The sequence below is a fragment of the Panthera onca genome, chromosome A1 (genome assembly GCF_046562875.1).
Source record: "Panthera onca isolate mPanOnc1 chromosome A1, mPanOnc1 haplotype 2, whole genome shotgun sequence".
Classification (NCBI taxonomy): Eukaryota; Metazoa; Chordata; class Mammalia; order Carnivora; family Felidae; genus Panthera; species Panthera onca.
Genome location: NC_138339.1, coordinates 207,390,741 through 207,534,919, shown reverse-complemented (window position 1 = coordinate 207,534,919; position 144,179 = coordinate 207,390,741).

Sequence of the window (144,179 nt, the reverse complement as noted above, 5' to 3'; positions counted from 1 at the left end):
TTTTAAAACCAGGTCTGACTTACTTTCATTTTCTTAGACATGAATCCAAAGCAGCAGTAGGATTTCACTGATACTCTGCGTTTCAAAGTTTAATTTTGTACTCACTAATTTTTTTTGGTCTTGTTAAGATCCCATATATTAGTCTTCATTTAGAATTTGGTTATAAGTTCTGTTACTTGATGATCTTTGTAAATTGATGGTTTATACAGATCTATTTTCTGTTAGGTGAGAAATAACAAAAATCTTTCTTTCTTTTTTTTTTTTTTTCCTGTAAGTTTTCTGTTTGACTGTTTGGCTCTTTTGATTTCAAATCAACTAAGAATTACATGCCCATCAAGAAGTCGGTATCTAGGCTCACTACACTAATTCATTGTTGAGTTTTGTATTTATGTGTCTACACTTGATTTATGGCTGAAATTTTATTTTTTTAAGTTTATTTATTTATTTTGAGAGACAGAGAGAGAGAGTGTGTGAGTGGGGGAAGGGGCAGAGTGAAAGAGAGAGAAAATCCCAAGCAGGCTCTGTGCTGTCTGCATGGAGCCCCCCTGGGGGCTTGGTATCATGAACTGTGAGACCATAACCTGAGTCAAAATAAAGAGTCAGACACTTAACTGACTCAGCCACCCAGGGAACCCCATGGCTGAAATTTTAAAATTGGAGCAGGAAACTTTCTTTGTCTCTTTGTGTCCATAATTTGTAAAGTTATAAGCCATTGTATATGTGTACTACATTTTTCTACCTCCTGATAATATTTATAAATTAGATGATTAAAAAGCTTATATTGGAGAAGCTGTTTTCAGATTAGCTTATTGTACATATGTACCTATCCATATTGAATATTACTAAATTTCCCACAAAATAACAAAATTAAACCTATAATACTTGCAGTGTTCTAGGAAAGTACTAATATAAAAATTTATAAATATTGTAAGAATCTAAATTACATAATTTAAGTAAATTTTGGGCTACTGAGACTTGTATAGTATAAACACCTATGTTGGGGTGCCCCGGTGGCTCAGTCCGTTAAGTGTCTGACTTCAGCTCGGGTCATGGTCTCATGATTCATGGGTTCAAGCTGTGCTGACAGCTCAGAGCCTGGAGCCTAATTCAGATTCTGTGGCCCCTGCCCTCAAAAATAAATAAATAAAAATTTAAAAAAAAACAAAGAATAAAAACAGCTATGTTATCTCTGGTTAAGAATGTTGTGTATCGTACAAGCACACATTTGTATTCTGCTAGGATATGTTCATTTACTAATAACTCCTATATAACTCTTAAAATTATAAGAAAAACTGTATTTATGTTTAACCCTATGAAAATATTATTCTGATGAACATTAATCTGATAGTAGTTGCATTTTTAAGTATTTAAACTTAAAGATAATTTCCAAGAGTTTTGGGTGACTGAAAATCATGGACTAATATTAAGTTGAGTTAATGGTGCTCATTAATGCCTTGGTCATTTCTCAGTAAGGTACAAAACCGAGACATTAATCGCTAAGCACCATTTTATATGCTGTTACTATATATTTTTATGGTAAAGAGAAGCTATGCATTTGAGTGTGTAAATAAAAGTTTATTTTTGTCACTTTGAGAATTTATATAATAAGGGATATATCTATATGGCTGTAAAAAGTCTGAGATGTGTATCCATGAACTTACTAATCTGCAAAATGTTGGTGTATGACAACCAGTCCAAAATTACCCACCCCCTAGATTTTTTTTTAATGAAACAGAGTTACTTTGGTTAAAAATTATGATATTGGCTGACTTGGTCCCACAGGACCAGCCAAGAGGGCTCTTGGCTTCGTGCAGAATAGAAATCAAACAGGAGCCAAGAGGAAGTGAGAACAGAGTTTAGTGAAGGTATACAAAAAGAGTACAGGTATAGACAGAGTGTCTGAGAGACTCAGAAGAGAAGAGTGAGTCTCATCTTTGTTTGGGGTCTGGGATTTTTATTGAGGATCGTGTTCTGGTATATGAGTGTTTAGATGTCCTCCATAAATCACTTATTCCTTGAAGCCAGCGGTCTTGGTGAGTCAGTCGTCTTGGAAAACATGCATGACCACCTCTCCTGGTTACTCTTTACATGTTATTTATCATGCTGAAAGACCCCAAAGAAGTTATTTACTCCTTGATCTTTACAAGGTGGACATACATTGTCTGTATTATAAGGTATGTGTAAGGTGGTGGTGCAGGGCCTAGTAGGAAAAGAAGCCATGAAAAAGTGGTTCTTCATGGGTACCCTTTAGTTTTCCTGTCTCACTATACAAGAATGAGACTCTGCTAGGAGTAATGTTGACATAGAGAAATCATTGTGTGAAAAGTATGCAAGATGTGTTTTCAAGAGAAAAAAAAGAGAATAGTTTTTTAGTAAAGTAAAATGGCTGGCTGTTCCAGAATGAGAGAGAACAAAGTGAAAGAGAAAACCTGAGTGGGTATAGAAAGTTACAGAAAACTTGAAGAAAGAGAATTTAATTTGCCATGGACAATACCGGATAAAATTTAACAAGTTTACTTATAAGACTTTCCATAAAATTCTCTGATTCATTTGATATCGAATATTATGTTGATGCAAAAATAGAAGTTGTTTTTCTCCTTGTTAAATTGACATTTTTCTTGGAGTATTGATCTGCTCTTCATAAGTAGTTGTAAAATATTTTCTTTACTTTCTGCGTAATCTGTCTAGATATCAAAGATTCTGTTTTGCCAGAAAAATGTTTTATGCTTTATGTTGATTTTATCTGCTCATTTGAGAACAGAGTCTTCTTATTTTTGAAAGAGCTGATTCATTTTACATGTCACCTCCTCTATTTACTTTTGAATCTTTTATTGTCACTTTAATTAAATAGATAACCAAGTATTGTTTCTAAGTAACCTATGATCCTACTTAATCAGGTGCCAAATCTTCTCAGGCAATGTTTTTGATTTTGTGTTTCTAAAATTGAACTGCAAATTTAGAAGGGATTTAAGGAAAAATTTTATAGGACATCTTTTTTATTGTAAAGTATTTTAAAGTTTTAAGGACATCTTTTTATTTTAAAATATTTTAAATTTTCTCCCTCTCTCTCTGCCTCTCCCCTGCTTGGGGTGTCTCTCTCTCTCTCTCTCAAAGTTAAGTAATCATTTAAAAAAGAATTTTAAAAAGGGGGGCACCTGGGTGTCTCAGTCAGTTAGGCATCTGACTTAGGCTTGAGTCATGATCTTGTGGTTTGTGAGTTTGAGCCCCATGTCAGGCTCTGAGAGCCTGGAGCCTGCTTCGGACTCTGTATCTCTCTTTGCCCCTCCCCTGCTTGGACTTTTCTCTTTCTCTCTCTCTCTCTCTCTCTTAAAATTAAATAAACATTAAATTTTTTTTAATAGTTTAAAGATTTAAGGACATCTTTTATATCTAAATTTCTCTGTGAGTTTTTTTTAGAGGTTATTTTTTTTAATGTTTATTTATTTTTGAGGGAAAGAGTGGGGTAGTGGCAGGGAGAGAGGGAGATGGAGAATCCCAGGTAGGCTCTGCTCTTTCAGAGCAGAACCCAATGCGGGGCTCAATCCCATGAACTGAACCATGAGATCATGATCTGAGCTGAAATCATGAGTCGGACGCTTAATCTACTGAGCCACCCAGGAGCCCCTCTCAGTGAGGGTTCTTAAAGGGCATCTGAAAAAAATCATAAATAATTGTTCACTCATGTGAACTAGAAATATATGTACTAGAAATAACTAGGTTTACTTGATACATTACTACTGATGAGTGTTGGAACTGTTGTCACTTCCCCAGGGATACTTGGCCTTCCCTAGGTGTTAACGGGCACAAGTGTAATGTTATTAATATAAAGACATCATTTGCTGTATGGAAAATTCGTGGAGATTTTTAAATATCCATATGTTTCTATTTGACAGACTCCTAGTGGTGCTTTGCCTGATGATATGAGGCAACAACAGTGGAGTATTATTAATCATATTTCAGTAATTCCTTCTAAAACATCAACCTGATTTCAACCTTAGCCTTTAGCTTGAATCTAATGTCTCCTTCTAGGGCAGTAGTTTTCAATTGGAGATGTACTTCAGATTTACTTACAGAGTTTTATTAAAATACACAAATAAAATTATTCAGAACATATTAAAGAGATGTTCTATTTGTTTCCCAAAATTCTTCACCATTGAATTTTTCCTGATCAACTCGTACAAACTGAATGTTTATGTCCTCCCCAAATTCATAAGTTAAAACCCTATTCCCTGACCCTATTCCCTATACCCTGTGAGGGTATTAGAAGGTAGAGCCTGTGGGATGTAATTAGGATTAGAGGAGGTCAGAGGGGTGGAGGCCTTATGAGTGGGGTTAACGCCCCTGTGAGAGTTAGGATAACACTTGCTTTCTCTCTCTGCCCTCAGCCTTGTGAGGATACAAGTACACATTGGCAGCCTGCAACCCAAAAGAAGGCTCTCACCACAGCCTGATCGTGTTCTTGGACTTACAGTCTCTAGAACTATAGAAATAAATTTTTGTTGCTTATAAACCACCAGTTCATGATATTTTGTGATAGTAGATCAAACTAAGATATCAACTTTAACTAAAACCTGGTGGCAAAAGTCTTTGACACTAGAGAAGCTAAGAGTTTTATTTAGTGTTTAGGATAGCTGGGTATTTTTCCCTACTCAAAGGCAGAGTCATAAAGAGTGGTAAAGACACTTTTGACAGTCAAATCTCTCACTTAAGGAAGAGAGGAGCATATTGAATCAGGCAAAATAATTCATTTTGTTTCCACTGTTAGGAATTATACAAATATTTGCAGAATCTTATGAACTGCCAGATTCCATATCATCCTTGTTCCTCAGAACAAGTAAAATAAATAAATAAATAGAACTCTTAAAAACTCATTGACTCTGATTCAGAAATCTGGTGGGTTAAAATTTCCTTGCTATTAGCCTTGTTAAGAAAATGAAGAATTACTTCAAGTAAGCATGGCATGATTACTGTTTAACTTATATTGGGTATGGCTATGAAATTGGTTGGGCATTACACCATATCCCATGCTCTACTTAATTGAATCCCTGGTAATTATTTACACTATTTATTTATTTAATATAATTTATTGTGAAATTGGCTAACATACAATGTATACAATGTGCTCTTGGTTTTGGGGGTAGAGTCCCATGATTCATTGCTTACATATAACACCCAGTGCTCATCCCAACAAGTGCCCTCCTCAATGCCTACCACCCATTTTCCCTTCACCCTCACCCTCCCATCAGCCCTCAGTTTGTTCTCTGTACTTAAGAGTCTCTTGTGGTTTGCCTCCCTCCCTCTCTGTTCATAGCTTTTTCCCCCCACTTCCTTCCCGCCCTGGTCTTGTGTTAAGTTTCTCAAGTTCCACATATAATTGAAAACATATGATATCTGTCTTTCTCTGACTGATTTATTTCACTTAGCATAATACATACCCTCCAGCTCCATCCACACTGCTACAAATGGAAAGAAGATGTGGTTTATATTTACACTATTTAAAAGGGATTCTCTCCTCTTTGAAAAAACTCATACACCTAAAGTTATAAGGGCTAGAAATAATTCACTGAAAGAAGTCGGCCATTCAAATTGTCCAAGAGTCTCTTACTACATGAAAGTGTTGTGAAGAAATCACTCCACTGGGAAGGACCAATTCAGGAGCTGATGATCACATAGACTATCAAAATGAGAGAAAAACCTAACAGAACTTGTGTTTCCCATGTGAAGGCAGCATCTCAAGAAGACCAAACTATGACTACTACCAATTGCTTGAAACCTAGGTTTTCTAGACTTTGAAATTCACTAAACTGAAAAGATGATATTCTAACAAGACTGATTTGCTGTTATATGTATATTATTTTTTTCCTTTTAACTTCTTAGTCATTTTGCTCCCCTTCCCCCATTTCTGTCAATCATCTCTGTTCTCTGTATCTATGAGCTTGTTTTTTATTTTTGTTTTGTTTCAGGATCCACATAATAAGTCAAATCATATGGTATTTGTCTTTCTCTATCTTATTTCACTTAGCACAACACCTCTAGGCCCATCCATGTTGTTATAAATGGCAATATTCCATTGTATATATTTACATAGCACATTTTCTTTATCCAGTCATCTATAGTCAACACTTAGGTTGTTTTCATATCGTGGCTATGGTAAATAATGCTACAGTGAACATGGGGTTATGTATATCTTTTCAAATTAGTATTTTTATTTTCTTTGGATAAATCCTCACAAGTGGAATTGCTGGATCATATGGTAGTTCTACTTTTAATTACTTGAGGATTTTCTGTAGTGGTTGCATCAATTGACATTCCTGCCCACAGTGTACAAGGGTTCCCTTTTCTGTATATCTTTGTCAACGCTTTCTATTTCTTATCTTTCTGATTATAGCCATTCTAACAGATGTGTGATTATATTACTTTGTGGCTTTGCTTTGCATTCTCTGATGATCAATAATGTTGAACATCTTTTCAAGTATGAAAGGGTCTTCTGTGTATCTTCTTTGGAAACATGTTTATTAAGGCATTCTGCCTATTTTTGAGATTATTTTGATATTATATTCATATCCCTTAATTCTTATTACTTTGCATTTTGCTTTGAACTTGATAGATATTTCTGTGGCTGCGTAATACACCGAGAAAATAAATATGACAATGGAAACCTTTTGAAAATTATAACATTACCATGAAAGAGTAATGTAAGAGGAATTAATTGTAAGTGTGAATGAAAATTATCTTCTCTGTTTATAAAGGGCAAAGAGACCGTTATCCCTGCCTTTTCTTGTTTCCTTGGAGATATAGTGAATCTAAGTCCTTGTTCTAACCATTATAAATAAATAAACCTCTGTAGATATTAAGATCAGGTTCTTCTCTTTGTCTCACTCTCACTCTTTCTCTCTCTCTCCCTTTTTCTTTTCTTTTTGTTCTTTTGTTCTTTTTTTCTTTTTTTTTTTTTTTATAATTTAGAGCTATTTCCAAAGTCACATGCTAACTAACCTTTAAATATATAAATAAGTACTTCTAAAATTAACTCAACATTTTCTCTCATCGATGGATAGAAGATTTTTCATAAGGTTACAGTCTTTGTCTTTTCAGAGAATACAAGGACTTATTTTCTGTTTCCTACTTTAATGTATAAATTACAACCGATTTTTTATTCTAATTTGTAGTCATTTTTTTCACTCACTTACATGCATCTGATCCATTAATGCCTACCCAATAATAAACTTAGAATATTCTCTCCTGTATTAGTATGGAAGGATCTTCTTATTGTCAGGATTATTTTATTTTCCAAATCAATCCAACTATAATGTACTTGGAAATGTAATATCAATATACTTGATAATGGTTGTGAATAAGTTATCTTCTCTCTCTACAAAAATTTGTACACACAAAGGTTTTATTTTTTTTTCTTTGAAAAGTTATGACATATATGATACTCTCCAAATTGCTCCCCATTTACCTAAATAAGTCAGATACTACTTTACCTATTTGCACTTAAATTACAGATTTTATGACACTTCACTCATACCTAATCCTACATACATATTTGAAATATAAGGCTGTCCTTCTACATTACTCCAATACTATTGTCATACCTTACAATATTATCCATAAATGTATGATATCATCTAATAATATGCCCATATGCAAGTGTTCTCTTCAATGTTCTCAGCAGTACCATTTAACATAATTACTCATATCCCTTCTTCCCTCAACCTACATGTCTTACTTTTGTCTTCTGTGATTTGTAATATTTTTACTAAATGACATCTTCAGAATGTTGATACCTCTTCATTACTCACTTCAAAATTCCTGCTCTGTTGAGATGGTATTGAATATTTACTACAATGAAATTTTTAAGTTTTATTTTAGCAATTTTAGTTGTTCTTTGTGTAAACAAGAACACAGTCACTGCCCACAACACATTATTATATTAAATTTAGAATAACTATATATTTAATTTTTTTTATAATTAAAAAAAATGTTTTTAAGTTTCTTTATTTTTGACAGAGACAGAGTGTGAGCATGAGCTGGGGAGGGGCAGAGAGAGGAGACACAGAATCCGAAGCAGACCCCAGGCTCCAAGCTGTCAGCACAGAGCCTGAGGTGGGGCTTGAACTCACGAACTGTGAGATCATGACCTGGGCCGAAGTTGGACGTTTAACCGACTGAACCACCCTGGCGCCCCAACTATATATTTAATTTTAACTTTAAATATAATAATATATTCTAAGTATAATAGGTCGTAATTAAAAAAAAATAAGTCAGATTTATTAAAGTAAAATTTATATGTGAGTACACAAAATTTTTAAGCACTTTACTTTCCTTGTCTTGAGATTTATAATCTGAATTACTTTTCATTACACCAAGGTACATGTAACCCAGACTAATTTACTCAAAAAGTCTATAGGATTGGTTTACTGTTTTTATGTACCAATTTAGATACATTTATGATACTGTCATAAAGGAATGTGGTATGGTATACGATGGGTAGAAATGCTTTGAGTTATAGGCATTTTGTATCAACAAAGTATAGTTACAAACACAAAGCTATTTTCTGGCTTCTTTTCCTATTTATATGATCTTTTCACATAGAACATTATAAAATTTCTTTATTTGATATTTGGATTTGTATCATCTGCTAGATCATGTTTAGATACAAAAAATCTTCTATTTACGTATTTATATATGTATATATTCATTTATTCAGCAAGCAAAGGCTAAGGAAATGTTTTAAATATGAAGATGTACATTTTTCTTCAGAGTAATAAAAGTTTATCCTTTATTTTTCTTCTTTTTTTGTAATCATCACTCCACATATTCTAGATCTGCTTTTTGGGTCTACTCTTACTTTATTAGAATATTGCACCTCCCGGATTTTTCTCATTTTTAAAGAAAAATTTTATTATCTTTTTTTTAATGTTTAGTTTTGAGAGAGAGAGAGAGAGAGAGAGAGAGAGAATGGGGGAGGGGCAGAGAGAGTGAGGGAGACATAGAATCCAAAATAGGCTCCAGGCTCTGAGCTGTCAGCACAGAGCCTTACGTGGGGCTTGAACTCACAAACCGTGAGATAATGACCTGAGCTGGAGTCAGACGCTTAACTGACTGAGCCAGTAGGTGGGACTCTTTATGATGTAATCCTTCTTGGTAGACAATGTGGAGTGGTCAACAATCACTACAGTTATTCTAGCTGCTCTTATCCCGACTGTGTCAGATCCCTCTTGATACTGTCATTCTAACAGGAAAGCAAACAAAACTGGGTCTCTTCTATCCTATGGAAAGTTCATTACTTTCTTGAATTTGCTTGATTGCAATTTCTTTATACCCACAATTCTCACACAGGTTTTAAATCTGACATTGTGTAGCTTTTTGTTGCTTGTCTGAAAGTGATGATCTCTAGTGACTGTCTATATCATAACCAGAAGGTAAAGGCCTTGGAGTTAAAACCACTTAAAAATATCCATGTTTAATATTCATTCTATTCTTGTTTCTCCCATGTAGCCTCGTGTTTATCTCTATGTTATTTTCTAAAATCTCTGGGGACAGGTTTTCAAGTTTGCTCTCCACCAAGTTAATTCAGTTTTCCAAGTGAGAATTCTTATCCTTTCTGTGTCCAAAGAGTATTTATTTCTTCTCTTTCACTTTTTATTTTCTCATAGTTTTCCTTAGGCCATTAATGTATTTTTAATTTTTGCCTATTTAATCATCTCTCCATGTGAATTTCTGATTCTTTTTAGAAGATACATCTTGATTAAATCTACTGGGATGCTCAACATTTATTATCTATTTTTAAGAATGACTTCAGAAGCATGTTATTATAGTCATTCAAAGCAAGAGATAGGCAGAATGTAGTCATATGTTCCTTAAATAACCCCAAGAATTTTGGACCCGTGTGTTGGAAAAGTATGAAAATATTTCAGGACTGAATGAAGTGGTAAACCATTTGATTTGATCCAATCAAATAATAATAACCCTTAGTTAAGATTAAATAATTTTATATAACCTAATGAGACAATGCAGTTTGTAAAAATGAAAAAAAAAAGTACTTGGTACTTCATGTATTTTATTGGCTAGGGATGCTGTAAAAAAAAATACTGCAGACTGGGTGGCTTGAGCAACAGACATTTATTTTCTCAGTTCCGGAGGCTTGAAGTCTGAGATCAGGTTGACATCATGGTGAAGATCTCTTCCTGGCTTGTAGGCAACCACTATCTTGGGTGCTCATATGACCTTCTTTCGTGCACATAATGAAGGGGGGGGGGGGTGGAGAGAGAGGCAGAGAAGAGGAGAACATGTACATAAGAGAGAGTGAGCTCTGCTGTTTTTTTAAGACACTAATCCTATTGTATTAAGGACCCCATACTTACAATCTCATCAATGTTAATTACCTCCTTATAGGCCCTATCTCCAAGTCCAGTGACAGTGGTAGTTAAGGCTTCAACATATGAATTTTGAGCGCACACAGTTCAATCCATAGCACCATACTGGCATACTATTGGCATAAAAATATAAAATATAAAATTGGCACAGTAGTCTTAGTCATGAGAGAAAAACGTGCAGTAGTTCTTTAGCTCCAGATCTTATATCCTGGCCAGACAACATGGTTGGTGGGAATCCTTACCCAGCTAAGAATTTACCTCAAAACTGTTTAATAAATGACCCTTCATTTTTTCTTTAGTGGATGCACCATTTTCAGCCATGGTAACATCAAGAAGAAAAAATGGCAAATGAAAATTAGAATATTCCTTTTGTGTGCATAGTTTAGAAATTGATGAATATTTGCTAATGTAAATTCTTGAATCTTTTATGAAAATTTGTTCAGAAGATCAAGAAACTTGGCTGTTTGAAATGCTTGATTGAGTAATTGCTTTAAGCTTTTTATTTTAAGTAGAAGAATATAAGAGGATTTATTAATCTCAAATAATAGTGGGAAATTTAAGAGAACTTGAATTTCACTATATTACAGGTTGAAATTATTGTGTACAAGTGATAATTTAGGTAATAATAAATGTTTGGTCTTAGCTTTTTGTTTACTTAGCTTTTGTTTACCCAAAATTTTATGAGATGTCTTTGTTTTCCCCATTTAACACAACTGAGTCCCTAAAATGTTACAAGTCTTCTCAATGCTGCACAGACACTAACTGGGTTAGGATTTGGATCAAAGCATCTCATTTCAGAGTTCATACTCTTCATTAATATGCAATACTGCCTCTCACTGTAAGGCTTGCCACAGTAAAAAAAAAAAAAAAATTAAGTCAGTAAATGTTTAATGTTGTCATTAATGATTCATATTAACATTAAAAAGAAAATTGAATGTACAAATGTATCTAAATTTCGATATGTTTGGGAGTTTATTTTCCTAAAGACTCTCGTACTGAAAATGCTTGTTAAATTTGCTATATCCTTCAGAAGAAAAAACAAATTTATATATCAAATCTCAAAACTTAATAAAAATTATTTTTATTTGATTGTTTAAATTGTTTTGAAAACATAGTAACCCCCACATAACCACTTATTTTTATATATAGTCAAATACACACTGGCATGATTATCTTCTAAGAATTTAGAATGCTGTTGTATATCCCTTTTTTTTGCAGTAAATTCTTTAGTTTTTGACAATTTAGAATTAGTTTAGGTTAAATTCTTCTCAGGTGGGATATTTGGAATATAGTCTTTGTATTCACTGCTACTTTCATGTTAACAAAAAGATATTCAAGGGGCACCTGGATGGCTCAGTCAGTGAAGCATCTGACTCCTAATTTTGGCTCAGGTCAGGATCTCACAGCTCATGAGTTCCAGCCCTGCGTGGGGCTCCTCACTGACAATGAGGTGCCTCCTTGGGATTCTGTCTCTCCTCCCCCTCTTTCTACCCCTCACCTGCTCATGTTCTCCCTCTCAAAATAAATAAAAAACAAAAGATAGCCAAAATAATGTCAAGGATTTATAGCTGAAGTAAACAAAGATGAGCACAGTTCCCAAACGAATCCCAATTAGTGGACTTTCTTTTTTTTTTTTAATTTTTTTTGTTTTAATGCTTATTTATTTTTGAGACAGAGAGAGACAGAGCATGAATGGGGGAGGGTCAGAGAGAGGGAGACACAGAATCCGAAACAGGCTCCAGGCTCCGAGCTGTCAGCACAGAGCACGATGCGGGGCTTGAACTCACGGACTGCGAGATTGTGACCTGAGCCGAAGTCGGCCGCTCAACCAACTGAGCCACCCAGGCGCCCCCCAATTAGTGGGTTTTCATCTAGTATGGCTGTGCTCTACTGCAGGGACACACAGTGAACACAGATGAACTCCATTAAATCCTGTAATTCTCTGCCTGCACTATAGCCATCACAATCCTTCTGTTATCATTCACGTTTAGGATACACCGTGCCATCTATACCTTCCAGGTTGCGGTGCAACACTAACAATTTCCATGCCTACTTCTGTCCCATATAGTTTCTGTTGTTAGGTATTTGTACCCTATCTTATAGTACGTTCCAAATCATATTTATTTTTTTTTTTAAATTTTTTTTTTTCAACGTTTTTTATTTATTTTTGGGACAGAGAGAGACAGAGCATGAACGGGGGAGGGGCAGAGAGAGAGGGAGACACAGAATCTGAAACAGGCTCCAGGCTCCGAGCCATCAGCCCAGAGCCTGACGCGGGGCTCGAACTCACAGACCGCGAGATCGTGACCTGGCTGAAGTCGGACGCTTAACCGACTGCGCCACCCAGGCGCCCCCCAAATCATATTTAAATTCAGTGATGAATCCCTGAAACCAGAAAATTAGGGGCTCCTGGATGACTCAGTTGGTTAAGTGTCCAACTCGGTTTCGGCTCAGGCCATGATGTCATGGTTCATGGGTTCGAGCCCCACATCGAGCTCTGCGCTGACAGCATGGAGCCTGCTTGGGATTCTCTGTCTCTCTCTTTCTATGCCCTCCCCTGCTTGTGCTTGCTCTCTCTGTCTCAAAAATAAATTAACATTAAAAAAACAATCGACAAATTATATCATACATGTTACTGTCTCTCGTGTTAAGGCTGGCATTATCCCTAACATGAAATAGGGTGGAATCTGCCAGAGAAAGTAAACAATCTGAAGAATTTTACCTTGAACTAATTCTCTGTGAAGAACAGTTTCCTTTCATGTTTAGCATTGAGTCACTCAATTGGTCAAGGTCTAGGAAAATATGTAGGATATTTCTAAGAATGAGAAGGGTATAATTTATTTGCTTTCTGATTAGGAACATCTACTTTGGAGAAAACAATATTTGGCTTCAATTCCCATCCTCTCTACATAAGAGATGAATTTGGTTAACTAAATTAATGCTTCTGAACTTGAATTTTTGGTACATGAAACGAGTACACTTCATATTTTAAGAATTTAAAAGATTATATATATATATATATATATATATATATACAGTATTATTATATATGTAATATATAACAATATAATATATTGTATATATATAATATACAGTAACACTGTGCATAAGTATATAAGCATATACTTTTAGCACAGTTGCTGCACATAATAACTACATGAATTGTAAATATTATTATCTGCCATTATGCTAAATTACCATAAGTCTGCTTAGAATTTTCTTATGTAGCTTTTTATTTAATACCTAGTTTTACCAAATACAGATAAAACTAGGCCTCAACTATTTAAGGACATGGCTCAATTTTATTTTGATGCACCTACATCACATCTATACTATAATAATAAAAATAATGCGCATCTGTTAAGCATTCCCTGTGAATCTAAGAGTTATAAATATTCACCATAAAATAAAAAACCAAACAAGCAGATTTGGTTCTTGAGGGCAGTAAAATTAAATCTAATTATTTTAATAGCACCTTCCCAATAATATATTGATTGTTTGATTGTGAACTCATGCTAATATTAAATTTATAATATGGTTTATATTTCAAAACTATTAATAGGCTATTGTAGGAAACTGAATGGTTACTTCACCCAGATTATACATGTTTTTTATTCATTTCTAAGAATTCATACTCCTATAGTTTTGTAATTGAGTCTGCCATAATTAAATGCTAATCTCCTATGTTAAAACAAAAAAAGCAGCTATGATTCTAATGTGTATCTGTGCATTAGACAATGACTAGCCTATGTGCTCAATTATGGAATCCAGGACTCTGCTTCCTGGAGATGAAAATTCAGTAAACATTGGATTAGCCTTTGAATTTATAACGATAATAATAAACAGGTGCTCTAATAAAGAAGGTTCTTTGCTTCTTTAGAAAAGTGTTTTTCCTGCGGTGGCTGGATGATTCAGTCAATTAGGCCTCTGACTTGAGCTCAGAACTTCTGTGGGTTTGACCCCCGCATTGGACTCTGTGCTGATCGCTCAGAGCCTGGAGCCTGTTTGGGATTCTGTGTCTCCCTCTCTCTCTGCCCCTCCCCTGCACACATTCTGTCTCTCTCTCAAAAATAAATGAACATTAAAATTTTTTTTTTTTAAAAAGAAAAGTATTTTTCCTTTGGTGTGCTTGGGTGCCTCAGGCTCTGCCCTGACAGTGCGGAGCCTGCTTGGGATTCTCTCTCTCTCTCTCTCTCTCTCTCTCTCTCTGCCCCTCCCCCACTTGTGTTTTCTCTCTCTCTCTCTCTCTCTCTCTCTCTCTCTCAGTACGTAAACTTAAAAAAATATTCTTCCCTTCATTTTTTAAAAATGTATAATTTTTTAGTGTCAGATGCGTTATTTGCATAGAATCATTTTATTAGTGTTTGAGGTTAATTTAGAAAGTCAGATGAGGAGGTGCTTGACAGCCTTCTGACAGGCCACGGGGGTTATCTGTTCTCCTTGTCATGTGCCGCTTTCACATTTGGACCTCAGTGTCGTTCCATGCCATCAGTGAGACAGGTGGATCTATGGATCTATCTTCAGAAAAGCATTCTGAGGCTATTCCTCACTTGGATTTGGTTGTGTCCTAAGACGTTGCCTGAAACCTGGGTCTCATCATCTTATACAGATTCCACAGAAATCTCCCTTTATCTCATCCCATCCAAAGGGACTTAACTTTAGGGCAAATTCCTCCTTTTCATCTTATATCTTTAAGACCCTCCACCTCTTCCTGCAATACCTTTTTTCCCCCTTTCAACTGTTCTACAGACTGCATATGCTTCAATATAGTTACACAAACAGGTACCAGATATCGATATAGATACAGATATGTTTGCTTTCTCTCCTATTGTGACTCTTGTTTTCTGTCCTATTACATCTGTCTTTTGAGCAAGAAAATATTGCTCTCACCCTTGGCTATATGAACTTGGACAGATGGCTTAATCTTTTTTGTACCCCCATTTCTCCATATTATACTGCAAATAATATTTCTACTTCATAGGACTTTTAGGTGGATTAAATAAGTCCATGTAAAATTATCAGAGCAAGCACCATACAGCACAGTAAGCACTATATGATATTGTTGTTGGTACTATTATAATAATAACAATTATGACGTCATGAATGGGAATAGGGTGAACATACTTAGTAAATGCCGCCAACATGTAAAATTTCATATACAAAATATAGAATGGCATTTTTATACAGTTGATATGTGTAGGGGGAAATAGAGTTGAACAATTATATTGTGAGTTGACAAAAATAGAAAAGCAGGCAACACATTTTATACCAAATAAAGCTTTACAACTGAATTATCCAATTAATTGTCTCAATTCTCCCGTTTATTTTATCAATTAAGTTCCTACCCCAACTAATAATTCTACTGGTTCTATATTTTCATTTAAGAATGTAAAAACAAAAGCATTACCAGGATTTAGCAAGAATAGTTGTCTTTACAATGCTTCAGAAACCCATTTGTTCCCCAATGAATACTAAACACAATGCCACGTTATGTCTAAATCTATCTTTGAAAAAAAATCGTATGGAAACTACTTTTGGTTATTAGATTTTGAATTAGGTAGAGTACATCATTTATACCACCCATGCATGTAATCATTCATTGATTTAATATGCATTGCAGGAGAGCCATCAAGGGAAATAGAGGGTTGATATTAGAATGTGAAATTGCATAAAATAAGATGAATGATAAGGAATTAACCACAACTGTATCTGCTTTTCCTCACAGGGGTTTGGTTCAAATAGGAAATTCTATAAGCAGAACTTGAACACTCTGTATTATTAAAGGGTTATATGACATATTTTTAATTTAAAATGTTTAGTTGTGAGAGAAACAAACCATTTAAGAACACTGAAGTGCTTTAAAGTGCTTTTCAAATATAAGGAGTCTATATATTTTAAAACCGATTGTTGAGCATAAATTCATACAATGATAATGGAGTTTCTAAATATTTCATAGATAGAGATTTGTATTTCAATCCCCACCTCTGACCTCATGCACACGACGTACAAACTCATAGACTCACTGGAGAAATAGAAGAGAAAGGTCTTCTTTCCCTCATCAAAGTTGGCAGTTAAAATCAGCCAGACACATGGTTTTGATAATGGCTTAGTGTCTTATAATTTTTGTATTGGAGGGCTCATATATGGAGGATTAGACTAGCCAGTGAACAACTATGTGATGAAATAAGGTTAGGAAGGAGACAGGAAGAGAGGATCTGTAATTAACCCAGAGAAATGCGGATCATATCATTCAGAGAGCCAGTGCAGTGGTTTGCTTGGGAGAGGAATAATAGTGAGATTCATACAAGGATTCCCAAGGAGAATGTAGCTCACACTGGCAAAGATTTATAATGTAGAAGAATTTGAGATGAGAAGATATAGAGCCTACTTTCTCATGGAACAGTTGAGATCAGTGAGGTTGAAATTCACCTTAAAATCACACAGCTAATAAGTAAGTGACAGAGAAAGAAATTGTGCTCCAAATTTCTCATTCTAGAATATGTGCTTATTTCCCACCTGAAGGCCAGAGAACACCTGGTTGAGGATTAGGAGGTAATATTTAATATATATTTCTTACCAAGAGAAATCTACTTCAATATGGGTATGGGCCAGAGGGTGAATTAAAAGCAGTATTCATTTAAGACTAAGACAGCAGCTAGACTCATTAATGCTTCTTCTGCCTAATATTTGAAAGATAAACAAAAGATAAACTCATTAATTTTGCGCAGATGCTGTGCGAGGTATACTGAATAGATAGATGACAGATAAATGACTGATAGGTAGATAAGCACCATTTGCTGAGACAACTTCCTACCCTCCTCACTCCAATTACTCCTTCAAAATAAATGTCACTAGCAGCCTCTTTCTGTAAGTACTTTCTCTTCACCCCTCTGAAGAAATCAGGTCTTTCTGGGGCACCCGGGTGGCTCAGCCAGTTAAGCGTCAGACTTTGGCTCAGGTCATGATCTTGCAGTTCCAGAGTTTGATCCCTGCGTCGGGCTCTGTGCTGACAGCTCAGAACCTGGAGCCTGCTTCAGACTCTGTATCTCCCTCTCTCTCTGCCCTTCCCCTGTTCATGCTCTCTCTCTGTCTCAAAAATAAATAAACATTTAAAAAAATTAATAAATAAAAGAAATCAAGTCTTTCTCTTTTGTCCCATGCATATATCTAATCTCCATCATGTGACTATTTATATTACTTGTGATTTATTGCATTTTGGGTTTTCTCAACAAAGTCTGCACTATTCTGCCCGAAGATTGTGTTTGGTTTACCACTGAGTGAAGAACAGAAGTTGTTCAGAACTTAGAGGTACAATTTTTTAAAGTAATGGTAGTTGCTATCAACAAAAACTACAACTGATGCATTTTTTTAATTGAAGTTTATTACCCATTTATGTAAAGCATAGAGGGTGGGTGTTCCCTACTATGCATAGTCCTTTAGGACTTGGATAATCAAGAAAATGCCATATTCACTAAATGTCTTAGAATTGACATCCAGTCACCAGATAGGGAGAGAATATTGTGAAAATTACACGATACTTTTTGTATGGGCAAAAATACATTACATTACATCTGCTGAGATTTCACTGGCCATTATGTAGTTACATGGCTACAACCAACTGTGAGGAAGGTTCTGAAATCAACTCTAGTTTTATACCCAAGCAGAAAGAAAAAAAGAAAGAAAGAAAGTGTGGTGAACATCTAGGGAGGCGTTACCATGATACCAGAAATGTTATGTACATTTTGGTTGTATGAATTAATGAGGGAAAGGATAAATAGCTGGATGAATATCTGAATAAATAAATATTTAATCAATATGGTCCAGCTCCTCTGGAGTCACCACCCCATCCCGCTATAAAGCTTTGCACCATCTGGTTGGTGCTGTTTTCTGCAGTAAGACTGGACATTTATAAGGTTGGACTGGATAGAGGTAAAAAGAGATGTGCTAGTCTTCAGCTTTATAATCTTTAAAAATATAATTGCTAAATGACACTTTAGGCACTTCATATAAATTCTCATTGTTTTTGATGTTTATTTATTTTTGCAAGAGGAGGGGAGAGGCAGGGAGAAGGAGACAGAGTGGGCTCTGTGCTGACAGCAGACAGCCTGTTGCTGGGCTTGAACTCATGAACCACAAGTGGATCATGACCTACGCCGAAGTCAGATGCTTAAACTGACCGAGCCACTCAGGAGACCCTAAATTGCCAATTCTTTAACGAAAAATGCTAAAAGGTAAATATTGTTATGCTGTTTTTCAGACAAGAGTACGGAGTCTCAGGGGTTATTTTCTAGTCCTATTCAGCTAAAACTGGAGGATTATCCAACCCCAAAGCCTGTCTCTTGTCATTGTACATGGCTACCTAACCAATATACCCCTCACTGGGATACAGTAGGATTTCATCCTCTGTCGACTTGCATCCCCACGCGTACACTGAACAATTTTAGGTCGTCTGTTCTAGATAATAATCATAGAGAAGTAAAGTTCTGATTTCTAAAAAAATCTTCTGGGAATGACAATGGATAAAATAGGCAGTCCTAAGGAGTGTTATCCAAGGTCACAAAATTAACAAGAGAATCATATCTTCACAACACGTTGTAGTGTATCTAGAAATTAAACTAATATTCAGCGTATTGATATTTGACATCTGATATGTATATTTTTTGGTTCAACATTAGTCCTTATTTATTTTTTGTGGGTTTTATTTTTGCTTTAGTAACTTTTAATTTCAGTATAGTTACTATAGAGTTCTGTTATTTTCAGGCGTATGCTATAGTGAGACTGCTATTTTAGCAAGAACCAGGAAAGCAGATGCCCTGTGGTTTCTCTGTGTCTTCTGTAGTTTTACAGTTTTGGAGCTTTCTTTGGGAAAATAATACCTCAAGGATTTGATGTTTTACCTTCTTAATCTACTATCTTTCCATCTGTCTCTATCAGATATTATATATTATACCATGTTCACCAGCGGCACTGCGTCAATTTTCAGGGAAAGTCTACCTCTGCTGCATACATGCCTCTTCTAACAATATCAGCAAGGGGGAAGTAGAATATAGCCAAAGGGACCATTAAGTCACTTATATCTTCATGTGATATCACAACCTCATAATTACATAGAATAAAGAGCAATATACCAGGAAAGTAAAGATCTCATTTCATGCGGTGTGTGTCAGAGAAGTGTCTGTAGAAGGTGTATTGAATGAAAGGTATGATGACCTCGGATGGAATTACTAATGCATTATCGTACCAAAAATTGCCAATAATTTCAAGAGTATTAAAGCATTTGGAGAAATAAGCCAACCACTAATTATAACGATTCTTTATTCAAGCCTTTCAAGTCCTAGCAGATTATACATTCCAATCACTGTGTATCAGGAAATGTATTTATCTTAGATGATGACCGCTTTCATGAATTAGTATGAGAAAATCTAATGTATTATGAAAGTATTTTATTTTTTATTTTTTTTATTTTGTATAAACATATTTAAAATAACAAGTACTATATAGAAAAAATATTGTAGATAAATAATTGAATAAAATAATTGAGACAGTTCCTTTCCACATTGGGTGGAGCCTATGAACTATGGTAACTGAGAAAGAAAGTCTTCATGGGCAATTTGGATAGTAGTTCATTTATTCTTTAATATTTAGTGTGTGCCTATGATGTCCAAATGTGTTTTAGATATCTAGATGCTGGGGATATACCAGTGTAGTTTAGTGGCACTGCCTTTATATTTATTCAGTCATCAAGAGTTATACCTGTCACTATTTTGCAGCATGACTGAAAATACCGACACAGAAAAAAAGGCAATTAGATCTTAGTATTAATGTGAACGTAGTTATGACCTCGGGGACCATCTGAAATAGTATATGGTTGCCACAGAGGTTAACACACTGCCCTTAGAAAATTGCCGAGGTAAAGCAACCTATAAATTCAGTGATATGTCTTTTCCATGTATTCACTTGCTTAATGGATAGACATTGAGAGTAGCCACCTTAAAATATTAAATTTAATTGATGTGAATTACAAATTAAATAATAGCACTTTATAGCATTTTCTAGAGGGCAGAGAAACTTCTTTAAGAATAAGAGAAATTGAAAGATTTGTTTCACGTCATTTTCTTTTTTGATTCAGATCAGCAAAAAATTCTATTACATTTCTAGAACAAAAGTTGTTTCATGGTTAAACTTCTAATTTACCTGAGATTCAACATACCAAACAACAAATTCCAAGTTTCAATTTCACTCCTATTATATGTGTTCAATTGTGTGTCTTGAAACACAACAAATATTTCATTTACTCCTTTGTTTCTTTCTTCTAAGAAAACAGAACAATATAAAATATACTTTTCGTAAAATTGAAGGCCAATACAAATGAAACATACTCTGGATGTAAACAAAATTTGTTTACATAAATTCAGCATTACTTTACTGCAAAACAAAAGCCTCAACTTACGTTACACATATTGATACGCTAAATATAGATATACTTAGAGTCTCCTCTATTGCTTCCCTGGAGTTGAAAATTCTAGCATGCGTGGTACATTCTTTAGTATAATTGAAAATGATGGTTTATAATATGAATTTGATAATCAATTATAGAATACAACTCCATAAACCATATTATGTAATCAGTCATCAAAGGAAAATTACTTTGAAGGAAATGCTTTAAATTTCAGTTTCTAATTAATGTATTATATTGATCTTAAACCTTATGCACATTTAAGAGCTTTCACAGATTTGCCTTTCAAAGGGTGATTCTCTAAAATGATTTAGAAGAATATTTGCAAGTGAAATTCTTTTATTTATTTTTATCTACAATAGTGCCAATTAAAGCAGTATTTTCTTTTAAATATTCATAAGTGGTGCATCTCTGAGTAATATTGAGAAATAGGCAAATGACAGACTGATTTTATGCAGCTATGCAATTAAAATAATTTGTTCTGGCTGTTTTCATAGGATATAAAACCCATAACCTTACTTCTTTATAATTTCAATTAGACTTCAAATTCATTGATAACAAATTCCTTTGCTATCTTATATGGAATAAAATGAAAATAATAGGAAAAAATACTATATATGATATTATAAAATATAACAGTGGTCAATTCCAATAAAATGGAAGCTTAGTACTAACAGTAAGTAGGAAAATAGTGGCAGGAAGAATCCAGAATTCAGTAACAATTGATTGCAAGAAATTATTACCAATAATCAAGTTATATTATTATTATTATTATTATTATTATTATTATTATTATTTTGTCTCATAACCTTTGGAAACTTGATCTCATATTGTCAAATTTTGATTCACTGGTCACTATTACTTCCTTCTGCCTTTTTCCTACTTTAATTACTGATTCACAATTAACAGAAAGAAAATCATGTTCTGTCTAAATTTTTTCATTTGAATGCCAGAATACATGGAATGTTTATATCAAACATGTGACTAATTCATCTTATTTATTATCATTTTTATGTATGAGGAATGTGATGTATAAGGAAATATAAAGACTTTGGTCAATGGGTCTCATTTTATGTTTTTGTTTTTTTTTTTTAACTCTATTGACCAAAGAATTGTATGCATTTAAGGTATACCACATGGTGGTTTATTTATTTAATTTTATGAGAGAGAGAGAGAGAGAGTGTGTGTGTGTTTGTGTGTGTGTGTGTGTGTGTGTGTGTGTGTGTGTCTGAGCAGAAGTGAGGGGCAGAGGGAGAGATAGAGAGAGAGAAAATTAAGTAGGCTCCATGCTCACTGTGGAGTCCAAGGCAGGGCTTGATCCCGTGACCCTGGAATCATAACCTGAACTGAAATCAAGAGTCAGACACTCAACCAACTCAGCCACCCAGGTGCCCCCATGGTGATTTATTTATTAAATGCTTATTGAACACTTACTTAGTCTAGGTTTGGGAGATAGATCGGATGTTGAAAACAAGAGTAGAACCCTGCACTCAGCATAATTAAATCCTATTGGAAAAGACAAACATTTATTAAATATTCACAAGCATTACCATAAAGTTACAACCATAATATGTACTTTGACTCAGTGGTACATATTTCCATTAGAACATGTCATAGGAGATTTATCATATTAGACAGGTCAATTATGTTTCCTTTAGGAAGATACAATTGAACAGATATTTGAAATGTAAAAACAGGTTCATTGTTTAATAAATCTTTAAGGGAAGGAGTAAACAGAACTACATTCAGATGGGCAAGGGCAAAGACACTCTGGCTTAAGAAACTTCAAGACAGCCAGTGTGCTTGGAATGGAGAAGTGAGATGACAGCTAATCGAGAAGGTAGTGGTGAAGAGAGAGAAATATTCTGAACTTAGTGATAAATTTGGTACAAGTGTCTTATATAGAAAGGTCAAATACACCTCCTAAGTTTATGGCTTATATTATTATGTAAATTCACTGAGGTAAATGACATTGGAAGACCCATCTTCCAATCAAGGTTTATTTTTTGGAGTGGAGAAGGACAAAGGGTAGTATGGGAGAGGGAATGAAGAAAGTCAACATTTTGGTTTTGTACATTTGATGTTTTATTTCCTCTTAGAATATCTGAAATGAAATAATGCAATTAAACCATGAGTAAAAGAGTCCAGAGTTGAGGGGAGAGCTTTTAGGTAAATTTGTAAGTCATTTTTATATAGGTATGTTTTGGAACTTCGGGCTTCAGGAATAAATAGGGAGAGGAGAAAAAATCCTACTACCAAGACTTGGGGAAACTCTAGAAGGTAGAGTCTGAAAAGAAGATTGAGAGACCAAGGGATCAGGGGAAGCCCCAATAGAGTTTTATGGTACAGAAGCCAAAGGGATACAATATTTCAAGAAGGAAGAGAGGTCAATAGTGCTTGTTTCACACACAGATAAATAAGAAGTATGTCTTATACAAGGTACCTCAAATAGACAAACTCATGGAATCAGAGAGTAGAATCATGGTTGCTAGGGCTAGGGAGGAGGGGAATGAGGAGTTGTTATCCAATGGGAATAAAGTTTCAGTTATTCTAGAGTTCTGCTCTACAATATTGTACTCAGAGTTAACAGTATTGTATTGAATACTTCAAAGCTTGTTAAGGGAGTAGATTTCACATCCAGTGTTCTAACCACAGCAAATCAACAAATGGGGAGGGAAATGTCTATTGGCTTTAGAGACATTGCAGTGAACTAAACATTTATATGAGGTTTTTTAAGAAAGTGGTAGAAGGAAGGCCATTTCAGCGTGGACTGATAAATAAATGTAGGGTGATGAAACACTGAGAACTATCCTGGAAAGGTTGAATTGAAGAACAGTTTAAAAGAGTTTAAATCCAAGAAAACACTATAGATAAGAAATTTTTCAATAATGTTGGCTTTACTTTCTAAAATTAAAATATTAGTGATTTTCAAAGATAAACATTAAAAAGATGTCACAAATCATGGGACATATGGGTGGCTCAGTCGGTTGAGCATCCGATTCTTGATTTCGGCTTAGATCATGATCTCATGTTTCATGAATTCAAGACCGACGTCAGGCTCTGTGCTGAAAGTGTGGAGCCTGCTTGGGATTCTTTTTCTCCCTCTCTCTCTGCCCACCTCCTGCTCATGTTCTAAATAAATAAATAAACAAATAAACAAACAAACAAATAGATCATATATGGGAAGTACTGGAAGATAAACTTCTGTGGGGTTGGAAAATCACACCTCTGATTTGTCAGGTTTGTTTAAAACCACATTTTTTTTCTGCCAATAAAATATGCACTTAACTATTAGATTTAGCAACCCACATTAAACAACTCAATGTAACATGACTTGCACTATTCTTAATACAATTTATAATATAATTAGCATGTCCTAGAGGAAATCTTACTTCTGGGAATAACAGCATTTTATGGAACATTGATAAAATATCAGAGTACTGACTGATCTATTATTGTAACTGACTACCTAACTGACCTTTGTTTAGAATTTTTTTAAGTTTATTTATTTATTTTGAGAGAGAGAGATAGAGAGGGGAAGGGCAGAGAGAGAGGCAGAGAGAATTCCAAGCAGGCTCTGCCTTGTCAGCAGAGTCCCACATGGTGCCCAATCCCACCAACTGTTGAGATCATGACCTGATCCAAGATCAAGAGTCAGATGTTTAACCAACTGAGCCACCCAGGCACCCCTAGAATTTTGTTTTGTTTTGTTAAGTTGATTTATTTATTTTGAGAGAGAAAGAGCAAGTGGGGGAGAGGCAGACAGAGAGGATCCCAGGCAGGCTCCGCACTATCAGTGTGGAGCCCGACACAAGACTCGAAATCATGAACTGTGAGATCATGACCTGAGCCAAAATCAAGGGCTGCATGATTAACTGACTGAGCCACTCGGGCAGCCCAGAATTTTGGCTTTTCATACATGTTTATTGCCTACATTCCATTAATATGAAATTTTAGGTGGCATTTCCAAAGGTGATACACATGTTAATATAAATGACTATAAGTGTGTATATGTTCACATATACACCTGCACACACATGTTTGGAGTTATCTGTTGCATATAACAGTATCTTACATTACCTCTTTATTTGTGAGGTATATATCAGGCATTGACTTTTTTCAAAATCATTTGTGGACAAGTTTAATTTTTAATATTCCTTGGTATCAAGTGTATGAAATTTTGCTTTGGTATTGAATAGCATTTCACCTTTACTTAGATTTATCCCATTGTTTTCTCATTTCAAATAAAAATTAGGAATTAGTTTTTCTAGGGGAAAAACAACAGAAGGCTCTGCATAGTAAAATAAAGTAACAGATGTAGAACTTTTAAGCGTCTGACTCTTACCCTTGGCTTAGGTCGTGCTTTCAAGAGTTCAAGCCCTGTATTGGGCTCTATGGTGACAGTGTAGTGTGGAGCCTCCTTCTCTGTACCTTCCCCCCTTGCACTTTCCCTCGTCCTCTCAAATAAATAAACTTAAAAAAAGCTAAAGTACAAATGTTTTGTATTTCATGATACATTAAAATATGGGAGAGTTGCCTAGCCAGTTAAGATACAGGGCAAGGAAATAGGGTGTGAGACATAATGTTGGGACAAACCAGTCTGGGCTTACTGTTGCACTGCACATGTGCCCACTGATCACTTAATTATATATATAATAATTATATATATAATAAATATATAATAATTATATATATGTGTGTGTGTGTGTGTGTATATATATATATATATATATATATATATATATATATATATATATGTAGGCTACAAGAATATCTAACCAACTAGTAGAATATAGTATCTGAAAGTTGTAAATCCAGACTAAAAGTAGTTTATCTGTGAAAATATTTGGAGTATAGAAATCCAATAGAATAGTAGGGATGAATTGGACCATGTTCGAATTGTGACAAAGGCTGGGAGAACAGTCGCTACTTCTTAGCAAACAGCAGAGAACTTGTCACCAAGCTAAATTTCAAAACAAGACTCAAGTTTCTGATCCTGGGGGGATTTTCAGATTTATGAGGGGCTCCAACCTTGGAATAACATAAATTCTTAATATGAACCATTGGTTCAGGTGTAGAGTACCATAACTGGAACAAAAAGTCTACAAAGTTGGGGAAATTAACAAACCTAGATACTTATCTGGATTATCTAAATTAAACTATAATTATTATTTACTATTTAGAAAGAATATTGAATAAAGACTTCTAGAAGTATGTGTCCTGTCAGTCTTACTGGTCCCTGGGGATTTTACATAGGTCTTTCTTAGGAGGAGTTGGAGATGACAAAGAATTCTGATAGCATGGACTCAGGGACTGAATGTCCTTACTCATGTTTCTGAAGTTAAAACCTGCTTAACATTTTATACCTTTGGTTCTGGTGGATACTTAGTATAATGAATGAATCTAATGTATATCTGATGGTGAAGATTAATGAAATGATGTCTTGGAAACAGAAGGTCAATAAATATCTTTTATAACTATCCACATCCTTCCTCTCTTATACCTGCAGAAATACTTAACATTGAGCTTTAGTTTATTGTACTGCACAAAGGGAGGTTACATGAAACAAACATAGGTATGAAAGTTATCTAAAGAGATATAAAATAATATTCTAGTCTACCTATAAATATGTTTGAAAACTATAAGTTCTGATTTAGTCATTTTAGTGCATTTATTGAGGGTGGCTATCAGAAGTAGAGATTTGACTATTCTCTCTATTATAGGCAATCTTGGATATTTCTTAAAGGAGAAAAAAGTAACAGCTTGGCTCATGGAAAGTGTCATTCATGTCTATTCAGTTTCCAGATTAGAGATGAATTACAGATTGGCACCTTTTTGCAAAATGGTGTAGTATTGATTCCTATTGCTGTGGTAACAAATTGCCACAATCTTAGTTACATTAAGCAAAGAAATTTTGTTTATTGTATTCTTGAAGTAAGAAATACAAAGTGTTTCTCACTGGACTAAAATCAAGGTGATGTCATGACTATGTTCCTTCCTGAGGCTCTAGGAGAAAATCCACTCCCTTGCCTTTTCCAGATTCTAAAGGCTGTCTGCATTTCTTGGACTGTGCCCCTGTTCCATCTTCAAAGCCACAAAGAGAGCATCTTCAAATTTCCCTCTGATTTGGCTTTTGTTTTTACATCTCTTTCTATAACAATTTTAAGGACTTTTGTGATAACATCGTGCTAACCCAGATAATCCAGAATAGTGTACCTATCTGAAGGTCCTTGCTTTAATCACATTTACAAAGTCCTTTTTGCTATTTAAGAGAACATATTCACAAATTCCAGAGATTAGGGTTTGGACATCTTGGGGGGAGGCATTATTGTGTTTATATCACAAGTATTATATCCATTTCCATTCAAAAAATACATATTTCCCTATATTATTAAAATGAAAGAGAAAAAGATCATATGAATTCCAACACCTATTTAATGAAGTGTCATTAACAAGATCTTCATTATCACTTTTCCTGAATATCTGAATACTCTCTTTGCCTGAGTTTCTTGTTAGCACTCCATTGGCACCTCCTTAGCATATTTCTATTAGCACTTTACAGATGTATGAATATATATATATATATATATATATATATATATATATATATATATTTCAATGTTTTAACTAATTTCGGATCAAAATGTGTATTAGTTACTTAAGCTTTGAAGGAAGAATATTTCAAAAATGAGAATGTGTAGCCCAGTAGCAAACAACATATTTTTCTCTTCATTAATATCTCATTCTAATTTGTTATTCATTTTCTTTCAAACCTTGACAGGTGCTGAATACTAATAATACATGTTCTAACAGAAGATACTTGAGGTCATTAATTTTGGAATTAAACTCCAGAATCAAATGCCAGATGAATAGGTTGCTCCAGAATATTTGGGTATATCACTGAGTATCAAGTATTGTAACTAGGCCATCTGTTACATTTAACATGATTTATTAGCAAAAAAAAAAAAAAAAAAAAAAATGGTTGTACAACTTGGGAGTGGTAACTAAATCTTAATAATCACAAATAAAACAGAAGTTTCAATAAAGAGAAAGTAAATTAATTTATGGACAAAGGGTAGATCTAATATCCCTAGTTATTTTAATTACAATAGACTTAGCACTATAAATATAATTATCCAATCATTTGGTATAGTTTTGTGTTTTAAAAACTTCTGATAACAGGGGTGCCTGGGTGGCTCAGTTGGTTAAGCATCCAACTCTTGATTTAGGCTCAGGTAATGATCTCATAGGGTTGTAAGTTCGAACCCTTCATTAGACTCTCCGCTGGCTGTGCGGAGCCTGCTTGGGATTTTGTCTCTCTCCTCTCTTTCTGCTTCTCCCCCACTCATTCTCTCCATCTCTGTCTCAAAATAAAAAAAAGTTAAAAATTAAAAAAAAAAAAAAAAACTTCTGATATCAATATGACATCTGAAGTCAGATAATTCATATAGAATTAAAACAGAACAAAAAATACTTTGGACACGTCGTCCATTGTGTTGTCACTTTATGAATATGAATACATATGCTCCTCTTCTGAGTGCAAAATAACTTATTGTGCTTTAAATTTTTTTTCTGACATGCCTTTGTTTTCAAAGGCACAGGGAAACACAGTTTGGCTTTTATCCCATTTACAAAACTTCATAAACAAATTCACCTATATTCGGAGGCCTGATAAATAACCAAAATCACTGGGAGATGGCTGAATAACAAGGGATACAGTGGACCAAAACAAAAATATTAATTGAAAAAAAAATTATTTGGGCAAAAAACTAAAAGCTTTTTTTTTTTTTTTTAATTTTTTTTTTTTTAATGTTTATTTATTTTTGAGACAGAGAGAGACAGAGCATGAATGGGGGAGGGGCAGAGAGAGAGGGAGACACAGAACTGGAAGCAGGCTCCAGGCTCTGAGCCATCAGCCCAGAGCCTGACGCGGGGCTCGAACTCACGAACCATGAGATTGTGACCTGAGCTGAAGTCGGACGCTCAACCGACTGAGCCACCCAGGCGCCCCAAAAAACTAAAAGCTTTAATGCCATTAATGGGAATACAAGCCTGGCTATTTAAAAATCTGAGATTCCAAGGAAGGGATGTTTGCTTTGTTCATATGTATTTATCATTCAGAATTTTACCCAATTCTCTTTAGCTGACCCACACATTTAGTATTCCCTGATTTTACTAACCTCAATCTTTTTAGGATTTCTGCTTTACAACTCAGCTTCCCAGATACTTCTTTACTATTTCCAAATACATGTATCGCCTCTCCTCCATTTTACTGATTACCTCTCCTCTACCAATGTTTCAAAAATAAGCTGAAATTTTTCGTGTTCAGAGAATGGTCTCCTATAATTGTCATTGATTTTATTTTACACATTTTCATGTATTTACTAATTTTAGTGGGAACATGAAAGGAGGTAAAATAAAGCTCTAATATATTCTTGGATTATGGATACTTCTGTTTTTGAATATATGGTTCTGCAACTCAGGAAAATGTTACAGTTTTACATCCTTTAATACTGATTTTTGTTGTAATTCTTCTAGTGTGTGCATGACTAAATGCCATTAGTTAGTTTGTTTACATTTTGTCTTCTATATCTATTATTTTCTTCCACAACCATTTATTCCTCCATTTTTTATCTTTGAGAACTCCATGAATTAATATTATTTTCCAAATAATTGAGTAAATTACCTACAGTATTAAATTGTTAGAACATAATCTAAAGAAGCCAGAAGCTGAATTTTATTTTATTTTTTCATTTTTGTTTTTTTTAACGTTTATTCATTTTTAAGAGAGAGAGAGAGAGAGACAGAGCATGAGTGGGGGAGGGGCATTTGGAGTTTTTTTTCATTTTTTACTTTTAAAATTGTTTTTGCAATTCTAATATATGTGTGTAGTCATAACTGATGATGTCTTTGCTTTCTTGTATTACTAATGATATTGATGACTTCCTAATGTGCTCATTTATCATCCATCCACAAGTCTTCTGTGATTAAGTGTGTATTCAAATATTATGTCCATTAATTATTGGGTTGCTTATTTTCTTATTGTTGAGTTATTTTTTAATTAAGATCTAAGTCATATACCACAAATTAACACTTACAAAGCATACGATTTAGTGGTTTATAGTATATGACACTGTGCCCCATCAGTGCTATCTAATTCTGGAATATGTTTATTACTATAAACAAAGCCCACATGCTATAGCTATCATTTCTCAATACCCACATCCCCAAAGCCCTAGGGAATCATGAAGTAAGTATCGGTATTCTTTATATTTGCATATTCTGGGCATTTCATGTAAATGGAATCATGTAACATATGGCTTTTTTGTCTGCCTTATTTCATTTAGCGTGATCTTGTCAAGGTTCATCCATTCTATAGCATGTACTGTGCACCCTTTCTTTCGTGGCCAATTCATATCCATTGCATATCTATTTGTACCACATTTTGAAGTACTATCTCATTGTGATTTTGACACACATTTATCTAAGTACTAATACTATTGAACATCTTTTCATGTGCTTATTGGCTATTTGTATATCTTCCTTAAAGAAATGTCCATTCAAAATTCTCCCAATGTGTTATTTTTCTCTTGATTATTGAGTTATAGAACTTCTTTATATATTCTGGGTTCTATACCCATATAAACTATATGATTGCAAATATATTTTCTATTCTTTGCTCATCTTTTCATTTTATTGATGATAGCATCCTTTGAAGTACAAATTTTTTTTAATTTTGTTGAAGTATAATTTATTTTGTTTGTTGCCTATGCTTTTTCATATATTTAAAAAATAGCTAAGTCCAAAATCATGAAGGATTACTCTTATGTAAATGTCAAAAGTTTTATAGTTTTAGCTCCTATGTTTATATCCCTGATACCTTTTCAGTTAATTTTTTATATGACATGAGGTGGGAGTCTAATTTCATTCCTTTTAATAAAACTATTTCATTGTTCCAGAACCATTTGTGGAAAGATATTTTCCCCACTGAATTTTTTTGGCACCCTTGTCAAAATTATTTGACCATAAACATATACAATAAAACCTTGGATTGCAAGTAACTTGCTCTGTGAGTGTTCCGCAAGACAAGCAAACATTTCTAATACATTTAAATGATTTTTTAAAATTTAGTTTGGAGAGAGAGAGAGTGCTAGCAGGAGAGGGGCAGAGAAAGAGGGAGACAGATCTAGTCAACCCTCTGCTGTCAGTACAGAGCCCGATGTGGGCTCAAACCCACAAACTGTGAGATGGTGCCCTGAGCCAAAGTTGCTCGCTTAACTGACTGAGCCATCTAGGCACCCCGACATTTCTAATAAATTTTAACTTGATAAGTGAGTGATGTCTTGACAAGTAGTACCTGATGCCAAATGTCACATGATCAAGACTGAGCCAATGATTCTCTCTTGCTGTGGGATTGTGGTTGATCATCTCCCATGCTCGGATGCTTGGTCTCAGGCCATGGCATTTGGCAGAAATCAGTGATTTTTCAAAACATTGGAAGGTGCCACAACTGGCACTAGTGTATTTTTTGTCACTTCAAAGTACGTATGGACAGTCCTTTGCTTTTTCAAACAAGAATAAACTTAGGAATGCTTTACTTCATTCTAGGTCAAGCTGCCTGCTGATATAGACCCTTTCCTCTGCTGCCATGTTGCCAGTTACATTAAATACAGTATATGACAAGAGTTTATTAATACTGTACTGTAGCTAACATCCGTGTGAGCATATACAATGGCCCCCTTGCAGAAAAAGGTTGAAAAGAAAGGCGGTAAGAAGAAGGAGATCATTATGGTGCAAGAAGGACATCATCAGGAAGTACCAGTGAGGTGTGCACGTGGATGAAATTGCAAGATTGTATAAGAAGTCTACCATTTGCACAGTATTAAAGAAGAAAGAAAAAATAAGGGGACTGGATGCAGCAAAAGGAGTCACAAGTATATCAAAGCAACACCCACGTGATCTGGAAGATGTAGAAAAGTTGCTTCTGGTTTGGATAAATGAGACACAACTAGCAGGTAATATCTGCGGGGAGGCAAAAGGCGTGGTACCCTGACCTCGTAAGTAAACTTCCAGGTATGTCAACAGAAAGCAAAGAAGGCTTCAAGGCAAGCAGGGGATAGTTTGATAACTTTAAGAGGACAAGCACATTCATAGTGTTGTGAGGCATGGCGAGGCTGTGAGTTTGGATAATAAGACAGCTGAGGCATTTGCTACTGAGTTCCAGAAGCTCATAGTTTCCAAGTGTTACCTGCCAGAGTAAGTTTTTAACTGCGATGAGACAGGGCTTTTTTGGGAAAAGATGCGAAAGAGGAACTTCATTACAGAAGAAGAGAATGTAATACTCAGTCACAAGCCCATGAAAGACTGTCTCACCCTCTTGTTTTGTGCTAAGGCAAGCAAGGATTTCAATGTCAAGCCCCTGCTTGTGTATCATTCCAAGAACCCACAAACCTTCAATAAATGCAAGGTGCAGAAGAGCCATTTAAATGTTATGTGGAGGTCCAACACCAAGGCTTGGGTCACTCACTTCTTGTTCATTGAGTAGGTCAACAAGGTCTTCGGTCCTTCATTGAAGAAGTATCTTTTAGAAAAGGGTCCGCCACTCAAAGTCTTGCTGGTTATGGATAATTTTCTTGTTCATCCTCCAGGGTTTGAGGATGACTTACTGGAAGAATTTGAGTTCATTAAGGTCAAGTTCCTTCCTCCCAACACCACTCCAATCCTCCAGCCCATGGATTAGCAGGTCATTTCAAATTTTAAAAAGCTTTACACCAAAGAAATATTTCAGCGATGCTTTGAGGTGACTAAAGGAACTAACCCTACCCTCTGAGAGTTTTGGAAATATCATTTCCACATTGTGAACTGCCTTAAGATCATCGATAAAGCCTTGGATATGGTCACCAAGAGAACCCTCCATTTTGCTTGGAGAAAACTGTGGCCTGATTGTGTTCTTGGACATGACTTAGAGAGGCTTGCTCATGAATAGGAGCTTCAAGTTTTTGATGAAATTGTGTCCTTGGGGAAGACCCTGGGACTAGAGGTGAAAGAGGTTGACATTTAAGAGCTGGTGAAGAGCATGGCCAGGAGCTGACCACCCACAAACTGATGGATCTGCATTGTGAGCAACAGCAAGAGGTTTTCAGGAGATCTCATTTGCAGAGAAGAAGAAAAGAAGAAGAGGAATCCCTCACTTAAAATGACAGTAGGGGGATGTACAAAATTTGGGAAACTGCAAAATTTTGTAGAATAGCACCACGGGAATAAGACAATGGCAGTGTGGGCGATGAATCTGTTTAAGGACAATGCAATGTCACATTCCCATGAAATTCTCAAAAGGAGGGCAAAAGCAAGGTTGGGTAGGTTCCTTGTTAAAGTTGCATGAAAAGAAAAAGATTCCATTGAGCCAATAGATAGCAGTGATTCAGTTAGTGGTTAGTGATAGTGAAAGTCATCCTATACAATAGCCCTCCTCTCTCTGGTCTCCTTCACACCAGCCATGAAGGTTTTCAAAAGTAAGTTCAGGTTACTTTGTTTATTTTTCTTTATATTTTGTATTTTCTTCATTATTTTGTATTATATTACAGTATTATAATAATTTTTATGTGAATATCTTTGGATTGTGGAATGAATCATCTGAGTTTTCATTATTATTTGTGGGGACACTCACTTTGATGTACAAGTACTTTGGATTACAAGAGTGTTTCCAGAAAAGTTATGCTTCCAAACCAAGGTTTTACTGTAGTTTTATTTCTGCATTCTAAATTCTATTCCATTGAGCTATATGACTATAGTTGTTATGGTACTACATAGTCTTGTGACTAAGGGAACCAGTGTTTTGTTTTCCTTTGTTTCCAGTTAGAATGCTGACCTTGTCAAAAAGAGGTGTTTTTGTTTGTTTGTTTGTTTGTTTGTTTTTTACATTTAACTAAAAATGTTTGGCATCATGTCTTTAAAGGGGGAATCTGGTCAGAATAGCCCTCTATCTATCACACTGGCAAAAGCAATTGTAATATGGGGAAGATTTAATTAGCATATGCTTCTAGAAATTGGGCTTGAAATATTTCCTGGTTTATATTCCCGATGTTGACAGCATCATAAATCAATAAAAATCTTTGAAGATTCATGAGACAAATTTCCACAGATTATGTTGTCCAAAGAAGTTTAGATGTTATGGGAATGTAGAGAAACAGCACATAAAAGGGGCTGGAGAAAAAAATGAAATCAAATAATAATTAACTAGAGTGATTGGTTTCTGTTCTGAATTTCAAAGATTAGTGCTGGTGTTGTTGGTTCTAATTATTGTTTTAAAATAGGTTAGAATGGAAGAGTCACTCAAGTAAGGTGAACAGGGTTAGCAAAGTCAAAATATGTAATATGCAATTGGCAGAAACTGTATAAACTGGTAATGAGATGTCTGCTTTACTTCTAGGTATTTAAACTAGTAGCCAATTTAGCCTCTTGATAGAAGACCAAGTGAAAATTTCCAAAACATGTACCAGGAAATACTGAAGAAATTATGCATGTTGAGTCTTTAAGGAATTTGTTGAGGAGTATTTAAATACTAAGATGAAGAGTTCTAAGTCAGTTGAATAATTTATATTTTATTGCTTTTGGTAACATTGTGAATTAATACCACATAGCGGCTTTAGAGATATACAATCAACCTGATGCTGCTGGCTGTTTATGTTTTAGATTTCCAGGAGAAAAGTGAAATAAAAAGTATGATTGCTTACAGGTATCCTGCCCATAAAATGTGATGTGGAGAAATAAGGTTTTTTCTTCATCTTGAATTAAATTTGAGTTACAGGGCTTACACAAGGTGTACATTTAAACATTTCAAATATTTAAAAAAAAACTAGGGAAGTAAGCATATTAGAAAATGCAAAAATTGATGCTTTTTAAAAATGCATAAATTTACAATGAAAAGAGCATAATGGAGCTTTCTGCACAAGATCTTACTCATTTGCTGTTTCTGTTTCTGTGCAGATTTGTCTGTGTGTACTTTGAAAATGAATACAGCCATACATAAGGAAAAAAAAATCAGTGCTACACGTCAGCTTGTATATATTATAGCTGAACTTAGAGAAAAAGAAAAGATATCCTATATTTCTATGCTATTTTTGAAGACTTTAGCTCTTGAAATATTGTATAATTTAAGCTGTCTTTCTAATGGGAAATATTTATTCTTTAGCCATCATTTAAGATTTGAAACCAACCAAATATGACAATGCCCTTTTAAATCTAATGACCACATTAAATTTTATAATTTTACCTCATCATGGAATAACTGTAAAGTCTTATAATAAAAAGGTTTATAATGCCTTTTTATTATATATATCATATATATATGCCATATATATATATCATATTGCCATATGATAATATTGCCTTATAATAATAATAGTTGCAACTGATAAGAGTATTGTTTACTTAAAAAGGTTGTTTTAGTTTATTTCTACAATTTTTTTCTTATTACTTAGTTATCCCATATATATATGAATGGGAAAATAGCATGGAGGAAAACTACCATTTCCTGAGTGCTAATATGCTTCTTGTGTTATGCTAAATCTTTCACCAAAATGATCACATTTAATCTTAACTCTGTACCCTGTGAGGTCGGTGTTTTGCCTTATGGAAAGGAAGAATATGTAGCTCACAGAAAAGCTCTTCCTTTCTTAAATGAGCCATAAGGCTGTTCTCAAGTCCAAGAAGAGGGATAGATATTCACAGATTCCAGAGAAATTCATCTGAAAAGGAAGAAATCAGTAGATTGATTCCAAAACCTTCATTGTTGGGACAATTTTCCATGTCATGTGAGCAAGAGCAAAGGCTTTCTAAAATTTTGTGCCAGGCTATATTTTCAAGACTTTCGTATCATGAACAGTATAAACTTGTAGAGTTTAGTGTGAGAGTTCTAGTTCCGCCACAATCTGACTAATTCTGATGTTGTCAGTTGTTATTTTTTGTGCCAGACTTTCTGATTGGGGTGGAGAGATAGGTCCCTGTGGTTTTCATATTCGTTCTCCTAAATGATTAACCATTTGACCATTAACCATTTGATCATTAACCATTAACCATTTGAACACATCTTTCTATGTGCTTGTTGGTATGCAGGATATCCTCTGTAAAATTTGTATTTTTTGACACTTTTAAAGAAGATTGTCCATCTTTTTGAACAGATTTAAGTGTAATTTATGTATATGTGTAATAATCCTAGTCAGATAGATGCAAAGTGAATATATTCTCCCTTTCCATGGCTGTCCTTTCACTATTTTAATGAGTGGAAGATCATAAGTTAGGGAAATCCATTTTATGAAACTCTGTCATTTAATCCAGTATCGTGTGCTGGATTAAAAGAAAGTTACTTTGACTCCTGTAGTATCATAAACATATTCTCCAAATTGTTCTCTACATTATGGTTTCACCTTGCAACAAATTCAACTTGCTTGTGATATTTTTTCTCAATATATTATTATATAATATGTTTAGTATTTATATCTGTTTTCATGACACAGGTTAGGTGACATTATCCTTTTTTTTAAACATCCTTGACATATTTATGTAAAAATATACATGCTTCATACACTGTGTTGGGAAGTGTTTATTTTTTCTATACCATAAGAGAATTTACATAGACTTCAGTGATTTTTTTTGTATGTTTGGAGAATTCACAGGTGAAATCATCTAAGCCTAGAATTTTCTTCTTGAAAAAGTTTTTACATTTGAATTCAATTTCTTAATAAATATAAGAAGGTTCGTATATTTGTTTCTTATAGAAGTTTGTATTTGTGGTATTTTTCAAACAATTCCTCATTAAACTAAATTATAGTACAACAAATGTGTTGACAAATTTTTAAAGTAACATACTCCCTGGTCTTTTCATATTACTATAAAGATCTATAGCCATGCCCCTTTAGATTTCATTTGGCAATTGTGGCCTTGTCTCATTTTTTTTCCCTTTAAAATACTGATAGTTTTACTACTTTTAATTAGTTTTGGTGAACACTCTTAAAAACACTGTTAAATTCAAAAAGTTAGGACAGATTCCCCCAACTCCTGAGATTACGGCTGCAAGACAGAGCTGGGCTGTCAACCATTATTGGCAATTGCCTTAACAGCAGAGTACCACTTCATCCACAGTCCCCAGTCTTTCCAGAACAGCTCAGTCCAATGAATGATCAATACAAAAGTATTAACACACCCCCCAACAAGACAACTGCAGGCAATTTTCCAGGGTGTTTTAATTCCACAGTTCCCTATGGTTTCAGCTGAGACCATTTTGGGATGTAGGGGTGTCTGACTGTGAGGGACCTAGCGGGCTAGAACTTAATTTAGATAATAAAAAAAGTTATATGTACATCCATTTCCTTATATGCATGCTTTCACAAGAAAAATTATAAAAATTATATGAAAACATTATAGGATTAAGTATAGAATCATGGAAGAACCAATGGCACAAACTGAGGTCAAAATTAAAAATGTAGTAGATATTAGAAGGAGGGATGGAAAGGCTCAGAGAAATGGATATGCTGAGTGGATTCTCTAAGACCAGTAAACCTAGCATCAGACTTTATTCCTGAAATGACATACCTATGAGTTACCAAATCAACAGGAATGTGCTGCTGACGGGCCACCAGCATCATTATGAAGTTCTCATGGTGCCTCAGCTCTGTAGGGTAGGGTTAATGGTTGGAGATGTCATTAGAGTTTGGGCTCCTTAATAGCGATGTGGTCATTGTAATAGAGTAGTAGTAACAGAGACAGAAACTGCATGCTGTAGAGACTAGGATGTATCACATAAATCAGAAACCAAGTGGGCATACAAAGTAATCAGCATAGTAGAGCCTTTTACAATCACTTAGCCTCTCTTCTGCATTTTCCTTTCTTTTGCATTTCAAACTGGATATTCTCTACTGGCTATTGTCCAGTTCAGTTACCCCCTCTTCCTTTATTTCTAATATTCTTTCAAAGTTTAAGTCCTAATGTATACATTTTAATCATTTTATTTTTCAGTTTTAGAATTTCCACTTGGTTCTTTGTCTCTGATAATTATTTTCTTTGAGTTTATTCAATATTTTAATACTGGCTGTTTTAAAATGTGTGTCTTAAAACTACAACTGACGAAAGCCTCTAGATCTGTTTCTGTTGCATCTTTTCTTCCATTGAATCTCAGTCATAGGATCCTGTGTCCTGGCATGGCTGAACTAATTCAGTGTGGTGTGGTGTATGAAAACTTACAGAATTTGGTGTGGGGGGGGGGGGGGAGTATCATTTTTCTCCTTTCATTTTTCTTTGTCAGGTAATTAGAGTATAGACAGACACGTTTGATCCAATCAACACTCGATTTCAGACTTTGGAAAGTCACATTATTTCTGGTTTGCCTTAATTCTTTGGACATGGAACTTTAGCAGTAACATTGGAAAGTGTGTAGTTTTACTAGAGCCTCACTCCCTGGCATGCCCTTATCTGTTTTGACTTCCCTGACTGTGGGACTTCCAAAATTTTATCTTAGTTTTTTAGTACCGTAGCAATTGCTTTTGATATTGTGTTTCTGCCTCTAACTTGATACGTGACAGCTTAGGTCTCAGCAAAAATTTTGAAAACCAATTGCATACATAATGTCTAATGCATATTTCTGAGGTCTCTTTCTCAGGATTTAACCTCTTAAATTTTGACTGACTCAGTAGCCTTGATGTAAGCATTTTGCCAGCCTTGTTAAAGTAGCTGGCTACAATTTTTAGATTGGTGTTTTCTGGTCAGACCTCCATGCCCTACACTGTGAACGGGTAAATGCCTTCATTGGGAGGAAGAGGGGAAAAAAGCAATGGTAAAAGTAGGGCTGAATTCAACAGATTTTTCTCCAAGATCTTTGTCCGTAAAGTCATAGCAGTCTTAGTGTATCTGCTGTCCCTTTCCAGTTTTTGTAGTTCCTCATTGTGGAAGAATTCCATCAGAGTTAGAGGAGATATGTCAAAATTCAAATGTTTCTTGAAATGTCAATCTTTCTTTATAGTTCCTCCATTTCCAGGAATATTTCATTTCTCACTTCCCTCAACTCTTCATAGCATTTCCCACATTTTCTTCAAAATAGTAATCTGTCTTCCCCAATTTTCCTCTTCCTGCCCAATCCCTACTTACTGTGGCATTCTTGTGGAATGCTGATATTGAACATACCTCTTGCCTCATACTTGAATGAATCATTGCTGGTGTTATTGAAATGAAGCTGTTCTGTTTCAGGAAGTGTATTTATTCCCCTGATACATTTTTTTCACCCATATTATAGATAAAAAGTTAAACTGTCATCAGTAGTTTAATTGTTCCTGTCTAGTTGCTCTCTAGAATAATTTGAGTATTTGTTTATTCTAGATGCTATACTTACAAAAAGATCCAGTTATACCCATTTAGCATAAAAAAATAAAACAGCAGTTCTCAAGCTTTAGTATCCCTATTTTATAATTTTAAATTTTTCATATTTTAAGAAAAAAATTCATGTTATATATTACATAAAGGGTTGATTACTTTCATTGTTGGGAACCATGCCAGTGAATCAGAGACTTAAAACTCTCCCCACAAATAATTCCTTTTATCATGATCATATTAGCGTCTTAAAAATATATTAATACAAATTTAATTATGAATATTTTCATGTTTTCTGTGTAAATGATTGACAGGTACCTTTTTGAGAATAAGAACAGTTTATTCTCTCATACATATGCTACATAATAAACATTTTAAGAAAATTGAGACATTTGTCTTCCTGTTTTTGTTAATTTTTCCCTAGGATGTCACTGTAGACACATGGATGCTTTTTTATTTCTTTTGAAAAAGAAGATAAACAATTGTCATTCTTGCTTCTTTGTTGTGGATGTTATCTTTGATAGGAAGAATTCCCAAGTGTCTGGACTTCAGTAACTTGAGTCTAGGCTTCAGACTTATGAAATGACATTCCATATGACTTTTGGCTAACATAATCTTAAAAGTTTCAGGAAAACTTCCTAAATGAGGCCAAATATAAGCTAAGGTCTGAAGAATGAACAGAGTACCTGAGGAAAAGAATTAGCCATCTTTCAGGAATATTTATCAGGTCCCAAAAGGCAAAAGATAATGAAGAGTTTTGGTAACTGTGTTTATATTTGATTTACTACTTGATTTTTCTACACAACGCCCGTTAGTCCTTCAGCCATTCCAATACACAGATAAAAGTGACTTGCATTGCCCATATATATAACATATAGGCTACCTTGTAAATGTTTGTGGAGAGTTCATGTGGTTTTGTCTTTTGCTGTAAGTTTGATTTGTGACCATTTCTGCTTTATTATTCCACTTAGAAGTAAATGTGAATTGGGGCGCCTGGTTGGCTCGGTTGGCTCATCCGACTTTGGCTCAGGTCATGGTCTTGCAGTCTGGGTTCGAGCCTCATTTTGGGCTCTGTGTGGACAGCTCAGAGCCTGGAGCCTGTTTCAGATTCTGTGTCTCCCTCTCTCTCTCTGCCCCTCACCTGCTCACTCTTTGTCTCTCTGTCTCTAAAAAAATACTAATCCGTAAAAAAATTAAAAAAAAAATAAATGCGAATTGAAAAACACATTAATTACAGTACCAAGTATTATGACAAACCTCTTGAAGGTAAAGATTATTTCTTCAACACTGCAGGTTGTTGTGTTTTATATTATGCAATGTCTTCCTCAATTCCAAAAATAATTAGTATGGGATACCTTAGCCATTGACAACATGCTATACATTTAACAATATCTTGAGGAGAAAAATTAATTGGATCGTCACTCCATTTTTCTTAAGTGTAATACAAAGGAACTACTGAGGTATGGAAACTGTTCATATCAGAAGCAAAAATGGATAGGCTATAAGGACAGGAGTCATTAAAGTAGTGTGGGTCAGAAGAGATTGGTGTAGAGTTGTACTTATGAGGTCTCTTGGAAACTTTAAATTATAAGAAAGTAGAAATTACAAGTTAAAAGAAGATAAAGTATGGAGAAAATTTACATAAAATATAAAAAGTAGAGACAGAAAATTGGGCACACACCCAAAATGAGGCAGAGATATCATGAGAGAGAAAGAATGAGTTCCATAAGAAAAATAATCAATTTCTAAATCTTCTTCCTCTCCCTTTTATTGAAATTTTCCTGAAATAGTCTATATTAGATGTTATATTTTAAACTATGACATTAATTTAATTCTTTTCAGGATTTTTGTGTTAGGATGCTGAGGAAGTGTAACTGTGTGTCTTTTTCCAACTCTCCATCAAGAGAGATGTTTCCATATCCGTGTGTCACAGTAATTCATGACTGGACTTCTATTGCCCTTAGAGTGCATGACTCTATTTTCTGAAATAAGGAATCACATTACTTAAAAGAGTTTGCATGAAAACATTCTGACTTTAATAATACTTCTCAGTAGGACATAATATAACTGTTCCTTTACAGAGGATTTAAAACTTAGTAGGCACGACAGCACCATCCTTGAAATTCAGAAACAATTTTAAATACTAAGAAACTTTAACAGAGAAATGTCTAGGAACATATCCCATAGTTTGCCAAAAAAAAAAAAATACAATAGAATCCAATATTTATTGATTACTGGCTCACATTAGCATTAAACTACTGTGTTAGTGTAGAGGACATCACACTTAGTCCAGGCAGAAGGATAAAGACTTTTATAAAAGGATAGAATTGGCAAATATATCTTCTTATGGAAGAAACTCTCTAAAAATAACCCCAGCTTTAGTTATAAGGAACGGATAATTTTAAAAGATAATAGATGAGCCACAAAAAATATATGTAGAAAAGCACAAAAGACAAACAAGGACATGCATGTAAACACCTATAACATGAATCCAGAGAAAAATCAGTTGTGACCAGTGTGTTAAACATTTTCATCAGTGTAATACTAATTTAGAAACAAAGATCTAACACATCTTACAATTCTACCAAGATATTCTTAGAAACCCATAAAATTCTGGGGTGCCTGGGTGGTTCTGTCTGTTAAGTGTCTGACTTTGTCTCAGGTTATGATCTCATGGTCCATGAGTTCAAGCCCCGCGTCGGGCTCTGTGCTGACAGCTCAGATTCTGTGTCTCCCTCTCTCTCTGCCCCTCGCCCGCTCTCGCTCTGTCTCTGTCTCTCTCAAAAATAAATAAAGATTTAAAAAAATCTTTAAAAAAACCCCTAAGATTTCAAATCTACTTTTGTTGCCTAATGCCATGTAAATGGGAAATTTAGTTACGAGCTAGACTGCAAACACTTCTTGAACTTGTGTTCCTCTTTCCTACTCTCAAAATAAACGTTTTCTATGCTCTTTAGGGCAGTGTATGCCCTACTTTCTAAATATCTCCAGTATCATCACTGCAAACTTTCCTTAATATGATGTCAAAATATCAGAAGACCAGTTGGAATGTGTGTGTGTGTGTGTGTGTGTGTGTGTGTGTGTGTGTGTCTGTCTGTCTTTTGGTGTATTGTGACGTTTCTTTCTAGGCTGGAAGACACTGCCTCTCCCTAGGATAGCCAATTCTTAGAGATCCCAAAGGGCCCAGCTGGGAGTATGATACAACACTAAGAATCCAGAGCCACCCTTTCTCTTTCTGGCCCTAGCACCAGGAGGCAATATCCTCCTGCTTTAATCATCTCAGGGCCAGGCAGCTAGAGACCATTTCTATAGCCCACAGCCTGCTGAAGGAATTATTCAAACTAGCCACTACTAAACTGTTTACTCATGCTCCAAAGGAAACCCAAGAAAGTCTCCTCTAAGCCTCCCCACATTCCACCTGCTGGCTACCCTGGTGTGTTTCCAGTGGCCTCGCATGGCATGCCATGTCTCCTGTATCTATGTTTGGGAGTATAATAAACATTTCTTCTTGAAAATAAAATAGAGGTTTCAGAAATATATATATATATATATATATATATATATATATATATATATATATGTATGTATATGTATGTATATATCTTAATTTCCATTAAGATTCCATTTTTCCTTTCAGAAAAATTAAATTTCACAATTGTTTTTCCAAAATTGAATTTTTATATATTTTTTAAAGTGAGATGCTACTTTTTTTTTGGCTATTAAGAATAATTAATAAAGATGCAATAAAAATCCCAAATTGAGTACTTACACAGGTTATAAACTTTAAGATTATTAATAATTTTATTAACTTCTTAACAACCTTCTTCACTATCATCATATAGGTATAGGCAATTGAAATACATGTCTAAAGAATATCCTACCCATTATTTATTATACACATTAACCATTCGGTTAATCATTCTAAAACTTCAGGCCCCTATCTCCAGTGAAAGACTCCTCCATGGCTGGTCTCTAACTGATTCCTTAAAAGTTATTTTCCTACTTTATCTGAGATTGACAGACCATCTAATATTTCTTCTTTAATACACCGTATTTATTCATAGGCTATTTTATACATGGAAAATATTCTTCTGAATCTGCTTATATTTATTCCACTATTAAAATTTAGGTTTTTACTTTTTCTAATTTCTTCTTTTGCTGTAAAATTTATGTAAATTCATATTACCATACTAGTCTAAAGCAGCTTGAATATGTTAAACTTGAATAAAAATTTTGCAAATCAATTTTCCTTTTATTAGAAAATGACCATACTTTACAGTATGTAGAGGTTATGGAAGTTTTCACTTGTGTTTGTGATCTCTGGAAAGACCTGGAGAAGGGAGATTCTGTGTTTTAAAATATTTTTTCGTGTCCATAAAAAATGACACACAAAATAAAGTTTTTATGAAAATGAGAGATTAAATTATTTTCCTCTTTGTGATTTTTAAGGCTAGGATGAAAATCTATAATTGTATTTACATCTTTAGAATACCAAGAACTATATAATTAATACTCATTTGTAGGTACTGTAAGCCATTAAACCAAAATAAAAATAAGTAATAAAATTGAAAATAAAAATGAAAATTGAAATTGATTGTTACAAAACATTTAGTTCTTTAGGAAAATTTTCTAAACATTTTAGATACTTATGAGTTGCCACAAAGTATCCTGTTGACATCTTCTCTCTTTCAGTACATATGAATATCACTTGATCCTTTGTATTCTTGGAAAGTCTTGTGGCTTGCTTAGCTAAACACACAAGTTGAAGTTTCAATGCATTGGCAGAAATGCTATTTTATCATTTTCAACAAACACTAATTTTATAGCTTTCACAGCTTCCTACAAATATCAACTCTTGACTCTTGTAAGAACTTTGCACTAACAGTATTGGTTATATTTGATGACTAATATAAAAGCTAATAAGTAGTATATTCTGCAGGGTTGAATACCTTTTTTATTCATCCACTTTCCTATTTCTGTTTCTTATCTATGGAGGAATACATACTCCAAATATCGTGGTATACCAAATATTGTAATCATGCAAACATATATTTCCTAAGAAAATAATCATTAGTATATTACAGAGGCATCGAAATACACCAGGAAAAAGAAAAAGAAATTGTCTAAATAACATTGCTTGAAATGGTATAAAGTTTTGAATATTTTGATAGGAAAACTTGAAGTATATAATTGCCTATTTCAAAGTGTGTGAAAGTTCCTAGTTATTTATGAATATTTGAAGTTATTTTCTTCATTCCTTGTTAATTGCTTATGACAGCCAAGAGTTAAAATATGGGTATCCTCTTATATAATGTAGGAGAACAGCTGCAACGCAGTCTGCTTCTGCGGATGCTCTTGACAATGTGTCTCCTAATGCCCTAAAAACAGCTTTCTCCTGCATGGCTGTTACTTCACACTTTCAGGCTCAAACAATCGGCCTAGTGAAATATTCAAGTGCCACACTGAGGAAAATCCATTTCCACCCATCGCAGAGAGATAGCAAGACAAATCTGCAGTGAGGACAGAAAAACAAAACAAATTATTGGCAGCCGTGATTGTCCTGGCCTCTTAAGAACACACAACCAAAACATTTAGTTTTCGAAGATATTTTTACTGCCGTGTACTGACTTGTGATTTAAAATCCATGTTTTGAAAGTTTGTTTTGGACAAAGTTGTTTGCGGGTTAAACTCGTTTTGATCTAATTGTATTGATATCGGATACAAGGACTTTCTTACTGAACTCTGGCACCTGGAATAGAGAAGTCCATTGTGTCATTGGCATCGTCGTAATGGCAGTGGTAGACTTCTAAAGTATAGAATCCAAAAGCTTTTACCAGCAACCCAAAAGTGTTCAGTCTAGGCAGGGCTGCTCTTATTGGATCTAAATACCTCTCTAAAGATTTTGAGATACTTGCTCCCACTGTGGTCAGGCTACTCCTGGTTGACAGGGGTAGTTAAACTGCATGGCAGTCTAAGAAGAGAAGGAACATCTGTTTCTGCCTTGACCAGGCTGCTCCGCGTAGGCAGTGTTGCAAGTCATGTAATGGTTCATGGAGTAAAAACCTTCAGTGCATCCCACCTTGCCTGCCAATACCAGTGCTCTGCCAGTGATCTGCTCCACCACTGAGGGACCTAAGCTCCCAGCTGATAACCCAACTTTTAATTGAAGGGACCAAGTCCACCAAAAACCAACTCATAGAAAGGTACACCTCAAGTAAATGTGAACTGACTTCTTTCTCTACCTTTTGCCTAGAATTATATAATTACTTTATCATTGAAGTATGCTATTTCTTTATTGTCTCCTTAAGAGACATTATCCAGTATGCTATTGGCTTATGAAATATTGTTATTATAAATTACAATTCTTACAGTGAGCCTGTATTAAATAAATTATTGGCAAAGACAGACTCAGTCTTTGAGGATAATTTGTCTCAAACAAAACATTTATCAAACTCTCTTTATAGGTAAAATTGTTCTAGGAAAACTACTCAAGGTATTCAAAGAAAGGATTACAGAAAAATCAAAAGACATTTGCAAAGATAAAACAGGTAAAAAGTAAGTGTAACTCTAGCGTAAGTAGTAATTCTGCTGCAAAACTTATGGACACCAGTGACAGAAAAGCCTCTGAAGATATTTTGTTTGTCCCTTGGGAACTTTCAGATTAGCCCCTAAAATAGATTAAAAGTTTTTTTCTTTCTTTCTTTCTTTCTTTCTTTCTTTCTTTCTTTCTTTCTTTCTTTCTTTCTTTTTTTTTCTAGACAGCTTTCCCGTGACTTGAGCCACAGATCTTTTCTCACTTGTCCGAGATAAATTCTTCTACAGATTAATATCAGAATCAGTATTTGCAGCGTGGCTCCTGCTAGTGAGAGCTGCTAGTTCCCGAAATAATTTCCCTGGGGAATTGCTTGTACTCACCGTCTTTAGTCACTTGAACCTGGTCTAGACAAAACTCTTAATCTCACATAGGAAAATACACTGCCTGATAAAGTATGAGCTCTGTAACTCCACGTGTCTATCCTCTTAAAAGGCCCTAGAGTTGCAAGTAAATAAATCTTGATAAAGGATTCTTGGATCTTCGATGCAAGTGGATAAAAAAAAAGAAATAATGGAAGGAAACTTTTAAATATATCTTATCTCTACACATCTGTCTATATTTCCCATCACATTAGAACAATAGTAAAACTAATAAAAAAATTTTTGAACTATATAGAACTCTTCTATACAAGTATTTTCATTCATAATTAAGAAATGGGTTAAAATCTATTATCAACATATTTAATCAATGTGCTTATATAAATGAGTCTCAGAACAGAATGGAATTTTGCTCAATTACTTAGGGAAGATATTTAAGCCCAAAAATAGAACTGGAAAGCACTTTATATCTAAATAAAATTTAGGAAATGTAAAATGTAAAATTAAAGAAATTAAGAAAGGCCAGAAAGAATTAAATAAGGCCAAAAAAGTTCATTCTCAACAGAGACTGCCAAAGGCACAGATATGCAGAGGACAGTACTAGAGTTTTAATAATACTTAAATATTTCTTAAAATTCTTAATTTTAGTAGAAAGCAAAGTATCTATTAAGTAAGCAGTTTGTGATTCAACAGAGAAACTTCATCACACAAATAAAAAAGCTAATGAATCTTAAAAGGTTATCTGGCAGAATATGTGAAAAGAGAGGTATTTATTCACTAATGAGAAAATGAATTGAGGACAGAAACATGATGCATATTAAAAAAATGACCTGGCTTTGCTTTTGTCTGCCCTTCCCTTAGAGCAGTGTCTATTTTTACAAGAACAGCACTGTCTTCCAGATTATAGACTCAAAAAATCAAAAGATCCTCATTTCATCAAACAATGTAAAGGGCTTTGATTTATTTTTTTATTTATAAGTGGTGAAAATGGCAGTAAAGAAAGACATTACTGCTTTCATGCTAGCGAAAATCTGTATGGGGTAGCCATTGATAAAATGTTCCAAGTTTGCTTTTCGTTAAAAGTAATGTTTATTTTTTTATATTAAGTAATGAGTATTTCATAGTTTAAAAAATGAGCAATAGAAGGGCAGTTTGTCCAAAGAACAACCATAAAATAGCAATTTTCCATCTCCTCAGTAATTATTGCTAATATTTTATGTGTGTTCTTGAATTTTTTTCTGATATGGATAGATTGTTTGAATGTGCTATGTTTGTACTGCATATGTTGCTGAATATAAAACTTTCCCAAATCGTTCTTTTCATTTAATAATATATCATATAAATTTCCTTATATCATTATATATTTAGAAAAAATATTTTAATGATAATATAACATTTCAACCATCATTAACTATGTTCACTACGTTACATATTCATATAATTATTTGTTGCTATGAATTGACAATGCAATTTTTACATATACCATTGCGTTTTTCCTTAAGTCAGTTTCCTAATCAAAGGATTAGATTACAGGTAGAAGGATATCAATAGCTGGTTGGCTTTTGATGACTACCGGGAATCTTAAACTTTTTTTTACAATCTATCCTCTTGAAATATTAAAAATATTCTAGTTCTTCTTCCTACTCTTTCTATACAAATGCATCAGTGTTTCTTAATTAGATAAGCATAAGTGGAATCTACCTTTGGCTACTAGTGAACTCAGTATATTTATTGCTATTTGTTTTCATTCCGCCCCCCCCTTTTATTTTGGAAGGAGAGGAAGAAATTAAACTACACATCGTCTTGTTTTGATAATAGGTATTACGTTTACTTTTTGCATTGCTTCTGGTTTGGAATTATCAAGACATCAATCCTACTTGTTTATTTTAACTGAATAACACAGATCTATGAAGAGTTGAAAATACAAGTTCTCTTTCACCTGATCTCCCATTCCCAAATAATGAAACACTGAATATAGCATGTTGCATAATATTTCAGCATTTTAAAAATCACATCTTTCTTCACATATACATATAGGTTTATATAGACATGATGTGTGTGTGTGTATATATATATATATATTTTTTTTTTTTGAGAGAGAGAGAGAGACAGTGTGCATATGCAAGTGGGGAAGGGGCAGAGGGAGAGGAAGAGAGAATCTTAAGCAGAGTTCCACACCCAGCTTGGAGCCCCACATAGGGCTAATCTCATTACCATGCGATCATGATCTAAACTGAAATCAAGAATCTGATGCTTAAATGACTGAGCCACCTAGGTGCCCAACATATTATGTGTGTATATGGATATATATTTGTATATTTTATATATGTATTATATATTATATATAAAATATATATATTTGTATATTTTATTATATATTTATTATATATATTATATATATAAACATTATATACATAAAATGTATAATTAGATAAAATCCATAAATTAGATAAAATCCATAAATAAAAGTATATGCAGGGGTTCAGGTCATGATCTCACAGTTTGTATGATCTCACACTATTGGCGCGTGAGTCTGCTTGGGGTTCTCTCTCTCCTCTCTCTCTGTCCTTCCACCACTCACACACATACTGTCTTGCTCTCTTGCTCTCTCAAAAATAAATAAATGAAAGCTTAAAAAAAGTATATATGAATCTGCTTATTTTCAAAGTAAAGGGATTATATTATACATAATGATCTATGACTTCTTTCTAAATTAAGAATATATTAGGGGTTCCTGGGTGGCTCAGTCAGTTAAGCGTCCAACTCTTGGTTTCAGCTCAGGTCATGATCTCACGGTTTTGCGAGTTCAAGCCCCACATCAGGCTCCAAGCTGATGGTGCAGAGCCTGCTCGGGACTCTCTGTCTCCTTCTCTCTCTGTGCCCTTCCCCCACTTGCACTGTCTTGGTCTCTCTCTAAATAAACTTTTAAAAAATTAAAAAAAAAAAAGAATGTATTAGTAACATCATTCCATTTTAGCATATATTGGCTTCGCCTCATACTTTATTAGTTGTGCAGTACTCCATTTTTACATACATCAAATATATACAAATAACGGTATTATGAGAGTTGAGTTGTGTTCCCCCAAAAGATAAAGAAGTGCTAACCCCACTACCTCAGAATATGAATTTATTTGAATAGGGTCATTGCAGATGCAATTAATTAAGATGGATGGAGTAGGATGGCCTCTTATTCCGGTATGATCAGTGTCCTTACAAGAAGAAGAAAGATAATGTGAATAGAAACACATCGCAGAAACAGCATGCGACAGCAGAGGCAGAGATTAAAGTGTTGCAAGTCAAGAAATCCAGGGGACAACAGCTATCATGAGAAGCTGGGATGAGGAAAGGGAAGATATTCCTTTATAGGCTTTATAAGGAGCATAGCCCAGCTGGTGCCTTAATTTGGGATTTGTAGACTTCAAAACTGTGAGTTTATGGATTTCTATTGCTTTAAACCATGCAGTCCATGGTACTTTGCTATGGCAGCTTTAGGAAACTAATACATAAAAATACTATAGGTTTTGTTTTTTTCTGTTGTCTTGCTGTGTATCTGTGATGTTGCCTATCTATGTCTGTATTTCTGTATATGAGTAACTATTTTCATAGGATGCGACTCTTCAGTAGAATTGCATTATTTTGGCAATGCCATCAAAATATGTTGTTCCAAATTCATATAACACAATAAGTATGTGATACTACTCTTTTTTCTCCAATATTATACAAGCTGGGTGGTGAGGTTGGAAAAGAACTACTTCAGGGTTAATTTCATTTGTGTTTTTCTAATCATTAGTAAAGTTGAATATTCCATGGCTATTATATTCCATGGTTTTTATTATTGTGGAGCTCCTATTCATATATTTCTCCCCATTTTCTGATAAATTTATTTGTTCTATCATATTCTATTAATGTATGTATGCTATATATTATATATTTGCCAATATACTTGCTAATATATTAGTAATAATTTCCTGATAATTACTAACAATTGCCTCCCTGGAATGAACACTTCTGAGACTACCTATGGCTGCTTTATAATGAAATGGCAGAGTTGGGCAGTGGCAACAAAGATGTTATGGCTCAAAGATGTCCAAGGGGCTTAGGGTACAGCACTTTACAAAACAAGTTTGCTGATCTCTGCTCTCCATGGTAGCACAATATTTATAACTCTAGTCAAAACACTTTGGTATTGGCACACATGCACACACAAATACATCCTCTAGAACATAACTTGTGTTCTAGAATTTAAAGTAAGCCACTCGTTGCATTTATGTGATTAATTACAATGGTCTTTGGGTAAGAATCACTGATCAAAGGAAGGATTTTATTTTAATGATAGATAAATGACTTTGAGAAGTTGTAAATTGATTAAAAAATATCCTGTATAGAGAAAAAAATTGTTAAATCTTAAATATTTTTGTTTATTTTTCAATGCTTAGATTTTAAGTATGCATTTGATTTAGGTAAGTTAAAAGCATTTAAAATACTAAGGTAATTTTAAGATTTAGCTATGTCCTCATCTAAATTACATAAGTTTGAAGCACAAATCACATGGGTTGCTAGAGTTCCAGAGCTTTATTTTTTGAGAGACTCCAAAGCATTTGTCAAGCACGTGAAAAGTCAAGTTGACAAAATATATATTGTCTCTAATCAGAGTTTATCAGTTAAATACAGGAGAAGATGCAGATTCTCATTCCTTCCTAATTTTTCTTTTCTCTAAGTGTAAAATTTTTGTCTATAGTTTTATGATATTGACTGTTTTCGATACTGAATACTAAGCAAATAGCATTTTGTGGGGGTTATGATAAAAATTCTTACTCCTCAAATATGTGCTTGCTCTAAAAAACATGCAGACAGGGCACTTGTCACAGGCTGATGAAGTCAGTTAAGTGTCCAACTCTTGATCTTGGCTCAGGTCACGATCTCACGGTTTGTGGGTTCGAGCCCCACGTCAGGCTTTGTGCTGATGGTGCAAAGCCTGCTTGGGATTCTCTCTCTCCTTCTCTCTTCCCCTCCCCTGCTTGTGCTCATGCTCTCTCAAAATAATAAATAAACTTAAAAATTACAACAACAACAAAAACATGCAGACAGTGCTGAATTATCCAAATTGTTGTAAATTGACATATCAGAGACACTTAACATATACTGTATATCATAAAGACATCATTTTAACCACTTCTTTCTACTACTGGCCTGCAAATTTTCTCTCTGCTATCATTTGGTGAGATCAAAAAGATTTTTAAATATTCTCCCTGCTTTCACATGGAGGTACATTAATACAAATAGAATGCAGCCCCATGAACATTTTAAACTTACTGTTATTTAGGAAATCTAATACACGCAAAATGTCCTATTTCTGAAAAGGAGAAAATTAAAATCTAAAACGATATTATTTCTATTCAAGAGCTCTTGAGAAAGGAGAATTTCTGGCTGCTTGGATTCCAGTGTGCTGTTGAGCCATGGTGTGGCCAGATCTGTTGTGAGTAATGTAGCTTCCAAAACCAGAAGCTGATACTTCTGATTAATATAATAAAAATATGAATATACTGTTGGTTCCTAGACCAGAAGGCAGCCAGAAGATTTGGCAATGCATTCCCTTTAGGAAAGTTATTGTCACCGATTCTGTTGCTGCTATTATTATTGTGTGTGTGTGTGTGTGTGTGTGTGTGTGTGTGTGTGTGTGTGAGTGGTTGATTGAATGACTTATATTTGTTTTGAGACAATATTTTTACAAAATATACACAAATGAAGAGTTATTTACAACTGATTTTACCTGCACTGATTAGCAGGGGCATATGCTGACAAATTATTTTTACATCTTGTTGCATGGGCAACGTGGACATTAAATGGAAGAATTTAAACTAATCCCCACACAACCTTTGTATCAGTTATACATTTGAAAATAATAAAAAAAACCAGACTTGGTGTTTAATGTTTAAACAGTTTGTTTAATTATTAAACAGGATTTTTTTTCTCTGATTAATTAAATGAGAGCAAAAGCTTAAAAAATTAATTTCTAATGCCTGCAATGTCTAACAAGATAGTATCACAAACAACACTTCTGCAATATGTTGATCACCAGAATTTTTTTTCAAAGAGCACACTTTTTTATTTCTCTTAAAATATATTCAGATCACATGTTAAAAAAAAAAAAAAAGAAAAAAGAAAACTTGTTTATCATTCAGGAAACTTACTGCACTACGGCAAGCAAAAGAAAAGGGAGGAATTCAGCTTTTAACAAAGCAAGTGGTAATATGCTCTGGTCTTTATTTGTCCTTGGTCAAGACCGGAATACTAAAGAACTGAAAGATGGATATTTGTACTTTAGTGTTCCTGAAGGGTTCTTTAAAGAATTCTTCTGTTATACTTACTATTTAAGCAGGCTGGCATTTCCTTTTCTATCCTATTGTTTGTATCTGAAGCGTTTTACTGGCATTTTCATTCTTCAAGGATATAGGAGTCAACAATTTATTTCTCTTTTGGATTGGGGAATATCATTCCCGTAGTTTAGGTGAGGAACCTCAGAAAAAGAACTCTAAACTGGGCAAACAATTATATCTGTCATTTAAATTAAATATTTCTCCAATAGTGTACTCATCATTGAAATTGTCCTTGGAATAATTTACATCTTAGATCACAAATTCCAGAGGCTGGAGATGGATAATTTATTATGACTGCAGTTTTCTGCTCATTACAGAGTCAATAATGTTTATTAATTGCCGATAGTATGTTTCATCCCTGAAAGTTCAGAAAATAATATAACATATATAACTTAATAATAAATAACTACTTGCTAAGGGCAAGGCACTGTAGTCTTTACTGTGTACATGTGAGTCCCTTTGAGAGTACCCCTTGGGAGGGCATGATCCACTGCTCTCTGGGAACTGGTCTCCATTTTCTCTTGGTAAGAAAGCACAAGCAGGAACTATAGTCCAAGGGAACTTGACATTGTAACTGAACATCATCAATACATTTTACCCATCTGACCTTGCTAAAACAAACATTAATCACAGTGGAAATTGTGAAACTATGGGGGAGGGGAATTCAATTTTGCAAGACTTACAAGAATTGCTGAGAAGGGAATCCAAGAATTTCTGAAATTGATCTCCACTTTATTCCACAAAGCCCTCTTTTTACTGCTAGGCAATTTTGCTATTACAAATTTTCATTAACATTGAAAAGACTAAGGGTAACTGTTGATACTTTGAACAGCAATTGTACATTAGTGTCATATTAGCCCTGTAGTTGAAAAATATACAATCAGGTGCCTGGGTGGCTTAGTCGGTTGAGCAGCCAACTCCTAATTTTGGCTCAGGTCATGATCTCATGTTGGTGAGTTCAAGCCCCACATCAGGTTCTGCACTGACAGTGTGGTGCCTGCTTGTGATTCTCTCCCTCTGTGTCCCTCCCCTATGTGCTCTCTTTGTCTCTCTCTGTCTCTCTCTCTCAAAGTAAATAAATACATTTTAAAAAAAGCAAAATATACAATGAATCTAACCACCAATAGAATCAAAGTTACAGTTCCCAGACTTGATGTTAGAGCATAATTGTCTGACACACTGTATCAATCTTTCATCATCCTTTTTTATTTCCTCTCAGAGATTCTTCACTTTAACCAATCTAACCAAAATGAAATATTGCATCTTGCCATTAAATTTAATCAGGCTATTTTTTTTTAACCTGGATTATCACTGCCAAATTTTTTGACTAATTTAGAAGATCTCATTGTTTTTATTGTTTTATTTTGTATTTTATTTTTTTAAATGTTTATTTATTTATTTTGAGAGAGAACGACCGAGAGAGAGCTGGGTAGGGGCACAGAGAGGGGAGAGAGAGAGAGAATCCCAAGCAGGCTCCTCGCTGTTAGCACAGAGCCCATCGTGGGGCTCAGACTCATAAACTGTGAGATCATGACCTAAGCTGAAATGTACAGTCAGTTGATGAACCAACAGAACCACCCAGGTACCCCAAAAAGCTAATTTTTTAATAATATTTTTATTAAATATTGAATACTTAATAATTATATATCCAATGCTTCATATTGTATTGATATGCATTTGTATGTTAATATTAATTCAGATACTAGGATGAAAGCGATGCAAAATAGAGTAGTATATTTATGACCTAGCTAAAGGAAAAATATATTTTAATCATATATAGAGAGCCTGTATACTGTACTAGATTCCATTCCATTCTCTGCCTTCTCAACGCAAACCATTCTTCTGTGTTGGCCATTGTATTCTTCCTCTCTATGATTTTGGAACATATATTTATATCCTTCACAAGAGAATATTTAAATCTGCATGCTTTTGAAATTTTGATAGAGTATACATCCACTCTGAGACTTTCTTTTTAATTAATAGTATGTTCCTGAGATTTTTCAGTATTGTCCCACGAAGCAATAATTCATTCTATATGATATCCTATATATGACTGCATTGCAATCTGTTTTCTATACTGCTACTGATGGGTGTTTTGGTTACTACTTTGTCTATATTTTTTTTTCTGGTGCATGTGTAGAAGTCAGTCTCTAAAATAAATTTACCTATGGAATTACTAAGTTATAAAATACTTAATTTTAAAATTACTAGAAATGAAGGAGTGGTTCCCAAAGTGGATTTATGAAAATTCATCACTTTCTACAGCAGGTATTCAATTTTTCCACATTGTCACCGATACTTAAAGTTATTAAATTTCTAAAATGTTTGCCAAGGTGTATATCTAATGGGGTTTACTTTGCAGTTCCTTGATAAGTAATGTGAAGTAGTTTCAAGCTTATAGGACATATAGGTTTCTTCTTCTAGATATCCCTTTCAAAATATCTGCCCGTTTTCATATTAAGAAGCTTGAGTTTTTTTCTTCAGTTGTTTAGGAGTTCTTTATCTCTTATTATTAATTGGTAGTGAAATGTCTTCTATTTTATAAAGCCAGATATACCTAATTTAAGTGTGGTGAAACTTATCGCAAGTATTTTTCACTCTGGTCTTCTGCTTTGTTATAAATCAGGACTTTAATTATATTGGTCTGCTTTTGATGAATTCATTAATTCATTCATCCCTACACACATAAAATATTGTCTTATTTAATATAGCTTTATGATAATGTTTGATATCTGGTAAACTATATGCTTACTTACTCTTGTTCATGGTCTTTTTAAATATCTTGATTAGCCCAGGCCATTGTGTTGCCATAGATATTGAGAATCAGCTTTTAAGAATTCTCATAAACCTGTGCTATTTTCATTAGATTTTTAGAACCTCTTGATGAGTGTTAAGAGAACTGATATGTTGGGGCACCTGGGTGGCTCAGTCGGTTAAGCGTCCGACTTCAGCTCAGGTCATGATCTCACACCCTGTGAGTTCAAGCCCCCAGTCTCAGATTCTGTGTCTCCCTCTCTCCCTGCCCCTCCCCTGCTCATGCTCTGCCTCTCTCTGTCTCAAAAATAAATAAAAACATTTTAAAAAAATGTTTAAAAAAAAGAGAACTGATATGTTTATGATATGAGATTCTATAGCCAGAGTATGGTATAGTTCTCCATGTACTTAGGTAATTTTAGTTAATTTTAACAAAATAGCAAATTATCCTTGAATGATAATTATATTGATTTTAGGGTTTTTAATATCTCTTATTGGTCTTTATTAACTTAATATGCTCGCTAGAATCTCAAGGGCAGTGTTGAATTGAAGTGATGATATGATGCATCCTTCATTTCTGAATCAGGGAAAGGTAACTCAATATTTTATTAAATGTTAGGAGTACTGTAGACCTTCATTGATATATTATAAGAATAAGAAAAAAACTATTCCTACTTTAATGAGATTGTTTTTGTCATGTATGTGTTGACTTTTTTCAAATGTATATTCTGCATCTATTGAGATGATCATGTGTTCTTTTCTTTTTTCTTTTGTTAACAAAATGAATTACATTTATGACATGTATTGATCCACAAGTTACCGATTTTCAGTTTGTAATATTTTCTAATTTGTGTTATACTTTGTTCCTTGACCTATCTGTTTGTATTTACACAAATGTGTTTATATTTCTTTCTCCGAATTTGTCTTCTTATTTGGCCACCACCTAATTTGTGGTTCCCCCATGCTTCTGGCTTTCCATGTATGTTTTTCCCATTTTCTTTCTTTTTTTTTTTTTAATTTTTTGCATCTACAAGTCATTCAAAGTTGCCTGAAACTTGAACACTATAATCCCATTTAAAAATATATTTACTGTAGAAATTTTTAAATGCCTATCTGTGTTTTTAGTATTTAAGTTAATCACTCTGTCTTCTCATTCCAAGTAATACAAAGGTTTTAACAAATTGTTTCTCAGCACCTCCCTCCTGTGTATTAATTCATTTGGCGTTTTGGTTTGAAAACTTTTGAAACTCAAAAAAAATCTTTTTTTTTTTTTTTTTGCAGTCAGTCACCATTCACACTTTATATTTGTCATTTTATTTGCTTATTCCTTCTTGCAATCTAGTCTCCCCACTGAGATGAAATTTCTTCTGCTTTTAATCATCTTTGTAAGACCTATTAATGAGAATCAGTGTTGTAAACATGGTTGTTAGAAAGAATGATTTTTGTCAACTTGTCATAAAATTTTACACAAAAAAGAAAAAACGTGGTTACTAAAACAGCATCCTGTGACATGCTTTTATTGTCTTTGTGCCACAAGGGAGGAAGAAAAGAATTCCAAGATATGAGAGGAAAATAAACATTTTTGGCAAAAAGAGAATTAGAAGTAAGAGAGAGACCATTCTCTTTCCACCCTCCCCCAGTCTCTAGACATATGAGAAGGGTGGGCATTACAATAGGTTTGACTTATAACTAAGCTTCCTTAAGAGCCCAAAAGGCAAGGTGTCGATGCAACAAAGGCATTTCTGGAATCTTTGATAAAGAAAAATGAGAAGAAATCCAGACTGTGAGTGTCTGCTGAGTGAAAAAAGATCCATATTACCAGAATGACATGGTAAACTTCATCTGAAGAAACAAATGGCCAGCTCTCTTTGGATCAACAGAACTGGGAAGAATGGTCAGGAAGACCATGTGACTTGAATTTAACCCAGAATTGTGCCAGAATTTAACCCAGAGATCATTATCTATTGCTGAAAGGGTTTGCCTGTAAAGACAGACACATGGAAATATCTATTCCCACCTCATCATTATAAAGATGGGGGATATTGGTGAAATTTTTAAATGTGTTTTGAAATTATACTAAAGTTGCTGAGTAATTAATGGATTTGAATAAGAAGCCAGGTTTTTTTTTTTTTTAATATGTATTTATTTTTGAGAGAGAGAGGCAGAGCATGAGCAGGGGAGGGAAAGAGAGAGAGAGAGAGAGAGAGAGAGAGAGAGAGAGAGAGAGATACAGAATCTGAAGCAGCCTCCAGGCTCTGAGCTGTTTGTTAGCACAGAGCCCGATGCCGGGGCTTGAACTCACAAACTGCAAGACCATGACCTGAGCTGAAGTTGGACGCTCAACCGACTGAGCCACTCAGGCGCCCTTAGAAGCCAGTTTTGAATAAATTAAAACCTTGCCATTAGTGAAGCTAAGATTTAGATTCATTAATTACATTGTTTTAGAAAAAATGGATTCCCAAACAATTAATTATATTAATTGCTATAAGCATAAAATTCAACCTGGCACACTTTCAAGTTTTTTGTTCATTTGATTGTCTTATCAGTTACCTGCATTGATATCACCACATGAGGTCAGAAGTTAACTTCAATTTAGAGTTCTGGTTGTCACTAGGCTGAAAAATCTCCACTTTCAGATGACATTGCAACACAAAGTGTATGTTCTGAAGAGGAGAGAAATAGAACAATTCACCTTAAATTTGCTCTAGTAAATGTTACTTGCTAGAGAAAAAACTTCCACAGATGGTTTGTTTGTTTAGTGAAAACTATATATATTTTTTTAGAAAAAGAAGGAAGATTATTTAAAAATAATAATCTTATTTATTTAGAAATAATAATAAAATGTAAAATAAAAGAAATAATAATCTTAATTATTTAGAAATAATAATAAAAGAAAACCTGTACTTTATTTTTCCAAAAACATATACCATAAATCACTATTTATCAAGAACCGTGCAATGATATCAAAGGGGGTACAAACTACCAATGTCTCAAAACATTGCTAAAAGTCACACAGTTAGGTGTGATCGAACTAAGTCATGTGCTGTGAAAGATGAGAGGGTACAAACATCTGTATGTCAGTTTTTGCCAGCTGCTTTTTAAGAGAAACTCTACTCAAATGCTTTGCAATTCAGTTAAGAAAAAAAATGGGTTTAACCAAATAGGAAAAGAGGATAAAACCAGCATGCCTTCTATAAATATTTTTTTATGTTCTAAGGACAATAAAAAAATACTCTATCTGAGCACTTATAGTGAAATGCTATATGTCCGTGTGATGTTTCAACACACTGGTGGTTAAATTCGGTTCAGAATGATTTTTTAAAATTTTTTTAATGTTTGTTTCTGAGAGAGAATGAAACAGAGCATGAACAGAGGGGGAGCAGAGAGAGAGGGAGACACAGAATCCAAAGCAGGCTCCAGGCTCCAAGCTGTCAGCACAGAGCCCGACGCGGGGCTCGAACTCACAAACCACGAGATTGTGACCTAAGCCAAAGTTGGAAGCTTAACCGACTGAGCCACCCAGGTGCCCCAGGATGATTTTTTTTTTAATAATTAACTTAATTTTTTAGAGTAGTCTTAGGTCACAGCAAAATTGAGCCAAAAGTACAGAGTCTTCCCATGTACCCCAGGGGCCTCAGGCAGGTAGAGCTTCTCTTACTGACACCGAGCACTAAAGTGGTACATTTGTATGATCAGTGAACCTACACTGACACATAAATATCACCCAAATATCCACAGTTTGATTAGGGGCCACTCTTGGTGTTGTACATTCCATGGGCTTGAACAAAGGTATAGTGACATAGACCTACCATCGTAGTATCATATTGAATATCTTTAATGCCCTAAAACTCTCTGGATTCCATCTCTACCTCCTGTTAACCTCTGTCAACCACTGATTTTTTATTGTACCCATACATTTGCCTTTCCCAAAATGCCATATTTGGAATCATATTTTTTTTCATATTGACTTCTTTCACTTAGTGATATGCATTTACGCTTTCTCCATCTTTTCGTGACTTGATAGCTTCTACCTTTTTAGTGCTGAGTAATATTTCATTGTCTGGATGCACCAAATTTTATCCAGTTACCTGCTGAAGGACATCTCTGGTTGCTTCCAAGTTTTGACGATTATGAGTAAAGTTCCTATAAGCACTCATGTTCAGGTTTTGTGTGGATGTAAATTTCAACTCACTGGGTAAATTCCAGGAGCATAATTGCTAGATCATATGGTAAACTGTCAAACTGTCAAACTGTCAAACTGTCTTACAAAGTGGCTGTGGCAATTTGCATGCCTACCAGAAATCCAGCAATGGATGAGACTTCCTGATGCTTCGCATCCTTGCCAGCATTGGGTGTCATCAGTTCCAGATTTTGACTATTCTGATAGGTGCGTAGTGGTAGTTGTTATTTTAATTTGGAGTTGTCTAATAAGATAAAATGTCAAGCTTATTTGCCATTTGTGTATCCTCTTTGATGAGATGTCTGTTAAGGTGTTTTACTCGTTTTTTTTAATCAACTCGTTCATTTTCTTATTGAGTTTTAAAAGCTCTTTGTATATGTTATAATAGTCCTTTGTTAGAGATGTATTTTGCAGATATTTTCTCCAAATCTGTGACTTATCTTTTCATCTTCTTCACACTGTCTTTTGCAGAGAAGTGTAATTTTATTGAAGCCAGGCTTGTTATTTTTTTTTTAGTTGATCAGTCCTTTTACATGGTGTCTAAAAGGATATCACCATAAGGTCTGTGTCCAGATTCATTTTTTACATGTGGGTGTCCAGTTGTTCCAGCACTATTTGTGGAAAAGTCTATCTTTGCTCCATCGTATTGCTTTTGCTCCTTTGTCGAAGATCAGTTCTCTGTATTTCTGGGGGTCTGTTTCTGGGCTCTTTATTTCATTCCATTGATCTATGTGTTCTTTTGCTGACATCACACTGTCTTGCTTACTATAGCTTTATAGTAATTCTTGAGATATTGTCAGTCTTCTGACTTTGTTCTTCTCTTTCACTCTTGAGTTGGCCAAACTGGGTCTTTTTCCCCTCCATTTAAACTTTAGAATTAATAATACGCAGCAAAGGCCCAGGACCTGACAGGATAATTACAGATGACTCCAAGATTCTACTGGGTCCACTGTGAAGCAAAGTTTGATCAAAACACCTTGTAATTAGCTGGTCTCCTCCCATAGAATTATAGCAAAATCACAGATACTTTACCATCATTAACAACTTAGGCTCAGGAATGAGGTTTCTGGGCTCAAACTGATGCTGTGTTACTTACTAGATACACAATTTTCAGTGGTTAAACTCTGTGCCATGTGTTCTTATTTATAAAATGAGGAAAACAGTATCTACTCAATAAGATTGTAGTGAGGGTTCGATGAATTATAAAGTATAGCGTTTATAATACCTTCTGGATCTGTTGACACTTGCTAGTATTTGTCTCTTGGGGCAAATACTGTTTGTATTGTGGTAAATTCCTCTTGTTCCTGTCATAATTCTGTACTGTGGGAAGTCAAGAATGTATGCCTATCCCTCTGTATTTATGTTTTATAGTCAACCAGTGAAGATGCCTTTAACTCTCTCCACGTTTTTCCTCTTGGACCCCCAAATATCCATTCCCAAATAGTGGGTAAAATGTATTTAAAAATACAAATCAATTCAGGCTACATCTGTTACCCCTTCGGAGATAGCTTCTTTAACTTCTATAAGAACTAATCCCAGCACCAGCATTCTACCAATACTATCAATGCATGCCTACACACACACACACACACACACACACACACACACACACACACACACACACATGCGTGCGCACACACACGCACGCACACACACACACACACACCCATACACACACCATATACTTTTTTGGCTATTATAATAACCGGTTATAAAGCCTTTTCAGTTTGTTATTTTGTGGTTTATTTGCTTAGTGAATTAGTATTTCTATTCCTACTTAGAAAGTAAACTCCATGAAATTAGGAACTCTGACTTTATTGCTCATGAGTCAAGTCTAATACAAAGCCTGACACATGGTACATAATACACAAATATTCATTAAATAAAGGAATATAAATGAGAATAACTCCCCATGGGCTGCCTAATAATTTTATTCTAAGAAATCCCATACAACAATATGACTTGGTTTTTTTTCCAGCTAAATGGTCATGACCTAGGATTGCCATTTATGTCTACTTAAACAAACATGGACAAATTTTAACTTTTCAAACATTTCTCTGGTGGGGAGCATGAGATAGACAGAGGAAATCAAATAGAAATGAGCCAGACAATATAAAATTATATTCCCGAATTTATATTTCTACCTTACTTCTTTGATCCTCATTGAGGATATAGATTAAAATGGCCTAAGAAGTTTTAGATTGCTTTTGAAATTGATGTGCGTATCCAGATCTACAAAATCAGAATTTTCTTAAGTATGGCCTATCACCTATGTTTTCACAGACTATCCTGCTTTGTATTTTGCTGGTAAAAAGGGCAGCATTGGGTCCAAATAATAGTCGGCCTTTAGAACAAGATGTAAAACCACAGCCCGCTATTTATGTTAATCCACTGAATATGAAATATCTGTTGAGACTTCCCAAAGCAATCAATTCAGATGATCTATACTTCCCAATGGAAGTATCAAATCAGACTGAATTAGATAGTTAGAAATGCTGTGCAAAAGACATTATTTATCTCCAAAGGAGTGAAGCAAGGCAACAAATAGTGCGTGCTTATCCCATCTATCATACACACTATTTTGAAGAGGTTGTAAGAAAACTGTGGATTAATAATAGATTTCTGTCTCATAATTTTAGAAATTTTTTAACATACCAAATTTAAAATATTCAGAAAGAATATTTGAACCTGGAAACAGGCATAAAAGCCTTTTTGTCTTTTTATACCACTGGTTTTTAATTTTTTTTCATGTTTATTCATTTTTGAGAGAGACAGCAAGCAGGGGAGGGGCAGAGGATCACAAGCGGGCTCTGAGGCTCTGCACTTACAGCAGAGAACCCAACACGGGGCTCAAACTCATTGAAGCCGTGATATCATGACCTCAGCCCATGTCAGACGCTTAACCAACTGAGCCACCCAGGTGTTCTGACCACTGTTTTTGTCAACTGTATACCCACTGGAATATCAAAACTATGGGGCGTTTGGGTGGCTTGGTGGGTTAAGCATCCGACTTCCGCTCAGGTCATGATCTCTGTTCATGAGTTCGAGCCCCGCATTGGGCTCTGTGCTGACAGCTCAGATCCTGGAGCCTGCTTTGGTTTCTGTGTCTCCCTCTCTCGCTGCCCCTCTTTCATTCTCTCTCTCTCTCTCTCTCTCTCTCTCTCTCTCTCTCTCTCAAATTAACATTAAAAAAAGAATATCAAAATTAGTTTACAAAATGAATTTAGAGTACTTATAGTAAGAATAACATTATTGTGAAAAGCCCATGAGAAAAAATGCTTGACAGTCTGCTGCCCATAACCATTGTAAGCACTGGCATTGGTAAGTCCATAGATAGACTCATGGATCTTATGTACATCCATTTGGTAAAGCTAACTAATGTCATCTCAAGGTGACATATGATGACCCAGTTGTTATATGTGGAGACATGGTTGAAAGGAATAGTTCAAGATCTAGGTTATTAAGTGATATATTTAAATGCAATAATTTATTGGATCACTATTTGCTGAGTGCCTCTATTCCAGGAATTATCTGAGGATCTATTAGAGAACAACACAATAAACGTTAAAACCAAAATGATCGCTTCTCATTTGGAGGAAGCCGGATTAAACCAAATAAATTAGTAAATCATGTGGTAGGTTACAAAGTAATAAAGTACTTTGAGGGAAAAAAAACACAAACAAAGGAAAGAAGGGTAATAGAGTGTGCTGGAGAGAGAGGTTCCAATTCTAAGTATGGCTGTCAAATGTGGTCTCAATGAGAGAGTTGCATTTGAGTAAATATTTGAAGAATTTGAGGAAGTGAACCAGGCTGAAACTTCAGAGGAAGGAAGTATGGTAAAGGCCGTGAAGTCTCTGAAGTGTTCAGAGACAGTAAGGAGGTTGAGTACAGTACAGTCAGCAAAAGCTGAAGACTAGGGGAAAAAGTTAGAGAATTAAGAAAGGACTGAATTTTATAGGACCTTGTATGACATGTGTTGCCATGGAGGGAGCTGAGGTTAAAAATAAAGTGACATGATTAAACGTTAACAGGATCACAGTGGCTGCTAGGATGAGACTACGGAGTAGGATTGCAAGAGTAGAAGCAGGAGAAATGTATAAGAGACCCTTATAATCTACGGGGTAAATGAAAAATAGTGTCTCAAACTAGGGTGATAGTTGATGGTGACAAATTTGAGATTTGATTGGAAGGATTTCCTATATTATTGAATAAATATAAATATATAGATATAAAGAATACCAGGTCCTTAATCTTGGGAACATTAAAGGAGATTGGGAAACTGTGTTAAGAACAGGTCCGAATGAAAAGAATCAGGTTTGGAGTATGTTACTTTGAGATGCCTTGTAGCCAATCAATTTGATTTAGGGGACATTGGTAGAATTCTCTTGCACAAGGAATGGAGAACAGGAAAATAAGACTACAAGTAATGAGTTTGGGAGGGTGCAATAGATGATAGAGATATATGCTGAGTGCTAAGGAAACACAAAAGAGTTTTTTTTTCTTCCTGGATGGTTTGTGAAATATTTTAAATAGTTCATTTTCAATCTGATCATGAAACAGTATTTCACATATTCCCCCCAAAAAAGCAATAGCAGTGCAATTATATCATCTAATTGTGTTTCTTTTTCGGTTTGTTAAACCAACAGTATCAGTAAAATTTTGTTTCAAAATCGTGGCTTTCTTTATTCTCACAGAGTTCTGCTTGTGAGATTACAGCAATTTTTTTCTTAATTGTAATAGTTTTACCATTTGGAAATCTTAATTAATGTTTGTATACACTCATGTTCCTCTTCCATCATGTCTCAAGTCAATTTATAGTAATTATTGTGTTTTCTGTAAGGTTTATGTGTGTGTGTGTGTGTGTGTGTGTACATGTATATATCCAAACCACCAGTGCTTGCAAATAATTAAACAAAACATGCTCTATTTTTTCTCTTAAGAGAAAACTTCATTTCAGATTTTGAGTACACATACGCATAAATATTTTGAACGTTGTTCTGTTTGTATATATATCTTTTATTTAGAAGGCAAAACAAACATCAGTAGTCAAGTTGTCTCAGTAATCCTTCCTTTCTCACTCAAATCTTATTCATAAACTGTATTCAGCTTGTTGGAGGTAGCTTAATGATTATTAATGTATTTTAACAAAATAATTGTGCAAGGATAGTGAAAGCACTTCCTTAATGCATGCCTTTTTCCCCCCATAGAACAAAGGTGTAAAGAAGATGTGATTAATGCCATAGTTTTATCTATGTTTTCCTATTAAAGTAATATTATAACTCTGAGGACTTGTTTAATTCTCAAGTAAATAACCACCTAAAATCATTTATCTACATTTTTAGATTAATAAATCTATTTTATTCATATATATTTTATAAATATGCAAGGTGTTATATAAATAAACAAATGCAGGGTTTTTTTAATATATTGCTTTATCTTTTGGGCCTTTAATTCTGTTTAGCTTAGCAAACATTTTGAGTACTGATTTCAAGTATATATGTACATCAGTTTAACTGTGGCTAATTAATGAAATAATGCATATTAGCGATTGACTCCTTAACTTCTTTAATTAGCGATATGGCAGAAATGCAATTTAAATTGAAGTTGCATTAGCAGAGGAGAACCTTTATAACCCTTGAACCTTTAGCCAGGTCAGCCACTATACTTAAGGCTCAATGTTTCCATATTTGCTATATTCTTATCTCTTTTATTTTATTTTGTTAACAATTTGGAAAAAGCATCAAATGTAGATGGATTTTTTTAATAAAACTTAAAAGAACAAAGGAAGAAATGTTTTAAGCACCACCTTGGGTTGTTACATAGCAGGTGGCCATTAAATGTAAATGTATTGGCACATACATTTTTTTCTTTCAAAAGCATTCCTTTGGGTATCACCACCATCAGGGTTCAGGTCAAAAAACTGTGTCAACGAGGCTAAGTCCTCAAAAAATTAAACTTGTCAAAATGTACTATGTAACAGAGTTGAAACTGATTCTCGGAAAAGCAATGTGCCATTCCTTCTATAGCATCATGTTCTTTATGGTATATCACACCCACATCTAGACGGCCAAATCAAATTAGACCTTTAACAACTAACTGAAGGGAGGAGAAGGCAAATATCCACTCCACAACAGTTTCCTGCACAAAACTGTTTTATTAAATTAGTTATCTACTTCTATATCTGCCCCACCCATGCACACATCTTTTCAGGCCAAGATTATTATGCTCACAATGGTTAACTATCTAAGAACTGTTGCAGTGATTGACAAAAAAAATTATCAGAATTCCTACACAACTTCGTTTTTCTATCAGTTTGCAGGGGATCTTCAATGCCTATGGGAACAGCACTTTTATAAATAAAAGAGATGGTTTCAGTCATAATATAACAGGAATTGAGAGACATTCTTAATAGATTTAGTGAAAGATGAATTAATTTATTAACTACCTAACATGGGTAAGACACAATTTTAGGAGTGGTCACTGTTTTTTTGGAAGAAGAAATTTGAGTTCACTCTGTTTTCCTAATTCTATATACTAGAATTATCTGTGCAGACATATCTCCTTTTGGAAAACAAACAAACAAACAAAAAACTCTTCTCAGGCCCATATTTTCTTATCAAGGCTCACAGTGTCATATAGTCTTGGGTTCTTATACATACAGGTCAATCACAATTAAGTGTTTCAATTTCACTCCAAGTGAACTATGACAGAATCACTGTTCAATTCATTATTCAGATAATCATCAAGTTTTTGCTATTGTAGTTATCACAATAAAACTTCTAACTAAATGAAAATGACTCATACATTCATTACTTTGAGAATTATTATTAATTGCAGTCTACATCCACCAGGTCAGCTGACGATCAGACTTGTTCTACTTTTAGGCAAGCCTGACAACTACTGAATTGTATAATTTCTTTAAACAGTACTTATTGAGTAATTGCCAAGTCATTTGATAGACCTTGAGCATCCATAGACGTATAATCATAGACCCTAGTATCATGAGTGTAACGTGCTAAGGGAAAAGAAATATCTATCAGTTAATCTCACTCCAATCTATATATTAACTGTTTAAAAAACTGTAAGAGGATTGATACATAAGTGCATACAAGGATTTCCTAAACCAGAGTGAGGTCATTGTATACTACAATAGAAAGATTGCTTTGCGGGTACCTGGGTGGCTCAGTCGGTTACCATCTGACTCTATTTTGACTCTCGTTATGATCTCATGGTTCATGAGATCGAGCCCCACATCACCTCTGTGCTGACAGCTTGGAGCCTGCTGGGATTCTCTCCCTCCCTCTCTCTCTCTCTGCCCCTCCTCCACCCCTTCTCTCTTTCTCTCTCTCTCTCTCTCTCTCTCTCTCTCTCTCTGTCGAAGTGAATAAAATAAACAAAAAGAGATTTCTTTAAAAAATTATGGGCTGAAATACACAGTTCATGATATTTTATATAAATTTTATGCATGCATATTGTTTTTTGAATACAATAATAGTAAAACATAAGAGTTAATTCTGCAAAGTTATTTTGACAATTAGGGAATTATTATAATTGACAAGAGCCTTGTGAGACCGGATGGGGTTGTAAATGGGACTTGATATTTGCTGCGAAATGTACTAAAGTTTGATAGCTGTGTGTCTAATTTGGCAAAGCTATGAAGTAACTCAAAGCCTTATTTTCAACGAAATATTTGAATATTTGTGTATATATACACATGTGTGACAAACATTAAATTGATTGTGTAAAGTGTCTATCACATAGGAGGGACTAAAGAAATAAATATGGGTTGTTCAGTCTGTTGAGTGTCCAAATCTTGATTTTGGCTCAAGCCATCCTTGTGGTGTCATAGGATCAGGTTTTGCACTGAATGCGGAGCCTGCTTGGAATTCTCTCTCTCCCTCTACCCTCTCCCCCTCTCGCGTGCGCGCGCGCTCTCTCTCTCTCTCTCAAAAATAAATATAAATAAGAAAGGCCTTCTAAACTGTGATATTTGTCCATAATTGCTTTCTACTTTCACCACATCTGTGATATGCCTAACTGCTATTTTGTGTTACTTCTATCTCTTCAGTTGCTCTCTTAATTCATTTATCATTTCTGTTTTCTTAAGCTCTCAAAAGACACAAACATAAAGAAAAGGCGTCTAATGCACACGTTCCAGAAAAATTTCCAAGTTACTTTTTCTAACCCACTTGTCTAATAATTTCCAATATACGAACAAATTTCCGTGAGAACAGTTTCTCAATTCGTGAAAAGCTAATGAATGGTATCATTCTAACTTAGTAAGGTATTTTCTCAGCTAAGTGCTTTAAGGACATAAAATGGATGCTATCTGATGCTATAATTGTGAATCATTAACAATCAGATTAGAAAGATGTTAATGGATTTTCCCTCTGCATAAATTTAATCATGGTTTTCTGTCATATTTTGTTTGTTTTTGCCTTTATTTTTACTAATCATCACATGAGACTTAAGTTTTGATGAACTTGTCACTAATAAAATAAAATAATTCTTATAATGGAATATCATTTAAATGTAGTAATCCATAACCAACCATTATGCAAAATTATCTGAATAGAATAAACAGAGATATTTTCCCTAGCCATAGAGCTGCATTTGGTATTTGGGTTGCTATATATTTATCTTTGTTTAAACAAAAATTTAACATATCATGGACTATTCAGTGGATTTTGTGATTTATATATACACACATACACATGTAAAAAAGTTATATATACATATATAATATACACAGTTGTGTATATAACACCCTATAAATTAAAATTATATGAATTTGTTATATATAGTCTATCATGTGATATTCTATTTTTATGATGGAATTTCATATGCACTCTTAATTCCATCACTAAAGTTATCTCTATGACTTTGGTGAGGAAAAATGGGGACAATATCTACACTGTATCCAGACCTGGTTTAAAAAAAAAGAGAGACAATTCACAATTCAATTCTCCATACAACACAGTTGTTAGCTTTCTGACTGGTCATGTAGCATAAATCAGAAAGGACTCAAATACTCTTTTAAGCTATAATGCAAATACATTGAATGTAATTGATGAGTGGATGACGGAGCATATATATCTCTAAAAGCAATTTAAGTGTTGAAACAGATTTCTTGGAATCCCTTTGAGCACAAAATTATTTTCCGGATATTTTGGAAATTTCCTTTGAAGCAAATGATGTGATAGAAAACAACAACAAAAATAATGCAGCTTATAAATGAGCTTCCTCGGTGCAAGTATTTGGACGATATTTTTGAAATGCATAAAGTTATATTTTATATGCTCTGTTCCCATGATCTTTACGGGCTCACAGTATGAAAATGAATATGCATTCCAATCCATCTACCTATTGTCTGTATCTGTCTGCATATAATCTCTCTGTATTTATATACACATGTGCATAAATACATATAAATATCTTTATTAGAAGAGAAAAATTAAATATCTATATACAGTCTACACATAGACGTATAGACACAGGCACACACACAAAACAAGAACAACAGCAAGAAAGAGGGAATTTTGGGGTATCATATTTGAGAAGGAATAGAAATATTGTTATATTTGTTATTATATTTGTTATAATATAACAATATATTTATATAACAAATACAATTTGTTAATTGAAATGTTCCCAGAATGCACAATGCCATCGAAGCCAGTGAATATGAAGACCCATAAATCAATAGTTGCAATATATACTATAGATACTAAATATAGTGAAAGTATATGTACTTTCATATTTTTTTCTGGGATTTTCTTAGTTATGTCACAAATAAAATGTACATATTGTTTATTTGATTTTTAACTAAGGGGGTTTCACATTTTACATGTAGGGAAAATGTAGATAGCAAAGCTTTATATGCTTGGTGCCTTCTGATATCACCGACAGTTCATTTATTTATTGTTTTTTAATTCTTTTTAATGTTTATTTATTTTTGAGAGAGGGAGAGAGACAGAGCATGAGTGGGGAGGGACAGAGAGAGAGGGAGACACAGAATCCAAAGCAGGCTCCAGGCTCGGAGCTGTCAGCGCAGAGCCCCGAACTCACAGACTGTGAGATCATGACCTGAGCTGAAGTCAGCAGCTTAACCAACGGAGCCACCCAGGCGCCGCCCCCCCACCCCCCACAGTTCATTTACATCCCACATCTGAATCCTTTTCTCTCAGGATTTGGATTTTGGCTTAACTATGACCTTTTCCCTATTTTCCAAATTCTGTCTTGTTATATAGTTTCAAAATTTTGGAGTAGATTTAAATGTATAAAATCAGGCAGTGCTATTAATATACTGAAAGATGAATTTCTAGAACAATGATTGTTTCAAAGGGCAGTTAACGGATATGAACTAAATATATCACGAGACTGATGAGTCTCTATCTTTGTAGTTTTGGGGTATCATTAACATAAGATCAGTATCTCATAAGAACTGGCTTGATTTGTCCTGCATTCTAGAGCTCATTGATAGCCTGATGCCAATGTATTACAGTAGTTTACAGATAGCACAAGTATTGTATATTAAGATCAAAGATAAACTTTTAAAATAACCATATGCTCTTAGAGCTGTTAGACTAACATTTGTTTAAGGGAGTAATTTTAGAAAGAAGTAAAATCACTATTGATTAGAAATTCTGTAGAAAGTATCCTTAGAATAATTATTTCACTTATTTAGATTTAATTAATTTTCATCAAGTGACGCTTCTTGATGATTTAATTCAGTGGTGAGACTTCTCATATATTTTTCTTTCACAATTAGATCTTATCAAGAGAAAACTAATAATATAAAATGTTGATTTACATATTATCTGAAACTCTGTGACACTATAATAAGAAATACCTCTCTCTTTCCAGAAAGAAGTAAGAATTATCTCTAAAAATACATAAACATGTAAAATTGGAAATACCCTAGTGAAAATCAAATAAACAACATTTTTGCAAAGTAAAGGGCAGTGAAACAATCAACTTTTCAATCTAGGTGTTTGATTTGAATAAATACAGCTGAAGATAAAGTTGCTTCATGTATCAACTACATATTGATATTGCCAGCCTTTCACTCTACACTATGATGCAAAGTCATACTTTCCTGTCACGTGCTTCTTGTAGAACTTTATATGTTCTCTTATTAAAATGCATCTTATTCATATTGATTTATCACTTCAGGCTCTAAAATTTTGGACCCAAATTCTGCCATCCAATGTTCCTGACATTTCATCTCAAACTTGGACCTTATTAAATGTGACTTTGCCAAATAAAGTAATGAGACATTGGGGGGCATTTTAGTATAAGAGAGTACCACAACCGTGAATGGGCAGAAGTGAAATTGTATTGGATGGGTGCCTCATTGAGCACAAGCTGGAAGGATAGATGCGTGGTGATGTTAGTGTTGATGGTACTACTGGGAGACAGCTCTCTCTGGGTCTCTTGTGTTTCTACCTGTCTTTTGACAGCTTTTTTTTTTTTTTTCCAGAGTGTCTTTTCAAGGATTTTTTGTACAGTAGACAGCCCTGGAAGATGGAGAGGGCATCTCTCTCCTTGGCAAAGGTACACTTATTTGCTGTTCAGGAAAAGGATAATGTTCCCCTAATGGGGCACGTGGTGAGAAGTTTTGCTAGTAGCTTCCTTAAAAGTGTGAAGCTTTCTTAGCTAGGATTTTTCAGCTGTCATACAAACCTAATGATTGCATAGCATCCGTCTCTCACACCTTTGCATCACTAGAGAAATTAGTGAAAACATGAAGTTCTATCTGCTGGCTATACTGAATTAAAAGTGCACTGTCTCTAACACAGGAGGCTCATTCCTTCTGGCAACATCCTCGAAGTTTTGGCAAGCCAAGTGGTTAGTTGCAAGTAGGATAAATATTAGATAATTCAGTTATTGACATCATCTAGCATTCTACCCTCTTCATGCCATGAAGGAAAACAACTTCTACAAAAGCAGTGTTGGGTATATCCACCCAGACTAAGCTTCCAACTGAAGAGTGATTTGGCCATCTCCATGTTAAAAGCTTTTTCCTGTTGAGTATTCCATTGAAAAACACTTCAGCAGATCCTTAGTGCATGGTGAAGCAATCAACACCTTGCCAACCATTTTTCGGACTCCAGTACAGAATATTCTCTGATGGCTTCTTAGATGTTTTCATAGGGAGTTACCACTAAGTGAAGAAATTAAGAGAATGATGTCATGTAAAGTAGACATCACCAAGTGGTGTACTTTTTGAGTTCCAAGGAGATACTCTGAAACCTGTTTCTCTAGCATCTCTCAGTAATATATTCCATGTTTTCCCCAAGTTTGTTTGAATTATGTTTTTGCAAATTGCAAACCAGAAAATATTTATAAAGAATAGAAGCTCGAATTGATATTCAGGCTTTGTGGGGGAAATTGGCAGAGGGTTCTTCACTATCTCTTTCATATCGATCATTCAGGCCAACACAGTTAGCTCTTATTAGGTTATTAACAAAAATGATGCATTGACCTATAGAAATATAAAACATACTATTACTGTTTGATTGCTTCCAAGTGACTTTTGTGTAATATTGTGTGCTGATCTATCGTTGAGTTTTTCCTATGTATTCAGGATGCATCTACTGAAAGGCATGAGCTAAAGAATTATTTACTCTGATAAAGTAACAATCTCTCCTGCATTCTTGAATTTGAGATTGCTATTCATTAAATTAATAGATTAGTATATTTGAAATACAGTTTTACCATTTGGAAAGTACCTATAATGGCACATGACAATAGTTTAGGTGATTCCATAGGAAATATTCAATACTATTAAAAATATAGAAGGAGATAGAGGAAAACACGAAAATGTGAACTAGGAGGGAAAGAAAAAAAAGACAATACGAGGAAGAATAAGAAAAGAAAGGGAAGGGGAAGTGAAAGATAAGGAAAAGGAAAGGAGACAAAGTTAACAATTTTGTGAAAAGGCAGATATGAATGTGCTTGTAGTTGGAGATACTACTATTTAAAACTAAAAAAAAAAAAGCTACAAAAACATAGACTAAATAATAAAAGTGAATCTAGGAAATCTTTGAAAAGCTTGCAGTATTATCAATATGTATATACATGTTCAAATATATATTCATATGTATGAATACATATTCAGTATGTATTCCATATATACATGTATATATCTACTTACATAAACACACCTATACACCTATACAGAGAAATATTACATCAAGTTCACATCAAAGAGAGAACAACCACAACAACAATATACTGAGTCTCTTAAGAATCAGCACAGATTTCACCCATTTTATCACAATGTCCTTGAAATTCTGGTGTATTTAAGGTTATGTCCTCTATATTTTATGTGCTTTATATATGTTACTCTTCTTTGTCTTTCAGATGAGTTTACTAGAGTATCTGTCTCCTTTGTTAGAGCGTAAGCAGGATGGAGTCTTTTTCAACTTGAATCATCAGCACATAAGATAAGCATCATGCCTAGGTTATAGTAGTGACTCAACAAATATTTGTGGAATTAATCACATACATGCCTTCACAAATAATTTTGAGTCACTTCTGTGTGCTTACTAATGTGCTAGATACTTCTGTAGTTTCCCGTCTAAAAAACAGACAGACAAGTAGCAACCATGCAGTGTGTTAAGGGGAACAACAGGGTAAAGGGTCAGTTTCTTTGGGAGCCTATAACAAGGTGTTTTACTCTGTGGGTATCTTGATTAAATGACAGTAAGCCAGCTTGAAAAATAAGAAAGAGCTAGGCATGATTTGGGTTAAATAGCATTCCATAAAGAGAAATCAGACTTCAACTTCTCCCCAAAGTCTCGCCTTAAATTCTGTAGATGTACCCAGGAAACAATATTATAAACCTTGTAGTAAAGGGCCCTTGTACAAATTTGGTTTGTAGCACGTCAAAAAATGTAAAATTACATCTCTCCTTTAATGTCACCTCTACGTTACGTTTTCAATGTTTACTTAAAGTAAAGCACATAGGCATTAAATTAAATGTATATTCAAAACACTGGATTTCAATATCGTTAAATTAATACTATGGTATTTATAGTCACTCCTGATTACTTTCTATTTCATCATCAAATTCAACTCATTTGTAATTCTTGCTGGCTTTGTCTTTAAAATACATCCTGGAATCTGGTCACTTCGTCCCAAATCTACTGGCACAGCCTCAGTCCAGTCCACCATTGTCACTCTTTGGATTGACAAAGGCTGTTCCTAAATGGTTTCTAGGTTTCCAGCCCTAACTCTCTGCAGTTTTTTTTCAGTAAAGCAATCAGAGGAATCTTTAAAGACTGAGATGCTCCTTCCAAAGTGTTCCTATCTCACTCAGAGCGAAAGCAGAAGTGTTTCTTATGGTATGCTAAATCCCATGCTACATCTCATACTAGACTCCTACTACTCTTAAACTAACCCCATAACTCCACTACTAAATTTCTAGTTCACCCTATTTTAGCCACAGTACTCTACTTGTTGTTATTCAAACACATGAAACAATGTTTCCGCCACAGAATCTTTGTATTTTTTTGACCCCTGTCTTCAATGCTCTTAATCCAGATTTCCATAAATTTCACTCAATCATTTCCTTGAGATTTGGAGGTCTTCACTGAGATTCTTTCGTTTTGTTTTTTTTTTTTTTTCCACTGACATTTTCTTTGTAAAATTTCAACCCTTCTGTTTGCCTACACTCAAACATTCCTTATTTCCTTTATGCCGCTTTAAGTTTTTCAACCGCACATATCACCATATGAAATACTATATACTTTATTTTATACACACACATGTGCACACATACACATTAGTTTGTCTGTTGTCCTTTGTCTAGTTACAAAGGTACAATCTGTTGAGGCAACAGATTAATTTTTTTCTAAACTATATCAGCACCAAGAACATTATCTGGTACAAAAATAAAAGACTATTGAATGAATGAATAGTCATTGAGAACTTGAAATATAAATGATACTATTTTCCCCCATCACTTTTTCAAACTAGACAGTAGTATCTGTGTCCTTAAGTTGAAGACATTTAGCCATGTTCTGAGGCAACAGAAAATCAAATATGGTTAAAAAAAAAATAATACAAGATTTTTATTATTTTTCTATCTGAGCATTAATTTATTCTTTTTTTTTTTGGTTTACATAAGTGATTTTCTTTTTTTTTCTATTTTTTCTTTTTTTTTTCAATATATGAAATTTATTGTGAAATTGGTTTCCATACAACACCCAGTGCTCATCCCAAAAGGTGCCCTCCTCAATACCCATTACCCACCCTCCCCTCCCTCCCACCCCCCATCAACCCTCAGTTTGTTCTCAGTTTTTAAGAGTCTCTTATGCTTTGGCTCTCTCCCACTCTAACCTCTTTTTTTTTTTCCTTCCCCTCCCCCATGGGTTTCTGTTAAGTTTCTCAGGATCCACATAAGAGTGAAAACATATGGTATCTGTCTTTCTCTGTATGGCTTATTTCACTTAGCATCACACTCTCCAGTTCCATCCATGTTGCTACAAAAGGCCATATTTCATTCTTTCTCATTGCCACGTAGTACTCCATTGTGTATATAAACCACAATTTTTTTATCCATTCATCAGTTAATGGACATTTAGGCTCTTTCCACAATTTGGCTATTGTTGAGAGTGCTGCTATAAACATTGGGGTACAAGTGCCCCTAGGCATCAGTACTCCTGTATCCCTTGGGTAAATTCCTAGCAGTGCTACTGCTGGGTCATAGCGTAGGTCTATTTTTAATTTTTTGAGGAACCTCCACACTGTTCTCCAGAGTGGCTGCACCAATTTGCATTCCCACCAACAGTGCAAGACGGTTCCTGTTTCTCCACATCCTTGCCAGCATCTATAGTCTCCTGATTTGTTCATTTTGGCCACTCTGACTGGCGTGAGGTGATATCTGAGTGTGGTTTTGATTTGTATTTCCCTGATGAGGAGTGATGTTGAGCATCTTTTCATGTGCCTATTGGCCATCTGGATGTCTTCCTTAGAGAAGTGTCTATTCATGTTTTCTGCCCATTTCTTCACTGGATTATTTGTTTTTCGGGTGTGGAGTTTGGTGAGCTCTTTATAGATTTTTGATACTAGCCCTTTGTCCGATATGTCATTTGCAAATATCTTTTCCCATTCCGTTGGTTGCCTTTTAGTTTTGTTGGTTGTTTCCTTTGCTGTGCAGAAGCTTTTTATCTTCATAAGGTCCTAGTAATTCATTTTTGCTTTTAATTCCCTTGCCTTTGGGGATGTGTCAAGTAAGAAATTGCTACGACTGAGGTCAGAGAGGTCTTTTCCTGCTTTCTCCTCTAGTGTTTTGATGGTTTCCTGTCTCACATTCAGGGCCTTTATCTACTTTGAGTTTACTTTTGTTACTGGTGTGAGAAAGTGGTCTAGTTTCAATCTTCTGCATGTTGCTGTCCAGTTCTCCCAGTACCATTTGTTAAAGAACTGTCTTTTTTCCATTGGATATTCTTTCCTGCTTTGTCAAAGATTAGTTGGCCATACGTTTGTGGGTCTAGTTCTAGGGTTTCTGTTCTATTCCATTGGTCTATGTGTCTGTTTTTGTGCCAATACCATGCTGTCTTGATGATGACAGCTTTGTAGTAGAGGCTAAAGTCTAGGATTGTGATGCCTCCCGCTTTGGTCTTCTTCTTCAAAATTACTTTGGCTATTCGGGGCCATTTGTGGTTCCATATGAATTTTGGGATTGCTTGTTCTAGTTTCGAGAAGAATGCTGGTGCAATTTTGATTGGGATTGCATTGAATGTGTAGAGAGCTTTGGGTAGTATTGACATTTTGACAATATTTATTCTTCCAATCCATGAGCACGGAATGTTCTTCCATTTCTTTATGTCTTCTTCCATTTCCTTCATAAGCTTTCTATACTTTTCAGCATACAGATCTTTTACATCTTTGGTTAGATTTATTCCTAGGTATTTTATGCTTCTTGGTGCAATTGTGAATGGGATCATTTTCTTTATTTGCCTTTCTGTTGCTTCATTATTAGTGTATAAGAATGCAACTGATTTCTGTACATTGATTTTGTATCCTGCAATTTTGCTGAATTCATGTATCAGTTCTAGCAGACTTCTGGTGGAATCTATCGGGTTTTCCATGTATAATATCATGTCATCTGCAAAAAGCGAAAGCTTGACTTCATCTTTGCCAATTTTGATGCCTTTGATTTCCTTTTGTTGTCTGATTGCTGATGCTAGCACTTCCAGCACTATGTTAAACAACAGCGGTGAGAGTGGGCATCCCTGTCGTGTTCCTGATCTCAGGGAGAAAGCTCTCAGTTTTTCCCTATTGAGGATGATGTTCCTGTGGGCTTTTCATAAATGGCTTTTATGATGTTTAAGTATGTTCCTTCTATCCTGACTTTCTCGAGGGTTTTTATTAAGAAAGGGTGCTGGATTTTGTCAAAGGCCTTTTCTGCATCGATTGACAGGATCATATGGTTCTTATCTTTTATTTTATTAATGTCATGTATCATGTTGATTGATTTGCGAATGTTGAACCAGCCCTGCAGCCCGGGAATGAATCCCACTTGATCATGGTGAATAGTTCTTTTTATAGGCTGTTGAATTCAATTTGCTAGTATCTTATTGAGCATTTTTGCATCCATATTCATCAGGGATATTGGCCTGTAGTTCTCTTTTTTTGCTGGGTCTCTGTCTGGTTTAGGAATCAAAGTAATACTGGCTTCATAGAATGAGTCTGGAAGTTTTCCTTCCCTTTCTATTTTTTGGAAAAGCTTAAGAAGGATAGGTATTGTCTCTGCTTTCTGGTAGAACTCCCCAGGGAAGCCATCTGGTCCTGGACTCTTATTTGTTGGGAGATTTTTGATGACTCATTCAATTTCTTCGCTGGTTATGGGTCTGTTCAAGCTTTCTATTTCCTCCTGATTGAGTTTTGGAAGTGAGTGGGTGTTTAGGAATTTTTCCATTTCTTCCAGGTTGTCCAGTTTGTTGGCATATAATTTTTCATAGTACTCCCTGATAATTGCTTGTATCTCTGAGGGATTGGTTGTAATGATTCCATTTTCATTCATGATTTTATCTATTTGGGTCATCTCCCTTTTCTTTTTGAGAAGCCTGGCTAGAGGTTTATCAATTTTGTTTATTTTTTTTCAGGAAACCAACTCTTGGTTTCGTTGATTTGCTCTAAAGTTTTTTTACATTCTATATTGTTTATTTCTGCTCTGATCTTTATGATTTCTCTTCTTCTGCTGGGTTTAGGCTGCCTTTGCTGTTCTGCTTCTATTTCCTTTAGGTGTGCTGTTAGATTTTGTATTTGGGAGTTTTCTTGTTTCTTGAGATAGGCCTGGATTGCAATGTATTTTCCTCTCAGGACTGCCTTCGCTGCTTCCCAAAGCGTTTGGATTGTTGTATTTTCATCTTCGTTTGTTTCCATATATTTTTTAATTTCTTCTCTAATTGCCTGGTTGACCCATTCATTCTTTAGTAGGGTGTTCTTTAACCTCCATGCTTTTGGAGGTTTTCCAGACTTTTTCCTGTGGTTGATTTCAAGCTTCATAGCATTGTGGTCTGAAAGTATGCATGGTATGATTTCAATTCTTGTATACTTATGAAGGGCTGTTTTGTGACCCAGTATGTGATCTATCTTGGAGAATGTTCCATGTGCACTCGAGAAGAAAGTATATTCTGTTGCTTTGGGATGCAGAGTTCTAAATATATCTGTCAAGTCCATCTGATCCAATGTATCATTCAGGGCCCTTGTTGCTTTATTGACCGCGTGTCTAGATGATCTATCCATTTCTGTAAGTGGAGTGTTAAAGTCCCCTGCAATTACCACATTCTTATCAATAAGGTTGCTTATGTTTATGAGTAATTGTTTTATATATTTGGGGGCTCCGGTATTCGGCGCATAGACATTTATAATTGTTAGCTCTTCCTGATGGATAGACCCTGTGATTATTACATAATGCCTTTCTTCATCTCTTGTTACAGCCTTTAATTTAAAGTCTAGTTTGTGTGATATAAGTATGGTTACTCCAGCTTTCTTTTGGTTTCCAGTAGCATGATAAATAGTTCTCCATCCCCTCACTCTCAATCTAAAGGTGTCCTCAGATCTAAAACGAGTCTCTTGTAGACAGCAAATAGATGGGTCTTGTTTTTTTATCCATTCTGATACCCTATGTCTTTTGGTTGGGGCATTTAATCCATTTACATTCAGTGTTATTATAGAAAGATATGTGTTTAGAATCATTGTAAAATCCGTAGGTTTCATGCTTGTAGCAATGTCTCTGGTACTTTGTCTCACAGGATCCCCCTTAGGATCTCTTGTAGGGCTGGTTTAGTGGTGACGAATTCCTTCAGTTTTTGTTTGTTTGGGAAGACCTTTATCTCACCTTCTATTCTAAATGACAGACTTGCTGGATAGAGGATTCTCGGCTGCATATTTTTTCTATTCATCACATTGAAGATTTCTTGCCATTCCTTTCTGGCCTGCCAAGTTTCAGTAGAGAGATCCGTCACTAGTCTTATCAGTCTCCCTTTATATGTTAGAGCATGTTTATCCCTAGCTGCTTTCAGAATTTTCTCTTTATCCTTGTATTTTGCCAGTTTCACTATGATATGTCGTGCAGAAGATCGATTCAAGTTATATCTGAAGGGAGTTCTCTGTGCCTCTTGGATTTCAATGACTTTTTCCTTCCCCAGATCGGGGAAGTTCTCAGGTATTATTTCCTTAAGTACACCTTCAGCACCTTTCCCTCCCTCTTCCTCCTCTGGAATACCAATTATGCGTAGATTATTTCTCTTTAGTGCATCACTTAGTTCTCTAATTTTCCCCTCATCCTCTTGGATTTTTTTATATCTCTTTTTCTCAGCTTCCTCTTTTTCCATAATTTTATCTTCTAGTTCACCTATTCTCTCCTCTGCCTCTTCAAACCGAGCCGTCGTCGTTTCCATTTTATTTTGCATCTCGTTTACAGCGTTTTTCAGCTCCTCCTGACTGTTCCTTAGTCCCTTGATCTCTGTAGCAAGAGATTCTCTGCTGTCCTCTATACTGTTTTCAAGCCCAACGATTAATTTTATGACTATTATTCTAAATTCACTTTCTGTTATATTGTTTAAATCATTTTCGATCAGTTCATTAGCTGTCGTTATTTCCTGGACGTTTTTTTGAGGGGAATTCTTCCGTTTAGTCATTTTGGATAGTCCCTGGAGTGGTGCGGGACTGCGGGCACTTCCCCTGTGCTGTCTTGAATAACTTCTGTTGGTGGGCGGGGCCGCAGTCAGAACTGATGTCTGCCCCCAGCCCACCACTGGGGCCACAGTCAGACTGGTGTGTGCCTTCTCTTCCCCTCTCCTAGGGACGGGATTCACTGTGGGGTGGCGTGGCCCTTGTGGGCTACTTGTACACTGCCAGACTTGTGGTGCTGGGGATCTGGCATATTAGCTGGGGTGGATTTGCAAGGTGCACGGGGGCGGGAGAGGCAGGCTCAGCTCGCTTATCCTTCGGTGATCTGCTTCAGTGATATGCTTTGGGAGGGGCCCTGTGGCACTGGGAGGGAGTCAGACCCTCGGCCAGAGGGATGGGTCTGCAGAAGCATAGCCTTGGGTGTTTGGGCAGAGCGAGCAAGTTCCCTGGCAGGAACTGGTTCCCTGTGGGATTTTGGCTGGGGGATGGGCGAGGGAGATGGCGCTGGAGAGCGCCTTTGTTCCCCGCCAAACTGAGCTCTGTCGTCCCGGGGCTCAGGAATTCTCCCTCCCTTTGTCCTCCAGCCTTCCTGCTTTCTGAGCAGAGCTGTTAACTTATGACCTCCCAGATGCTAAGTCGCACTTGCTGTTGGAACACACTCCGTCCGGCCCCTCCGCTTTTGCAAGCCAGACTCGGGGGCTCTGCTTGGCCGGCAGGCTGCCCCTCCGCCCCGGCTCCCTCCCGCCAGTCCATGCAGCATGCATCACCTCTCAGCCCTTCCTACCCTCTTCCGTGGGCCTCTCGTCTGCGCTTGGCTCCGGAGACTCCATTCTGCTAGTCTTCTGGTGGTTTTTTGGGTTATTTAGGCAGGTGTAGGTGGAATCTAAGTGATCAGCAGGATGCGCGGTGAACCCAGCGTCCTCCTACACTGCTGTCTTCCCAGGATACTCTTAATTTATTCTTTCATCACCTACTGTTGCTAGACAACTTGTTCGAGGAACACGTGACAGACATTAAACAAATATAAACAGGAAATAATATGTATCCTTACTTTGGTAGAATTTAGAATTCAATTTTAGACATAAATAAGTGAATTAAAAATTGGAAATACAGTGCAGTCTACCAGAATTATTTTGTAGGTTAGAATAGATGGAATAGATTCCATTTGGATGGAATACAAAACAAAAATTACAGATGATATTATTAACTAAATCTTGAAGAATAAATAGAAGTTTCTCACATCAATGAGAAAGACAGGCAGAGAAAGGTTCAAGTTCTGAAAGACAAAGAAAAGAGAAAAACTATTTTATATGAGTACAGTATGTGAGATCAGAGGTATACGATAATAAGTATAAAATGAGATGAGAAGTGAAATCTATCAGAGTGTTTTAAATTCGTTAAATGGCAGTCTTTTCATGTTTTTGTCTCATGTCTCAAGATATTCCTTGTAAAGTTATAATCTTAAAACTTTGGATAAGAAACCTATACTGGGATCTTCTCAATTTCCAGTTTGTTGGATATTTTTCTGAGGAAAATAGCAATAGAAATTGCAAGACATGAAAGGCCCTTTACTGGGTTAGCTTAGACTACACCTAATGTATACAGTTCACATGCAAGAGTTTTGTCCATTCATTTATTTAATCCAAAATTTTTGAGTTTACTGAGAACTAGTATAGGTAAGTGAATCTTCACCCTTACTACAGATAACATAGAAGAGTTAGACAAAATAACCAATACTGTCCATTTGTGATATAGAGAAGGAAAAGGAACTAAGACATATTGGGATTTTTGTATGCACTGATTTTGCATTTTGCATAGAATAGTGCATAGAATGTACTGCGTAACTCTTAGAGCATCATTTTTATCTCCATTTATTTGCAAGGAAAACAATGTCATGGAAGTTTTGCAGTATTTGTCTTTGTTTTTACATATCTAATTTGCTTTATACTAATTGTTTTTGCTTTTCACCAGGGATTTAAAATATGAGAAATAATTAGCAAGATTTAGTATATAAAATTAGTACAACACAGATGCAGCTAATGCCCTTTACAACATTAAAGCTTAGTGGGAAAACAAATATGTAAGTTTTATAAAATACAAAAAGTAAACTTCAAAAATAGCAAAGAGAAGAACCACCTATCTCTGCCCCTTCGATCATGGACAGATGCCCACAGGGAACCAGTCTTGTGCTCAGCTCTAAAGATGAATAGATATTTCAATTCCAAACAAAAATCAGAGAAAGCACAGGAAACAGAAGGTTCAAGAACATGAACACTTGGAAACACATGGCATAATGTAAGAGGAACATGCATGGGCACCTGGGTGGCTCAGTAGGTTAAGCGTCTGACCCTTGATTTTGGCTCAGGTCATGATCTCATGGTTCATGGGAACGAGTCCCTCATCAGTCTCACACTGACAATGCAGAGCTACTTGGAATTCTCTCCCTTCTTATCTCTCTACCCCTCCCCCATTTCTCTCTCTCAAAGTAAATAAATAAACTTAAAATAAGAGGAACATGGATATAGAAGTTGCTGGGAGATAAGGTACAATTGAGAGCATGGTGGGCGTAAGGCAAAAGAGATGGGTGGGACCATAATTGCAGCTCCATGACTAATAAAATAAGATGAGGGCTATTTCAGAAATAAGAAAGGGGCACTTGTTATTGAAATACCTGGTGGGGGGAGACTGGTTAATATCGCTAAAAGTTATTAGAGAGGGAACCTTGAACTGGGCTAGAGGAGAATTGTAATCTTTTTGATCCCTGGCAATTCCTTACATACTCTGAGGGGTGAGAAGCTGGGTCTTCCTGCTGGTAGGGAAATGAGCTTGAATGGAAAGGATAGGGGGGAATGCAGTGTTAAAAATACCTTATAAATTTTTTAGGATTTTGGTTACTGACCTCCTTTATTGATTGAAAAGTATATTAAAATCAGTGGAGAGGGTTGCTAGGTTTAAGCATATTAATTTCCTCTACTATATTCAAAAGTCATATTAATGCAGTTTGAGACTGGTTGCCAAATACATTCTACCACATTTTGAATTATGTAGTGTAAATTTGTATAAAAATGTGTTAAAACATTCTCATTCTTACTTCATTAAAATACTTGTGAAGAGGTTATAACTTAGTCCATTTTCACATTAGTTTGCATGCCAGTGTTTTACATCAGATAGAACATATTTTGATTTTGCATTAGTTAGAATCATTTTTAAATACTGCATATTCTAGATGAATAAATGTATCCTGTTGATTCTTTTTAATATCAGTGAATAGAAAAACACATTATATATTAGCATATTTATTGATTCAATAAAACATTTATAAAATATGTTTTAAATTCAAGCTGTTCTATAATCTTAATTAAAATAATCAAATTCTATTTTAAACTATATAATGCTCTCAATTTCCTAATAGAAACTGTACTACTTCATGTAATGACAAGAATATTTCACAAGGAATGTTTTTCCGGCAATTTTTTTAACATTTCCTTTTTCCAATTCTAGGGAGATTACAAGGAGTATTTGAACACCTTCAATATACTTATTTTTCCTATGTTTTCTCAAATGGCTTCATACAGAATTAAATATGATATAGAACACATCCTAAAACACCAAATGATCCCATTCAGCCTGTGAAAAAAAAATAATTTGAAAATCCAAAGTCACTGTTACATTGTAAATATAAAAGAAAACAAAAAATGGTACTAAGGTACTAAGAGAAAAAAAATAAATATTAAGCCATGTACACTATTACAAAATGAAGCAAACCATTAAGCAAAATAAAGGGGGGATTTTTTTCCTTTTATTTTAATTAGTGAGCTTAAAAATATAACTGCATATTGGTCAGTTTGGGTTTTTAATTTTTTTTTTTTGTAGCTGAAATTGGAATTCTATAAAGACTATAGTAATCTATGAAGCAGTTTCATTTTTTGCCAAACATCCCGCTGAATTGTTAAGGCTAGTGGCTTCATTAACACAGTAGGTTCAAAAATTTTCCGCACTTTCAGAGAGCCCGTAAAGAAAGGATGCTGTTTACATTATAGTCCATAGTCCAAAACTCACACATGTGGGATATCATCTCTTGAATGAATATTATTTTAAAAAATGGTATTTCTTAATTCATGAATTTTTATGAGATTGGAGGCTAGGATTTAATTAAATTGTATAGCTCTTTTGGCCTCAAAACGATTATGTCTAGTAACAAAATATTAAGAATCATAATCAATATGCTACAAGGGGTATTTCTACAGTAGACAAACCCTATGCTACTCTTCTTAGGATACCTACTTCATAGGATTCATGTCTTTACATAATCTCCTACATTTGGGGGTGAGCAGTTCCTGTGACTTGCATGTCACCAAAGCATATGACAAAATTATGTTACCTTACATAGGTTTCTGTCCTACTAATGGACTCAAGACACTTGTCTGCCTTTGAAGAAGTGGCCATGTTGCGAGGCTCATAGGGCAAGATGGTAGTTGTCTCTAAAACTGACAGTGGCCTCAAGCTGACAGCAAAGAGTTGGTACCTTCAGCCCTAGAACCACAAGATAATGAGTTCTGCCCACAAGACTCAGTGGATTTTTCAGTTGAGAATACAATCCAGTTGACGCATTGATTGTTGCCATAATCAGAGAGCTCATTCAGTCTGAGCCTGGTTCCTAATCTACAAAAATTACAATAAATGTCTGCCCTTTTAAGATACTGTAGTTTTGAAATCTGTTACACAGTAATAGATAATGCAACCCTCAAATCTTTTTGAAAAGGAGGATGCACAGTGACCATTGCACGCACAGTTCTAGTGGCACATGTGAGTATTGTGACAGAAGAAAGAGCAAAACGATCAGCACTTAGGAGGCTTCAATCTTTACCATAACGTATCTTTCAAAACGTGAGAGTCATATTCATCTCTGAATTTCAGTTTTCTGGGTTTTTTATTGATATAATTGACATATAATATTATATTAGCTTCAGGTGTACAACATAATGACTCAATATATGTAAATATTGCAAAATGATCACCAAGTAAGTCTAGTTAACATCCACCACCACACGTATTTACAGTTTTTCCCTTATGATAGTAACTTTTAAGATTTACTGTCTTAGAAGCTTTCAGACACATAATTTCAAATACACAACTATAGTTGCCATCCTGTATGTTACCTCCCCAGGACTTACTCATTTTATAATAGAGTTTGTACCCCTTGAGTACTTTCACCTACTCCACCTACCCCCGCCCCCCCAACCCCCAACCTCTGGAAACCACCAGTCAGTTCTCTGTATCTATAATTTTTCACTTTTTTTTTTTTTTAAAGATGATACATATAAGTGAGATGATGTGGTATTTGTCGTTCTCTCTGTGACTTATTTCACATAGCATGTTGCCCTCAGGTTCAGTGCATGTTGTCACAAATCGCAAGATTTCCTTGTTGTTGTTGTTATTTTATGGTTGAATCATATTCACTGTATGTACATACCTTTTCTCTATCTGCTCCTTGGTCCACGGATACTAAGGTTGCTTCCATGCCTGGGCTTTTGTAAATAACGCTTCAATGAGCATAAAGGTGCAAATATCTTTTTGAGGTAGTGTTTTCATTTCCTTCAGATAAATGCACAGAAGTGGAATTGTGGGGTCACACAGTAGTTCTATTTTTAATTGTCGAGGAATCTCCATACATTTTGCCGAGTGGCTGCACCGATTTGTATCCCCACCAGCAGTGCTTAAGCGTTCTTTTTTTCTCCTTATCCTTGCCACACTTGTTATCTTTTGATAATAGCCCTTCTCACATGTGTGAGGTGGTTATCTCATGAAGGTTTTGATTTGCATTTTCCTGATGATTAGTAATGCTGAACATCTTTGCATATATCTGTTCTTTAACTGTATGTATTCTTTGGACAAATGTTCAACTCCTTTGACCATTTTTTAATTGGGTTGTTTTTTGCTACTGAATTATATGAGTTCTTTGTATGTTTGAGATATTAATTCCTTATCAAATATATATTTTTGGCATACATTTTTCTCCCATTCTATAGGTTGCCTTTTCCTTTTTCTAGCGGTTTCCTTTGCCATATGGATGTTTTTTAGTTTGGTGTTATCCCATTTGTTTATTGTGGTTTTTGTTTCCTTTGCTGTTGGTAGGAATCCAAAAAAAAAAAAAAATCATTGCCAAAACTGATGTCAAAGACGTTACTTCCTATTTCCTAAAATTCTGGGAATTTTATGATTTAATCTCTTAAGTCTTTAATAAGTTGTAAGTTAATTTTTGTGTCTGGCATAAGATAATGGTCCAATGTCGCCCTTTTGGATGTGGCTGTCCAGTTTTCCCAGCGCTATTTATTGAAGAGACCATCCTTTCTCTATTGTATGTTCTTGACATCTTTGTTGTAAATTAATTGGCCATGTATATATGGATTTATTTCTGGCTCTCTTTACTATTCCAATGATCTATGGGACTGTTTTTATGCCAGTACCATACTGTTTTTTAACACAATAACTTTGTAATACAGATTGTAATCAGATGGTGTGTTGTCTCCAGCTTTGGTTATCTTTCTCAAGATTGTTTTGGTTCCTTGGGTCTTGTGTAGTTCCGTGCAAATTTTAGAATTACTTGTTTTATTTCTGTAGAAAAATCCCCTTGGAATTTCATAGTTATTAAATGGGGATAAAAATACATACAGGTACTTGAGTAGAGTCTTTCTGTGTCTATGCTATAAACTTTTTCCATAATGTTCTTCTATATCATGCATTCCTAATCAACCTCTGGGAGGTAAGATTTTAATTATATTTCATAGCTCAAACTTTTCAAAAACTTTCATTAATATACTCTGAATGCCATGATCTCACTTAGGAATATCAATCGCATTTATATACTGCCTGTATGATGCATATTTGTATTACCATTATTGATAACTTTATCTCATTTATTATACTATTAGGGCATTGAGGTCCTATATATATATACATACATACGTATACATATCTTTTTATGAATTGATGCATGAATAATTTCTGTGATAACAGATGTAAAAATAATTTTGCTTTGCAAACACTCAGATTGTCCTTTGAATTGAAGCACCTACTGCATGAGGACAGCATAGCTTCGCTAATGAAATGGTCTATTGGAAGAACATTACAGTGATACTATATGCCAGTTCTGCTTTTGTCATCTCAAAGTAGTTGAAAGAAATATTGTTCTTCTCTGATATTCCAAATTTAATTAACATTAACAGATTACAGTAAATTACAGAGTTGTCCCCTTTTAGTTACTCTTGTCATTTCAAAAACACCTCAGGGCACCTGGGTGGTTCAGTCGGTTGAGCATCTGACTTAATTTTGGTTCAGGTCATGATCCCAGGGTCATGGGATCAAGCCCCCATGGAGCTGAGCATGGAGCCCACTTAAGATTCTCTCTGTCTCCCTTTGCCCCTCACTCCCCCCCCCCCCGCTTGCTGTCTCTCTCTCTCTCTCTCTCTCCCCCTCTCTCAAATAAAATAAATAATATTTTTAAAAGGGAAAACAATAATAACAGCTTCTAAGGTAGAGATATGTATCTTTTGGCAAAGAAACTTCAAGTGTTATGTCTTATAGCTAAAAACATGAATGAAAGAGCTGATAGGAGATCTAAAGAAATGGGAGCATGCCAACATGAGAATAAAAATGATTTTTACCTAAAATATATAATGGAGTATAGGTAAACAGAAGTGAGTTTATTCGAGAATAAGAAAAAAGGCTTGGAGAAAGTCATCATTAGTTTGGGGTTATATGAAAAAGGTCTTGTACAGTAAAAGTGAATAGTTTTTCTCTCTATCCCTGAATACAAGACAGTAGGGAATAGGCTTAAATTGCGGAAAAAGGAAACACTTGCTTACTGTGAGTGTCCTAAGCTACTAGAATGTATTATAAGAGGAGGTTCCATCACTAAAAGTGTCTGGAAAAATCCCATATGAAGAGCATCCTCCAATAATTGAGGTACTATCCAAATTAAAGTCAGGGAAAGAAATTTGCGGTAACTTAAGGTCTCTTTCAATCCAGTCCCAAAAGCGAATTTATAAATTGAAAAATATATTTCAAAAATGTATTTTTTTCAAAGCATAAGGATATATAAAAAATTTTATTCAAAAATGGCTATATTTGAAAATTCTAAAAAATAATAATTTCACTTGAGATTCTTTGTCTGGTTGAAGTAAGGATTTCATGAAGGACAAAAAAAATATATATATATATATATGTATACATATATATATATGTATACATATATATGTATATATATATGTGTATATATATATACATATATATGTATACATATATATATATGTGTACATATATATGTATATATATAATCTTGCCATGCAGTCGACTGCTATGGAAGACCATATAGTGAAATGCCATTTTAAAAATAAAATTAAATGCATTTATAGCCACCTATATCATTATGCCTTTTAATATGGGAATAGTTATATCTCATACTTTAGGGCAAAAAATAATTGCTGTAAGGGTGAGAGGGAACATTTTTTATTTTAAATACAAATATTCTAACATTTTTATTTGACACTTGTGGATTCTACTCCTTATTTGTTTATGTTATTTATTATTTATAGCACTACACTAGCCTGTGATACTGACTGTATCTCATAGATGCTATGTAAACAGTCTAATGAGGTAACATTTATATACTCTGTTGAAATAGAGTAAGAGGTCATAAAATAATAACTATTTTGCCTTTAAGAAAGATGAAACCAGATACATGAACTAAACATTATTCTTTGATAAAAATATTTAAAAACATAATAACACAGTGACTTTTATGCAAAATAAAATGTCATCAAAACACCTTATTTTAGGAGACAATAGAAAAAATTCTGGAGGCATATAGAGTGTTGCAGTTATTAAATTAATGTGTTCATGTTGTGAATTAGAATAATGGGAAGTCTTTTTGTAGCTTGAAGGAGTAAGTGTTCCTAGCACAAAGGGCATAAAAGAAAAGAGTTTTGAGCAGAATAAGATCACTGAAGGAAGTCAAACAATGTTTCAAAGTCTTTTGTTTTAGTTGGCTTGAGAGATAGGAATCAGAAAACTAAAGCAAGATATCAATTAAATTTAAAGAAAAAAGATATGTGTAATAGGAATAATTGCATGTGTTATTTTTACCTTCAGAAGACTTTAGAGCTATAAATAAAATAATAGTAAAAAGTCAATTGTTCTAAATCCCTAGCAGAGGTTTAAATAAAATTATTTCTCAACATTCCTCCCCCCATCTCTGTCATTTTTCTGTTTTTTTTTCTTTAAAAAATTTCCCCAGCTTCATTTAGTTATGATTGGCAAATAAAGGTTGCATATATTTATGATGTACAACATGATGTTCTGATATATGTTTATAATGTGAAATGATTACCACAACCAAGCTAATTAACACATCCATCACTTTACATAGTTACCTTGTGTGTGTGTGTGTGTGTGTATGTGTGTGTGTGTGTGTGTGTGTGTTAAGAACAATTCAGATTACTCTCTTAGCAAATTTCATGTATGCAACACAGCAGTAGTATGAACTCCAGAATTTATTAATCCTGCATAACTGAGACATCATATCCTTTGACCAACATCTTCCTTTTTCCTCCACGCCCCTACCCGTCCCAGCCCCTGGCAATCACCATTTTATTGTCTGCTTATATGAGTTATAATTTTCTAGATTTCATATAAAATCATGTGATCTTTGTCTTTCTGTTCTGGCTTATTGCACCTAAGATAACATCCTCCAAATTCACTCATGTTTCAGAAATTATAGTATTTCCATTTTTAAGGGTGAATAATATACCTCCCCCCATATATAGACATATTCAGTTTTCTCAGTGCCATTTAATGAAGACACTGTCCTTTCCCCATAGCATATTCTTGGCATCTTAACTGAAGATTAGTTGAATATAAATACGTAGATTTGTTTATGGGCCCTCTACTCTATTCTATGGTTCTATATGCCTGTTTTTATGGCAATACCATGCTGTTTGGATTATTATTATAGCTTTACAGTATATTTTGAAATCAAGTAGTGTGGTGCCTCCAGCTTTGTTCTTAAGGCACAAGATTGATTTTACTATTCTAGTTTTTTTTTTTATGATGTCCTACAAATTTTAGACTTTTTTTCTATTTCTGTAAAATATAACATTGGAATATTGATAGGGATTGCTTACATCCGTGGATCATTTTGGACAAAATGGACATTTTAATAGTATTCTTCCAATCCTTGAACACAGGCTATCTTTCCTTTTATTGTTTCTTTCTTAATTTCATCAGTACATTATAGTTTTCAGTGGGCAAATCTTTCTCCTCCTTGGTGAAATGTATCCCTGTCTTTTTTGCTTAATGTTATTGTAAAAGAAATGTTTTACTAATTTTGTTTTGGGGTAGTTCATTGTTACTGTATAGAAATACAACTGACTTTTATATGTTGATTTCGCATCCTGCAACTTTACTGAACTCATCTTTTGGTGAGATCTTTACAGTCATTTCATATGCAAAAAGAAACACTTTTATTTTATTTTATTTTATTTTATTTTATTTTATTTTATTTTATTTTATTTTATTTTATTTCATCCTTTCTGATTTGGATGCCTTTTATTTATTTTCCCTGGCAAACTGCTCCAGCAATATAGGACTTTAGTACTATATTGAATCGAAGTGGTAAGAGTGGTTTTCTTATCTGGTTTCGAAACTTAGAAAAAAAGCTTTCAGATTTTCATCATTGAGTATGATATTAGCTGTGGGATTGTCACATAGGACCTTTATTATACTGGGATACATCCCATCTATACATAACTTGTTAAGTTTTTATCATGAAAATATGCTGAACTCTGTCAGATGGTTTTTCTGCATCTATTGATATGTTCATATGATTTTTTATCTCTTGTTCTGTTAATGTGGTGTATCACATTTATTGATTTTTGTATGTTTATCCAACCTTGTATCCAGGGATAAATGCCACTTGATTAAGATATAAGGTCCTTTTAATTGAAACTTCTAAATGCAGTTTGCTAGTATTTTGTTAGGGTTCTGTTATTTTTAAAGATACAAACTCATGTGTCTTCTTTTTATGGTATTTTTAGAGTATGTTTTTTTTTTTTTTATTTTAAAACAAATACATAATAAGTATTAAAAATGAGACATTTTTGAAATACATTAACAGGGGAAGAAAATGTGCCCCACAAAACTACATCCCCAGAGGATAGGAATTCAGTGTTTTTATTTGGCTTTTTTTTTTTAAACAGACATACAAAGAGCCCTCTAAATGTTATTTGTACATATATGTAGATATTTAAGACAAAATTTTGATATTACACATTCTTTTGCTGCTTGCTTTTTTCCAGTTACTATAGTGACCTATAGATCAATCTCATCACTTTATCAGCTTTCAAATTTTCATTTTAAGTTTATGATTTTATTTAACCAGTATAATTTCAAAACAATTTTAGGGCAAGTTATTTGAATGATTTGGTGGTGAAATAAAATCACCATAAAAGTTTCTGGCTACGTAAGTTAACTGTTTTCAAAATCTAGGTATGTGGTTATGGAAATAGTAGGTATGACCATAAACCAAGAATCCACCCAAAAAGAGAAAAAGCCATGAACAGACAAATCATTTGCACAATTTTACTTCCAATTTCTAATCCTGGAAATCATTCGCAGTTGCAAAATACTAACATCTTTTAAAGTATAAATCCTGGGGCACCTGGGTGGCTCAGTTGGTTAAGCCTATGACTCTTGAGTTTGGCTCAATTAGGGTCTCACAGTTGATGAGATAGAGCTCTGTGTTGGGTTCTGCACTGACTGCACAGAGACTTCTTGGGATTCTCTCTCTCCCTCTCTCTCTCTGCCCCTCCCCTGTTCATGCGTGCATATGTGCTCGCTCTCTCTCTGTCTAAAAATAAACATTTATAAATAAATGAACGAATGAATGAATGAGTGAATGAAGTAAAAATCCTGGCTCTCCATGTTTCTCTAAGAAATTCAGTCCTATGTAGTCCAGAAACTAGAAATTGAACAAAATCTATAAGGAAAGAAGGAAATATCCAGTGCCACAGTCCTCATGGCATGAAGCAGTGAGAACCGGCACGGTCCTTGACCTGCAACACTTTTCTTACTGCAGATGCCAGATGTTCCTGCCCTGGGCACTGGACAGGGGTGTCAGCAGTGTCTCTCTCCTTGCATGTAACATATAAAGTAGGGAAACCAAGACCTATTGCTTCCAGGTGCCGTAATTCTGCAACTCACACAAAAAAGTTCCTCTCTTTTTCCCTCCCCAACTTCCCTCACTTCATAAGCAATGGAGCGGGTCTGTATCTTCCTTTTCCTAAGTCACTGTTGGGTTCTGCTCCCCCATACACACTAGCCTGGATCCAATTCTAAATTGGCATGTATGACTAGCAGAGGTTGGCATGGTAGCTTTTGAGTCACTGGAGCCAAGGGTCAACATGGAAGAAGAAATGAGTATGTCCATTCTCAACCAAACATGTTTCAGTCTTTGTAGACCATATAAAGTGCTATCTGGTGTTTTAATAAGAGCGAAACACAATAGGGCAATGTTTTATGAACAAGTTTGGAAAATAGCAATATGAATTTATGTAGCCTTAAAATATTTACTTCTTCAACCAACAAGTAAATTTTAAGGGTGGTTCAAAATTAATGACGCCTAAATGTATTAAAGCTCTGTATTAATTGAAGATAATGGAACAAAAAGTCACACAGAAGGAGAAGGAAAGGAAACTTCCAAGAGTGGATAGACTGGTTTTGAATAAGATGACTTAGGGGGCGCCTGGGTGATTTAGTCGGCTGAGCGTCTGACTTTAGCTCAGGTCATGATCTTGCAATCTGTGAGTTCGAGCCCTGCATTGGTCTCTGTGCTGGCAGCTCAGAGCCTGGAGCCTGCCTGGGATTCTGTCTGTCTGTCTCTCACTCTTTGCCCCTTGCCTGCTCACACTCTGTCTCTCAAAAATAAATAAACATTATTTTTTTTTTAAATGATTTAGGTAGGGGCGCCTGGGTGGCTCAGTCGGTTAAGCGGCCGACTTCGGCTCAGGTCATGATCTCACGGTCCGTGAGTCGAGCCCCGCGTCGGGCTCTGTGCTGACAGCTCAGAGCCTGGAGCCTGTTTCAGATTCTGTGTCTCCTCTCTGACCCTCCCCCGTTCATGCTCTGTCTCTATCTGTCTCAAAAATAAATAAACGTTAAAAAAATATTTAAAAAAGAAAAAAAAATAAATAAAATGATTTAGATAGTTCTTTTCTTCATTTTCAAATTAGAAATATGATATGAAGAATTAAGTAGCTTCTTGGAGGTGATATAATAATAATCTTATATTATTATTATTATTATATTATTATTATAATCATGGTTTGTTGCAATAGTTAATTTTACTAAGGGGATTAATAAAGGGAAGGGTATTTGAATGTCATCAGCAGACATCAATAGTAACATAAAAATGCTAATATTATAGTTTATGTACGTAAATACACACTGATAATTTCCTTTAAAATAAAGAAAAGTATTGTTTTACCAACATGTCCTTTTAATATAGAATTAATCTTTTTAAGTTTGTTTATTTATATTGAGAGAGAGAAAGAGAGAGAGAACCAGCAGGGGAGGAACAGAGAGAAGGAGAGACAGAATCCCAAGCAGACTCCATGCTATCAGTGCAAAGCCCAATGTGGGACTTGAACTCAGGAACCATGAGGTCATGACCTGAGCTGAAGTCGAGTTGGACACTTAACCGACCGAGCCACCCAGGCACCCCTAGAATTTGTATTTTTAATGTAGAATAAAATTAGATAATTCCTCTCCCTAAAGTAAAGTATGTGAGTGTGCGTATACATGAGCATATGTGTATGTGCATATGTACACATATACACACCCTAACATTTCATTTCAAATCAGTGTACTCAAGTACATTATCCTATAGTATATCTATAACAAACACTACTAAGGAAACCCAGATTTACCAGGATCAGTCTTAATTTTTATTTTTTTTAGTTAAACAGCAACAACAGTAAAAAAAATGGACTTTGGAACCATCTAGAACCATGTTCACATCCTGGCTTCACCATTTAAAGTTCAGAAGACAAATGACTGACTACTCTAAGGCATGGTTTCCTCCACTACACTTAGGAAAGCTACTCCTCATGGGGTTGTAATATGAATAGTGAGATAAGGAAACCTAAAATCTAGCAGACAAATCCTGGAAATTCATTAAATTTGTTTGCCTTCCCTTTAATTCAAACATGAGTGAATTATGCAAAAATGCTTCTGAGCTATACATAGTACTGTTAATAAACAAATGATTATAGGTAATAATGCCAAAAAATCATAATTTAAATATTTTTGGCTAATATTTCTCTTATGAGACCATTGCTCTGAGTTAAGTGTATAGCCACTTAGCCTTAAATTGGCTTTTATCAACCAAGAGAATTTAAACAGAAAGAGATTTGATGTCCTAACTATAATATTTCAAGCTAGTGACCAAAGGAGCACTGTATTTTGTCAAATGCTTTTTCTGCATCTATTGAAAGGATCATATGGTTCTTATCCTTTCTTTTGTTAACGTGGTATATCACGTTGATTGATTTTTGAATATTGAACCACCCCTTCTGCCCAGAAATAAATGCCATTTGATCATGATGAATAATTATTTTAAGGTACTGTTGAATTTGACTTCCTAGTATTTTGTTGAGAAATTTTGCATCCTTGTTCATCAGGGATATTGGCCTGTAACTCTCCTTTTTAGTGGGTCTTTGTCTGGTTTTAGAATCAAGGTAATGCTGCCTTCATAGAATGAGTTTGGAAATTTTCCTTCCATTTCTATTTTTTGGAACAATTTGAGAAGAATAGGTATTAACTTTTCTTTAAATGTCTGGTAGAATTCCCTTGGGAAACCATCTGGCCCTGGCGTTTTATTTTTTGGGAGATTTTTGATTGCGATTCAGTTTCTTTGCTGGTATTCAAATGATCTATTTCTCCTAGTTTCAGTTTTGGGAGTTTGTATGTTTCTAGGATTTTGCCCATTCCTTTCAGATTACCCAGTTTGTTGGCATATAATTTTTCATAATATTCTCTTGCAATTGTTTGTTTTTCTGTGGTGTGGTTATGATCTCTCCTCTTTCATTTCTTATTTATTTGGGTCCTTTTTTCTTTTTGGTAAGTCAGACTAGGGGTTGATCAATTTTATTAATTCCAGCTCTTATTTTCATTGATATGTTCTACCATGTTTTTGTTTGTTTGTTTCTATATCATTTATTTCTGCTCTAATATTTATTATTTCCCTTCTTCTGCTTCTTTAGGCTTTATTTGCTATTCCTTCTCTAACTCCTTTATTTTTTTTTAAATTTTTTAACGTTTATTTATTTTTGAGACAGAGAGAGACAGAGCATGAACGGGGGAGGGTCAGAGAGAGGGAGACACATAATCTGAAACAGGCTCCAGGCTCTGATCTGTCAGCACAGAGCCTGACACGGGGCTCGACCTCATGGACCGCGAGATCATGACCTGAGCCGAAGTCGGCCGCTTAACCGACTGAACCACCCAGGCGCCCCTCTAAGTCCTTTAGATGTAAGGTTAGGCTGTGTATTTGAGACTTTTCTTGCTTCTTGAGGTAAACGTGTAATGCAATATACTTCCCTCTTAGGACTGCCTTTGCTGCATCCCAAAGGTTTTGATCTGTTTTCATTTTCATTTCCTTCCATCTACCGTTTTTTATTTCTTCTTTAATTCACTGGCTAACCTACTCATTCTTTAGTAAGATGTTCTTTAACCTCCACATATTTGTGGTCTTTCCAATATTTTTTCTTGTGGTTGACTCCCAGTTTCATAGTATTGTGGTCTGAAAATATGCATGGCATGATCTCATTCTTTTTGTATCTGTTGAGGGCTGATATGTGACCGAGTATGTGATCTATTCTGAAGAATATTTCCTGTGCACTCAAGAAGAATGTGTATTCTGTCCGGTGATGTTCTCTGCTCCTTTCTAGTCTTTGTTGCTTTTGGTACTTTTTCTACCCATCCCCCCACTCAAAGAGCCCCCTTTGATATTTCTTGCAGGGCTGGTTTAGTGGTCACAAACTCCTTTTGTTTTTGTTTGTTTAGGAAACTCCTTATCTCTCCTTCTATTCTGAATGACAGCCATGCTACATAAAGTATTCTTGGCTGCATTTTTTTTTCCCATTAAGCTCTTTGAATATAACATGTCACTCTTTTACCACCTGCCAAGTTTCTGTGGACAGACCTGCTGTGAACCTGATCTGTCTTCCCTTGTAGGTTAAGGACTTTTTTTTCCCTTTGCTGCTTTCAGGATTCTTTCCTTGTCTATGTGTTTTGTGAATTTGACTATGATATGTCTTGGTGATGGCCAGCTTTTGTTGAATTTAATGAAAGTTCTCTGGGCTTCTTGGATTTCAATGTCTGTGCCCTTCCCCAGGTTAGGGAAGTTTTCAGCTATAATTTGCTCAAATAAACCATCTATCACTTTTTGCTCTCTCTTCATTTTCTGAGACTCCTATGATATGAATGGTATTACAATTTAAGGAGTCTCTAAGATCCGTAAGTCTATATTTGTGATCCAATACCGTTCTTTTCCTCTTTTCACCTTCATTATTTCCATGCTTTTATCTTCTCTATCACTAATTCATTCTTCTGATCATCCATCCTCATTGTCATGGCATCTATTCGGGTTTGCATCTTGGTTATAGCATTTTTAATTCTGGCCTGTGTAGCTTTTAGTTCTTTTATCTCTGCAGAAAGGGATTCTGTAGTGCTTTCTATGCCTTTTTCAAATCCAGGTAGTATCCTTATAATTGTTTTAAATTCTAGTTCAGACATCTTACTTACATCTGTATTGATTAAATCCCTGGCTGTTACTTCTTTCTATTCTTTCTTTTGGGGTGAATTCCTCCATTTTGTCATATCGTGAAGGTTAAAAAAAAAAATCACTAAGAAGCTAGATCCTAAGTGTGTTTTGGTCTGCTTATTTAAAAAAAAAAAGCTATATATACGTATGTGTGTGTGTATATGTGTGTGTGTGTGTATATATGTATATATATATATATATATATATAATTTTTAAAAATTATAAAATCAAAAAAATTTGCTTTTCTGTATCTGAAGGAAAAACAAAACAAACAAAGGAAGGTAGATTCTATTTCCTCTAGAGCTGAAGCTTTGTAGCACTCTATGGTCAGGCAACAATGTGTTCCAGGGGTTTGTGCTGGTCATCTGGGAGTGGGGTCTGTTGCAAGGATTCTCAGACCCATTTGTCCTAGTGGAGATGGACCTACAGAGTACTGGGAGGGGGAGCTTGGTATAAGCAGCTCTGGCCTCCACTTGGTGGCACTGTTTTACTCACAAGTCGGTCAGTGCTGATGGATGCAGTGAAAATGGCATCTTTCCTCCCTGGAGAAGGGAGCTCGGGCCCACCACTCTTCAGGAAGTCCTCACAGAAGAGCCAGTAATCACCTCTCTTGTATCCCTGGCTTCCACCAGATCCCTGCCTTTACCCTGCCTGTATCTGAGCTGTCTGCCTGCCAGGTGGCACAGCATTCCTGTTTTACTTCAGGCACATGGCTGGGTTTCAAAAGTAAAAAGTTTAGAGATCTACATGGTGCAGACTCAGGCTGATCCTCGGGGGTGGGGGGAGGGAGGTCTCACTGTGCTGTGGTTGGTGCTGGCTTGTTCCAGAAATTGGTTGCAAAAAACGTGCAGCAGTTCAGAGTTTATGGTAAATTGCAGCAGAAAGCCGACACCAAGGCTCATCGCCCTCAGCCAATGTCCCTGTTCCTGTTAGTGAACAGGGAAGCTCAAGGGTGCCCACCGGGTCTTTTGACCCCTGGAGAGGCCATACCACTTCTCCCAAATGCACTTCAAGCACGGAAATTGCTTCTCCCCATGTGACCCAGGAGATCCTCAGACCATGCTCCGCACTCCTAAGTCTCCATCTTCCTTCTCTACCAGAGGGCCACCAAGCCTGCCAGACATGACCCTAGCAATGGCACAGACCTCTAAAACTTCAGACTCTGTGCTTCACTGTTTATAAAAACTTGGGGGTATTCAGCCCCTCTTCTTTTCTCCATCAATGCTTCTGGGGAACGGTGTTTCTTGTGCAATTCCCTGTGTGCGCTTTTACTCTTTCTAACTTTCTCTTTCATTCTTCTCTCATGATCAGGGCTCCCTCCCCATTGTGACATCCACAGCTCTTCTCCCCCCCACCCCCAGATCATTTCTCCACAGCTCCTACCTTCCATGATGTGGTGGCTTTTTCACCTCTAGTTGTGCATTTTTTCTCTCCTCAGATCAATTTCTTGGGTGTTCAAAATGATTTTGTATTTATCTAGCTGTGTTAAAGGGAAAGGCCAGCCTAGGGTCTCCCTCTTCCTCCACCATCTTATTTCCTCCTCCAAGTCAATCTCCATGTGACTTTTTAATTTTTTTACTGTGGAAGGTTTTTATTTTATTTTTTAATATAATTTATTGACAAATTGGTTTCCATACAACACCCAGTGTTCATCCTAACAAGTGCTCTCCTCCTCAATGCCCATCACCCGCTTTCCCCTCTCCCCCCAACCCCCCATCAACCCTCAGTTTGTTCTCATCCATGTGACTTCTTGACACCAAATAAAACCCTTTTTGTAGCAGCGTAAATTCTTCCCATTTCATTCAGGTAAGGTTGCTTAGAGACAGCACCTATAGATCCTGCGTCTGCTGACCTTAGATTAAAATCTGTGTTTACAGTTCTGGCTGTTCCATCATCAACGTCAATCTCCATACTAGTATCATTCCTTAATTTGTACTTCTTGACAGATTTGAGGCTGCAACAATGTATATGATGATAGACTGGTAGGATACAGGAGAGAAGGGCCAGAAGTAGTGTTTTTTTTTTTTTTTCCAGCGTAAACCAATAGCATGCCTGTGAACTATTCATGTCCTGTATATTTCCATTTCATTCCTTATACTCTTTATTTCACTTCTTAGTTGTATATGTGTGCCATTCCTACTAGGCCCTAAACTGCCTAGGGGAAGATCACACCTCAAAGATTTAAGTATTCCCAGGCCTGAGCAGAGCAAATAGAACACAGCAAACACTGAATAATATGTTTGTGGAGTAAGCATGAATTAATGAACATGTTTGGATGAATTTCATACTTAGATCTCCATCCCCAAAATATGACTACTCTCCCCTTAGAACAAATCTCTTTCTAAGTCCAGTAAAACATTTACTAGTTAATGCTACCTAATCATTTCCACCTGATTGGTTGTTACCTTGACTTCCTGCTTTGCATTAAAAAAAAAAAATGAAATGTATTATCAATCTATAAAATTTGTTTCCAACTCCCATACAGTAAGAAAAACAAGCTTTAAAGCAGACAAGGAGGTCTGGGAGTCTTTGAGTCACCATAGTTCAGGGGAGCTTTGAACCTTTGTATCAAAACTAGAATAAGAAAATATCATTCTTTTATGGGTAAAAAATCCTCAGTTTTAGAAAAATGAACTCAATTACTATAGTGTAGTGTATTTAGAAAGTAACGAGCCTGGAGGGTTATTCAAAAAGAGCAACAAAGGCAAACAGTGTCAGTATTCTAGCACTTAGGAAATTTATTCAGCTAAGTAGGTTTTAAATCAGTATTTTTCGCAAATAATCTCTCATGCTACGTAATCCAAATTAATACTCTTACATATGATGTTACATTGTGTTATGAGTAATTTGTCTTTGAGAACATGCTCACTGACTTATATTTAAAACTTCAACTCAGAACTTTTTGGAGTTTTATCTTAATAGTTAATATGGTGGTATTTTTTTTAATTCCAATATTAAAAACCAATATTTTTTTACTTCACCTTTATTGATATATAATTGACAAATAAAATTGTCAAGATATTTAAAGTGTACATCATGGTAATTTGAATATATAAACATAGTGAAAGAATTCCCCTCATCTAGTAAATTAACATATCCACACATCCATCACCATACATATTTATCTTTTTTTTTTCTGAGAACATTTAGGTTCTGTATTACAATATTTTAATTATACATTAATACAGTGTTATCAACTATAGTCATCATGCTTTACATTAGATCCTCATACTTTACTCATCTTTTAGCTGAAAGTTTATACCCTTTATCAACCTCTCCCACCCCCCAGATCCTGACAACTGCTTTTGTATCTCTGTTTCTATGAGGTTGAGGGTTTTGTTTTTTTGTTTTTTTTTTTTTAAGATTTTACATATAAGTGGTAGCATATAACATTTGTCTTTTTCTATCTACCTTATTTCACTTCATATAATTCTTTCAAGGTCCATTGATGTTGTCATAAAAAGCAGGATTTCCTTCCTTTTCATAGCTGAGTAATATTCCGTTGTGTGTGTATATATATATATATATATATATATATATATATATATATATATGTCATATCTTCTTAGTTCATCCACCCATTGATTGAAACTTAGGTTGTTTCCATATCTCAGCTATTGTGAATAATGAACATGGAATGAAGCTATCTCTTCAATATCCTGTTTTATTTTCCTTTGGGGATATATATATATATATATATATATGTATATATATATATATACATACATACATACATATATACACAAGCACAGAGGTGGGAGAGTGTTGGAACAAATGCTGGTTCTATTTTTAATTTTTTGAGGAGTGTCCATACTGTTTCCATAGTGGCTCCATAATTTGCATTCCCACAAACAGTGCTCAGGGGTTCCCTTTTCTTCACATCCTCACTCACACTTGTTAATGTTTGTGTTTTGATAATATACATTCTAACAGGTGTGAAGTGATACCTCATTGTGCTTGTAATTTTAGTTTCTCTCATGAGTAACAATGTAGAGTAGCTTATCATGTACTTGTTGACAATCTGTATGTCTACTTTGGAAAAATGTCTATTCCATTCCTCTGCCATTTTTAAATTACATTTCTTCTTTCTTCCCCTTCTCCCACCACCCTCCTCCTCCTCCTCCTCCTCCTCCTCCTCCTCCTCCTCCTCTTCCTCCTCTTCCTCCTCCTCCTCTTCCTTCTCCTCCTCTTCCTCCTCCTCCTCTTCCTCCTCCTCCTCTTCCTCCTCCTCCTCTTCCTCCTCCTCCTCTTCCTCCTCCTCCTCTTCCTCCTCCTCCTCCTCCTCCTCCTCCTCCTCCTCCTCCTCCTCCTCTCCCTTCTTTTTCTATCAAGTTGTAAGTTTCTTATTTATTTTGGATATTATTCTCTTATCAGATGTATGGTTTGAAAATATTATCACCCATTCAACAGATTGCCTTTTCTTTCAACAGATTGCCTTTTCATTTTATTGATAGTTTTCTTTGCCGTGCAAAAGCTTTTAGTTCGATTTAGTCCTACTTGTCTATTTTTGCTTTTGTTGCCTTTTCTTTAGGTGTCAAATTAAAATAAAAAAAAAAAAAATCAGGGCACCTGGGTGGCTCAGTTAAGCATCCAATTTTGATTTCAGCTCAGGTCATGATCTCACAGTTTCTGGGCTCTAGCCCTGAGTCAGAGTCTGTGCTGACAGTGCAGAGCCTGCTTGGGATTCTCTCTCTTAGTGTCTCTCTCTCTCTCTCTCTCTCTCTGTCTCTCTCTCTGTCTCTCTCTCTGTCTCTCTCTCTCTCTCTCCCTACCCACTCCCCAAATAAATAAATAAACTTAAAAATAAGCTAAAATAAAATAAAATAAAATAATTATTCCAAGACAGTGTGGGAGTAATTTACTGTCTATGTTTTCTTCTATAAGTTTTATTGTTTCAGGTCTTACTTTCAAGTACATTTTAAGTTGATTTTTGTGTGTGATATAATATAGGGGTCCAGTTTCATTGTTTCACATGTGGCTGTCCAGTTTTCCCAATGCCATTTTTTTGAAAGACTGTACTTTCCCCATTGTATATTCTTGACCCTTTTGTTATAAATTAATTGACCATATGTACATGGATTTATTTCTGGGCTCTCTGTTTTGTTCCCTTGATATATCCATCCATTTTTATGTCAGTTCAATATTGTGTCAGTACAATATTATAGCAGTACAATATTATAGCAATATTATAGCATCCATTTTTATGTCAGTACAATATTACAGCTTTGTAATATAACTTGAAATCAGAAAGTGATACCTCCAGCTTTGTTTTTCTTTCTTAAGGTTGATTTGGCAATTTGAGGTCTTTTTTGGCTCCATGCAAATTTTGGGATTGTTTGTTCTATTTATGTGAAAAATGTCATTTTGAATTCAGGTAGGGATTGCATTCAGTCTGTAGATTATTTTGGGTAGGAGGCACATTTAATGATATTAGTTCTTCTAATAACCCTTACTCAGTCTTTTATCTCTTCATTATCAGTGACTTTAACTATCAAAGATAAAAGTGCCAAAATATTTTTCCAAATGTAAAATGTGCACATGCTCCTCAGAAATCATCCTTTTTATGCTAATAAATAGAGATGATTTGTAGGTTGATCAACATTTTTAAAATATACTTTTTAAATATATTGCTCTTTGGCACAATGATATTAAATGTAGATGTATGGAAATGCAGTCATGAATGATTAGTGAAATTTTTGTAAGAAACAATTTGGCAATGACACAGGATATACACCTCTTCTTATTTTGTCTACCTAGCTCTCTGCCTTATAGTAACTAGCATAATTTATTTTCATTCTAATAAATGCCACATACATAGGAACATGTCCTACAATATGTTGTGAAATAATTTTAACAGTTTTCTGCTATCCTGTTAGACTCCTAACTTCCCTATTTGAATTTTGAACTTATTCTGTAACTCCTATGGAATAAAATGGTAATTGTAAAATCAGAGTACATGTCCAATAAGAAAATATAAAGATGTCTTAGCCTAGGATAGAAGGGAAATGGCTTTAGACGATTTAGAACATGTAAATTTTATTTCCATCAGAGCCCTTATTTTCATTGTTAAGTGGTTTTATACCAAGTGGGGAATCTGAAGTATTTCTGTAGGACCTCAAGATTTGATGAATACAACATAAGCTAAAATCATACCATTTCATTATCCTTCTTTCTCTTAAAACCAAAAGTGTAAGCTGTGGTCATCAAAGGTCCAGTGTGTTAATAGAGTATACCTACTAGCATTGTAAAAGGCATATGTCAGATGAGATGTCTGGCATGGTGTAGATAAGCTTTGATGTAAAGAGAACTACCAAGGACAAACCAGTTAACATTTAAAATGTATAAAGTCAATTTTGAATAAAGAAAGAGAGAAAAGATAATAAAAGTATCAAAAAAAGGCAAAATTAATTCATACAGTGAAATCAAGCAAAGGAAGAATGATGTGTAACCCATATTTGAAAGGCTGTTTAACCAAAGGAACACTATTTTATATCTTTGAGTATTGCATAAAAGAAAATGAGAATAGATTAAGGAGCGCACACAGAGTATATCAAAGTGGCAGAAATCTTCAAACACTTTGCCTTATTTTTCTTCAAATGAAAAGTTATGCATTATTATATTTTAACTACCTTGTTGCAACGTATTTAGCAATGGCATGGACCATACCATTGAAAAAGCTTCCTGTAATGCAGGGATGACAGATCCTGTCAATAACAAATAGTACTGGAATATCCAGTCAAGGTCTAACAATGCAAAATGGATGGATAATTGTTTTCAGCATTGTGCACTTTTTATATTACTGTGCTTCTGATCCCCTTCAAGCCAGTTCATCTCACTGGTAATGTCAGTAGACACTTGAATGGCCTATCTAGCTTAATGAAGTTTTGATAAGTGATGGTTCACTTATATGAAAGAATCTACTAAAGTGTCTAGTGAGGCATTTCATTTGCCCAAATCTCTGTGAAATAGATACAAATCTTCAAGGTAGAGTGATTAGTACACGTAAGCTTACATTGCCAAAGTCATAGAGATTTTAGGAACTGCCATAAATATCTACTAGTCCCGTCTTTGCTCCTTAGATTCAGAGGAAGCTGATGGAGGTTAAATTATTTGACAAGTTTCTATACCTGTTAAGGACAAAGCAAAAATAAGTCCAAGTATTTCTTGCCATAAAACTTGGTCCTTTCCCAGCATATCATAGTGTCTTGACATGTATATCAATTAATTTTAATTTTCCTAATGCCTTTCTTATTCTTTTCAAGTATTCCAAACAGAATAGAGTTTCATAATTTCTTTTCTTTTTATTTGAAAGGGAACATTTTAATTTCTAAAAAAATGTATACAAAATTTACAAATTTCAGAGTTGTATTCATGGTAGTTGATCAGAATAAACATTTTTGTAATGAAGAAAATAACCATTATTCTCATTCCAACTTTTACTTATGCAGGAGGTTTGATTAAATGTTCTAAACATTAATAAAATGGTTTCCAGAAAAACAACAATTAAGAGGCAGAGGAAAATATACTTTTTTTAATAATTTGCCAAATAAGACATTTATTTAGATAGCATTTAATGGATGCTCTCAAATTAAATACAACTAAAGAGAAAAAATGAGGGGATATATATTTGACAAACTTAAATATAAAGGGACTAGACATATTAAAGAGGAAAATATATATAGACTAATATTACTCCAGCAGAAATGAAATAAAATAACCATAAGTAAAGAACCAAATTAAGACAGTAAAAACTAAAGTGAATATTATAGGCTGAAAAATTGTAAAAGGTGATGATAATAATAGACTTTCTTCAATAATATGTCATAATTATAACAACTATAATGAATATTTTTGTTATTTAGTAAATATTATTTTACCTCTTTTATATCTTCAAAGTGAATTTATATTTTTAACATTTTTTAATGTTTATTTATTATTGAGAGAGAAAGAGAGAGACAGAGAGAGAGGGAGGGAAGGAGGGAGGGAAAGAGAGAGGGAGAGTGAGCAGTGGAGGAGAAGACAGAGGGAGACACAGAATCCAAAGCAGGCTCCAGGCTCTGAGCTGTCAGCACAGAGCCTGACTTGGGTCTCGAACTCATGAACTGTGAGATCATGACCTGAGCTGAAGTTGGACTCTTAGCCAACTGAGCCACACAGATGCCCTATGAACTTTTATTAAAAAAAAAATAATAATAACCAAAATAATGTGATCCTCCCAAGTGGTTCTTTCTCTCATTTTTTTTTCTTTTAATTTCATTTTCTCCTAATAATATCGTATTTCTGAAGACTGCTTGGTATTATCCATCCTTCTACTTTTGACTCATGTGCTCATTTGAGGCCCACAATTCCAAAAGATTAACTTTCAGAAATGAAATTGTATGAAAATAACGATGTATGATCATATTTAAATATCATAAACATCAAAAAACTAGTCATATTTAAATAAATGAATGAAAGATGTTCAGTATACATTAAGTTTATGAAGCACATTGCAAAACAGTAAGAACGATATGCTTGCACTTTTTCATACACACACATATTCACATTGATACTCCTTGCTATTTCTAGATAGAGGAATCAACTGTTTTTATATATTATTCCAACTATTCCCACAAATAATACACTCTTTATTATCATTATAAATAAGTGCTATGAAAATAAGTGAAGACAGAAAGAAACTTGAAATAATAGCAGATGGAAAATTGGAAAATTCACAAATTATGTGAAAATTTAAAAATATATTCCTGAACTACTAGCTCAAAGAAGAAATTGAAAAGGAAATTAGAAAATATCTTGAGACAGTGAAAATGAATCACAGTATAACAAAACCTATGGGCTGCAGCAAAAACATTACTAAGAGGGAAGTTTATAGTGAAGAATGCCTGCATTTAAAATTATGTGTGTGTGTGTGTGTGTGTGTGTGTGTGTGTGTGTGTACCAGTCCTTCTCAAACTCTTCCAAAAATTGAAAAAGGAGCACCTCCAAACTCATTTTTGAAGACATTAAAACATTTCTTAAAACAGTGTCCATAAGCTCAAAACATTAAGCAGAACATTGGAAAATATATAAAAGACTTTAAGAGATGCAAAGTACACTGTCTGAAAGGATGGACTGTAAATGATTGACAGCAATTCGAAAATGTAGAAGAAATACATTTGGGTAATACTGCCACTTTCACTTCATGAAATCTTCCCACCTGTGCACAGAGGACGGATTTCCAGTCATTATTTTTTTAATTCCAGTATAATTAACACACAGTGTTATATTAGTGTTATATTAGTTTTAGGTGTACACGAGAGTGATTCAACAATTCTACACATTACTCAGTGCTCATCATTCGAAGTGTACTCTTCACCCTTCACCTTTTTCACCAATCTCCCACCCACCTCCCCTCTGGTAACTGCCAGTTTGTTCTCTATATTTCAGTCTGCCTTTTTGTCTTTTTTTTTCTTTCTTCATTTGTTTGGTTCTTAAATTCTTCATATAAGTGAAACCATAAGGCTTTTGTTTTTGTTTATTGTTGTTTTTGAATGACTGACTGACTTATTTCACTTAGCATTATACCCTTTATATCCATCCATGTTGTTGCAAATGGCAAGACTTCCTTCTTTTTATGGCTGAGTAATATTCTATTGTGTGTATCTCACCTATTCTTTGTCCATTATTCTATCAGTGGGCACTTGAGTTGGTTCCATAATTTGGCTATTATAAATAATGGTGTATAAACATAGGTGTCCATATATCTTTTTGAGTTAGGATTTTTGTATTCTTTGGGTAAATACACAGTAGTGCGGTTACTAGATCATATAGTAATTCTATTTTTAATCCTTTGAGGAACCCCCATATTATTTTCCACAGTGGCTGCACCTGTTGGCATTCTCACCAACAATGCACAAGGGTTCCTTTTTCTCCACATCCTCACCAACACTTGTTTCTTATGTTTTTGATTCTAGCCATTCTGACAGGTGTAGAGTGATATTTCATTGTAGTTTAATTTGCATTTCCTAGATAATTAGTGATATTGAGCCTCTTTTTGTGTGTGTCTGTTGGCCATCTGTACGTCTTCTTTGGAGAAATGTCTATTCATGGATTCTGCAAATTTTTAATTGGATCATTTGGTGCATGGTTTTGTTTTGTTTTGTTTTGGGTTTTGGTGTTGGGTTGTATAAGTCCTTTATATGTTTTGGATACTAACTCCTTACCAGATATATCATTTTCAAATATTTTCACCATTTCAGTAGGTTGTCTTGTTTTGTGTTTCCTTTGCTATACAGGGCTTTTTAAAATGTTTATTTATTTATATTTAGAGAAAGAAAGAGAGAGTGAGTTGGGGAGGGGCAGAGGGAGAGGGAGAGAGAGAATCCCAACCAGGCTCTGCACTGTGAGCATGAAGCACAACACAGGGCTCAATCTCATGAACTGTGAGATCATGACCTGAGCTGAAATCAAGGGTCAGATGCTTAACAGACTGAGCCACCCTGGTGTCCCAAAGCCTTTTATTTTGATGTAGTGCAAATAGTTTATTTATTTTCCTCCCCTTACTTTGAAAATCTAGGGAAATGTTACTATGGCTGATGTCATAGAAATCATTGCCTATGCTCTCTTCTAGGATTTTTATGGTTTCAGGTGTCACATTTAGATCTATCTTGAGTTTACATTTGTATTTGGTATAAGAAAAAAAGTGGTCTAGTTTCATTCCTTTGCACGTAGCTATCCAGTTTTGCCAATTTGTTGAAGAGACTTTTTCCGATTGCACAGTCTTGCTTCCTTTGTCATAGAGTAATTGGCCATAAAATTGTGGGTTTATTTCTCTTCTGGGTTTTCTATTCTGTTTCATTCGATCTATGTGCCTAGTTTTTGCAGTATCCTACAGTTTTGATTTCTACAGCCTTGTAGTATACCTTGAAATCTGGGATTGTGATACCTCTAGTTTTGTTCTTGCCAAGAGTCCTTTAGCTCTTTGGGACCTTTTGTGGTTCCATAAAAATTTTAGGATTATTTGTTCTATTTCTGTGAAAAATGCTGTTGATATTTTGATAGGATTTGCATTCACTCTGTTGATTGGTTTGGGTAGTATGGACATTTAACAATATTTGTTCTTCCACTCCATGAACATGCAATAATGTTCATTTGCTTGTGTCATCTTCAGTTTCTTTTGTCAATGTTTTGTACAGGTCTTTCACCAACTTGGTTAGGTTTATTTCTGGAAATTTATGATTTTTGGTGCAATTGTAAATGGGACTCTTTTCTTAATTTCTCTTTCTGCTATTTCATTATCAGTGTATAGAAATGCAGCAGGTTTCTGTATATTGATTTTGTATACCAAACTGAATTTACTTATCAGTTGTAATAGTTTTTTGGTAGCACTTTTAAGCGTTTCTATGTATAGTATCATGTCACCTACAAATAGTGAAAGCCTTATTTCTTCCTTACCAATTCAGATGTCTTTTATTTCTTGTCTGATCTCTGTGGTTAAAACTTCTAGTATTATGTTGAATAAAAGTGGTTAGCATGGACATCCTTGTTTTGCTCCTGATCTTTGGGGAAAAGCTGTCAGTTTTTCCCCATTGAGTGTGATGTTAGCTGTGAGTTTGTCATAAATAGCTTTTATGATGTTGAGGCATGTTACCTCTAACCCTCCTTTTTTGAGGGTTTTTATCATGAATCGATGCTGTACTTTTTAGTCAAATTCTTTTTCTGTATCTATCGAAATGATATGATTTTTAACATTTCTCTTATTGATGTGATGTATCACACTGATTTATTTACAAATATTGAACCACTCTTGTATGCCACGTTTAAATCCCACTTGATCATAGTGAATGATTTTTTTAAATGTATTCTTGGATTTGGCTTGCTAATATTTTGTTAAGGGTTTTTCCATTATGTGCATCAGGGATATTAGCCTGTAGTTATCTTTATTTTGTAATGTCTTCACCTGGTTTTGACACTGGGTAAGCTGGCCTCATAGAATGAATTTGGAAGCTTTCTTCCTCTTCTACTTTTTGGAATAGTTGGAGAAGAAAAGGTATTAGATCTTCTTTAAGTATTTGGTAGAATTCACCTGTGAAGCCATCTGATATGGACTTGTGTTTGTTGGGAGTTTTTTGATTACTGATTTGATTTCATTTTTGGTAATTGGTCTGTTCAAATGATCTATTTCTTCCTGATTCAATTTTGGTAGATATATGTTTCTAGAAATGTATCCAGTTCTTCTAGGTTGTACAATTTGTTGGCATTTAATTTTTCATAGTATTCTCTTATACTATCCTTTGCATTCCTGTGGTGTCGCGTGGTATTTCTCCACTGTCATTTCTGAATTTGATTATTTGAGTCCTCTTTTCTTTTTTTAATGAGCCTAATGGTTTATGAATTTTGTTGATCTTTTTAAAGAACCAGCTCCTGTTTTCATTGATCTGTTCTATTGTTTTTTTTAGTTTCTATTTCATTTATTTCTGCTCTAATCTTTATTGTTTTCTTTCTTTTACTGGTTTGGGGTTTTGTTTGTTCTTTTTCTAGCTCCTTTACATATAAGGTTTTTTTTTTTTTTTATTTGAGATTTTTCTTGCTTTTTGAGGTAGGCATGTATGACTATAAATTTCCCTGTTACAACAGCTTTTGCTTCATCCCAAAGATTTTGGACTGGTGTGTTTTCATTTTAATTTGCCTCCATGTAATTTTTTTTTATTTCTTCTTTGATTTCTTGTCAACCCATTTATTGTTTAGTAGCATGTTTTAATCTCTATTTATTTGTGTTCTTTTCAGGTTTTTTTTTCTTTGGTTGATTTCTAGTTTCATAGTATTGTGGTCAGAAAAGATGCATGGTATGACTTCAATCTTTTTAAATCTGTTGAGACTTATTTTTTGGCCCAAAACATGATCTATTCTAGAGAATGTTCCATGTGTATTTGAAAAGAATGTATATTCTGCTGTTCGGGGATGGAATGTTTTGAATATATCTGATAGATCCATCTGGTCCAATGTGTCATTCAAAGTCACTGTTTCCTTATTGATTTTCTGTTTGGATGATCTATCCATTGATGTAAGTGGGGTGTTAAAGTCTGATGTTATTAACATATTACTGTTGATTGCTTCTTTTATGTTTATTAGTAGCTGTTTTATGTATTTGGATGCTTTGTTGTTTGGTGCATAAATATTTACAGTCGTTTATCTTCTTGTTGGATTGTTCCCCTTATGATTACATAGTGGCCTTGTCTCTTGTTATAACCTTTGTTCTAAAATTTATTTTATTCAGTATTAAGTATTGTAACCCCAGCTTTCCTTGCACTTCTGTTGCATGATGAAGTTTTTCCAGCCCTTCACTTTCAATCTGCATGTGTCTTTAGGTCTCAAATGAGTCTCTTGAAGACAGTATATAGATGGGTCTTGCTTTTGCTTTTTTATCCACTTTGTCACCTTAAGTCTTTTTATTGGAGCATTCACATAATTCAGTTCATTTACATTCAAATAATTATGGATAGGTATGTACTTATTGCCATTATGTTACCTGTTTTACAGTTGCTTTTGCATTTCTTTTCTGCTCCATACTTCTCTTGCTCTCTTCGATCATGGCTTGATGGCTTTCTTTAGTGATATATCTAGATTCCTTATCTTTATTTTTTGTATATCTATTACTGAGTTTGATTTGTGATTACCATTAGGTGTATATGTAGCATCTTATCCATATCCCCATTCTCTATTCGGTTTTTGGTGCGTTAAGTTTGAATCTATTCTAAAAGCACTAACTTTTTATTCCTCTCCCAACCCATATTTTACGTATACGGTATCATTTCTTACATCGTGAATCCCTTAACTGGTGTTTACAGATATACTTAATTTCCCCTACATTTTTCTGTGGAGAGTCTATTCTACATATTTTGGGTTGTTTTCTAGGTTATTTATTCTGTTGTAGGAGTTACATAGATACACCTACATGTGAAGAGGTGATCTTAGGATCCTCCTACTCTGTCATCTTCCCCAAGTCTCTAAACTAAATTTTTTCAAAGCCAGCATTATGCTGATACTAAAGCAAGACAAAAACACTCACTAAAAACAAACAAACAAACAAACAAACAAAAAACCCCGAAAATCCTGGATGAACACAGATGCAAAAATAGTCATCAAAATACTAGCAGGCCAATCCAATACCACAATAAAGTCATCATAAACATGACCAGTAGTATTTATCCCTGCAAAACAGGACTGGTTCAACGTACAAAGGTAATGTTATGTTCCACATTAACAAAGTGAAGGAAAAATAATTACAAGATTGTCTCAATAGAGCAAAACAATAAAATTCCACACCCTTTCATGATAAAAACTCTCAGCGAACTAGTAATAGAAGAAAGTCACTACAACATAATAATGGCCATAAATGAGAAGTCCAAAGATAACAGATTTCTCATCAGTGAACAACTGAAAGCTTTTCCTCAAAGATCTAGAAAAAGTAAGAATGATTATTCTTGCTACTTCTATTCAACATAGTAGTGAAAATCCTACCTACAACAATTAGATAAGAATAAAATAAAATAAAATGCATTCAAGTCAGAATAGAGGAAGTAAAATTATTTTCATTTTTAGATGTCATGATCTTAAATGCGGAAAACCCTAAAGATTCCACATTAAAAAATGCATAGCTAATAAATTCAGTAAAATTTCAGATACAATGTCATCATACAAAAATCAACTTTGTTACTAACCACTAAAAATGAACTACCTAGAAAAAAATTTAGATCAATCCCATTTACAATAGCATCAAAAATAATAACATACTTAGGAATAAACTTAACTAAAGGTGAAAGATCTGTACACTGAAAACCATAAAACTAATTTGACAGAAATGAAGGAAGGCATAAATAAATGGAAATGCATTCCATATTCATGGATTGGAGAAATTAATCCTGTTAAATTGTCCACACTACCTAAAGGAATCTATGATTCAATGGAATCCCTGTGAAAATTTCAAGAGCATGTGTTATATATATAAATAGACAAAGAAATTCTAATATTCATATAGATCCACAAAAGACCCCAAATAGCCAAAACAATCTTGAGGGAACAAACAAAAAACAGAGGTGGAGGCACTATACTTCCTGATTTTGAGATATCTTCCAAAGTTACAGAAATTAGTAATTAAACAATTATGGTACTTAGTATAAAGACATATATACACCAATGGAACAGAACAGAGATCCCAGGAATAAACCTATACGGATACAGTCAACTGATCTTTGACAAGGGTGCTAAGAATACACAATGGAAAAAGGATAGTCTCTTCAACAAAAGGTGTTAGAAAAACTGGTTCTTCTTGGGCAAAACAGTGAAATTGTACCTTTATCTTACACCAGACACAAAAGACAATTCAACAAGTCCTGAAACTATAAAACTTCTAGATGAAAATCTAGAGGGAAATATTTATGACATTGGCCTTAGCAAGTAATTCTTATATAGAACACCAATAGCATGCAACCAATGGAAGCAAAATTAAACAAATGGAACTACATCAAACTAAAAAAGCTTTTGCACAGCAAAGGACAAAAGAGTGAAAAGGCAATCTATGGAATGCAAGAAAATATTTGAAAACTATATATCTGTTAAGGAGTTAATATCCAAATTTACAAGGAATTGCTTAAATTATAACAATTATAAGTTGTTAAAAACAGATTAACATGATTCCACAAAAGGGGAGGAGGCAAAGGAATTGAATAGATATTTTTTTTAATGTTTATATTTATTTTTGAGACAGAAAGAGACAGAGCATGAGCCTGGGAGGAGCAGAGAGAGAGAGGGGGAGACACAGAATCCGAAGCAGGCTCCAGGCTCTGAGCTATTAGCACAGAGCCTGATGCAGGGATCGAACCCACAAACCATGAGATCATGACGTGAGCTGAAATTGGATGCTCAACTGACTGAGCCACCCAGGCTCCCCTGAATAGATATTTCTTAAAAGAAGACTAAGAAGTGGCCACAAAAAGCATATGAAAAGATGTTCAGTATCATGGATATGCAAATCAAAACTACAATAAGATATTACTTCACCTCTTTTAGGATGGTTGTTATTTACATAACTGAAGATGACAAGTGTTGGTCAGAATGTGGAGAAATTGGAACTCTTGTGCACTATCGGTAAGTATGTAAAATGGTACAGCCCATAGGTAAAACAGTATGGAGAGTGCCTCAAAAAAATTAAAAAATAGAACCACTATAGGATCTAGAAATCCCACTTACAGGTTTTTATCCAAAATAATGGAAATCAAAATCTCAAAGAGATACCTTTCCTTCCGTGTTCCTTGCAACATTATTCACAGAAGCCAAGAGGTGAAAATGACTTAAATGTCCATAAATAGATGAATGGAACGTTAAATGTAGCAAAAACATACAATGTAATATTATTCAGCCGTAAAAGGGAAATAAACCCTGCAATACAGCAACACATATGAACCCGGAGGCCAGGGTGCTAAGTGAAACGAGCGTGTCATAGAAGGACAAATATTGTGTCATTCCACTTACATGAGTTATCTCAAATAGCCAAACTCATAAAAGCAGAGATTAAGACATTGGTTGCCAGGGGCTGAGGAGGGTAGGGAAATGGACAGTTGTTATTCAACAGATATAAAATTTCATTTATACAGATGAATAAGTTCTAGAGATCTGCTGTTCAACATTATGATTATAACTAATAATACTGTATTGTGTACTCCAAAATGTTAAAAGAGTAGACTGCACATTAAATGTTCTTTCTAGTTAAATATATATATAAATAGATAGATATATAGATATAGATATAGATATAGATATAGATATAGATACACACACACACACACACACACACACACACACACACACACATACACACACACGGGAAATAAAGGAACTACTGAATTGAGTCACTTATTTTTTTTATAATCTAGACTTTTTATTTTTTATTTTTTGAAGTTAGTTTATTTTTGAGAGAGCATATGCATAGAGGAGGGGTACAGAAAGAGAGAGTGAGAGAGAGAGAGAGAGAGAGAGAGAGAGAGAATTCCAAGCAGGCTTCACGCAGTCAGTGCAAAACCCAACACAGGGCTCAGTCCCATGAACTGAGATATCATGACCTGGACTGATATCAAAAGTCAAATGCTTAACTGACTGAGCCACCCAGGCACCCATAGAGTTACCTTTATTTATTTTTTTTTTTGGTAGACTTACTATTTAAATGACTTATGAACTGATGACCTTATTTTACTAGCATTTAATTAAGGAATTTAGATGTTCTTTGGTCAGTAGAATGAAGTGAAATACCTGTAGCAGAAGATGTTCAAAAGTCTACGTCTCCTTTAGAGGATTAAAATAGCTGCAAATACATAACATTTTAGTGGGGAGAGACTAATAAGAAAGAGGTTAACCTATGAGAATTGCTGTAGTCTAACTGAGAGCTAATGAACCATATAGGAGCAACAGCGCTCAAAGGAAGTAATCAATTTGGCAGAATTTGCAAAAGGAAAATCACAGTAATAATCAGAGTAAAGAGTTTTTGAGCATCTGACTTTTTGCAAGGTATTATACTAAGCATTTTACAAGCATTTAGTCCTCTCAATTCTATGAAATACATTTTAGTATTCTTCCCATTTCACAGATGATGAGACAGGTTAATGAAAGGAAAAAAAAAACACAAATATTCTCTGGTAAGACACAGACCTAGAATGGAAGTAAGAACTGATATTGAGTAGTATTCTCTCTCTCTCTCTCTCTCTCTCTCTCTCTCTCTCTCTCTCTGTGTGTGTTTATTTGTTTGTTTACTTATTTATTTTGAGAGAGAGAGCACAAGCGGGGGGGGGGGGCAAAAAGAGGGGGGGAGGGAATCCCAAGCAGGCTCCATGCTGTCAGCACAGAGTCCAACGGCGGGGCTCAATCTCACAAACTGGGAAATGATGACCTGAGCTGAAATCAAGAAACTGAGCCATCCAGGAGCCCCTCAAGTAATAGTCTTAAATTCTATCCTATCCTGTCTCCCTAGATATCCCTAATGTTTTCATATTTCAGTATCCCTCAGTTTATCAGTTCCTATACTGCAATCCTCTTGCCTAGATCTCTAGATCAAAATTATACTAAAACCAAACCCCTAATTCTCTTATACCCCTGTCCTTTCACATTGCTCACCTGAGATACACCAGCCTTTTATCTCTGCTATATTTTACTTCTACTACACATGCATCAAGTACTGTGAGAAAATAATATACATATTCAGACAGGTCACTATTACCTGATTTTGAATCTTGGCTACCTTTACAAACTTTTTCAAATAGAAAAGGATCCGGTTCCACAAACGCTTCCCCACTTTTTCTCATTCTGCCCCTTAGTCTTGAAGCCTGCTTAATTGCAGAACCAGAGCTAATTTTATCTGATCTCCTAAAACTTCTTGACACCCTTCTTACCACCAAGATATCCACCTTAATTTCTCCTGCCTAGTTTTGGAGGAAAAGGTATCTCTTATTTTAAATATTTATATTTTTTGCCTTTTCAAGTACTCATTCTTGTCTTCTCTTGGATCTTTCTCTATCAGCCATCTCCTTCCTCTAATGGTTTTTCATACCTTTAACCAATACATTTTTGTCCTTGCAATTATAATAAACACTCTTCTCAGATTGTCTCTACCCTTTGTTAATATCTGCTGTTTCTCCTTCCTTTTCTATTTACTCGTACCTTTTATTCATTAATGAACTTACAGAAGTTGAGTCTTTATCTAATGTTTATGTTATATAATTGCTTTTACTAAGGTCGCCAAGAATTACCTGGTTTTCCAAAAACAGTAAAGGTGCATCGAGTCTTACGTTTGGCATGCCTTCTGAGTGTGGTACTATTAGTCCCAACTTCATTACTATCAAATTCTTTTCTTGGGCTTCTTCTGTGATACCCATATTCTTGAGTCTCCATGAAATCTGTGAATAATTTTTTCTAGTCTTATATCTGGACTGCTCTTCATCTCTGTGACCTTTAAATTATTGTTATTCCCTCAAAGTTCAGCCTTTTGCATACAACTCATTAATCTTGCAAAATCATCTCAACTGATTTTATACATCCTCATAGTTGGCCAAGTCCATAGACTTAGGGGTCTCAAATCTGTCTCTACTCTCTTAATTATTACGGAGATTGTTCCCATAAACTACTATATTGATATCCCACAAGAATTTCAATGCCATTGTTTCAAAATTTACCATCTTCTATCCCTTAGGAATTTTTCTTCCTGTAGTATTCTCTGCGTCGGTTGACAGTACTATGATCCATCTAGTTACCAATATTTGAAAACTGGAAGGTATTGCTTATGACCAAATGTCTTTCAAACCGATGGCTTACTTATTAAATCTTCTTACATTGCTATATTCTCTGTCCTACGTGTGTGAAAATCAGGCTATTATCTATGGTATTAAAGGTGATTGATGAAAACTTCAATCACCCTTAACCTTAAAAAAAAAAGGCATTTTGATACTGCATACATTTTACTACATAGTGAAATAAACTATTAATTATTTTTATTACTTAATAACAAAAGTATTTGTACTGAAGGAGAATATCAGGGTCTACAAGAATGGTCACAGAAGGATATGGACTGACACAAATTTTTCTGCTGCAAATAATATAATATCATGAATATAACAGTTATAAAGACAAAATCTAAAAACTCACAGAATATTTTCTAACTATACCTAGTACATTTATAGGAGAAAGTGAATTGGAGACAAGAGAAAGATGCACTACAAAGGACTTAAGCAGAGCAGTGTTAGACTAAGGCAATAACGGCAAAATAGTATCTGCGTATAGCTATATCTTATTCTCTGGATATTTAGCCCTGTGTGCACATATGGAATACCTTCTATACATATCCTGTTATCTAAATTTCCAGGTAGCAGATCCCACTGTCCTGCTTCAAAATTTGAACCTTCTCATTTCCTCCAGTTTGGCCTGGCATCCAAGGTTTTAAACTTGCTTCATCCTCTAAAAATATGGTGAACTTTCTCTATTTCTTTATTTACTAATTAAAATTAGTTACCTGTATCATCAGGATCTATTAATAATAGACTCCTCTATTTGAGCCACGTTATTCCAATGTTATGATGAAACTAGAATAATATAAAATTTATAAATAAAATTTCACAGTAACAAATGCTTCATGGATCTGTTACTCCTGGACTCAGAAAGACTAGAACAAATAGTGGATTACTGGGACTCCAACGAAAGAATGGTGACAATATGAAGTTTTTCTGAAGGCATAGTCCTCTGGAGGTACTCTTGGTGTGAACATTTACCTTTCTTAAATCATTTATTCCCCAAGAAACATTGGAAATACTGATCAACTTTGGATCCAAAAGTTATGTTCTTGTGTGCTGTAAAACAAAAATGGAAAAGTTGACATTTTGTCAGGTATTAGTGGTTTGATAAAGAAATATCTCTTACAATTTCTTGTCTAAAAGAAAAGTGACAGACTATGTCTCATTAACGTGGATGGAACTGGAGAGTATTAAGCTAAGTGAAATAAGTCATACAGAGGAAGACAGATACCATATGTTTTCACTCTTATGTGGATCCTGAGAAACTTAACAGAAGACCATGGGGGAGGGGAAGGAAAAACAAGTTAGAGAGGGAGGGAGCCAAACCATAAGAGACTCTTAAAAACCGAGAACAAACTGAGGGTTGATGGGGGGTGGCAGGGAGGGGAGGGTGGATGATGGGTATTGAGGAGGGCACCTGTTGGGATGAGCACTGGGTGTGGTATGGAAACCAATTTGACAATAAATTTCATATTAAAAAAAAAAAGTATGACAGACGACTCATATCTAAGTTATTAGAACTAAAAATGAAGAATTCTTTTTTGACTATTTGATGCCATATGCAGTACAGATCCCAGGTATTAAAACTATTCCCCTTCCCCAATCAATTCTGACTTTTCCAAGCCAAAGTAGAAATTGACAGGTGGGTTTCAAACAAAAGTGACCTTGCCACTCAGGAACAAAAGGGGTGAATGAAAAAACCAAAAGCTTATTTCTCCTAAGAGCAAAGCAACTGGATCTTGCATGTTCTTAGTTACTGTAGGAAGTCCCACCTATACTGTAGTTTCTCAGACTGAAACACATATTTAGCTTAGGTGTCCGTAGAACATAAAGCCACAGATTTTACAAGACAAATTACATTAATAAAAAGAGTATCACTGTTGATTTTGGAAAGGACATTAGTAAGATCATGATTTTGGCTGTTGGTTATTTTTCTTTTGTAAAGGAATAACTAATTTCATTCCAGAGATAATTGATTTTATACAAGTTATTGTACATTCATGTAAATATTTGGGGAAAAATAAAACAGTGCCATCTGGCAAGTAGGAAAATGCCAAATGTAGGGGAGTGTTTTAAGGTCAACGTGATTCATAAAGTACATTAAGGTGAAAAAACAATACCATGAAAATATTGGGAAAAATAACAAAAGTTATTGAAACCAACATCTGGAATTAATTTGATAAAGCTTCTATAAGCACATAGCATAGCCACCAATTTATAACAAAGGCGTATTAAGAGACAATCTGAGGGGCACCTGGGAGGCTCAGGCAGTTGAGCGTCCAACTCTTGAAACCAGGGTCATGAGATCCAGCCCCACCTCAGGCTATGTGCTGGCAATGTAGAGCCTGCTTGGGATTCTCTCTCTCTTCTCTACGCCCCTTCCCTGCTCACGTTTTCTCTCTCTTTCTCAAAATAAATAAGTAAACATTAAAAAAAATAAGCAATAAGAAATAAAACCCAATCAAGCCTAGAAAAAAAAAATGAGACCCTACATATACATACGTTTAAAAATGATCTGTTTCATGGAGGCGTGTGGTGTATGTTTCTATGTGTTTGTGTGGTGAGTTTTATTTTGGTAATATTGATTTGTTTGCTTGCCGATGCTTTGCTTGCTTGCCGATGCTTTGCTTGCTTGCCTGCCAAATACTCACTGTTAGAGATTATTGAATATTTTTAAAGTCTCTGAAATGTTAATTTTATGTTAGAAACCTGGATGATTTTGAATAATTCCTACAAAGTTATTAATGACAAACGAAAATAGATCTGGGGAGACTGTTCACGTTGTTGCCCAATACCCCAGGCTCTCATGACTACAGGCTTTTATTAAAGGCTAGAAACTTACTTGGGCTGTTCATCAAAACAGTTGAGCTGAAAGGTGGGCAAAATTTTGGAGGTTCAGCATATTTTCTAAGCGGCACCAGCAAGCAGTCCATTCTGAGGCTATCTGATTTAATTATACTCTAAAGACTAAGGGAAAGGCTTGATTAATTAAACTGGGGAGATAGTGCTTGTTTAAGTAATTCTTTCCTGTTGGCACATGCTCTTTAGAAAACATTAGTATTTTTTTTTTTAACTTGCAAATTGGTCACATGATAAATCCAATGACACAATTTAGTTAGGAAACTCTGGAATACTAACAACCTAACCAAAAGAACACTTTGATAGAGAAAAGAAGGATTCCTCTGCAATTTCAAAAGTTATAAGAAAGACATTGTTTCCCTCTATATCACAGTTGTTTGTATCATCTTCTAGGTCTTCAGATTTTTCAACCACTTTATTCAAGGTTCTTTTAAATTTCACTTAATGTGTAATAAGCCGATTACATTGTAACAAATTTGTTCTTCCCATATTTTATCGGTAGTCTTCTAATAGCTTAAAAAAACACAGTATTCACTTTTTAATAAAGTGAGAGGCATTTATCACATATTATATCTCGAAAATACCTTCCCTAATGAAGTTCTAGAAATCCTCATTTGCAATTATGAGTTTTCCTTTTGTGTGGTCTGTAATTCAAATGTTTATAAAATTCTGCATTATGATGTGATACAAATGATTCTTCTACAAGAAAGACTGTGAATCCTTAATGAAAGACATCTTGTTAAAAACAATGAGTGCTAAATATAATGCATACCAGTTGGAAAGTACAAAATAAATACATTAAACTCATTTAACTCAACAATAAAACATAATTTATGTTAAGTTTAGTACATACAAAATATATTACATGAGATATCCCATGTAATCCCCCCCAAACTGATGTAAAATAGCCTGAAATTGTTACTATTTTTTCAGATAAAAATTCTGATACAACACTTTAGGATCCATAATGCCACTGTTCTGTGGAATTTCAAAGGTGCAAGCAGAAAATGACTTTTTTTTTAACCCTTTATGTATATACGGTCTTAGGCATCTTTAATGATTTCTAGTTTCTTTCATGTAAAAAAAATCTGATCACTTGAAGTATATTAGTTTCTTAATGCTGCTGTAACTAATTATTATAAGGTTAGTAGCTTAAAACAACACAAATTTATTTTCTTTCACTTCTTGAGGTCAGATGTCTGAAATGGGCCTCCACAAAAATGTTAATCCCAGGGGCACCTGTGTGGCTCAGTGGGTTAAGCGTCTGACCTCCATTCAGATCATGATCTCAGTTGGCAAGTTCGAGCCTCGCGTCGGACTCTGCTGACAGCTCCGAGCCTGGAGCCTTCTTCAGATTCTGTCTCCCTCTCTCTCTTCCCCTCCCCACTCGTTCTCTCTCTCTCAAAAATAAATAAATAGTAAAAAAAATAAAAATTAAAAAAAGTTCATCCCAGTACTTCCATAGTAAAACCAAAATGCAAGCAACCTAATATCTCTTATAAAATAGATATATAAATTATGAGCTATTCATGCAATCAGATGTCATATTACAATGAAAAAAAAACTATATACAAAGCAATATGATGATTTTCACACATATACAAAATGTAGCACAGAGGCAACCACACATAAAAAATTAGACACTGTAAGATTCTATATACGTAATGTTTTAAAAAAGCAAACTATGTGAAATAGTGGCAGTAGAAATCATAATGGTAGTGACTATTGGGAGTCTGAAAAGACTGGAAGGGGAAACAAGGTTGCTTCTGTGGTTCTGCTAAGGTTCTTTTTCCTCATCTATGTGCTAGTAAAATTGATCTGTAAACTTTATGACTTGTGCATATTTCTGTTCATAGTTCTATTTCTATCTAAGATATACAGCAAGGATTTTAGTCACTATGCAATTTATAAGCTCAACTTCAGCATTCACTTTTCCTCTCTGGATTTTTTTTTTCCTTTCTTCTTACCATTTTCTTTCTATAATCAAAGGACTGCCTCTATCCAGCACTTGTTTCTACAATCTAATAATGAAATAGAAGGCATTTCAGTAGAATTACAAATTTGCATACATTTTTTTTTCTGATGAAGAGACAGTTAAACACCATCTTGAGTATCATTGATTAGCTGAATGGTTAAACAGGATGTTCCAATCCATGCGAATAGTGAGTATTGAGGTTTAGAGGCAAAAGGAAGTGCAGAAATGTTTGAAAGTTCTGGAAATTTCACTGTCATTGTAATACAGATATCAAGGTTAAAGAAAGAGTGGTAACAGCAAATTTTCATAGTAATGCCATGAAAAAACAGGCAAGAGATGGAACACATACTAAGACATTTCATATATTTTAAGGGTAATAAAGGGCTATGAAATACCAAAAAGAACTAAAAATTCCTATTTACATCTGTTGTTAATTATTGTTTAAATATATTTTACTACATCTTCTTGTGTATCTTGTAGTGTCCTAGTTTGCATTTCTATTTTATCTTGTTAAAAATGTAATTTCTGGGGGTGCCTGGATGGCTCAGTCGGTTAAGTGTCCTACTTTGGCTCAGGTCATGATCTCGCGGTACCTGGGTTCAAGCCACACTGGGCTGTGTGCTGACAGCTCAGAGCCTGGAGCCTGCTTTGCATTCTCTGTCTCCCTTTCTCTCTGCCCTTCCTCCATTCCCTCTCTCTCTCTCTTTCTCAAAAATAAATAAACATTTAAAACATGTGATTTCTGAGTGGAAGTTGTAAGAACCATTGCTTACTTTGTCACAGCTTCTCTTCCAGACCGTAACTGCTCAGTCAGTCTATCAGAGTAAGGGCAACAATTCAGTTGCAGAGCCCCCAGCAGACTGGAAGAAGTCCTAACAATGCCAAGACATTTTAGCACTTATGGGATGCCTAATGAACATCTATATATAAAGACAGGCATTTGCAATCCATATACCACTTGGAAAAGTTTGTGCTTCTTTTCTGAGTTAGGCCCTGGGATTTAGTAAACTCAGCCATAAACAATGGGATTAGCATGGCCAAAGTTCATTGTAGAGCAAAGGGAGATCTGCTTCAAACAAGCAAAGGCTCATTACATGTAGTTGTTAGGCATTGGCAGCTGTACCTTTTTTGTTGTTGTTTGTAAATTTTTTTATCATAGTTGCCTCCTGCCCCCAAAACTGCATATCCTGTCTCCAAGCCAGTACCATAAGCCAGAAATTTAAATAGCAAAACTTGACCAAACTCCAAATTTAGTACTGAGTACTATTGTGTGGGGTTTGTCTTTGTTTATTGGGTTTTTGTGTTGTTTGGTTGCCCAAATTTTCTTGGATCAGTGCTGACCCACAATCTCTGAACTTCTCTCCCCACTCCTCATATTCAGTCTCTGTCTCACGATAAATTGATCTAAGGTCAGAGTGGAAATGAGCAAGTAATTCTTGGTACTTGTAGATAATTTAAATCTATAAGCTCTATCATCTTTCCAAAAAAAACTGGTGTTGGTTGTAACATAATCTCTGCATGAGGGTTCTCCGGAGAAACAGAACCCATAGGGTAACTAGATACATATATGAAGAGATTTATTATAATTGGCTCATGCAGTTATGGAGTCAAGTAAATCCCCAGATCTGCTGTCTGAAAGCTGGAGAACAAAGGAGGCTGAAGGTATAATTCAGTGCAAGTCTAAAAGCCTGAGAACCATGGGCTCCTGGTGTTAAATCTTAGATTCTAAAGACCTAAGAACCAGGAGATCTGATGTTCAAGGACGGGAGAAGATGTCTCAGTTTAGGAAAGGAAAGAACTTGTGCTTCCTGTGTCTTTTTGTTCTACTCAGGTCTTCCACAGATTAAATGATGCCCACTCACACTGATGAGGGCAGGTTTTACTCAGTGGGCTAATCCATCCAAATGTTAATATCTATGGAAACACCCTCACAGACACATCCAGAAATCCCATTTGATCAGTTCTCTGTTCCGGCTCTGGAAGTAATTCGTTATCTACAAAAGATAGGAGGAGTGGTTAAAAAAAAACATCCTGTGAGAAGGAAGTCAGATTTGATTCTGAAGGAAAAATTGCAACATTATAGGGCTTCACATAGCAGAGTGGTAAGTTAAGAAAGAACTTTCAGCTACCTGGGTGAGTCTGTTCAGGCTGCTTTAACAAAATACTGATGAGGTTTTGCGGTGGTGGTGGGGTTTCAGAGCCAACGATCAAGAAAGAATTCCTGAAGACGTCTTTGGTACAAAAAGGTGATTTTATCAAAGCATGGAGACATGGGCAGAAAGAGCTGCACTGGGCTTGTTAAGAATGACTGGTTATATATTATGGAGTTGGGGGAGATAAAGTCAAGGGGCAGTTTCTTAATGGAATTTCCATATGCTAAAGAAGACTCCTAGATTACTGGAGGCCTAGCTAGTTTGGGTCTTAGCAGCTACCAATGAAGAGCATAGATTAGAATGAGACATCTCTCCAGAAGAGAATGTCAGATGTCTTCTATATAGTGGCACTGGAGAAGAATGATGAAAGACTAAACTCTAAAACTGTGATAGAAAAGGGATGGAGTACAACACCTATGAAGGAGCATTGAAGGTATATGCTGATCTCTTAGGACCCTGGTTAAGTGAGACAGAAGGCCAAGAAGATCCTTGCATTTTATTCTTCATTAATTCAGAGAATGGTGAAGCCATCCTCAGTGATGGAGAACAGAAACAAATGGCAAAGTAAGAGAGAGGAGAGTGATGTCTCCCAATTTGAGAATATTAAGCTCCTTCTTTTCATTTTTTTTCCATTCGCTAAATTTGCAAAATGAGCCTCAGTTACTTTTTAATGAGAAAAAAAAAAAAAAAAAAACAATGCTCATAGTTAAGATTTTAAGAGACCTAAATTAGGAATATATGATTTTTAAAATAGGAAGAAAAAGGGGCGCCTGGGTGGCTCCCCTGGTTGAGCATCTGACTCTTGATTTCAGCTCAGGTCTTGATCTCATGGTTTGTGAGATTGAGCCCTGTGTAGGACTCCATGCTGACAACAGGGAGCCTGCTTGAGATTTTCTCTTTCCATCTCTGTCCGTCCCTGACTCGAGCTTTCTCTCTCAAATAAATAAATAAAAATAAGCTTAAAAAAATAAAATAGGAACAAAAAAGAAAACCATTTTAACGTTTCAGAAGCCTGTGACATTAAAATGAAGAATAACATGGGGTACCTGGGTGGCTCAGTAGGTTAAGCATCTGACTTTGGCTTAGGTCATGATCTTATGGTTCCTGAGTTCAAGTCCCGTGTCAGGCTCTGTGCTGACAGCTCAGAGCCTGGAGCCTGCTTGGATCTGTGTCTCCCTCTCTGTCTGCCCTTCCCCTGCTCATGCTCTGTCTCTGTCTCTCAAAAAAAATAATAAACATTAAAAAATAATAAAAATAATAAAATGAATAATAACATTGCATGGCATTTCCATGTTCAGAAGTCCAGACTAGAAATTGAGCTTTAGGCATCAGATTATAGGTGGTAAGTGAAGCAAGGTGAGGATGCTATCATTTAATCATCCTTTTGCCTTCATTTATTCATTCATGCCATGAATCTTCTATGCCATACATTACACCATACATTTCAAGTCCTGTGATAGATACTAGGAAAGGCACTGTACAGAAAGGGAGCATAGAATAAGAAGCAAAAGTAGAGAAGCGTGTATTCTAAAGGTGAACTGACCTTTGAATGCCAAATGGGGAGAAAAACTGAAATAGATACAGAGGAGGAGCTAAAGGCAGAAGCATAAAAACGAGGAAGAAATTATGCCCCATAAGACAAGAAAATATCAAGACGAAGAATACTTTGATCTGAATTTGTATTGTTTAAATAAAAACTTGTTTCTTCATTCCTTGAATCAGCGATGCTCAAATTTGTATTGGAAATGGAAATATTTCCCTAATAGCTTACATAAGGAACCAAAGTGACAGTGTGAGCCCTTTCTAACAACCTAGCCCCCAGCCACTCCCTGATCTCATATTCCCTCAGGCAATCTGGAGGGGGCTTGAAGAGCTACTAGAAAAAATACTACTCACACATCTTATCTTAGATAATTCAAATTAATACCCAAATTTGTTTTTAATAGAATGGCAATTACCAGGTCCTGGTAGGGGCATAGAAGAACTGACTGTCTAATAAAACACAGGTGGTGGAGAGTACATCAGTATAACTCCGTTAGGAAAACTGGCAATATCTAGTGAAGCTATGTCCGTCCATAAAATGGACAGCAATTCCTCTTTAGGCATAAACCTATGAGCAATTTGTTAATATGCTCAGCCAAGACATGTACCAGAATGATCTTAGCGGTACCCCTTGTAATATCTCAAACGGGGAACAACACAAATGTCAAAAAATATATAGAGAGAAAAATAATTTCAGGTGTGCTCACTCAAAGGGAACGGTATACAATACTGAGATTGAAAAATCTAGAACTATGTACAATGATAGATCTAAGTCACAAATTGTGTTAAAGTAGCAACTCCAGATGCAAAAGAATCTATGCTGGATGATTCTATTTACATAACAAATTCAGGCAAAACTAACAGAAAGTGACCAAAGTCATGACAGTTGATTTCCTGAGGAATTAATGATTGCAAAGGGACGTGAGGATGACGCCTGGGGTCCTGGGAACTTTTTTCATATATGTACGGGTGACATCAATGTCTTCAGTTTGTGACAGTCTAATCATATACTTATCATAGGTGGACTTTTCTGCACAGAGATTTTGCCTCAATAAAAAGCTTTAAAAATTAAAACTTAGGCATGTACATATTTTCTGGCACTTCAACTAGATTAGATGTTCACTGAAACAGACGACACATCAGTTTCTATTTCATGTCTATCTCCACACTGTCAATAGAACTCTAACACTCAGTTCTCATTGAATGCTTATTTAGTACATTTTACTATTGCATGTGAATGGAGTCTTTTGAAAATAACAGATGTGTTTGTTGCTTTGTGAGCAAATAATTGTAAATTATTATGACAAACTTAGAAAATAAGTATTTATGATGTAACTGTCATTTTCTACTTGGGAAAAAAAAAAGCACTGCCCATCATGTCCTTTGGTCATTCTTTTGATTTAAACTCCCAACAAATGCCTCTGACCTATTGTGAATGGATGAAATCAGGGACTAGAAATCCTTGCTTAGCACATGCATCTAATTTTTTCTTCTTTTAAGAGAGATTTCCATTCTTGTCAAAAGAAGATGTAACATAAAATAACCTTGAAATAAGTTCATCTGACTCTAAAATTGCTTCTCATCTGTGAATTAATACAAACGAAATTGCATGCTTATCATTTCAAGGAGCTAGCAAGAGCTATCTTGATTCCACTGATTTACTCAAAAACATTCTGCAACAACATTTTGAAAATATTTGTTTTGTCATGGTAATGTTGCAGAATGATACATTTTCAATCTATATAAGCATCATTATGTTCAAGCCTTTGTATTGGATCAGTAATTATGCTTGGGTTATTTTATTTCCATAGCCTTTAAGTAGCATTTTGAAGTTTCACTATTATTAAATAAAATCAGTGAAAAAGCTTTATATTTCGTATTTTAAAAGGATTCTAAAGAGGAAACATTGGACTTCACTGTCATCTCTAAGTTTACAGCATTTCCCCCTTATGTTCACACTTCCTGTCCTCTCTCTGCCCTACTTATTTATCGTCAGCATTTATCACTACTATGGTTCTCTAAACTTTATTTATCTTATTTCTTCTTGTCTCCTCTGTTATGACATAAGATCATTGAAGGCAACGATTATTATCTGTTTTGTTCTCTGCTCTATACTTGACATTTTTGGAACAATACATGATACACAGGAGGTGCTCAGCAAATACTTTTGAATGAATGGATAAACTGCAAATAATTTAATAGTTTCAGGATAAAACGTTAGAGAAGGCTAAATTCTCAGAAGATAGCACAGTTTTCAGCAAACTGTGGTTTTTGCTGATGGCTTCTAAAAGAACACGGAGAAGTTATGTTCTAACTCTAAAGCTCTCCTTAGGGGCACCTGGGTGGCTCCATCAGTTAAGCCTTGGACTCTTGAATTTGGCTCAGGTCATGAGCTCGTGGTTTGTGAGATCCAGCCCCATATCAGGCTCCACGCTGGCAGCATAGAGCCTGCTTGGGATTCTCTTGGGATCTCTCTCTCCTCCCTCTCTTCACTTCCCCTTGCTCATGCTCCCTCTCTCTCTCTCTCTCTCAAAAATAAATAAACATTAAAAAAAAAAAAGAAAAGAAAAGTTGAAAGCTCTCCATAGGTGGATTGCTTTCATAAGCAATGTAACTGCTTAGATCTGAGGTTCTTCATTCATACTGTTTGTGTTAGAATAAAAAACAACCCATGGGGCGCCTGGGTGGCTCAGTCAGTTAAGCGGCCGACTTCAGCTCAGGTCACGATCTCGCGGTCCGCGAGTTCGAGCCCCACGTCGGGCTCTGGGCTGATGGCTCCGAGCCTGGAGCCTGCTTCAGGTTCTGTGTCTCCCTCTCTCTCTGCCCCTCCTTCGTTCGTGCTCTGTCTCTCTCTGTCTCAAAAATAAACGTTAAAAAAAAAATTAAAAAAAAGAATAAAAAACAACCCTAGCAGAAGGAGGGGCCAAAGTTTCTCCAGGCCTCCAGCCAGAGTTCTTGTATTAACTTCTGCTGATCATTAGTCAAAATGCATTTTTTAAACTGCTTTGAAACCCTCCATGTAATTGCTGTGTCTTCAAAGGAATACAATAGTCTGGTGATAGGATTGCATCTATTTTCTGATTTGTTCTGGAAACAAGCACAAGATTTAATTTCTAGAACCAGTAAATATGGTATCTCTGCCTTAGAAAAGTTTTAAATATTCTGTGTAACCATAGTTAAACTCTTGTTACATGACTGAATATCCACTAATATCAAGGCTTTAGGGGGTACACAATGCAGAGTAGAGACTTTGTCATTTTGTTAGGAATATACAGATCTGATGAACATGTGAAAAGCTGAGTGAAAGAAGAAACTTCACTCCAGGAATAGATTTTCATTGAGATTTAGCATGACTGTATTTTGAATCCTAGCCTTAAAATATTTTTTCTAAATATGTACTAATATAAATTTTATTCTAGGAATTTGGATTTCATCAGCACACAGTAATAAGTAAAGATTCTCTACTTAGTTTGTATTCTATCAAGGGAAAACAAACAATAATCAATAAATCTAATAAATAATTATGAATTTTAATACGAAGTGGTGGGTTGATAAAAGAAAAGACAATATGAGAGTAGTGAGTTGAATAGTGGCCCCAAAATGTTATATCTAAGTCATAATCTGGGAACCTGTGAGCATGACCTTCTTTCCAAAGAGTCTTTTTAGATGCAATTAAGTTAAGGATCTCAGGATAAAACCATCCTGGATTTAGATTGGACCCTAACAATAACAGGTGTCTTTTTATGAAAAAGGCAAAAGGAGAGTTAAGACCCAGAGATACACAGAGAAGACAAGAGATACAGGGGTCGGTGCTAAGCAGCCACAATCCAATGATTTTCTTGAGTCCCTATAAACAAAGAGGCAAAGAAGGGTTCTCCTGGTAGCCTCCAGAGGGAGCATTACCCCACATACACTTTTTGCAGACTTGGCGACCTTCACTCCTGTGAGAATTTAAAATACTGTTGTTTTGAAGTCCCCACATCTGAGGTAATTTGTTATGGCAAGCTTGGGAAATAAATACAGTGAGTAAAGGGGAATACCAGATTACCATAGGTGGGAGGGGCTGGTGGCCACATTGAGGACGTCATATTTGGGCTAGACTTAACAGTAATTCACAGGATTAATCATAGATAAGCTTTTTAAGCACAACCTGGGTATAATTTAAATTTTGGAGAGGACTATGAAATTAGTTATCTCTTTGGAATCAATTTAACATACATTAGCATGGGCAGGGAAAGCATGAGTTGAATAACAAAGAGCTTTTTAGCACAGGCAAAATCTGTGCAAACTTTCAAAGACAAATACACAGTTAGCGTAACACATTGATTAAGATGGCGGACTTCAGATTCTAAATGGTCTGATTTTAAGTCCAAGTTTCTCGTTTACTCTCCGTGTGATTTCAGGCATGTTACCCGTGCTTCATTTTTTTTCATCTGTAATACAGGAGTAATAATCAGGTCATTGTGGAGATTACCTGAGTTAAAATACAATTTAAAACAATACCTAAGAGAGACACCTGGGCAGGTCAGTTGGTTGAGCATCCAACTCTTGGTTTTGGCTCAGGTCATGATCTCATGGTTTGTGAGTTCAGTTCAAGCCCCGCATCAAACTTGGAATTCTCTCTCTCTCTCCCTTGTCTCTGTTCTTCCCTCACGCAACCACTAGCTTTCTCTCTCTCTTTCTCTCTCTCTCTCTCTCAAACATAAATAAACTTAAAAAATTATTTAAAGAAAACACCAACAAACTACAAATGTTAGCTGTTAATTTACAGGGAAGAGAAATTTCTCAAAAAGTTGTAGCAATTGGTAATTATCTGAGTAATCACCTAAGGGAATTATATCCTTCTAGAGACATGGTCAGAGAAATGAGAGTTATTATATACACTGTGACTCTTTAGATATAGATCTGGATATTTGCCTTATTAAGAAAAAAAAAATGTGGCCTGAGGTAGAAGGAGAGTTTTCATTTTGGGATAAATCAACATTAGTCCCATGATATTTAATAAGACAGGCAATAGAGATTCAATTTTGTTTATTAATTGAGCATGGCACCTCCTTTAGCTGCAGTTTCTTCCACTATGTCAACGATAATATTAATACCTCCTAAGAAAAGGGGGAGAATTGAGTGAAGCGGTAAAGCAAATTCTCCCACAGGCTAGTTGTAAATTAGGTATTTCCGAAACCAGATTATGTCTCCTATTACTGGTGTATTAATTCCTGTGGACTGCCTAGGACTCTGAGGGAGAATGAAGAGGGAGTGATTAACACATCTTTGGTAATTGTGCTATGCCAGGCTGTTCTAATCTGCTTATCTACACTGCCTGCTGCTTTCCCCTGCCAGCTCTCATCAGTGTCTCATCAGGGCACAGCTCTGTGGAACAACCTGCTAGTGACTAGGCTTCGGGGCTACAAGTTCTGTCTGTCTGCTACTCTTCAAGAACAACAAGCCTTTCTTAGAACTCTGTTAGAGGCCAGGAAAGGAGCTAAATGGTGACACTGTCCACCCATCCTTTGTATTTGCTCCATGATTTTTTAATCTAGGCTTCATGTCCCTTTTTTCCTACGGTGTGGAAATATATTGCGTTCTAAGCAAGTCTCTACCAACGTGAACTATCAGAATTACCTTTGACAGATTCTTAATCTTTTCAAGTAAAGATCTCAGTGTTCCCATTCATTCAGTTGACACTGTTTCTGTCTTTAGGTAGAGATTTTAAATAGGCTTCTCAAGTGTTTGCATATGAGGCAGAGAAAAATGGGATAATTTTCAGGTCTATCCCATTGTTCATCTGCCAGTCTTTGTCAAACCACTTGAGAATGTAAAGGAAGAAATTATTCTCTCTCTAAGGAAAATAGGCTTCACTGTCAAATTAATTATCCAGATACAAACTTTTTACTTACAAATGGTTCTAGAGCCAATTAATTAATTTTGCTCACTTTATTTTACAATGTGTCAAGAGGAAAAAGGATTAGAAAACAATGACCAAGACCAAATTCCTTTCCTTGAACAGAGGTCACAAGTCAGGGGTATTATTATCAAGATATTGATTATGATTGGTTTATATAAATAAATGGCCTCTAATTACATAAATGTAATCAATTTAAATATTCTAATATATAGCTATACACCATTATCATTAGTGTTGCCTTATTGCCTATTATTTATTATGTAGAGTCAGATATAATCAAGAAGACGAATACAGTACAATTAGTACATTTCGTTCACCAAAGAACTTTCATCATCATAATCATCACATGCTACAACATAAAAATTACTGGGGCGCCTGGGTGGCTCAGTCGGTTAAGCGTCCGACTTCGGCTCAGGTCATGATCTCACGGTCTGTGAGTTCGAGCCCCATGTCGGGTTCTGTGCTGCCAGCTCAGAGCCTGGAGTCTATTTCAGATTCTGTGTCTCCCTCTCTCTGACCCTCCCCCATTCATGCTCTGTCTCTCTCTGTCTCAAAAATAAATAAACATTAAAAAAAATTTTTAAAAAATTACAATAACAAGAGTAATTGCTAATATTTTTGATAGAAACCTGTAGGTTATAAAGTGACATACATACATAAATATATCTTCATATATGTGTGTATGTACATAGACACTTGACATATATGTGAATTATTTTAGAGCTGTCACCTTCAAAACAATGTCATGGGGGCTTCCCATTAGATATCACAGTGATCTAAGCAGTGTCATAAAAAGGGAAATCAATGAGCTTTGGATTCAGATAGTTCTAAATTTGAAAGCCATCTCCTCTACTTAGTTGCTCTGTGACTTGAAATAAGACATTTAGCTTCATTTAGCCATATCTTTCTTACTTAGGAAAAAGTGAGGTGATTAATATGTACCTTTGGGATTACTCATGGGATTAAATATGCTAATTAAATGTAAAATATGCACAGAGCCTACTCCATCGGCACTTGATGAGTAAGTTAACCCTTGTTTAACTAATTACTTAAATCTTGCCCATCATAAAATGGTGTTAGTATTTTTTCAATGAGCATATGTATACTTGCAACTTTATGCAACTGTTACACAACATTTTGTAGTATATATTATCATTCCTATTGTAAGAAAAGAGCTGCTATGAGATATTTTTATATTTTAATTAAATACATTAATTGCTATTAAAGTGATTATCCAGCATCTACATTATTTCCCAAGAGGAATATCAACCACAAAAAAATCTCAGTGTAATTACTAAAGCCCTTTCAAATAGTTTCAGATACAATGGCAGTGTATGGAAAAAAAAAAAAAAAATTGATGTGCCTCTAAAAGTCCTGCCTTACTCCAGGAAATTAGTTGCAACAATGGAAGAAAACATGACTGACAAATAACTAAAATGGTGGATTTCTTCTGCACACACTTAAATCTATTGCTTCTCTATATTTGTATTCAGTGAGTCTCTTCTTTTCACCTTGGAAAACTCTAGACTAAACCGTAGTTCAAGCTCTCCGTCCATTCTTTTCCTCACAGGGTAAAGCTGTCCTATCCCAGCATGAAAGTGTTGGACCATATGCTGCTCTGTTCTTCCACTGTGAAGTTAAGCTCCTACCGTCTCGTGGAAAATTGTGTCACTAGGAGACCAAATATGAGGCATAACAATTTTCTATATTTGAACATATAGAAATAAAAATAAAAGCAGAATGACAGAGAAAAATAAAAATAGCGTATTGTAAAATCATTTTGGGAAATCTGTGTATGCATGTTTCCATAGGAACAGTATTACGTATGAAGGGTAGTTTTGTAAACAAACTACTTGTATACCTAAAATAGATATTTGTGCTTTTTCATATAGTTAATAAAACTATTAAAATATAGTTGTTGCATCAAGGAATATTGATTAGTTACCTTCAGTTATTCCTAAAGTACCCAGAATTTATGGAATTAGAGCAGATACAGATTATGTTTAATATATCCTGAATGCTAATGTTTGAGTAAAACAAGAGATTTTTAAGAAAAGGGAGTGGATGGATGTTTCAGAGAATATTCTCAAAAAGGCTTTAAACCAACAAAAATTTTCCAGACTGAGTATTATGTTTAATTTTACTTGACAATTCATGAGTTTTCTTCTTTCTGAATATACTGCTTCTTCTCATACTGCTCTTATACTTATCAGACACAATTAAGAAAGTTTTTGGCTCATTATTATCCTGAGGGCAAGATAGAAAAATAATGAGAAGGTTAGAAAGGATAACAAAATGAGTACCTGAAGTAAATTTATTCAACTGTCAGCAATGAACAAAATCATATCGGAGACAACGTTTCCTTGTCTCCTCGGGAAGTTTGTAAAGGGAGAAAATGAGCAAAGAATGTTTAGTTGTTGTCCCTCTTTGTCTACTGCTCCTTAGTGTGGGGAATATGTTTAGGAATTCCCTGGGCTTGCACCCATGGGTTAACAAGGCATAAAGAATTAGATAGTCATAGGATGTTCACACCCAAGTTTGGGTAAACAAGATTAGGTAAATAGGTACAGAGAGGGTGGGGCAAAGGCAAAGGACAAGAGCAGAAAGCTGATTTCCCAGAAAGGAAGGACCAAATTAGGTAAACAGGTAAATAGGGCTATGGATTGCTGCTGGGTGATGTTGCCCAGAGTGGAGATAATTAGCAAAAGAAAGGTGCCTTGTTGACCCTGAGGTAGCATGGTCTATCTGCCTTATCCCCTAGGCCAGCTAAGATAAACAGACAAGGCACCTCATGTCTACCATTAACAACCAGCTCCCAGGTGCCAGGGTTTTGTTTTATATTGACCTAAACCCCTAACACCATATATCTTCAAAACCCCCTTTCCCTCAGCCTATGAGTTAATGTTCACAGATTCACTGTCTCTGTGCATGTCCATCATGCTTGTAAGCCTTCTGATCTTAATAAATTTGGAGTAAGGACCCTTATTCGGGGCGTTTGTCTTCTCCTGGACACGAGCCATCTCTCACATTTTAATCCTAAATCCACTTTCTTGCTAGACAAGAAAGAACTCTAGACCCAGAGTCTAGAGCACCTTAGTATCATTTATTAGAATGCTTTTGTTACTGTTGAAAGCTCATGCTGGGGATGGATGGGCAGGTTAGTGTTGAATTTGGTAGAGGGGAAGGAAAATAATCTTTTACACGTAGCTAGATATTACCAGATATGTGTTGAAAACTCATAGCCTCATGTATTCAAAATACAATGAGGACTTTGCAGTTTTATTTTGTATTGTTTTGTTTTACCTTATTTTTATAACGCTGGTCATGACCTACCAATAGCTCATCATCTTTGGTTTGAAGAAAGCTTTGCCCCTGAGTTGTGTAACTTCTCCAGTTTCTCCTGAGGAATCCTGCAAATGAGGAACCATCATAGTCTTGTGTTCTGAGAGCACAGTATTGATAATGTCCAAGTGAATATTCTACTCTGTCCCTTCCTTGAGAATTTACAAGGGAAATAAAACCTATCTGATTTCTCTATTTTACATTTGTATCACCTCTCTTTCACATTCTTCACTTCTCCAGTATATGTAGCCAGGTTTTCACTTTCTCTTGCTTCTTAAGGGATTTTCTCCTTTGTCCTGGCATCATTTTTCCTGGGTAGTGTTGTTTTTTCCTGTGAGTTCTGCCTTAATATGCAAGGGGCATTCACTCCACACTCTTAATGAAATTTGACCAGCACTGACCCAAACCACTGAGGGAGAGAATAGTCTAACCAGTCTTTGTGCTTGTTTGTGTCAATTGCTCATACTCTGGGTAGAGCCTGGACTACTCTTTTTGAGTTGTCAATCGGATCACGTTATTCCCCATGTTCAAATCCATTCCTTAGAACTTAGACCTAAGTTCTACCACTAAGAAGGTAGACCTAAGTTCTACCACCTCAACCACTAAGGTTAAGGTAAACTATGTTCTCACAGTTTCTCATATCATAGTTCTCATATCATCTCACAACTTTCATCTCATAATCCCTAACCCCGCACTCAGTGTGCTCTAGCCACACGGGAAGAAGATTGGTCCCACCATAGTGCTCTGCAACTTTTCAGCCTACATTGTATGACTCTCTATAGTTTAAATGTAATACTTGGCTCTTCATCATTACTTCGAATTATTTTAAACTTTTTTTAGTCATGAAAATATTTCTTTAACCAGCATTGAAATGGAAATCTAGTCAACTGCCATGAGAGTGGAAGCCCTTTTCAAGACTATATCCCTCCAATGACTATCTTATCCCATATTCCCTGAAGTGGGCTTATATAACCACTAGAAAAGTGCCTTTTCAAACACTATGCCATAGTATATATTCTTTAATGTCTTATCATTTCAAATGTTTATAATACATTCAGATCATAAATTAACATACTTTTTGAATTTTAATTTTGTTACTCAACTCTTTAAAAGCACATATCAAATATGTACCTTAAATGCACAAACAAATATCAGTAGATTCTTGCAATTATCAATTCAAGTCTGAGCTAATTTTCCCTGTCTACTTCAAATTTTATTTGTTCTTAATCTACTGATGACATTCTTTTATTAGTTTATAGTGTAAAATATCTCCAAGTTTACTCATCTTTGGGAAATGTTAGTTTAGGCAAGAATTGCATAATAGCTGGAAAAGAAAATGTATTCACTAGAAAAAAAAAAAAAAACTCTTGTTTTGTCATTTACGTTTCACATTGCAAAACAAAGTATATGCCAGTTTTTAACCACATTAACTCTTTTCCTTTAATGTCAAGAAATGAGTTCATAGTATCATTGGCCTATGATTAAAATTAGCTTGCTGAAGTTGAAGAAGAATGGTTCTCAAGTGGATGGAGTTTACTTTGAGCCGTTAACTGTTTTCAGATCTCTTTCTTGGGGTGATATTCACCTGTATCATGAGGGACTTTAAATACTATTTTTTGTTTTGTTCTCCTCAGACACTATAAGCTCAATCACTGAGAAGTGTCTTTCCTTCTCTGAAACATCTATACCCATCCAGAATTATAATGAAATGATCAGAAACAATTGTTGAGTTGAAGAATATGCCTCTAGTATAGCTTTACTTTCTTGAAATACTTTTCATGAAATGGTTATCTAGATATGCTATCTCATTTCCCCTCTTACATGATTTTTTGGACTAAGTCAATTTTCAGTTTCATTTTTACATCAAAACTACTCCGACCAATGTTTCAACACCTCCATGTTGTTGAATCTAATACTCATATCTCAATATTCATATTACGTGACCTGTCAATAGCATTTGAGATAATTGATCGCCTTCCTGAAAATCAGTGGCTTTCAGATCACATGTCTGATTTTTCTTCTACCACTTAGGTGTCTGCTTCTCAATCTCTTTTGCTTGTCTGTCGTCATATCCCTGATCACTAAACATTGGAATGACTCAGGGCTCTACCCTTGGGCCTCTTCTCTTCTCTTCTCTAGCTATAGTTACTCTGTAGTGGATCACATTAAACCCTAGACTTCAATACATGTGAATGATGGTGATTTACATATTTATGTCTTTTTTTTTTACATTTATTTATTTTTGAGAGACAGAGAGAGACAGCACGACAGAGCACAAGTCGGGGAGGGGCAGAGAGAGAAGGAGACACAGAATCCAAAGTAGGCTCCAGGCTCCAAGCTGTCAGCACAGAGCCAACACCGGGCTCCAACCCACAAAACGTGAGATCATGACCTGAGCTGAAGTTGGACATGTAACTGACGGAGCCACCCAGGCACCCCTGAACATTTATGTCTTAAACCAAGGCCTTTTACATGAACTCTGCTTGGATGCCTAAGAAACGAATCAATATTCACAAAATTGAGCCTAGAAAAAAAAAAAAAAAAACTTAGCCAGCAGCATATGGTCAACAAATAACTGCTGAATGAATAAATAACATTATATGATAATAATAATTATAACAATAAATTATTTATTTATTTATTTATTTATTTATTTATTTATACTTTCATCTTCCCTATCTGAATAAAGGGTAAATAGATTCTTCTAGCTGCTCAGGCCAAAAAGCATATGGTTAAAACTGATGTTTTCTCTTGTACTCCACATCCAATTTGTCAGCAAATACTCTTTGATCTACTCTCAAAATCAATCCAGAATCATGACCTGACAGGAAGCCCTCCTTTGACTGTAGATATCTGGAGCCTATATCGTTTTACACATCTACACAATGAAGGATATCCTAGCTATTATTGAGATCCAATGGCTTACACAGAGCCTGGATGAAAAAAATGACCAGATTAGAATCAGCCAGCTACTCAATAATAGTGAATTTATTATTCACTATGGTGATGCAAAATTTTCAAATTTGAGACAAAAAGATTTTGAACATTTGCTTCCTTACTTTGCCAATCTAACAAAAAGCTGTAACACTAAATTAAAATCTTTTTTTTTTTAAACATCAGGAGTGCCTGGGTGGCTCAGTCGGCTAAGCGTCTGACTTCAGCTCAGGTAACGATCTCGCAGTTCATGGGTTTGAGCCCTGCGTCGGGCTCTGCACTGACAGCTCAGAGCCTGGAGCCTGTTTCAGAATCTGTGTCTCCTTCTCTCTCTGACCCACCCCATTCATGCTCTATCTCTGTCTCAAAAATAAATAAACGTTAAAAAAAAATTACACATAAGAGATCATAACACCTACACCTAACCAACTTTTTCTGGAGGAGAATAAAAGTTATTGCTTGGGGACATAATCTGGCAAAATGGGAAAGTACTACATAAAAACAAAATAAGATAAACAATTCAACAAGTTGTCTACCTGTTCTATAAGCTGAATAGAAATTCCAGGATGACAGCTGGACATCAGGTAAAAACAACAATAACAGTAACAAAGGTTCACATTGAACACAGAAAGAACTCACTGCATTCAGTGAAAAATGGATTCAAGAAGTGAGTATATTCCATTTCAAAAATACTATGAATCTGGAAGATATTAATGGTATGATGAAGACATATATTCTTCTCTACAAAAAGAAAACAAAACAGAAAAATGTGAGAAAAATAACAAAAATACAAAAAGAAAAAGTTTTCAAGTAATAATGCAAACTAAAACATGGTAAAGTTTTATTGACTAAGAAAAAAAATCCATTCAACTTTGTGATTTGGATCATCTTCTTTTAACCTACATAGAAAGAGTGTCCAACATTAAATTTGCTTCCTTATTACTTACTTACTTACTTATTTATTTAATGTTCATTTATTTTTGAGAGACAGACAGAGTGAGAGTGGGGGAGGGGCAGAGAGAGAGGGAGACAAAATCCAAAGCAGATTCCAGGCTCTGAGTTGTCACCACAAAGCCCGATGCCAGGCTCAAACTCACAAACTGAGGGATCATGACCTGAGCTGAGGTTGCATGCTTAACCAGCTGAACCACCCAGGCACCCTGAATTTGCTTCCTATTGATCCAATTGACTGGTTTCTGCAAACATATTATAAATCCTGCTATTGATTTTCAGTTTTTTAGAAACAACCTAAAAGCAAACTTGAATAATTAAAATTACAGAATAATATTATAGGTGAAATATTTGAACATGCATGTTTAAAAATAAAAATTAGATTTTTTAAAGTTAAAAATGGAATACAGTCATGGTCCAGTTGATGAGACTTTTAAGGGGAAAAGCGTGAAAGTTATTCTAAAGTTACTATAGAGGTAAAAATTTCCTTATCATACATAGTAGATAAATACTATACTTCTATTTCTTTTCTATGATCACTTAGGTAACAAGGTGAAATTCTTAAATATGATTACAATTAAAAGGAACAAAGTACAAAATATCTAATTATATATCTTTACATTTAATTTTAATCATATTATAATTCTCTAATTGAAAATTGTATAGCTACCATTTCTAGAATGGTATTTAATAAAACGCTAATTAACAGTGGTTACTATTAGATGATAGCACTACAGATAAATTTCTTCCTTATACTTTTTCCATTTTTTAATTAGATTTTTCCATTAGACTGTATTATTTTGAAATCAGAATAATTTGGTAAGGTTATTTCAAAAATAAAAGTAACCTTAATTATATTTTGTTTTCCTCATGTTTCGTGACAGGCCTGTGAAGAAAAATAATTTGAAAATTGAACAAAATAACTAAGCCCAAGATAGCGACTTTCTTTTCTGTTTTTGCACCTGCTCACTGTAATAGGAAATCTTCTAACACGGTAACCTATAATTCCTCCCAATTGTGCATATGCATTTCACCACTTACATCAAGTGGTAGAGTCTGAGCCAGCCTTATGTTCAGTAAAATAAAACTAAAGTGATGTTTGGGATATCACATCTGAGTTCAGGCTTTAAGAGAACTGTCAGCTTCTGCCCCTCCATGTTGGAGGGTAGGCATCATGCAGTGAGAAAGCCCATGCCAGTACCAAATTGTTAGAGGCCACATGGAGCAAGGTGGACATTCCAGCCACCGTTGGGAATCCAGCTGATTCAATGATAGAGGTAATCTCACCATATATAATGTGGAGCCGAAAATCAGCCAAGCTGAGCTCAGTCAGCTCACAGAATCATAACAAATAGTCACTGCCAGTTTAAGTCACTGAGTTTGGGCATGATTTATCATGCAGCCACAAATAACAGATATACTCACTAACAGTGGGTGTTGTGTTCAAAATATTCCATTGGCTTCCCTTCTCACAATAAAACCCAAAAGATAGTAAAATAAGAGTTTTGGGGAGGTCAGCAAGACAATGTGGCCATAGGTCTACCCATGAGTTGTACCCCACAATTGGAGGCCCCTTACCCTCTCCTCATCCTTGAAAATGCATGCTGTTCACCTTCCCTGTTTCCAGAGGCTGCTCCAACAACATAGCACATGACCAAAATGTGTCTCATCACTTGAGACGTTGAGACTATCCAGACAATATACATACTGAACCCAGTTAAGGCCCCTCTATAAACTTTTAAGATTTTGTGGGCACTGGTGCACCCCGGGGGTCTTAATCGGTTGACACTTGATTTCCCAGGGTCATGGGATCGAGCCCCATGTCGGGCTCTGTGCTGAGCATGGGGTCTGCTTGGGATTCTCTCCCTCCCCCCTCCCTCTTTAAAAAAACAAAACAAAACCACTTTTGTGAGAGGAGACCTACTCATCTTGTGGCCACCCTAGACGAATGTCATACGTAATTTTTGTTGCTTATTAAACCTGTCACCTACCAATCTCTTTCTTGTCTCTTCCTACCTTCTACCTTCAGGGGCTGGTTTCAGATTACACCTGGGAGGCTCCTGAGAAACTTGCAAACCAACAGATATATTTTGTTCTGCCTAGAATTTTTTTAGGTAATATGTTTATTTTAAACCAGGGAGTAAGTTTCATGACCTGCTAAAAAACCCTGACTTAACAGAGTTGCAATGTATTACCAGACACACTAGAGCAAATGGTGGTGGTCAAACAATAACTCAAATTCCAGAAACTTGAAATTCTCAAACTGTTGCTGGCAAGGCATATGCAGTAGAACAGCTTCTATGAACACGGATAGATTTTAATTCCTTCTTGGCCTATTAAGTCCATTTAGTATTCTTACAGATAAAAACCATTTTGGAGAATTGTGTTGAGCTCTCCAAGATGGCCAACTTAAGCAATACCTTTGCAATATATCTCCAGGGCATGTACTACTTGGGGAGAGTAGAGAAATGTTTGATTTTGTAATGGCTTAAAGTCATTTGAAGATATTGTATAATTTTTCATCAACTTTATACATAAAAAATTAGATTGACCTAAGTTTAGCTCTTTGGAGAATTGGCTTTTCAAATTTAACCTTGACCAGTTATACATTCAAATGATTTTATCTTTTTTACTACATGCATAATGTTTTGCCCTTCAGTTCTGGAGGCAAATTTCACCTTTTCTCCCTGACAGTGTCAGATGTCATTCAAGGATAAAGCCATCTAACGCATCTGTTCTACTATTTAAGGTATTTCCGTATCATAATAAATCGTCAACCTCTTTCACTAATATATTTTGAACTCCTTAATAACTATTTGTAAAAATTAGAATTACATTTACTTTGCCTCTCACCATGACCTTCATATAGTTTTCATTTAATCAGTCAATAATTATTATATACAAATGTTTTTAATTGATTATTTTTGTAATGGTAAGGTGAAAGTATTTTAATGTATAATAACTTAAAGGTATAATTTTGCTCCTGTTTGCATTATACTTAAGATAAGAAAAATCTATCATTTTAATATTCTAAAAGCTAACAGTTTATTCTTATTCATTATATGATTCACTTTTCAATAAAATCATGAAAAATAAACACATCATCATGCTTAGCCTTATTGATATTCTAGCATACCATGTTCTTGCCTATATTTAACAGCTTTTTTATGCTATTGACTGATAAATTAATAATTGATTTTAAACACATATTTTATTTTTTTTTAATGTTTATTTATTTTGAGAGAGAGAGTGAATGTGCATATGAGGGGGACGGGTAGAGAGAAAGGGAGAGAGAGTATCCGAATCAGACTCCACGCTCAGAACCAAGCCCTACTTGGGGCTCAGGACTCGATATCATGAACTGTGAGATCATGACCTGAGCAGAAATCAAGAGTCAGAAGCTTAACCAACTGAGCCACTCAGGCACCCCTAAACACATACTTTAGTGGTCCTACTGAGATTCATAATACCGTACACTTGTCAAGTATTTAGTTGTCACAATACATTATGAAGTAGAAATTATTATTATAATAATTCCCATTTTGGAGATAAGAAAAATAAAAACCAGAAAGACTGAATACTAAAATATCCAAATGCACTTATTTTGTATTTAAGCATGTTGAAGGTATTTTGGCTTACTGCAATATCAGAATTATACTTAATACTTTAAAACTCATCTTATGATTTTAAGCATTTATCTTTTTTTTTAAATTTTTTTTAATGTTCATTTTTGAGAGAGAGTGTGAGTGGGGGAGGGGCAGAGAGAGAGGGAGACAGAATCCGAAGCAGGCGCCAGGCTATGAGCTGTCAGCACAGAGCCCGACGTGGGGCTAGAACTCACGAACTGTGAGATCATGAACTGAGCCAAAGTCAGAGGCTTAACCGACTGAGCCACCCAGGTGCCCCAAGCATTTATCTTTAAAACATTCTAAAAATAAAGCAATTGGCATAGCTTTAATCATAAACACAATTTTCTTCACACAAAATTGGCTTTTCATGGTTTTAATTTAAACTATTCTACATTTTTCCTTTAAGAATTTACTAAAAAAATTTAAATCAAGGGGCGCCTGGGTGGCTCAGTCGGTTGAGTGTCTGACTTCCGCTCAGGTCATGATCTCGAGTTCCAGCCGCACATCCAGCTCTATGCTGACAGCTTGGAGCCTGAAGCCTGCCCCAGATTCTGTATCTCCCTCTCTCTACTCATGCTCTATCTCTCTCTCAAAATAATAAATAAACATTAAAAAAAATTTTTATACGCCATTGATACCAAAGTATTGTTTTTAAAAATATAAAAACCCTATTCTTTGGTAATATTTTTTTTCAAATCCATAAATTCTCATCCAATGAAAATATCTATAAACCTATATTTATATTCAAATATATAATGCTAAAGATAATAAGAATAAAAAATAATGATGTACACCTTTTTAAACATTAGAAATAAAATTCTAATTTGAATGATGATACAAATGCTAATACTATTGCCTTGAAGTGACAAGGAAAATATTATTTTACTTTGTATTCACCCATTTTTACTCAATCTATAAAAGTACTTTTACAGAATAGCTCCATGAGATATAAAAAAATAAAGACAGTTAAAAGATGTTTTATGAATCTGAACTTTTTCCTTGGCTTTTTCCTGGCTAAGAGATTTTAAGCAAGTCACTTTAATTTTTGAGCTGTAGTTTCCTATCTATAAATTATTAAAATAAAAATATATTTCCATTATTATTAGCATTAAATATAATTATCCCAAAGAGCCTTTTATATTTTTTGGTAAAATGAGAGCTATTTCATAAAAATATTTAATAGAGTTAAAATTAGATTATTAATCACTTCGAAAGACTTTTGACATTATAATGCCATATCAATCATAATAGATGCTAACATTTTATATAATTATAAGAAAGGTAGTTGTTTGTCCTTGTATACAATTAACATTATACTAAAATTTCAAAAGGATAGACCTATGGAGTTTATTTGCTATAGAAAATGGGATAAAAATTAACAAAAGTATTTGTCAGTTTCTATAGGAATAAGAAAGTTGAGTTCCAAGAATGATACTAGACAATCAGAGAGATAGAAATGAAAAGAAAATTGAATCAGAAAAGTGTAAAGTACAAAGTAACTTACCGGGATAAATAGAAAGAAAATTGGTGTTTTCATTACTGAAGAGTAACACCAGTAAAAGAGAAAATGAAATAATTATAATGATGGTTCAACTTGAGTTGCTCTCCCAGAAAGAAAGCAAACACAAGAAAAAGTGATTAAAGTAAGATTAGTAAAAGTAAGAAATATATGGATGATAAAAAATGCATATCTAGCCCATAAAAACAAGATCTATTTATGGTTGAAATTAGGACCTTGAAGTAGAAGAAATAGTCCATATCAAAATCTACTAAAGTGTACCTGAGCTAGAAATTTGCAAATTGAAGGAATCGACTTGGTTAAAAGTAATTCAATAAGCACCACATCACTTAAAATGAAGAGATAAAGGTATATGTAGTTTCTGGAGAAAAAAAAAAAAATAACCCTGACACAGATACAAAAATAATACTAGTGTATTTTTTTCTCTGATAAACTGAATACCAAAAAAGTTAATATTGCAATAGCTTAAGAATTGTGAAGTTAAAAAAATTGTGAATCCAAGATACTCTGAAAGTGAAGTTTTCATTTATGTATGAAGAACATTTATAAAGACATATATGTCAGAAGTACTTAACATTCTGGGTTAAATGCATACCAGAGTTCAAAGGTCAAAAATAAATTAAAAGCATTAAATAAAACCAGTTGAATTGCAACATCGATAAAACCCAAATTTCTGTGCATAACTATATTCAACTATTAGAAATAAAAAAATAAGAAAGAATATGAAAAAACTTATAATGATAAAGAGCGTATACCACTGATAAAGAAGAAGTTAAATAAATTAGAACCTAGTCAGATGTGCAACTTTATGCCAACAACTTGAAGAATCTAGACAAATGGCAATGGACTTGAAAAAAAATATTTTACTTAGTTTGTCTCAACTAGGGAAAATAAATGTGAATAATTCAATAACTATAAAAGAAATTAAAAATTATCACCCTAGTTTAAAAAAAAAAAAAAAGAGGACCCGAGTGTTTAAGGGGATATGGCAAATCTCCAAGCCACTAAGATATAAATTCTATGTTATGTAAACAATGTCTAAGAGGGTAAGGCAAAGCAGATACCTGAAAACTCATGAGGTTCATGAGGTTAAAATAACTCAGAATAAAATCAAAGATTTATGTAGAGGTTGTGCAACCCAGCATTGCTTTATGTTGTTAAAAATAAAAGCCCCTTAAATCTCATCAATATGACAGTGGTTAAATAAAATATGGTGCATCCAAACTATGGAAAACTATGACAAGGATTAACAGAATGTGAAAGACCTATAAATAATAACATGGACCAATTCTGAGGCATATTTTTAAGAGATAAAGTCCAATAATAGCACAGGTAGAATAACAGCACTTATGTAAAGAAAAATAATTGTAAGCATCTGTAATATGCATAATCTCCCCACAGTCAGAGGACTGGAAGGACGATGATGATTGGAAAGGGAATAAAGGAGGAACTTTATTTTTCTTTTGAATTATTACATATCGCTTGATTCTTTTATAATGACAATATATTTGTGTGTTAGTGTATACAAAAGTTGCTGAAAATAAAAGCGAACGTACCAATTCTACATGGAGCTGTATTGTTTATATCAACTTTTCTCAACTGCAAAATCTTGGTTTGT